Below are 141,864 nucleotides of genomic sequence, written 5' to 3' on the forward strand. Positions count from 1 at the left end.
AAAATTTCATTTTTTTCCTTGTTCTTTTTTGTGTATCTGTTATAGATTTTTGGTTTGTGGTTACCATGAGGTTTATACATAGCAATCTTTATGTATACGTGATTGTTTTTAGTTGCTGATCTCTTAATTTCAAATGAATTTTAACACCCCTGCATTTGTACTCTCCTCCTATCACAGTGACTGTCTTTGACATCATATTTTACATCTAATTTTTTTGTGTATCCCTTAACTACTTATTGTGGATATAGATGATTTTACCACTTTTTTCTTTTAACCTTCCTACTGGCTTTGTGTGTGGATGATTTCCTACCTTTATAGTATATTTGCCTTTACTGGTGAGCTTTTTCCTTTTGTAATTTTCATGTTTCTATTTGTGGCCTTCTCTTTTTCACTTAGAGTTGCTATAACATTTCTTGTAAAGCTGGTTTGGTGGTTCTGAACTTTTGCTTTTGATCTCTCCATAAAATCTGAATGAGAGCCTTGCTGGGTACAGTATTCTTGGTTGCAGGATTTTCCCCTTTCATCACTTTAAATGTATCATGTCGCTCCCTTCTGCCTTGCAGAGTTTCTGCTGAAAAGTCAGCTGATAGACTTATGGGAATTCCCATGTATGTTATTCCTTTCTTTTTGCTTTCCCCTTTCCGCTTTTAATAGTCTCTCTTTATCTTTAATTTTTGCCATTTTAATTACAGTGTGTCTTGGTATGTTCCTCTTTGGGTTAATCCTGTATGGGACTCTCTGTGCTTCCTGGACTTGGATGACTGTTTCCTTTCCCAGATTAGGGAAGTTTTCAGCTATTATCTCTTCAAATGTGTTCTCTGCCCCCTTTCTCTCTGTCTTCTCCTTCTGGGACTCCTATAATGTGAATGTTAGTATGCTTGATGTTGTCCCAGAGGTCTCTTAAAACTGTCCTCATTTCTTTTCATTCTGTTTTCTTTTTTCTGTTTAGCATCAGTGATTTCCACTACCCTGTCTTCCAGCTCATTGATCTGTTCCTCTGTATCATTTGGTCTACTTTTGATTCCCCTTGGTGTATGTTTCATTTCAGTTATTGTATTTTTCATGTCTGTTTGGATCTTTATATTTTCTAACTCTTTGTTAAAAACTTCTAACTTTTGCTCTGTGCATCCATTCTTCTCCCGAGTTCTTTGATCATATTTATGATGACTATCCTGAACTCTTTCTTGGGTAGATTGGCTCTCTCCACTTCACTTAGTTCTTCTTCTTAGCTTTTACCTTGGTCCTTCATCTGGAACATGTTCTTCTGTTGCCTTACTTTGCTTAAATTGCTGTTTGTATTTTTATGTATCGTGTAGGTTAGTTTTTTCCTGACCTTGGAGAAGTGGCCTTCTGTAGACGTCCTATGTGTCCCAGCACCCCACTCCCCTCTTGTCCCCAAGCTGTATGCTCTAGGGTTGCAACCCATGAGGGCTGCATGGGTCTTTCTGTTTGGCAGGCTATGTGGGCAGTCTGGTAGGCTTGGGTAGCCCCCAGTCCAGTTGGTTGCCAGGCCCTGCCTTATGCAGAGTCTGCTGGCTCTTGGTTGGCAGGGCTGTCACAAGGCAGCTGACTGCACAACCCCAGGCGGCCCTGGGGCTAGTACTGGCTCACTAGTGGGTGGAGCCATGATCCAGAAGACTCCAGGATTGTAGTCTGCCCACTGGTGGGCAAAGCCAGGTCCTGAGGTTAGTGTTAGACTACTGGCAGGCAGAGCTGGGTTCTGGAGTATGGTTGCAGGGCCCCAGGATCCCAGAGCTGGTGTCGTATCACTTCGGGGGTGGGGGAAGGGAGATTCCTGACATGGGTGGAGTGTGGGGTGTCCCAAAGCTTTGTTGGCCTGCTAGTGGGCAAGGTCAGGGCCCAGCTGGTCCCAGGGCAGCCTGCTGGGGGCCGACTGGGTCAGCAGGCTGTGGGATTGCGGATTTCTTGCCTCTGGTATCTGTCCCCTTGTGGGTGAGGCTGGTCCGAAGGTTAGAGCAGACTTCATGGAGGGCAGGGTTGGGGCCCAGGGGGTTCTGGGACTGGTGCCTACCCACTGGTGGGTGGAGCTGGGCCCTGGGCCCTCTGGTGGGCAGGGCAGTGTCCAGAGGTGGCTCTGGGCTCGTGAGGTCTTTAGCTTGTGTGCTGACAGGTGGGGCTGTGTCCCCACCCAGTTAGTTGCTTGGCTCGAGGCGTCCCAGCCCCGGTGCCTAGAGGCTGTTGTATGGGGCCAGGTCTTGGTGCTAATGAGCCAGAGGACGGGATCCACAGTGGTGCCCACCAGCGCCAGGGTCCATGTGGTAGAAGCAGCTCCCAAGAATGGCTACCACCAGTGTCTATGTCCCCAGGGGAGCCACAGTCGCCCCCCCACCCCACCCCACCCCACCCCGAAGACTCTCCAAGACCAGCAGGTAGGTCTGGCCCAGGCTCCTATCAAATTAGTGCTTTTGCCCTGGGTCCCAGAGCATGTGAGGTTTTGTGTGCCCTTTAAGTTTCTTCTTTCCCCAGTTTTGTGGGACTCCTGAAACCAAGCCCCTCTGGCCTTCAAGGCCAATTGCTCTGTGGGCTCTTCTTCCCAGTACAGGAACTCCTGTGGGAAGATCCTCTGCAATATAATTACCCTCATTTGTGGGTCATCCAGCTGGGGGTATGGGACTTGACTGTATCATAAGCCCACCTCTCCTACCCATCTCGTGTGGTCCCTTTTTTATATCTTTAGTTGTAGATCTTTTCCAGGAGGTTCCTATATTTTTCATTGATGGTTGTTCTACAAACAGTTGTGATCTTTGTGTGCTCGTGAGAGGAGGTGAGCTAAGGGTCTTTCTACTCCTGCCATTTTGACCAATTGATCGGTCATGAACATATATGATAGATTTAATTACCAGTTACCTTTGGGGGTGGTATATTTTTGGTTGCTGTTCCTATTGTAAATGGTATTTTCTCTTGAATTGTGTTTTACATGTTGCCAGTGTACTGAAATGCATTTGATTTCTGTATATTGATCTTAAATCCAGCACCTGATAATGCTTTTGGATTCGCTAAGTGGAAAATCAAAATCTGTGAAAAGTGAGTTATTTCTTCCTTTTTAGTCCTTGCACCTTACTTTCTTTTCAGTCTAAGTGCTGCAGCGGGGGCGGTGTAGGGACAATGATGAATAGAGTGATCCAGGATATCCTCCTCTCACCCCAATCGTGAATGCAATACTTCAAACATTTCATTTGCTCTGGGTTTCCTGTAGATATCCTTTGTGAGGTAAGGGTAGTTCCTTTCTGTTCCTAGTTTGCTAAGCGTTTCTATGGTTTGTTGCTGAATTTTACCAAATACTTTTTCTGCATCTATTGACATAATCTATTTTCCATCTGTTACTGATTATTTGTGTTCCTCTACTCCCTACAAGATGAGAAAATACAATATAAAGAAAACCTTGAGATCCTTTTAGTCCTTGCCTTTATAACACATACTGGCTAGTACGGAGACTAAAACCCAGAAAGCCTGTTTATCCAGCCTGACGCTCCCTTGTTTGCTTTCAGGCCAGGCAATGGACCGTTCTAGTCAGTGGGGGCTGGTGGAGCTGCTGGCCGAAGGAGGCCAAAGAAGCCCTGTTCTGTCAGGTGCAGAAAGCACAGGCCCAGGGGCCGGCAACATGGGGGACCTAGAGGACACGTGACAGCTGCCAGACTGGAGAGGGGACAGGGCAGGCATCTCTTCCCCGCCCTTGGACATGGCCAGCTTTACCTGCCTCTGAGGATCCCCTTCCTAGAGCTCCACAACCAGCCTTGGAGTGGGCAGACCCTTTCCCAGAGGGCCACGCAGAAAATGAAGGTAGTAATTCTTACTTCCAAAGAATTCCAGGCTCCAGCAGAACACTGGAGAGGAGTAAGGTCTCTCGTGACAGGTTTTCCGAATGGTGGAGTCACCGGTATGAAGATGTGAGCTCGCCCTCATGACTTAACTGTGCACTGAACAACTCTATCCACTGTAGGAGGATCTTTAGACCCAGGGAACCGGGCCAACGAGACACAGAGGCTGGGACTGTTGTCTTCACACCTCCACAGGGCTGTCCAGGGGCAGAAGAATACAGAAGTGTGACCACAAAGGAGACAAACCAGGACCATCAGGAGGAGCTAAAGGAAGCATAGAGGCTGACTCAACATAAGGAAGAACTTTCATAGGGATTCCCTTGGTGGGAGGGATTGCCCCATCACAGCAAGTGAGCAAAGACCTGATGACCATCTGGCAGGGATTGTAGAGAGAAGATTCATGCCAGGATGGAACTGCTGACCTCCAAAGTCCCTTCTGGCCCTGGAATATGCAGTGACACCAGTGAACAGAGTTGCCTGGGTTTGCCCAAGAGCCAAGGTGGTCAATGTGACATTTTGGCTCAGGACTACTGGGCTCGTGACATCATTCCGCAGGCTCCACTGCCCTCTGTACCAATGAGTTTGACACCTCTGGTCCCCTGGGGTGGCCTGTGCACTCCTCAAGAGCTTGAGTGCCCTTAGGAGCTCTGTGCTCCTATTTTGCAAATAGGATCAGGCTAAGAGTCTGTACTGTGGGAAGGTGCCAAGAAGCCATCAAAGCCCTCCAACATGAAGGGGAGTGGAGGGAGGAGAGCGGCTGTTCATCCACCAGTGTAGCACAAACAGGGGCTTTATTGGTGGGGCTCGGGAGGCTGTGACAGCCCAGCACGCAGGCTGTGAGGGCCTGAACAGCTGCCAGGAGACGAGACATGAGGGGACCAGCCTCTGCACTGTGCTGCTTGGGGCACATTGTCCCTTTTCAGTTCTTAGAGGTAAGTGTGCAGGAAGAGGGTTCAGGACTTCACAAACTGGTGGGTGACCTCGTAGATTCCCACAGACTCCTGAGCCTTTTCGTCATAGTCAGTCCAGTCCTGTGGGAAAAAACGGCAGTGTTAGCCTCACGAGGCAGCCTGGGACAGCATGGGGAGTGGAGGACTAGGCCTTAAGAGGGCCAGCTCAGGCTCCGGCTCAGATCTTCAGGAACATGTCAGACCCAGGACAGAGCCAGACTGCTCAGGCCTGAATTCCTACTCTTCTAGCTTCGTGATTTTGGGCAAGTCACTAACTTCTCTGAGCCTTGGTTCTGTCCTCTATTAAAAAAAAAAGAGGACAGCAATAGAGTTTACACTGAATGTTGAAAGAATCAAGAGTTAACACATGTAAGAGTATTTAGCCTAGGGCCACGCACATATGAGAGCTCAGTAAATCCAGTTACTGTTACTAGGTGCTATGCAAACTGAATGTTTTTGTCCTTCCTTCCTCTGAGGCCTGACTACAAGCCTTCCTTATCTGCAAGGCAGTAACATGTCCAGTTGATTCTTGGTATTCACAGTAGTTATGTTCTACAAAGTAAGTCCCCACAAACACTGTATTAGTGAATACTGAATCACTGCTCCCAGGGGAAATACAGGGTTAGGTTCCTGGGAGCATCTGAGTCTGTTTAAAAACACCTTATTTAACATATATATATATATATATATGGCTGATTCACTAATACTGAACTCACAGCCAACAGTGCTGTGTGATATATATATATATATATACATAGCTGATTCACTAATACTCAACTCACAGCCAACAGTGCTGTATCTCACACCTGAACAAGCTTGTCTAACACGCATCTTCTCTGTAAGGCACACCCAGCTTTCCTGTGTGTGAACACTAGGCAGCGCTTCAGCACTACACTTGGGGCTATCGTAAACGCCAAAATCACCAACAAAAAGCACGAAAGTGTGGAGTCGGCTTCCCACTGAAGAGCCTTGTTCACCAAAAGGGTTATTCCCACCAGGTGCCCTAGAGCTCCCTGCAAGGCCCCCAAGTCTCGTACCTTTTCCTGCAGATTAACGTCACTGAAGACTGTTCCGGATTCCACACCCTCAGCAGCAAACCCGGCCTGCAGGTGACAGGAAGGCAGCAGTTAATCTGGGGGAAAGGAGGCACTGGTCTGGCCTGTGGGGCCTGGTCAGGGAACTGGCCTTTCTCACAACACCTTTGGCATGGGAAGACAGAAATACAGTGTGGGCTACTCTTCTGCAATAACTACTGAGCTTCCATGCCCTGGCAGCTGCCCTGGGACTAGAGTGGTTTCTCCAAATTAGAGCCCTGGCCCAGAAGGCAGGAGGTGTGGGGTAAACCCTTCCATTACCCTTGATTTTCTGAAACACCCTGGGCGTGTCACTTCCCTCTCTGGACCTCAGTTTTCTTACTTATGAAACGGGGATGACAATACTCTCTCTTCTGCCTACCTCACAGGGTTGTGAGGTGAAAATGCTACACAAATAAAGTGGCCTGAGCACTGGCTCTGGAGTCGGATAGATGTGGGTTCAAATTACAGCTCCATTGCTTACTAACTGCGTCACCCTGGGCAAGTGGCAAAATCTCTGAAGTTCTTTTCTCATCTGAAAAATAGGATGTATAACTTCACAGGGTTACTGTGAGGATTAAGTGAGGTAACATTAAAAGTGACAAGCCTGGTGCCCAACATATATTAGATGCTTAATAAATAACAATTGTTATTCTTAGAAATGAGAATTCCTAGTCCACAGTCTCTGTAGGAAGCACAGTTCTGCTGTCACTTCCTATATGCCCTCCCCAAAGATACAGGTTCCCCAGGAAGACATGCACCTGGGGCTGGAAATCGACTGGTTCAAGTCCTCGGCACTCAAACTCCACTATCGTCTTGAACTTCTCGTTGTCTTCGGCCTAGAAAGGAAGTGTGTTGAGGAGGTAGGTCCAACTGTGCCCTCAGGATGACTCCACAGCCCCTGAGAGCCCAGAATGGGACTCAGGGGCAACTCATCCCGTTCTGGAAGAAGGCTGCCTTGACACCTGCTTGCCACAAGACCTTCTTGGATGTGGACTCTGGGGTCAGGGTGCCTAGATGTGAGCTCAGACACAGTTCTGCCTCTCTTCTCCTCTGGGCCTAAGATTGTCAGCTGGAGCTGAGGAAACCACTACAGGTTTATTGTGAGAACCTGAACTAGGTGTAAAGTGCCCAGTATAGGACCCGACACTATGCTCAATGAATGGTAGATAAAATTATCAAAATAAAAACTATGAAGAAGAATGTTAAGCTATAAGGTTTCCAGGTCATCTAAAAGGCCCCAGTACACTTCACTGTGGCCTTTTGCTAACCATCCGCCATGCTGTCAACGCAGGGGCTGACTTAAAGCCTTTGAAGTGGGATATGCATGTGGAGAAGGCACACTGAGGGGGGTGGTACAGCCACGAAAGTCATGCCTCCCTGACCCCTGGGCCCACAGACCCCAAGGACACACCCACACATTCATTCTCATTCTGTCATTTACTGTAGAAATGCTTCCTGCACACCAACCATGTGCCTGGCCCTGGATTGGTTTTTGTTTGCTGGTCTGTCTCTTCTAATAGATTATGATTTACTTGAGGGCAAGTCCTTATGTGATTTTTCCCTTTAACTTCAGGACAAAGCTGAGAATTTAGCATAAATCAGACATTTTTCAAAAATACCAAATAAGGAATGGATGAAGACAAGTAACTGCCCTTCTTTAAAGACACAGACCCAAAGCATACACTCCCTCCCTCACCTTTGGACTAATCTGTTAATGCAGTAATGTATAAATACCTAATAAAATTAAATATCAAGGGTGGATGCACTGTCTCACCCAAGGATTCAGAGAAGGCTCACTAGCCCTCCAAGATGTAGACAAGGCAAGTGTTCCCAGTGATGGAAACTGAGTGGCCAGGTTGGGTCAGAGGTCCCCTAAGCTCCCACAGCCCAACACTTATAAGAAGGCAGTACAATAGCCTAGTTATGAGTCTTTTTCCTACCGAGCACTCAGTCAGGGTAAGGTGAATAAATGACTGACAGTGAATGAATGAACAAGTAAGCACATGAAGTCAATCAGTTCCATGGTGGGTCACTCTGGTGCAGATGTAACTCTAGAACCCAGGCCTCCTAGTTCCCAGCTGGGATCTAATCCCACCATGCCTGCCACTGCAGCAGGAAACTTACATTGTAAGGTTTGATGGTGCTGCTCAAAATCTCTGAAATGTAAAAGAGAAGACAAAGTCGATTTGAGTCCATATCCCAGCCCCACCCAGGTACCCAGGTGTGGCTCTGGGCAAGAGTCTACGGCAGAAGCTTGGATACCTCAGGCCTGGGTCCACCCACTGGTAACATGAGCATGCTTTCGGTCTGGTACCACAAAGCCGTGGGCCAGCGTGGCAGAGGTCAGTATCCATGGCCTACCTACCAATGGAGTTTTCCCTTGAACACAGCTTGCACTTCTGGACCATGGAGGCACTGCCACGGCCTCCCTTCAGTGCCACGTTGTCCTGGCAAGCAGTAAACAGAACCTCTAGTCACATATCAGTCAGATGTAAGGGTCCCCAGGAGACCCAGTCCTACCACTTATTATCAATTAATATTATAACAATATTTAAATACACACCATCTATATCTACCAAGACCCAGACAGGGTGAGCAGCTTGCTAGGACAAGAATCCTGGGAAGGCTTCTTGAGACTGAGGAAAGGACTCCCCCTTGATTTTGAACTCTGCCTCACATCCCAAAGCCCATTGTTCCCAGTTGATCACACTCTGCCTGCCCTCCCAAACCACAAAAAGTGGGGTCCAAAGACCGGGGAGGTGAGGGCCACAAATCCCTGCACAGAGGCCTATGTGTGTCTGTATATGAGTATAGTGGTGGGGGGAGCAGTTACCATCAGCCGAATGTACTGCCACTTCTCTGGAATCTCACCACAGTTGCCACATTTCATCTTGGGGAGGGGGAAAAAGAGTATTAGTAAAGAAGTTGGCTCAGCTGGGCAGATGCTGAGGGAAGGGTTAAGAACAGTGTGAGATGGGCAGGGTCATCATCTTGTCAGCAATCTTACCTCATCCTTATGACCAGCCCCACTAAGGACGTAACCAGACTTATCTCTGGGCAAAGTGTTTCTCGTGTTGGCTTGCTCATCCTCCTCTAAGAAGTCCCCAGTCTGGCTAGGGATTCAAGGCTCAAGTAGTACAGAAATGGCTTCAAAGTCCCCCCACCCCCCCCATTGAGTTAGGAGCTTCCTGTGTGTCCTTACAGGCCCTGTAGGTTCCTGGTAACAGTATTTATCACTCTGTTGCTACTCCTTCTTTGTCTCCTTCTCTAGACTCTACTTTTTGAAGCCAGGAAACATCAACTCCTCAAATAAGCCCTGGCACTCAGGCTTCAAAATATTTGGAAATAAAGGTGGGCAGAAAGCTTCCTGAAAGATAGGGCCTTTGCCAGGTACTGAAGGATTCTGGGATTTAGACTAAAAGGAAAACAGATCAGAAGCTCCGGGATCTGGGAGAGTAAAGGGCCTCAAACTGCTCAGTTAAGAAGAGGACCTCTGTAGACCATTCCACTAGAGTACCAGATTTACCAATACAGGATGGGGAATTAAAAATGGACCCATGCACAAAATTAAACGATTTCACAGTAAATAAAACCTAATCAACAAAAGAGAAGGTGAAATTATTCTTACTAAATAATCACAAGATCCCTTCAAGTAGCCTTTCGTTTAGTGTTTGTTTACATACCATGAAATACGTTACAGAGGAAAAAAGTACAAAAGATATTTCAAGATACTGCCAATTAAGAATTAACCAGTAGGGCTTCCCTGGTGGCACAGTGGTTAAGAATCCTCCTGCCAATGCAGGGGACACTGGTTCGAGCCCTGGTCCAGGAAGATCCCACACGCCGCGGAGCAACTAAGTCCGTGCGCCACAACTACTGAGCCTGCGCTCTAGAGCCCGGGAGCCACAGCTACTGAGCCCACACGCCTAGAGCCCGTGCTCCACAAGAGAAGCCACCGCAATGAGAAGCCCGCGCACCGCAACGAAGACCCAACGCAGCCAATAAATAAATAAATAAAAATTTTAAAAAAGAATAAAAAGAATTGACCAATAAACTTAAAAAAGCAAACATAAAATTCTATGCAGAAGAAAAGAGAACATGTAATAAGCATTTCTCATCTAGCCGGAGAGAAAGCTCCCGTTCACCACTGAGATCAGGGTGGGAAACCTTTACGCGGCCTCGGCCCTGGCGCCCCCACCAGAGCCTTACCTTCAGGTACCACCGGAAGTCCTCGCCCACTGGCCGGAGGTTGGTGACATTCTCCAGCGTGGCTTTGAGCTGCAGCGCGATTTTCTGAGAGGAGGAGCAGAAGAAGGAGGGGCGCCAGGACGACGGCGTCAACAGCGCCCGGGCAGCCCCGCGCAGAGCCCCTGTCCGACCCCGCCCCTCTCCTCCCCTCCCGGCATGAGCTGCGCCTCCCCGCCCCTTCTTAGCGCGAGCCCACTCCCCTCCTTCCCTCCTGGCGCGAGCTCCTGCCTCCCAGGTTCTCGCCACCTCCCAGCCTCTGCCCCGGCGGCGGCTCGCCTCCGCTTACCCCCATAGCGACCCGGCTCAGCCAGCGCTGGCTATGGCCACTGCTTTCCGGCCCGTCGTAAACGGCGGGCGCCGCTTGCGCACCCTTGCTGCGGCTATGGGCGGGGCGCGGAGTCGCGGGGCGGGTCTCAGCGCGCCGGGGCTTCACCCGCACACCTGGCTTTTTCTCCTAGGCAAAGTGATCCTGTGGAGGTAGGCTGAGTCCGCAACTAGCCGGTGCTCGGACCCGCGGAAGGCTGCCTCCAGCAACCGGTAATTCCAGATATTTACTGAACGCCATGCTAGTCTGAGGGATACCGCAGCTAACAAGACAGTCCTGCACGAAACCTCTGCGGGGTCCGATTCCTGCCCTTCAGACTCTGCCTTCCCTCACGCAACCTCGTGCTTGGTCCCTGCCTGCCCTTGGAGGCTTCTTAGATCACGTCCGTTCACCCAGCCCAGGGCCGGCTTCGTAGATTTGAGAGACGGGACCTTTTTCATCTTTAAGCTGCTCCTTCCTCTTTCCCCCAGGGACCTTTCAGAGGGTTGGCTCGTGTACATGTCCTTCTCATTGTGGTCGCCAAGACTGGACACTCCCTTTCAACTGGCTCTTCTCTGGGTTCCTGGTTTATTTTCTATCATACATTTACTGAACCTGTGCTCTTGTGCAGGGCACAGCTGAGACCATACAGAAGCTGTGAGCAATATAAGGAACAGCCTGTTGGAGGCTTTTACAGCTTCCTGAGGTCTAGTTTCTTTAAAATTTGGACTCTTTTGGACGTCTACTTTGCCACGAACTTACCTGATTGCCAGGTACCCTTCTGTAGCAGAGGGTGCACTATAGCCAGGAAGCCTGACATCTCAGGTCCCAGATCTGCACCTAACTTGCTGCCCTGTAATCTTTGAAGGAGGCAAAGTAGAATGTGTGTGTGTTGTGGAGGAACACTTGCCTAGGAATCACCAGACTTGGGACCTGTCCCAAGCTGGCCTGTCTTGAGGGATGTTGAGCTCAGCCTGATCACCTCCCCTCAGTCAAATGAGATTTATCAAGACCTAGTTCCTTTCAGCACCCACTGTCTGTTCAGTCAGCAATTTGCCTCACTAAGGAAGCCATGCAATTTAGCAGCAAGAAAAAGTTCCTACAGATTTACCTGCTGAACAAATCCCCACACTATCTACAACAACCAGGTTGCTTCTTAATGGCTGCTGGTATTCTGATTTTAAAATGAATTATTGGAAAATTTTTCTGAGACCAGGCATTTTATCCCTTATAATGTATTAAACCAAATATTTCCCCCCATACTGAAGTAGCTTCAGATATATCTATAAAGGTGATTTAAAAAACCCCAACCTCAATTATTAAGCTGGATGAAAAAAACAAAACCCAAGATACCAACCACAATACTATTTCACATCTAAAAAATTAACAATACTTCATTAATACCAAATATCGTGTTCAAATTTCCTTAATGATGTCAATTTTACATTTCCTGAATCATGATTCAAATAGGGTTCAAATGCTGTATTGATTGTGTGTCTCTCAAATCTCCTTTAATATATAGGTTCTCACTCCATCTCCATTTATTTTATGTTTGCAGCTTATGTTTTGAAGAAATCAGATCCCTTGTCCTGGAGTTTCCCAGGACAAGGATATTGATTGGATTTCCACTGTATTTTTTAGCATGTTTCTCTTTTACTTCCTGTAAACTGGTAGTTATATGTATAGAGTTGATTAGATTTTTGGCAATACTTCACATAGGATGTTAGTCTTAAAAAGTAATTGAGAAGAGTGCACATGTTCGGGTCTTTATAAAATAATAAAAATTTCATTTTGTTACGTATTTATTAAAGACAATCATTTATAGTTTATAAAAAAAATACTGCCCTGATATACACAAAAATGTCTTGATAATGGTAATTAAAAGCAGCACTCCCACCCCCCTTGTGTCCACACCAATATTCAATCTAGATTGGCTTAATCTTGAAGTGTAATCCAATAAGACTGAAGACCAAACACTTCAGGTCCTGGACAAGATAATAAAATACTCGTAAGCCTTCTGGATCCCTAAAATGCAAGAAGAAAAAAATGTTTAAAAAGCTGAGAAAACTCAGCAAAAAAATACCATTTACTAACCCAGATTATTTATGTACCAGGATATTCCTCATAGAGGTATTTACAGAATTAAAACTTTGAAAACAACCCAGTGTCCAAAAAGAAGAAAAAGCCTATATGCTATATATTAAAATGTATTAATAAATGTATTAAAATGCTATATATTATGAGGTAATTTAAAATGTTAAGGTTTCTTCTTAATGAGGAAATGCTTATATTAAGTGGAAAAAAATCATGATTAAAGTAACAGACTGTTGATCTCAATTACATTTTTTGTGCTTTAAAAGCCTATATTTTTTAAAGCACAGGAAAAAGACAAGAAATACTTTAAGATTAATGGTTATCTAACTGATAAGTTTATGGGCTATTTTCACCTTTCTACTTTTCTGTATTTCCTATATTTTCAACAATGAGCATGTATTACTTTCAGAATTAGGAAAACTTATTTTTTAAGAAGTAGTACTAAGCAGGACCAAGAGGCTGACGATTACTACAGCATAACTGGGTAAGAACAAGACTGTTCACAGGAAGACAGTTATGCCGAACATGTACTAAAAGTGAGCCATATCTAACCCCAAATCCTCAAAGCACAAGAGCCAAAGAGGTTGCCAAATTCTAAGGATTCTTTGTGGTATGTAGATTCATGTCTCAACTTTATAATTTACCCTACTGACAAAATGAATTTTTAAATTTATATTTTGAATAATTTCAAGTTTCACTAAAGTCAGGCTTTAAGATGTGCTATCTGAATAGCCAACACTGAGGAAGGTGTTCAGACTCACTGATTCTACAGTTTATTGCCAGCACTTGTTTTTTCGTGTTTCATTTCTGTTCTGGCCAGATTCTTACCCACTTTGGCTGCTCTTATGGCATTACTCTGTGTGTGTGTCACTGAGAAGCTCTTATTAGCAATGATTGACTAAAACACCAAAAGCAAAAGGAGCAAGCCCTTGAAAATATATAATTTGGAGTCTCTCTATTGAGGGGGACAAAGGTGACCAATTCTGTCTTACATTTGTACCAGATCTTACCATAATGGTCCCAATTTGGTTGAGGGTTTCATATCAGCCTGCTCTAAAACAGACACATCTGGATATAAGGGTCATGGATACTTACTTGGATTGATTGACATCAATAAGGGAACCAATTTTTGATGTTGTGAAAGAAATATGTTCATCTCCAATGACAATTTCAAGCTCCTAGAAACATGAAATGTCAAGCTGAATTGGATTTTTCATCAGTCACACAGGAGAAGGGTTCATCATCTGCCAAATCACACAAACTCTAATACAGTTGGCCACATTACCAAGACCATTTCAATCTGAGCCCTAAACTGTACTGGGTACTGGAAACAAAGAGATAAATAATTGGTATGAGATAAATACTGGTTTAGCCCTTGAGTAGCTTATACTCTTAGAGGAAGTTGTTCGTGTGAGGCTCCACCATTTAGAAGAATTTACATCATGCTTTGTATAGGAGTTTTCATTGTTAACAATGTGGAGTAACATGTATAAATCTGTTTTACGAATACCAAGAATCTAACTTTTCTGGGCAACATGGGACAAGGAAAAGAATTCCAGACCTTGAGCAGATCTCAGCTTTGTCACTTACTAGCTGTATGCCCTTGGGTCTGAATTTCTAAAGAGTGAAACAAGTACTATAATCTTAAAAAAAAAAGAAAAAAAAAATCAACTGGGTGGGGAATTGTGGGGGTGCCTATGGGACAGATCAGCAAAACCAAACAAACATCTCTGCCCTTGTGGAACTTACAATCTATTTTTTTAATATTTATTTATTTTTATTTATTTATTTACTTTTCTTTTTTCCTTGGCTGCATTGGGTCTTAGTTGCGGCATGTAGGATCTTCACTGAGGCATGCAGGATCTGTTGCTGCAGCGCTCGAGCTCTTCCTTCGTTGCGGCACGCAGGCTTCTCTCTAATAGTGGCTTTAGCTGCCCTGCGGCATGTGGGATCTTAGTTCCCCCGACCAGGGATCGAACTCGCATCCCCTGCACTGGAAGGAGGATTCTTTACCACTGGACCCCCAGGGAAGTCCCAAACTTACAATCTATTGAGCTCTACTTCTTAACACACAGATTGGAAAGTGTTAATATTTTATCATATTTGTGTCAGATTTCTTTTTTAAGAAATATTAGAGTTTAGACCCACCTCCCACTCTATTCTCCTTCCTGCCTCCCCAGAAGTTGGGGTGTATTCTTTCCACTCATGATTTTATATTAGGTAGTATATTTTAAAAATTTTACATAAATGATTGTACTGTATGTATCTTTTTGCGTTTTTCATTCAACAAGGGTGTTTTTTTTTTTTTATTTGTTTTTTATTGAGTTAACATTGTTTTTTTGTTGCTGTTGTTGTTTTTGGCCACACCACGCAGCTTGTGGGATCTTAGTTCTCTGACCAGGGATTGAACCTGGGCCCACGGCAGTGAAAGCAACGAGTCCTAACCACTGGACCACCAGGGAATTCCCATGTTGGGTTAAAGTTGGTTTAAAAGTTTCATGTGTACAATATTATATTTCTACTTCTGTAAATACTACAGTGTACCCACCACCAAAAATTTAGTTTCCATCTGTCACCATACAGTTGATCCCCTTTACCCATTGTGCAACACCCCCTCCCCCCCTCCCCCAGCCCCTTCCCTCTGGTAACCACTACTCTGATTTCTCTATCTATGTGGTTTTGTTTGGCTTGTTCATTTATTTTGTTTTTTGTTTTCAACGAAGTTTTTGTAGGTAGATCAAGTCCATTAGTTTTAAATGCTTTAGAATATTCATTTCCCTATTGAAGCAGACTTAAGTTCCCAATTTTTGTTTCTATAAACAATGTGGCAAGGATATCCTTCTATGCATCTTGTGTATATATGTGAAAATCTCTCTAGGAAATTCCTAGAAGGTAAACATATTTTCAGCTCTGCTAGACACTAACAAATCGTTCCCTAAATGGTTGTACCAATGTTGTTTCCACCAGTATATATGAATCCCCCTTTTCTTTCTCATATCCTTTTTAAAACTTGGTGCTTTTTTTTGACCGTTCTAATAGGTCTGACATGGTATTTCACTGTTGTCCTCATTTTCACTTTTCAAATAAAACTGTAAATTTTTCATAAATTTATTGCTCACTTGTTTTTCCAGTTCTGTAATTGTCTATTCATAACCTTTACACATTCTGCCACTAGTTTACCTTTTTATTATTAATTTGTAGTTCTTTATATATTCTGGATTGAAATGCTTTGCCAGTTATGTTTTGCAAATACCTTCCTCTAACCTGTGGCTTATCTTTCAATTTTATCTTGATATCTTTAGATAAAAAAGTTTTAAATGTAAAGAAGTCAAATTTACTAATCTTTTCCCTTGAGGAGTTTAAAAAACTTCTCTACCTGGAAATAATAAGACAGTCTATATTTTCTTTTATGTTTTAAAATTTTGATTTCTATAAATCGTCTAATTAAAAAATACTCTATAAATATATTGCCAATCAATCAACTTGGTATACTTTGTTAAACAGTCCATCCTTTTTCTACTAATTTGAAAGCCCACCTCTGTCATATACTGTTCCAAGTTCCCATATATTCATGGGTTAATGTTTCTGGGTTCTCTATTCCGTCCCATTGGTTTAGTGGTCAGTTCCTGAGGCAATGTCACCATACAAATGACTATAGTTTTATAAAAAATCTTCAAAATTATCTTGGCTACTCTTGCCCCTTTGATCGTCCATGAATTTGAGGCTCCATCAGGTTTTAGGAAAAATCCTGTTGTGATTTTGATCTGAATTGGAATGAATTTATAAATTATTTTGGTGAAAATCAATATAATATTGAGTCTCCCCATCCATAAAAATGATACATGTTTCTATGTCCTTCTATAAAGCCCTTTCCCATAAGTTTTATATACCTTGTTAAATTCACTTCCAAGTTCTGTATAGCTTTTGTTGCTGTTATGAATGGGATTTTGTTTTTAATTACACTATCCAGAAGGTTGTTGCTGGTATACAGGAGTATGCCTTGCCCACTTCACAGGACTATTGTGATGGCTGAATGAGCTAATGGAGCTGAAAATTTTATCAATCCTAAAGCAAAATACATATATATAGTATTACTAAGACCTCATGAACATTAATTAAAAAGTTAACTTGAGTAAGTACTGAGGATGAGATTTTTTTCACTCTTCCTCAAGAGTTGGCCCATCATTCTGAGGTTAATTAGAATAAGCTTATACGAGTTTCCATATTAATTTAATAAATATAATTATTATTGAGCTTTTACTATACACTGGCACTATTTCAGTCACTAGAGATATAGCAGTGAAAAAAAATAGGTAAAATCCTTGTACTGAAGGAGTATGCATGTGTATGTGTATGTCTGTTGCGGTGGAGGAGGAAGAGGGATGCATAAGGAAAACCAAACAAGGCAATTTCAGACAATGATAAATGCTATGAAGACAAAAACCAGATTTTTTTTTTTAAGTGCTGGGGAAAGGCATTTTAGATTGGATGGACAGGCAAGACATCACTGAGGAAGTGACATGTGAAGACCTCAATAATAAAGACAGTCTTGGATAGAATGTTCCGGGCAGCGTGTAGGAAATGCAAAGATCCTAAACTAAGAACCACCTAGGTGTATCTGAGTAACAGAAATAAGACTGGTGAGGTCTGAACACAGTGAGAGATGGTGAGAATAGTAGAAGGTAAGGTGGGAGTTTGGACTTTATTTTAAATGCAGTGGGAAGCCACTGGAGAGTTTAAAACCAGTGGAATAAACAAATTTACATTTTAAAAGATTACTCTGGCTTCAGGAAGGAAAAAATGGGCTGTACAGGACAAAAGAAGAAACAATGAAATCAATTAGAAGTCTGGATTAGGAAAGCAGCATTAAAGTGGAAAGAAGAACCTTTCCTATTAATTCAGTCAGATATGACAGTGGCTTTTATTTTTTAATTGCCACAATGTTTTCAGAATAAATATCTAAGCCATGAATTTAAACAGATATACTTAGTTGCTTGCATGATCTTCCATTAGATTGTTGAAATAACTATGTTTTATTTATCTTTGTATCCTCACAAGGTTTTGTCCATAGTCGTTACTCAGTAAGTAATATGGGCAGCGAATACTCTGAGAAGCAAGGGAGGGATCACAAGAGGAAATTCAGGGCTGGGCTCTAGGTGGTGAGCAGCACCACTTGCTCTCCCCGATCCTCTGTGTGGGATTAGTGCTTCATTAGACCAAGGTGCTGGTAATCTGCTCTGTGTAGGGCTCCATATCGCACATACATACATGAGTATATTCAGTGTCATATGCAGAGCAGTAAACCTCATCTTATTGGTAAGATTTTTGCACTGTGGATAGTTGCTAAAACACCCACCTGCCGGCCCACTCGGTCAGGAGGAGGCCACAGAGCATCATCCTCTTTGGTAATTTCACTGTCATCAATTATTCTCTTCAGTTCCTCCATCACACTTTTATGTACATAAGCCTGAAAGAAAGTTAAAAAACAGAATTTAAACTGTATCGCTAAGCAGCATTCTGACTCAGATAGTGATGAAAGATAAAAAAAAAACTACTCATGAAAACTTATTTCTGGCACCTCTGTAAGTGGGAAGACATTCCGGCTTGACCTCAGCATGCCAAGAGGACAGCAAGGTCAGAAGTGCCCAATGACTACACCTCAGTCCCCCAACTAGTTGTTTCTATTTCTTGGTACATCCTGTTCACATGGACCTACTCCTTGCCTACCTACTAAACTCACACTTGAGCCCCAAACAAAAGATCTGTGAGTAACTCTGGTTAATTTTAACTAAATGACGTGCTTCTGAAGAGCAGAGATATGTCTTTTACATTTTACATATTAGTCCACATTAAAAAAAATTGTGAGGATGCTGACGTGTGGCTAAGCATAATACTGATTGCTAATTAAATACAATAGCATGAGAATATACTGACTGTTAAGACATTTTCAAATGTGACAAAGTGCTTAAAAGGAAAGAATAACTTTGATGAAACCTTAATGGTGTGGTAGAAATCATGCCAAAATGGAGCACACGGACTTGACAAAGGCAGGCATAGGTCTGAATTCCTGCTCAATCTCCTACTAGGAGGGCTAACTTTGTACAAGCCCCATAATTAATATCTGGGCCTTCACTGTCTTATCTGTAAAGGGTATATAATACCACCCATCACAGAGGCTTACAAAAAGGGTTAAAATAAGATCACAGATGTAATACCTAGTGTCATGCCTGGCATCTAACATGCATTCAGTGATGTCAACTGCTTTCCCATGCTCCCTTTCCCCCATTCAAATGCAAATTAAAAGAGCTCTATTGAGTGCTACTTACCAGGGAATACATCAAACACTAAGTTAGTGGGGGAGGTAGGTTTTCTGTTTTTGCAGATGAAGCAACTGAAACTTATCAAGTTCAACCAGGAAGTGTGCCCAAGGTCACATGGTTAGTAAGTAGCAGATTCAGGGTTCAAACCAAGATTTGCAAGACTTCAAATGATTACCAGTTACCGATTCAGCATTGTTAAAGAAAATATAAACTAAAAGAAGATTTGAGAAAAACTTTAGAAGCTGTCTACAGACATGTCTATACTTCCCTATTCTTTATCTTTCAATACTACTCACAGAAAGAACAAAAAAAGGACAAAAGGCTAAACGGTAGTGAGTGGAAGGCTCTCAGAAGATACATTACCTCTTTTCTGATCATGACATCATTTTTGTAATTGCTGTTGTTGGCGTATCTCAGTTTCCCTGTGAGAGGCAAAAAACAAATTCAATATATAATAAAAACATATAAATAAAGGCTGCCTTATGAGTAAACAAAGGATGTTGCCGCCATCAAGCCACCAGCCACACCACTCCCAGCTCCCTCCCCACGGGTGGACCCTGAGGGGATTCAGGGTGGGGGAAACAGGATACTGGCCCTAGATAGTTACGTGCATATCAAAGGAATGATCCCAAGGAGCCAAGAATCTTCCTCTACATAGAAAAGTGCTAACTTCTTTAACTTGAGCTGTCTGGTATTTCTTTAATTAATAGTTAATAGTAATATTTTGATCTTCTGACTACCTGTTCTTTTTTGTTTTTTTAGGTTTTTTTTTTTTGCACAAACTCCTATATATCCTGGCTCATCCCTTACCTCTTCGGAACAGTCCCTCAAAGCTATCTGAGAGCCTGTCTCCCAGGCTTAAGTCCTCAGTATTTCTGCCGAATAAAACATAATTCTCAATCTTTAGGTTGTGCATTTTTTTTTTCAGTCGACACTATTAAATAGCCTCCCAGCCAAAAATACAGCTGACAATGAATTACAATTCTTGCAAAAGACAGCTCAGGTGTAATAAAAGAACACTCTTTTGTGACTGGCAAATCATGTCTCTGCAGGTTAATGTCCTCAGCTGAAAATAGGAGTAATTGATAACTTACCTGCACACAGGGCCTTCTAAGGCTCAAAAGAGTGGTGAAAACTTCTGAAAACTGTAAAATGCTTTTTACAAATATTAACATGTGACTGTGAAACATTCTTATCTATCCCTATGATGGAAAAGCTGTGGATTTATTATTGAGCATATTTGGTATACAAGGCCCTTTGTGCATATGTGCATCTAACAGGCTAATTTGGGTATATATGGTGGATGTGAAGGAAAAGATAAAAGGAAATAGAGGAGATAATTATTTCCCTATAGAAGGCACACTAAAAAGAGCCAAGTTGATTGATGCCTCACTGCACTGTCTCTCTGCCTCAAGTCTCTCTCCTTTCAGGTAATTCTCCATACAGTGGACAAAGTGATATAGTAACAGATGGATCTGATTAGGTGACTCTAATACTCTGATACTGACAATGGCTTCCCACTGCCTTCTTGATAAAATCCAAATTCCTTAATGTGGCTTACTGTTAAGCTGAGCCCCTTTCCAGCCTCACTCCTATAATAGTCCTCTCTCACAGAGCTGGAGTTAATCAAACTACAGTTGACCCTTAAACAACGTGGGGGTTAGGGGCACCCACCCTCTACACAGTCGAAAATCCGAGTATAACTTAAGAGTCAGCCAGCCCTCTGCATCTGCGGTTCCTTGGTATCTATGGTTCCTTATCCTAGATTCAACCAACTGTGCATCATGTAGTACCATAGTATTTACTATCGAAAAAAATTTGCATATAAGGGGACCCATGCAGTTCAAACCTTTGTTGTTCCAGGGTCAACTGTCTTGGTTTCTGCCTGAAACATCCTATGCACTTTTTGGGTTTTCAGCCTCCTTGCTGTTAATGCTGTCCAAAATGCCTTCTTGACTCATCTGCCTAACCAACTCCTACACATTCCTAAAGACTCACACCCCCCTTCCCCGTGTCATCTTCATCTTATGCAGGAAGCCATCTTTGACCCTCAGGATAAGTTAGGTACCTTCTTTCTGCTCCTAGAATCTTCTGTTTCTTTCTACCGCAACACCCAATACACTGTCTTGTTATTGTTAACAAAACTTTCTCTACAATTGGGGCTTGTCAGTTCATCTTTGTGCCCCCATTTAGTGGAAGTTTTCTGTCATCTTTGACTCCTTTTCCTTCACCATACTGGCCACGCCCCAAATCCTATCAATTGGCAAAGTCCTTCTGGTTCTGCCTCCAACAGTATCCTAAATCCTTCCCTCGGGGCTTCCCTGGTGGCGCAGTGGTTGAGAATCTGCCTGCCAATGCAGAGGACACGGGTTCGAGCCCTGGTCTGGGAAGATCCCACATGCCGCGGAGCAACTAGACCCGTGAGCCACAACTACTGAGCCTGCGCGTTTGTAGCCTGTGCTCCGCAACAAGAGAGGCCGCGACAGTGAAAGGCCCGCGCACCGCGATCAAGAGCGGCCCCCGCTTGCCGCAACTAGAGAAAGCCCTCGCGTGAAACGAAGACCCAACACAGCCAAAAATAAATAAATTAAAAAAAAATCCTTCCCTCTACTTTTACTATCACTCTAGTCCCAAACAACATCCTTTTTGTCTTAACAACTGTAACCGTCTCCCATTAAGTAGTTGCCATTCTTGCCCATTCTGCACCTACCTAATGGTTACAATACTTTTTCAAGAACAGATTACACCTCTGCTTAAAACTTTCCAATTGCTTCCTGCTGCACTTAGAAAAAAATCTAAACTCTACCATGAACTATAAAGACTACATGGTGTGACCCCTGCATACTTATCCGACATCATCTCCTACTCTTCTCCCCAGAGTTCCGTACTCTTCAGCCACACTGGGCACCTGAAACATGCCTATCTCATCTCTGCCCTACGGCTTTGACACTTGTTTCTCCCTCTGCCTAGAATGCTCTTCTTCCTGAGCTTCACAAGGCTGGCTCCTTCTTGGCAATCAGATCTCAGTTCAAATATCTGCTCTTCAGAGTTCTCCAATGGCCACCCTTTCTAAAAGCGGCCCACCAGCAATTATTTCATCATTTTGTTTTATTTTCTGACCTCTCATCACTATCTGGAATCTTTTTTTTGTTTGTTTGTTTACGATCTCCCAGCACGAGGATACAAGTTCCATGAGAGAGGAAGCGTGTCCATCGTTCACTCCTGCATCCCAGAATGTGGAACAGAACCTGGCACAAGATAGGCGCTCAAGTAATGTCTGTTGAATGAAGCATTATGGTCAAAAACGTCACTAAACAGGAGTCCCTGCACACATAGAGAAAGAACCAGTGGGGCGGACATAGGATCGTTCCTTCCAAATCAGCGTCTCACAGCCATCTGTCCCTTCCTCCTCCAGTTCGTCGTACATTCCGGACCCCCAGCCTCCCCACTCGCCCGCCCCCAGGCCTAGTCCTCGCTCCCGGGGAGCGGGAGGCTTCTCTCACCGTCCGGCCGGAACTCAAACTCCAGGAATTCGTGGCCGAATTTGCCCTTGTGACCCACATAGTAACGCAGATAGAAATCACTCTCCATAGCTGGCAAAAGGCAACCAAGACCAAACTTTAATAGCACACCTCACCGCCGCCGTACGCGCCCGACACTGACGTTTACGGCGGCGCGCGGAAGTGACGTCAGGTAACGGCACAGCCTGTAGCGGAGAGACCCGGTCCCTACCCCGTCCACCCGGAGGTGGGACAAGGCGGCTGCGCCCCTCCCGGCCGAATGAAGCTCCATTCCCCCGGAGGCGGGGTCTGTGCAGCCTTGCCGGCTCAGCCCGAGGCGTGAAGGGCCTGAGGCTGGTCGACCTGCCTTCTCCTGGGCTTGAGGGCGGAAGCCGTCCGTGGACTTCTGGGCCCCGCGGCGGGGGGCGGGGGTCTGGAGGCCGCGTTGCCTGACCTCGGGCTTAACACCCGGAATCCTGCGTCCCCCCAGACTCCACCTCCATTTGGGACACCCGACTGTGTGAGTTGGAAAAGGCCCTTCACCGTCTCTGGACCTAGGTCGTCTCATCAGTAAAATAGGGTTAAAGGGAGACCTCAAGGGAGAACGCAGCGCACCACGGTGAATGCGTCTAACGCAAGCTCCGACTGAACTCTGCCTGTTTAAGGATTAGTTCTAGAAATCCTCAGCGACGCTTTCCCTGAATCCACAGTGGAGCTTTTCATTTCCCTACAGCTAACTCGGCCGCACTTATCCCCCATTTTCTCTCTTTCTACCTTTTATTTCTTCCTTTCCCTTTCTACCTCACGGGTCTCTAGATAAGGTGCTGTGAATAGGACTTAAGTTGAATATTTGATCTCCCACTCCCCAGCACAGCCTACTCAGCAGTGATTCTCAGCCCGGCCTGCGCAATCGGATCGCCTTGGAGCACCTAAAAAAATACTGGTGCTTGGGCCCTACCCCAAACCAATTCAACCAAAATCTACAGTGGACCTGTGTGTCGGTATCGTTTTGTTTTGTTTTGTTTTGTTTTGTTTTGCAGAGCTCCCCGGTTGAGTCAGGATTGAGAATTACTGCCCGAGAGGCTCTTGTCTTTTCAGGCCAAAGTGGTTGACCTCTGTGAAGGCTTTCTGGCTATGGAAAAATTTTCCTCCTTGCTTAGGCCAAGGGCAACAAAACTCCTAATTAGTAGAAGCCGGCTGTAGTTCATCTAAGTTCCAGCCAGAGGGGAAAATGGAGTTGGATCTAGAGACAATGCCAAAATGGCATCATTCTTGGCGCCTGTTAACTACACTGTTCTGTATTTGGGCTAGTGGTCTCTGATTCTCATTCCCAGTCTTGCCATTACTACTTTTTTCCCTGAAAAAGAATTGGTAGCAGAGTGTAGAGTGGGTGTGATGGGGGGGGGGAAAGTCACTGGAGATTTGTATTAAAATAGTCCCTTGTGTGACAGTGATTCACTGTGACCAAAGGTGAACTGATTGAATTTTTTGGACCTCAGGTTTCTTATCTTTAAAATGAGCATAATGTTATACATCTGGCAGAACTGTTGTATGGATAAGAAACAATGTCTTGGAAATTGGAAAATACTTTGTAAACTGTAAATTACTATAAGGCATCTTATTTAAAAAAAACCAGTGGATGTGGGTGGTAACAAGGGACTTGTATAAAAAAGAGAAGGGATCCACTGTGTATTAGGCACCTAATAAATGTCAACCCCTAGGCTGAGTCTGTTTACAAGTGCTTGTTCTTCGAATCCTCATGACACTCTTGAGGTGGTAGTTGGAGTTAAGTATTTAGAGACATTGGGTAATTACCATAAGGTTATTTTCCAAGAGTGAAATTATAAAAAATTATAACGTAATTGATGAATCTGGGCATCTGCAGATATGGCAAATATCAAAAGTGCTGAGAAAATTTAAAGGACACCCGACTCCAATCAGGCTGTAAGGTGATTTCAGGTTTTGGGGTATGAGGCCACATAGTATAGCTGAAAAAGCATGGTCTATGTGTCTGATGTGCCTGAAGTTAGCATAATTTACTGAGCATCTACTATGTGTCATGTGCTGGGAATACAGTGGTGAACAAGACATACCTTTATAGAGCTTACAGAGGAGGCAATCAAGGAACATACAAGCAATTATAATGTAGGGATAAAATTTACAAATAGGGGAAGCACAGAATACTATGGAAACACATGGAGTAGCTCCTAATCCAGTCTAGGGGGTCTAAGGGAAGTCTTCCTGAAGAAAATGTTCCAGACAGAAGGCCCAGAACTGTGTGGTTAGAATACAGAATAAGATTGTGAATATAATAATGAGGTTGGAGAAGGGGTAGAAGACAAATCATGAAGGGCCTTACAACCCATATTAAGGAGTTTGGGCTAAAACCCAAGGCGACTGGATTTAAATGGAAGGAAAATGGATGAAGGGCTTTAGGCAGGAAAGTGGAAAGAGGTGGTGGTGACATGACCTATTGCATTCTAGAAAGATCACTCTGGTTGGTTGTAGACTGGATTGGAAAATGGAAAGATTAGAAGTATGAAACTCATAGGCAAGGAGATTAAGATGTAGCCAGAGAGGTAGGGGAAAAACCAGGAGTATGGTGTCAATGTAAGCCAAAATAAGTATTTCAAGACAGGAGTGCCAACAGTGTTACATACTGCTTCCAGGTCAAGGAAGATAAGGACTGAAAATATTTACAAGGTTTATAATCAAGGAAGTCCTGGGTGACCTTGGTAAAAGCAACCTCATTGGCATGGGAGTTAGAGGCAGAGCGAAAATATTGGGATACAAATGGAAAAATTTGTTGTGGAAGCACAGAATTACGTAACCCTATGAGTTAGGTCTGAGTCTGAGAGAATAGAGAAGGCTTCCTAAGGAGAGTACTCAAGGACAAATAGGAGTTAGCCAGATGAAGAGGCAGAAAAGGAAAATCGAGGCAGAGAACACCACATGTGCTACACATACTTTGGGGGCACTAAACATAACTATTGACTCTGGGCAGTTTCTTCACTCATATTTCTCACCTCTAAAATGGGAATTATAATATTGATAGTCTTTCTCTCACAATATCATTCACTCCCCCCCTCATTAAAGCATCACAGTACTTTCAGATTTTAAAAAAATGAATTTAATCTCTCTCTAGAAACAGTGCACTGATTTTACAAATGTCCACATTTGGTTTTTAGTTCACCAAGATGATGTTGGTACAACTAGTGAGATGCAGCACACCACCCTTTGCCTCTGGAAGAGAAACCAGACTGCAAAGGGGACTGAGTACAGAAGCTAACGGAACTCAGAAGGACAAGACAAAAAAGCATAAATGGTTAGTGTGACCCAACATTCTAACATGCCTGTTACATCAAATATGGTCACTTGGGGGTGTTCGGAGGAAGACAAACAAGGAATGTTCATTTGTGCACAATGTGATGGAGTTTGCAAACCAGGAGCTCACCCCACATCAACAACAGCTTGTATAGAACAAAATGCTATTTTAAAACACATGGTTTGTACAGATATTTGTTTTCTGTTGTAATTTTTGTAAAAAAGTATCAAAACCTTCATGTCTTTAAATATATATATACATATACAGGTGGCTTTTTAAAATTACTTTTTATAGCACAAAGTGTTTGCAAATGCAGAGGATTTCTGCTGATTCTTGACTATGCACATGGTGCATAGCCTGAATGAACAAAGCTTCCTGATTTCTTACATTAACTGAAAATTTGAAGCTGTAATTTCTCCACTTCTAAGTTCTCCATATCGTGAAAATCCCCAATACCCTAAAAATAGTGTGAGAAGATTCTGATACTCTATCTTCATGCATTGCCGGGAAAAGAAATTATTTACTCTGAAGCATTTAACTGATAACTCATTTATATTTTGTGAAATGATGAGTGTATAGCAGGAGTGAGGGAGTGGGGTAGAGAGGCTCACATTCCTGTGCTCTCTCCCCATTCCCCCTAGCACCCGACTGGACAGTGCTTGGGGTCCCCTCTGCAGACCCCACATCTTCAAAATTTCCAGTTTTCTTTTTCACCGTTGAGAAAATCCCAGAGGCTCTTGACAACATGGAATCCTTCTGTGAAAATCCCACTGCCCTTCTATCAGTCTTCGTTGACCGTATCAAAAAACTTCAACTCAAATATGTGAAAAGCAGTCACTGTTTCCCTTTGGCCACAGGAAAGCTTGAGAGTGAAGACTGTCATGTCTGCAAAGTGCTGGCAACACATTCTGATCAATTTTCCATGATGCACTTGGTGCCTTATACACAGTAAATGACCAAGAAATGTTTCATTAATTGAATCAGAAATTAAATAGAAGTATTCTATAAAGTGCTTACATTGAACCTCTCTTTCCATCCAGCCTCATTTCTTGCTAAGTCTCCCTTGAGCCTTTTGCTCATTACAATGAATTACATGCAGTTTTAAGATCCCCATGCTGTTTCATGCTTCTGTGTCTTAGCTCAGTGTGTCCTCTGCCTGAAGCAGCCTGGACACCCCTACTTAATTTCTAAGACTTAGCTTAGGGCCACTTTTCCTACAATGCCTTTCTTGACCCCATTCTTACACCTTTGTAAACTAATAGTACCCAAAAAAATATCTATTCCTTTTTTTTTTGTTTCCACATGTCTTCCTCTAATTGCTACTGTGAGTTCTGTCAGGACAGAAAGCATTTGACTGACCTGTACATCTGCAGTACCTGGCACTTACTTGGTACCTAGCAAATGGTTTCAGTGGATGAATATACATATTGCAATCACACAGAACTGGAGGGATGAAAAGTACTTATTGCTATACATTTAAATACGATCTCATTCTGAGGTTACAGTTTACCTCAATCTGTTTTATATGTAATCATGCTATCAAGAGTAAATAAATAAAATTTTAGTTTTCCCCATTTCTGGAAGAATATTTCTGCCAGTGCTTTCAAAATTCCACCAGAAAGATAGGCCATAAGATAGGTAGCAGGTTTGATACAATGTTCGGGCAGCCCAAAGTAGTCTCCTGGAAAAGGAAAGCGAGGAAAAGGGCTGGGACTAGTTTCTTTTACACACATAAAAAAATGTCTGATAAATTTTCTGCCCTTCAGGCCTTATCTCTAAGCTTCCTTCCAGCTCTATAGTCCAATGACTCTGTGATGCATTATTGGCTGTAGGTATATGATGACGCAGGGGCAAAAGGCAACAGAAGTGCAACTGTACCTCAAAATGCATCCAAGAATAGAGAAGGATGAACCTGACTCCTCAGATTTCATCTTATTTACTGCCATCCAACACATGAGTATTCCACAGTTTTTTGTAGGTTGCTTCCGTAACTGCCTCTTCCAAACTGCAGTTGTAGCATATTCAGGAAACATGGATGTCTCTTAGAAAGTTGTGTTTCATCATCATTTTGAGATCTCAGGCTGAATCACTGACCCTATTCATTATTTTTTTCTGTGAAGGACAGGATCTGACTAAAAGTTTAGAAACTGCATTAGTCACTATTATCATTTCCCCAGGAAATTCTATTTCTTTGGAGGCAGGTTACAGAAAAAGTTGCTTGTTTTGTGTAAATTTCAGTGTTTTTCACTTTCATGATTTTTCTTCAGTCAAAAATAATTTTACTTTCCATTCTTGAAAGAATAGTAGTAAGTGATTAAGCTCTGTAGGAGTTGGCCACCTGTTCTTAAAATTCTGTTTGGTTTTGGTCATTCAAGGTCAATTGCATGTACCCTCTCAATGAATGTTTCAGGACTATCAACACAGGTATATCATGAAGAAACTGCTTGCTTATGCAAAGCTTAGTGCCCAGGCTCCAGAATACAGTTATTTTCTCAGAAGACAGGAGACCATGAGTGATGTAGAGGAAGGTCCTAGGAACAGGGTGACAGAACCCCAGAACGTCTGCCTGGAAATTCAGAGGGTATCAAGCTGGTGAGACATCCAAGCTTCACAGAGTTGGGGGCAGCTGGGGAGTAGAAGGGGAGGAATTTGCTTAAAAGTGTCAAGTTCCAGGTATGTTAAGGTTAGATACATGTCCTCTGCTCCTATTTAAACCAAACACTTCCATGTCACACATTATCCCTGGTTGTCCAGTGGGAGTTAAGTGGCAGAACAGCAGAGTTAAGACCACACCTTGGATAGGAGCCAACGGGGACTGAATTCCTTCTGGGACTGTAGGATTATCTTTTCAATGGTAGACCCCACAAAAAGAAAAGTGCACTTCTCCCTGCCTCCCCCAAGGCCCAGGAAAAGCAAAGTAAGTGTCCACAATGAAAAAAAAATCTATACATATACCCAGAGTTTCTCCTTTTATTTACAAAGCAGTAAACCAAATCCCTGTGTGAACATATATATCCAATATACTGTCGTATTGTGTACGCCGTTTCCCCCTCAAACAGGACTTTAGGTTTGGCCACTTTTTCTAATTTAAGCCAAATATTAGTTTCATCTATGTGAACACACGATGGCAACAAACCTATGTATCACTTTAACTTGTTTCCTCCACCTAAAGGAAATGGTAGAGAGTAAGGGGAAGGGAGAAGTAGAGATGTAACAAAACCTATTCCTCCATCCTTATCCTCAACCCATAGCATACTCAGAGGTCAGTGCCTGAGCCAGTCCCAACAGTAAACTTGGGCTGTTCAAGAAACTTCTCCATTTAGCTCTCTATAAGTAAGGATGGCACCCTCAGTGTGCTTCAGAGGAAACAGTGAATTCAACCCAAGTGTCCTAAAGGAAAATGAAGTTACTTGAAATGCTGAACTTTAAAACAAGGAGTAGCCGAGGTTCAGGCATGTTCTCACCTGCGCTCGCGGCAACTTTGGGTACTGTGTGAAGTCTGTACACTGGCTTTAGCCACAGAAGAGAAAGCCCAGGTAAGAACCACAGTAGCCACGGGTGAGCTGAGGGGCTTTTCCTGACTGATTGGAATCCCAGGAACAGCCAGAGGCAGAAAAGATCTACCTCTCCCCACTGCATGTTTGCACAAACCATGGTATCTCTTTTCTGGTCCAAATTTCCAAAGGCTTCTCTGAAAACTACAGATAACCCTTCTTGTGGACTGTTTTAAAATATATTTATCATTACGTATCTGAACAACAGCCATAGGTGTGCCTCTTCTCTACAGATTTTTCTTTCTCACTCACATACACACATAAACATAAATGCACACAGAGTCCGGGTGGTAGGCCAATCATACCAAAAATAAATACTCTCACCTCTCTAAATTACTTATAGAACTAATCTTACTTTTGAGATATGTTAATAAATAATCTAAATGGGAGAGGGATTTGAAGTGTTTTCTTTTTTTTACTTATGATGATGGATAGCCACAAAGCATAATCATTCTATTTACAAAAAAACAAAACTCTGAAACCTAAAAAAGCCCCCCAAAACCAAATACCCTCTGTAAATATAATTTTTAAATGGTGAGTAAGCTACTGTACCATCGGCCCCATTTGGTTATGTACATCATGTTAGTCACTCAGCAGTAGCTATTCCATGAATTCCTCATGGGTAGTGCAACCAGTTAAAAAGTGTATAAAACATTATACGTATAAAAACTCTCACATCCTTTGGATGTTTGCAGTTCATCATAACTTTGTGGTTACCTTTCCGCAATATAAATTAAAAAAAATTACACACGCACACACACACACAGACACACAGACTCATGTACAGAAACCCTTCCATCCAGGCATACACCATCCAGGGTGTAGTGCATGGGACTGAATTCCATGAGGCACGAAGGGAGTGGTCCCATCCTCAGGGCAGTCCATCATCTTCAAGGCTTAATGCCACTCGCTGGGGGAGACAGAGCAAAGAAATCATCATTAGACCCATTGGAGCTATTTATTGGATCACAAGATACCAGAAATTCTATTACTTTATAGGCAGTAGCTCACATATTCTTCAAGCTACCTCAGAAGACAGGTTTGTCATATTTATTTTACAGATGAGAAAACGGAGACTCAACGAGCTTAAACAGCATTTGTCCTGGATCATATAGCAAGCGGGTGAACTCAATTTGAACCCAGATCTGTATGAATCCAGAAATATTTTTCATTATTTTGTTCTGCCTCTGTAAAGAGGAGGGCTGCAGAGATCCAAACTTTCTCCATCCTCCCTTACAGGATTTTAGGTTTGCTCAACTTCAGTGGGTTAGCTTTGGCAAATGTTTGATCCCAGGCCATTAGCTACTTGTCTCTAGCATGCTAATCACAATCAGGAAGGTAACTGGCTGCACCCCTCCCAACTAATTATACAGAATTGGAAGGCAGCGGAGATCAATTAAGTTTAATCCCTCTTTCCCTCACCCCAGCTTTCTAGTCATTAGACACTAGACTTCCCTCTGCCACAAATGGCTGACCACTAGATGGTAAGCCCACTAACCCTTGAGCCAGTCTATTCCATTGCGGACAGTGGACTTAAATTCTTTCCTATATTGTCATGAAATCTGCTCCTTTATATCTTCCGATGTTCCCTGATTCTCTTAGACTCAGAGAGTTCTACACAGACAACCCTTGAAATTTTCAGTGTTTGTGGTCCCTTCCCTTCCTTCTGAGTGTTTTCTTCTCCAGGCTACACATCTAGCTTCCCCCACCTGGTCCTGATATAATGCTGTGTCCCATTCTTCCATTTCCTGGATACCCTCCTTGGATAGACCCCATTGTTTCAAGATCTTTCTCATAGCTATACGAATTTGAGCTAACCACTTCACCTCTCTGAGCCTCGGTTTCATCATGTTAAATGGGAGTAATAATAGGACCTACCTCATAGGGTTGTTGGGAAATCAAATGGGATTATGTATGTAGAGTGCTTAATGTAGTACCTAACACACATGGGGTCCAGAGTATTCTAAAGCAACCTCACCAGCATAAGATAGAACCAGACTAGCATTTTCCATCTCTGAACATTCTATAAACAATAAAAAGTAACTCCACTGCCTTTCAAATCATCTTTGGATTATTTGTGGTTTTGCATGAATGTCACGGCCTTGCTCCACTAGACTATCTTTTTCTAGTCTGTGACCCTCCCACTCTCCTCAAGATAGATCTCTAGGCCAAAGTCAGGTCCCAGCAGTGATGGTGGAGCTACCTGAGAAGGGCTTTTGTGTACATACAGATAGGAGTTTGAATCCTGGTTCTAGCACTTCCTAGTTGTGATCCTAGGTAAGTTATTCAATTTCTCTGAGTCTCAGTTTCCTCATCTGCAAAATGCGCTAATAATATCAAGTATATAGGTTCCTGTAAAGACTAAACAAGAAAATACATGTAAAACACTGAGTAGTGTCTGATACACAGTAGGTTCTTACTAAATGTCAATTTCCTCACTCTCCTACTCTATTTCTCTGCAGTTGGCAGGAGCTTATTCTTCAGGCCTTAGATTCATCCGGAAGAGCTCCTCCTGAGTGGTTGTTTCCTTCTCTGGAAACAATGACACTTTACATGTGCAGAGTGCTTTATAACTCACAAAGCACTCTCACATGTGCTATCTCACTTGAACTTTATAAACTTAGGCAGCAGAGAGAATGGGGGTTATTATTCCCATTTTACAAATAAAAGTAATCAGAAAGAAGGGACTGAGATCACAGAGCTGTGGAATAGTGAAACTGGGAGTCATCTCCACCCCAAGCTCAACATTTCTTCCACTGTGCCCCCTCTGATCTTTAAAAACTGGTTAAGCAACTGTCTGCTTGGATTGGCCAAGGTTAAGGATCCTCAAGGCCATCTGCTAATGCTCCTCACTTGCTCGACCTCATTTCCCACGTCTCCCCTTCATGAACAATTAGCTTCAGCGGCAATTCTGTCTGTCCTAACCCGTACTCAGTCATTTCTTCCACATGCCATTTCCTTGGTCTGCAACTAACCCATCTTTCCTTTGCCCCGACACCCAGCTCACAGTTTGCAGCCTTCTAGAACCAGAAAGCCTTCTAGGATTGACTGCACCTGCCTGGTTCATGCCCTCACTCATCAGCCCCTCAGACTCAGAGTGGCACTGCCCTACCTTGCACTTGACGACAGGCAGCTCGGAAAGAGGGTTCTTCGGGAGTTGGTGCAGCTGTGACCTTGGTTCCCCCGGCAAGACAAAAAGCTCCTTGAGGGCAGGGGCTGGGTCTTCCATTTCTCTGGTCTCCCCAAGACAGGGCTCTGCCCACAGTGGGTGATCAAAGCTGCTGATCGCCTGACAGGGGGATGGACTGGATGACCTATGAGGTCACACCCAGCCCCGACTCTGCTATACAACCATGACATCTGCTCCAGCCACTCTGTGGTCCTTGATCCCCCAACAAGCCACGCCCTGTTGTGCCTCTCAGCCTTTGCACATGCTTCTTTCTGGAATGCCACTTTCCTCCTTCTCTACGTGGAAGACTGCTATGAATCTTCCAAGGACACAGTTCTTCTGTCACCTTTGTTGATGTTTCCATAGCATTGGTTCAACAAATACTTACTGGGAGCCAAATATGCTGTGCTAGGCACCAGGGAAACATTAATCAGACAATCCTGCCCTCAAGGAGCTCACGGTCTAGCGGGGAGACCAATGAGTAAAAAGACAAGTAGACTATAGTGTGACAGGTGCTGTGCTGGAGAGAGGTGGTGAGAGAACAGAGAAACCAGGGAAAGCTTCCTAGAAGAGGGGACCCTTGAGCTTCCACCATGGCACTCAGCACACAGCTGTTCAATAGCCAGTGACTCTCTAACTCCCCCACCAGCTCCCTGGGAGCAAGTACATCCCTTCTTTACTTTTGAACACTTGGTATCTTATGTGGTACTTGGCACATAACTGGTATACATTGTTCACTGAAATGAATGCATTTGAACTGAATGGCCACAGTTGCCTTTCTAGGCCAAAGGTTCTGAAAATGTATTCAGCACAAAGACAGGCCTCTTTACTCCAGGAGAGCCTCTAGGTACAAGGTGGTCCTGATACCCTTCTATCCCAACCACCTACCCCAGCATTCCTGTGTCCCCAGGGCCTAGAACAGTGCCTGGCACATGGTAGGTTCTTGATAAATGTCTGAAGGAGGGAAGGAGGGAGGGAGGGAGGGAAAGAAGGGAGGAAGGGAGGGAAGGAAGAAGGGAGGAAAGGAAGGAAGGAATTCTTCCAGCAAGGAACACTTACTGCTGGATAGACATGGCCAATCTGAGCAGCCCTCCCTATGTGGAGCTCATCCTCATCCTCTTCTTCTGTCGTTTTCCTGTATACAGGGTTGTCGAAATTCATGCTTTTGGTGTTCTTCCGCTTCCAGTTTCTCCAGATCAGGTAGCCACTCATGCACAGCAGGGCTATAACCACTGGAGGAAGAGACACGTTACAGTGGATCTCCAGCAGGCTCCAGCCCATTGCCCAGACATCAGTGCATTTCTCGCCACCTCTCCAACTTGACTGCCCCTTGTTCCCAGGCTCTGTTTCTGCATATTCTTTTTCTGCTGCTGGGAAGCCCTTCTTCTAGCTCTTCGTTCATTAACTACTCATCCTTCAAGATCCAGCTCAAATGTGAAGTCTTTCTCAACCTCTCATGGTACAGTCAGTTGTTCCCTCATGTGTGTTCCCAGACTACAGTGTTGTACTTTATATATGTGTACCCCCAACTAGACTGAGCTCTTTGAAGGCAAGGACCGCGCCTTCTTTCTCTCACTGTGCCCAGTACCCAGTAGCGAGTAGGTGCTCAGTAACATGCTGAGTGAGTGAGTGAATTTCTTCACCACACTCTTGCCCTAATACTGCTACTTCCCTGGATTTCTCTAAGAAACCATTCTCTCCCAAAATTGGAGGGTGGAGGGTGGGGTGGGGTGCTTCTTTCCAAAGCTGGGGCTCTGCAAGAAGAGGAGCATCTCTAGAAGGGGACACAGCAGGGAAACACAGGCTCTGAGTTTAAATCAATGGATATATTAATGAGTAAAGGAGGAATTTCTCAGATAGAGCCGCGAGAAAATGGGGCAAGCAGCTTCACAAGATAGTAAGCAGTCACCCTGCGCATTCAAGTGGAGGCTGGGTGATAGCTATCCAGGATGCTATAGAGGGGGTTTCTACAATACTTTGGTAAGATTATAATAATCAATAATAATTGATATACATAAAGATAAGAACAGGGCAAGGATGCCTGTTATCGCTGCTAGAATTTGTTGTCCCAGAGATCTAGCTATGCAGTAAGACCGAATAAAGAATTGAAGGGCACACATGGGAAAGGGAGAAATCAAACTGTCATTAACAGATATTGTATGCTTGGAAAATCTTAGAAAAGCATATGAAAAACTATTAGAAACGATTTTAGTTCATCAAGAATCAACATAGGGGGCTTCCCTGGTGGCGCAGTGGTTGAGAATCTGCCTGCCAATGCAGGGGACACGGGTTCGAGCCCTGGTCTGGGAAGATCCCACATGCCGCGGAGCAACTGGGCCCGTGCGCCACAACTACTGAGCCTGAGCGTCTGGAGCCTGTGCTCCGCAACAAGAGAGGCCGCGATAGTGAGAGGCCCGCGCACCGCGATGAAGAGTGGCCCCCACTCGCCGCAACTGGAGAAAGCCCTCACACAGAAACGAAGACCCAACACAGCCAAAAATAAAAATAATAAATAAATAATAAATTTAAAAAATTAAAAAAAAAAAGAATCAACATAAAAAAATCAATAGCTTTCTTATTAATCAGCAATAACCAATTAGAAAATGGATGGAATAAGAACACATTCGTAATAGCCCAACAAAAAACTATAATACTTGGGATAACCCAGTAAGGAATGTACAAGTCCTATGTGACCTATACAATTCTACTGAAGGCCATAAAAGAAGGCTCAAATAGAGAGATATGTCATGTTCCTCGATGGGAAGGTTCAATGTTGTAAAATTGTAAATTCTCTCCACATCAATTTATATACCCAAGGCATAAGGTTCCATCATAAGTTTTATAGAATTAACAAGATGATTCTAAAGTTCACTTAGAAGAGAAATTGAATAAAAATAGCTAAGAAAATGTTCCAAGAATAATAATACCCTATTAGACATTAAAATATATCATAAAGTTGTGTTTCGAGTGTATAGGAATAGTATATAGGAATTGGTGGAGAATAAACAGCCTAAAAGCAGATCAAAGTATGTATAGGCATATAGTTTACAATAAAGATGACAATTCAAGTCAGAAGGAAAAGATGGACTATTCAGTAATGGTCTTGTGAAAACTAGACAAGCATGCAGAAAAAAATACTTAAATCTCTACCTCTTGCTGCATTCTAAATTCCAAAGGGATTAATAATTGAATACTAAAAAATGCTTAAAATAGTAGAAAAATATAAAGAGAGATATTTTAATAATTTAGAATGAGGCAGACCTTCCTAAGCAAGACACAAAGCCCAGAAGTGATAATGTAGGATATTAACAGATCTGATACTTAAAAATTTTTAATTTATGCATGGCAAAAGAGACCATAAACAGATTTTAAAAATCAAGTGGCAGGATGGGAGAAATGATTTGTAACATATATTACAAAGGTTTAACATTAATTATGTATAAATATTTCTACAAATAAGTAAGAATAAGACAAGGAACCAATAGAAAAATAAGAAAAGACTGTGAATAGGCAATTCATAAAGGATGAAATGTAAATGGCCAATACGCTTGTGAAAAGATACTCTGCCTCCCAGGGAAATATCAGGGAAAGAATATGCATCTTTCACCCCTCAGATTAGCAGAAATTTAAAATAATGATTCTATTAGGGCAGTTACATCAGGGAAACAGCCTACACATGCCCTTCTATGGAGCAGAGTATGGCAGGAGAGGAGCTGATTTCTCTTTCACTGAACAATGCTGAGTATTTTCCACTCTACTCAAAATGAGCCTGGAATAGTCTCACCATCATCTTTACTAATAAAGCCTTTCAAGGCCAATTCAAATGCCACCTTCTTTAGAAGTGCCACTCCCTCTCCTCCACAGAGCATCGGGTCTCTATTATAGCACCTTATAATATGTCTTAACACCTCTCTTGTATCACCTTTTTTATGATTAAGTCTGATTAAAAAGTGAAAGCTCTTAAAGTCTTTTATCGTTTTCTTCCCTGGATCCTTGGCACCTCGCACAGTCCCTTGGATGGTGTTGAAGTTTTTAAAACATTCACTCGCTAACTCACCACCATATTGGGGATTCTTAGGATAAAAGGGCCAAGTCCTTATCCTTGAGGTACTACACATGGGCAAGTAAGGGAGATAAACCGATGAATGGACAATCGCAATTCAAAGATCCGACCAAGAGAAGAGACTGGTATGAGAGATAGGATGTGCAGGATACTAAGTGAATATCAGGGTAAGAGAGAATGAATCAGCCCACATGGCTCTCTGTGAGGTTTAACCAAATGTTATATTCTGGCCATATTCCAAATCCACCCCACTCCCGCCCTCCCGTGCCATTTCCCATTCCTGGCTTTACCCATGCTGTCTTCACTTGCTTGGGTTGCTCTTGATCCTTCTTCACTTGGCTGATTTGGCTCAAATAACTTTTCCACTAGGAACCCTCTGCTGTCCGCTTCCCTTCTCTCCCAATTCCAAGATAAGTGCCTCCTCAGCACTTCTACTGAACTGCATATGGCTTCATTTTAGGACTTACCATGTCAGTATCAAATTACCTGTGTTATGTGTGTCTCTCCAACAAGTCTATAAACTTTTGGAGGACAAGAACCATGTCTTACTTATTTTTAATCACCTTCCCTCCCCTTATCACAGAATCTGGTACATCATAGCTGCTTGATAAATGTTTGTTGAAAATGAAACAGAAAGAAAGCAAGATAGCACGATCTATTAAAGGAATGGCAAGCAGCTCTACGAATTTTTTTAAATGTATGTTTTTTCTACTCATTAATTTGACAAATACTTTATTTCCTCCCATGTGCCAGACACTGCTAGGAGCTGGGGAGAGTGGCGAGCAAGAGACACACCAGACCTGTCCCCATGGAGCCTACAGTTTGGCTTCACATGGCTGGTGTGTAGAGTATCAGCTAGGGGTAGTGGGGGAAATATGTGGATAGTTGTCTGGGGCCAGGTCCTGAAGAGCCTTGTGTGCCAAGCTAAGAAACCAAACTAAATCAGGACTGGGAGGTGAGCAGGAAGGCGGCCAGGGCAGAAAAAGTCAATGAGAGAGGTCCGTGTGCTAAGTGCTCTATTCTTCTAGTGCTTTTACCCAGACCCTGGGCAGGGTCTCTCTTTTCTCACCAGTGACTTGGGGCCACACTCACCCATAGGCACAATGATCCCAATGACAGCAGCAGTGACTGTTGAGCCCATCTTGCCACTTTCATTCCCATCTGCAAAACACAAACATTTGCAGAACGATGCTCCATCACTGTGAGTCCCAGGTCCTTGCTGGCCTCAAGCAGTAAAAACAACCCAACTGCTTCTTGCCCCCGTTCCAAAATGATGATCCTGGCTACTGCTTAATAATTTAGTCTTTCCAGATCTTATCAGGACAGAGGTCATCTCCATTTCACAGATGAGGAAACTGAGTCTTCTTGGGGTTTTGGGGACTCACAGAGAAGTGGCAGAGCTGGGATTCAAACCCAGGATTTGTGACCTAAATCCTTTACCCTTTCCACAGTATTTGGGTGGTAGGAAGCTCGGGGCTGAGCCCTTAGGTCTTTATGCTGCTGACTACCTGGGGCAATTGCCTTTTTCAGCCAGTATCTGTTGTTTTGTCTCTCTTATTTCTGGTGGTCTGTCTGTCCATCTGCATCATCAGTTTATTTTTAATGAGTAATTAAAATGAGACACAGTATAGCATAGTGGAATCCAGAGCACAGGCTCCTGGGTCAGACTTCTAGGGTTCAAATCCTGGCTCTACTACTTACTACTTCTGTGACCTTGGGCAAGTTGTTATATATTATAAATATTATATTTCTTTATCTTTAAAATGGGGATAATTATACACCTACTTCCTAGGGATATTGTGAAGATTAAATGAGATAATTCATGTAAAATGCTTACTTAGCACAGTGCCTGGCACAGCCTTGCCTAGTTCAGAGAGGCCAGGGAGTGGGGTAGGGGTTGTTGTGAGGCCTGAATAGGGTAGATAAAAGCACTTTCTAAACTGAAAAGTGCTTGGAAATTGTACTATATATTTTTAAAAGTAGGTTGTGCCATCTTTTTCATTCTCTTACACTCATCTTCATTATAACATGTGTACAGAACTTTTTAGTTTAAAAAGCAGTTTTCCCTTGGATCCTCATGACAGCCCTCTGAGGTGTGAAGAGGAGCTATCATTTGCTCCAAGAGAGGAGATGATTGTCTCCCGGCAACAGCCCAAATGCTATCCTCTCAGTGTGTCTGTTTCTCCAAGTTACTCCAAGGGAACCTAATTATTAAGGGGAGAAAAGAGCTGCACTGCTTACAAAGTTTACTGTGGAGATGCCGTTCTCCTCTCCCTCCGGGTCCCAAGCAAACACAGGACAGTGATATTAAAGCCTAGAGTGTGATGAAGCCAGTGGGGAGACCCCCTGGTCGGAGGTTCGGCCCGAGTGAAAGGAACTGGACTTCACACGCGACCCACCTGCCTCTCCGAACTTCGGGGTAAGCGCTCAACTCTGAAAATCCAGCTCCTATTGGCAAGATGGGCCTGATTATTAAGGTGCTACCATGCTGCTTAGTTTCTGGGCCATGCACATATGGGAAAAAATTTAAAAGATAGTTTATTCTCTTAAATGAACTCCCCCTAGCAGGTAACTCAATTTAAAAGGTATTTGCTGGTTAATGAGATAGAACATTTCTAGCAGTGACAATTAATGCTCCCGATGATTTAATAAGTGGTGAACTTAATTATTTTCATCCCAGGGTTTGCAGAGAGGCACTAACAGACCATAGTTATGGATATTACTATATGGGGAACCTACCGAGAGTGCTGAGAACTGAGACCAGGGCACTTGAAGCTTCCAAATCTGAGGGATGCTCCCTCATCCACGTCAGTAACGTGTGACAAAGACACACTATCAGAGTCAGCAGAGGCTGTGTGCGTGAGCATTTCTGTTTACACGGATGCCTCTGTCTCTCATGGCAACCTTGCGAAGCAGGTAGGGGAAGGGTTATTATTATCCTACTTTGTAGGTGAGGAAACTGAGGCTCAGAGATAGGAAGTAGCTTCTCTCAAGACCCTCTGTAAGGTAGGAGCACCTGTGACTCCTAAATTGCGGGTTGGCACTCTTCCTCCCGCTGCTTCCTCCTTGTAGACAGCCAGTATTTAGCTCGGGTATGACCACTTCTTCCCACAGATCCCCCCTTCCTGGCTTCCCTATAGGACCCGCCCGTGTCATGAAAGAAGGCAGAACTCAGTTCCTTACAGTGCTGGGAGTGGTTGCTGGTTGCAGGGCGTGGGGTAGACGGGCTGATGCTGGGAGCCCTGGGAACACTAACTGAGCTTGGGACCGCTGCTGCCAGGCTTGGTGTCTCTGTGCTGTGGTTCTGGTAGGCAGGGCTGCGGACGGTGGTCCCAGGGGCTCTGGTGGTGTCGGCTACTGTCCTCGTTGTGGTGGAGGCTAACGTCGTAGTTGAGGTAGACTGAGGTGCTGCGGGGGAAATATCATGAAGGTCACTGGACAAAGAATTTTGCTGTTTTAGTGCCTAAATTATTGCCTCGATGAAGTATACTTATGAACTCATCCTCATGGCTCAGCTCAAACTCCTTCCCTAATCCTACTGAATGGGCTATGATTTTTACTTTAGCTGAATGCCAAGCATCTTGTCTGTGTTTATACTGCATTTCGATTTGATAAAGATGAGTCATTAAGACAATGCCGTAGAATTAGGTGTGGGCAAGACCACGATAAAAGACTGGGAGAAGTGGAAATTATATAAATCTAGAAGGAGTTTGTATGTATACTGGTACACTATTAGGTTCAAATTCTCACTCCACTTTAAACAATTGAAGCTGGAAATAACGAATGCTGCAGCAGACTTATGCTCAAACAAAAGGCCTCGTGCCTTCATCAAGACTGGAGGATGGATATAAATTTATATGGTTGAAGTATTAACTGTTAGTCTCAGTCATATCACAAAAGGGCTGCTAGATAGTGTGTTAAGTTCTGGGTGAGAAACGGGCAAGATCATAGTCACCTGCATATAAATAGTAATCAAAGCCATGGGGATCAAGGTTTCTTAATTTGAGGTCTTCAAGGGATCCCTGATCCCCCTGAAACTGAATTTAAAATGCTGTACGTATATGTGCATTTTTCTTGGGAGTGAGAAGAGAAAGCCTTGGAGGGACCCTACGGGACACCAGCATTCAAGGTAGGTACAGAAGAGGAGCCTACAAAGGCAACAAATAGCCAGAGAAGATGGAGGAAGACCAGGCGCTCATGGTTTTTCAGAAGTCAAGGAAAATTTCAGCAGGTGGGGTCTGGCATTGCCGGGGGCCATCCCTCCCAGTAGCTCTGCTCACCTCGGTAGCACCTCTTCATGTCAGGGCCCAGTCGCATTGTGTCAGGACAGGCACAGGTGTACTTGGGGGAGTGGCTGGAGATCTGAGGAGCAGGAAGGCACAGGTACTCACAGCCTCCATTGGGCTGGGCACTCAGCTCGCAGGCATCTGCAGCTAATGGCACAGAGAGAGATGGGGAGAGAGAGTACTGGGGCACAGACGGGACGTGCCAGGCTCTCCCTCCCCCACGTACGAGGCCCTTCCCACTCAGCTAAATCAAAACGCTTTCTCTACTACTTTTACTGGGCACCTTCCGTCACTGTACCTGCTGTTTTATCCCTACTCTTTCTTCCTTTTTTTTTTTTTTAACATCTTTATTGGAGTATAATTGCTTTACAATGGTGTGTTAGTTTCTGCTTTATAACAAAGTGAATCAGCTATACATATACATATGTCCCCATATCTCTTCCCTCTTGCGTCTCCCTCCCTCCCACCCTATCCCATCCCTCTAGGTGGTCACAAAGCACCAAGCTGATCTCCCTGTGCTATGAAGCTGCTTCCCACTAGCTATCTATTTTACATTTGGTAGTGTCTATATGTCCATGCCACTCTCTCCCTTCGTCCCAGCTTACCCTTCCCCCTCCCCGTGTCCTCAAGTCCATTCCCACACTTTCATTTAATGCTGATGACAACTCGGAGGGGGGGTGTTATGCCCAGGTTAACAGATAAAAGACTGTGGCTCAAAGAGAACAAACTTGTCAAAGCTATACCTCTAGTAATTTTGGAGACAATTAAAATTGAGGTCTGTTGGACTCCAAAGTCCATGTTTTTTCCTCCCTATGCCACATGCCCTATCTCTTTCTTATTTAAATTTCTAATCTAGAATCAGGCACCAACCTTATCTCCTTACCCCTTTTTGCTTTCCCACCTTCACCCTTCCCATTACAGTTAGAATGAGTACATTCTAGTGACAGAGGAAGGGACAACCTAATTGTAGGATTCCTGGCGTCTGTTGCCAACCAGCAAGCTGACTTACTGATGGCCCTAGGATACGTTACTTTATACCACTGCAAAGTACGAACAAACAGCAAATGAGAAGCAATGTGTTCCTTTATGGCAGAAGGAGCTCTGGAATCAGACAGGCCTAAGTTTAGGCTTTAGCTCTACCACCTGCTAATGTTATTTTACCTCTATGAGCTACAGTTTCCTCAGCTGTTGAATGAGAACAGTAAAATCCATACTTTGTAAGACTGGCAAAAGTGGGACATTTGTATATTTATTTATTTCTACCCAGCCTTAGTTCACCAAGAGCTTGAGGCAAAATGAAATAAAATATGTGACAGCAAGGCAGTCCACCAATGAGAGGGACTGTTGCCACTACTTCTGGGGATGCTGAGACGTGACATGAATGTGAATACAGCCTGCCTACTAGAAGGAGAGGATGTGGGCAGTGGACTTGGGACCGGGGAAGGCTCACCTCTTGGCTGCTTCAGCTCATGGAAGATGACAATGTCATGTGGGTTATTGAGGTTCTCAGCTAGGATGGAGATTTCCAGGCCATTGAGCCGATTTGCACTGAAAATGGCCTCATTCTCCAGGTCTGTCCAGAACACCTTGTCCTGTGGGGTACAAATACAGAGGATGGGAAGCCTAGAGCTTAAACCCATGACCTCAGCCTGAGGGCTCAGCCTCAAACCATAGTCACAAGAACTGCTCTGGCATCTCCCCTGAACTCTCTTGTCCACAGATTCATAGTGGGACTCTCAGCTCTGATCTGTGGCATATGCTCTGGTTCCCTTCTGTCTCAGAGGGTTATTCAGTGCTTTGGCCTGAAGGCTGCTCATTAACGCTGAGCTAGGCCTGCTTCCTGGAGTTCAGCAGAAACCAAGGTTGGGTCTCTGTAGCTGTTACCATTACTAGGGCCTGGGACCAAGATTGGAGAGGATGTATGATCTAGTGAGAACTATCCCTATGGGGCCTCCTACAGCCTCTGGGTATACACGCATACACATCCAATGGTTAGTCCATACGAGCCTAAATGTGCATCTGTAGGCAAATCCGCATTTATAGGTACAACCGTGCAGCCTCATGTACAGATCTAGACACATACCCACATGCACATCTACACACCCAAAGGCACACTTGTACCTAAAATGAACTTGTCTAAGTACTGGTATGCATATTTACACTCACAAGCACTAGCACATACAGGAATGCACATTTTTAAACAGACGCATTTATGTATACACAGGCACATACACATACATGCCACATATACGCACAAGCACAAACACATGTGTCTGAACACACCTGTCTTTTGAAGCAGAGGCTGGACTTGGGAGCTGGAGCTTTGCCCACAATTTCAGAGCTGTGCTGGGTGATGTCGCTCCAAGCAAATATTGCCAATGCCCACCACAGGCCACTGTCCCCTTGCTTTCCCTCCCCTTGGTGGCAGAGTTAGTTTTGGGGAAGAGGTATGGGTGTGCGAGAACTTGGTCGCTTCCGGCTTCCTCATTCCCCAAGGAGAAAGGTTGTTAGGGTCAGAACACAGGAGGGTCTTGACTCTTCACCCTCCTGTGAGCTTCTTGAGGACTGGGATGATGTCTGATTCACTTCTATGACCCCAGGGTCCAGCAAAGGTCAGTGAGAGTGTGCTGAATTGAATAGCATCTCTCAGGCCATTTGCAGTAGTAAATGAAACTAAGGAAATGTGTATTCCTTTTCCCTTTCTTTATTGGGGTACCTTCTGTATACGTGGGTACAGTGCTGGGTGCTGAGGGTACCTGGTCTAGCAACTTACCTGTGAGAAGTGCTCTGAGGGAGGGGCCTTGGGGAGGAAGCACAGGAAAGGCTGCCAGGTGGACAATGGGCTGCATAGCCTCTGTTTGCAGACAGCTCACATATTGTGTACAAACAAGCCAGTCAGCTTCCCTGTCCCTTTGTTTCCACTTGGACGAGTCTCAGGGAGTTGTCCTATTTGAACAGCCTTTCCTAGGCTTCAGCTTCCTGATGGGGCCATGCCTCCCCTCACGGAGCTCACCTCAAACACAGCTATCCCGAAAGGGTGGCTCAGGAAGTCAGGGGAGGAAATCAGCATCTTCCTGTTGCCTCCGCTGAAGTCAATGCTGGACAGCTGGTGCAGCTTGGAGTCTACCCAGTACAAGCGCTGGTTCAGCAAATCTTGAGGAGGAAAAAGGGACAAGGGGATTGGGTTGTGAGCCTGGGACCACAGCCCGTATTTCTGCTCCTCTGTGCCCCTTCCCTGCCTGCATCTCCAGGCCAGGCCTCAGAAGGAGGCCAGCCCAGGGCAACCATCGGGAAACACAGGCACTGGTACTGTAAGGGGACACAGAGGGCTTCCCTGGTGGTGCAGTGGTTGAGAATCTGCCTGCCAATGCAGGGGACATGGGTTCGAGCCCTGGTCTGGGAAGATCCCACATGCCGCGGAGCAACTAGGCCCGTGAGCCACAACTACTGAGCCTGTGCGTCTGGAGCCTGTGCTCCGCAACAAGAGAGGCCACGATAGTGAGAGGCCCACGCGCCGCGATGAAGAGTGGCCCCCGCTTGTCACAACTAGAGAAAGCCCTCGCACAGAAACAAAGACCCAACACAGCCAAAAATAAATAAATAAATAAATAAATTAATTAATTAAAAAAAAAAAAAAGGGGCCACAGAAACAAGACCCATGGAGCTCCAGGCAGTGGTCAGCACCAGGCGCTAGGACAGGCCCCCCCAACCAGGGAGGGCAGGGCTCACCCAGGGTGATTCCGTTGGGCCACTCAATACCGTCTGACACCAGTGTCTGCCGGTGCATACCGTTGAGCCCAGACTTCTCGATCTTAGCCTTGTACCCCCAGTCAGACCAATACACGAACCTGGAAGAGAGAAGAACCAAATGGGCTTCTTGTCAGGGGACATGATTGGGGTGGTGTGGGTCACAAGGGCTCGATGGCCCTCTGAATATTGAAGATTATGCTTAGCGGGGACTGGAAAGACCTCTGAAGTTCATGGGAACCATCAAACCTTAGCGCTGGCAGGCGTGTTGGTCTTCGCCTTATCTGAGTGCCTGGAGAAGCCTGTATTCCCCGAGTCTACCTGACCTCGGCTGAACAACCTGTCAGCCTATCTCTCCCACTTCAGCAGCTCCAGCTACAGCCCTAGCGTGCCAGAGCAGGAAGGGAAGTGCCCTGTCAACCCTCTTACTTTCCTGGTTGACAGAGGAGAAAGCCGATGACCTAGCCAGGGTCACACAGCTAGAACTCTGTCCAGGGCTTCTCTCTCTTTTTTCTTGAACATTTATTGAGTATTTACTAGGTGAGTGGCCTCATCTCATGTACTTACAAATGTAGTAATCACTGCCCCTCTAATCCAATCCCTACAGAGCAGGCAAAATGAGCTTCTAAAAATGGAAATAAGTTGTCATTATCCTGTTTTTTTAAATTGAGATATAATTGACATATAACACTAGTTTCAGGTGTACAACATAATGATTTGATGTTGCAAAATGAGCACCACAAGAAGCTAGTTAACCTCCAGCACCACCCATAGCTACAATTTTTTTTCCTTGTGATAACTTTTAAGATCTATTACTCTCCAGTTTTTAAACTTTATGATGGTTTCTCCTATTGACCTTAAAATCAGGTCCCAAATCCTTACCACATCCGACAGGGCTCTGCATGACTAGGTCCCTGCCTACCTCTCTGGCTGTCTCTCCTGCCACCACTGCCCAGTTCCCTTACAAACTCCACACCCGCCCCCAGGGCTTCTCTTAGATCCTTCAGGGCACCAAGGCCTTCTCAGAGCCTTTGCCCCCACTTGTTTGCCATTTAGAACGTCTTTTCAGTGGAGAACCTTCCTCCAACCCTCAATGTAAATAGGTCCTCCCTGTTATTGACTCTTAAAACACCCTGTTTTTTTCCTTCCAGCGCGCTCACACCATCGGTTATTTACGTATGCATGCGGGTGTGTGGCATATTTGTTTACTGTCTGTTTTCCCCACTAGTCTATACGCTCCACTGAGGGCAGGCTCCTCATCTGCCTTACTCCTCATTTTGTACCTGGCAGGTAGCTCGTGTGTGGCATATAGGCCTTATTTACTATTTGTTGAACGAAGTAGCCTCACAATTACCCCAGGAGGGTATAATTATTAGTCCCATTTTACAGATGAGTAAACTGTGGCTCAGAGAGGCTGACTTCCCTAAGACCACGTTGTGAATAAGTAGTAAGGCCAGGCTTCAAATTTAAGTTCAAATTAAGTTGGACTCTAAAGCCCGCGTGCTTAATCCTCCCCAAAATGCCTCTGCTGAAACCTGGTGTCAAGCCAAGGCTGGCTCCAGGCTAGGGGGCTGGTTGTTCTGGATCCCTTCCATTTGCCACTTTGAATCCCATCGCCATTCTGCTCCGTATACCAAAAGGCTGGCGCACGTGGGAACCAAATCAATGGGCTGGGCTCCCTAGCCGTCTGGCTTCCAGTTGTATTCAGCAAAATATCGGAGGGGGAAGGGGAGAGACTGAGGTCAGGATGTTTATTCCCCTAACTCCCCCCTACAAAGGTGCCTCCAGCTGGCTAATGCCCTAAAGGTGACCCTCTCTACCCCGCTCTTTCCTTCCCAACTTGGGTAACCCTCCCTGCTCCTGCTCCTCAGGCCTGTTACCTGTTACTAGTCCAGGACAGTGCATTAGACCTTACCCGCTCCTTTGTAAATAGTCCCTTTATTAACCGGCCTTAAATTATCTTAAAATGAGTGTGCAGTGGGTTTCCTGGCGGGACCCTGACTGAGCCACAATGGACCAGGAATGGGCTGAGTGTACCTATATGGTTTGGGGGACACGGCAGGTGCAGCCCCAGGTCTGTGTGATAGCAGACAGAGAACAGGGTTGAGGTGGGGGATAAATGAGGTGACTCAGTTGTCTGCAGAGTGCCTGGCACTGTGCTGGATGCACCTGTGCGTGCCTATTAAGCGGCAGCTGTCGGTCACTTCCCAAGGCCACGCACACCCTCTCAGGTGGCCAGCCTCACCCCCAGCTGCCCTCACTGGAAGAAGAGGGTTTTCTTATCCCTGCTTAACAATTAAGGAAACAGCAGTAGGAAGAAGCCGGTGATCCTGGTAAACATAATATGATGCAGCCGCTTAAAAACCATGCCATCTCAGGACATCCCCACTGAGGGAGGGAGCGAGGGAGGGAGTCCTGCTCTGTTCAGAATCCCTACCCCTGATATGGAGGCATGGCCAGAGCAGGGCAGCCTGGGTGGTGAGGGGCCCAGAGGCTGTGGGCCACAGGGATGGGGATGGAGGTGGGCAGGCTGGAGCAGAGCTGACCCAGTAATCTCAGTCCTCAAATCTTGCTGGCTGTCCTGCAGGGCAGGGAGTAGACATGCTACAGGTAACTCCGGAGGCCAATGGAGGAAGTCGAAGAGAGGCAGATATGGGAATATGAGAAAGAAACAAACAAAAGAATACTTTCTAAAGGGCAGAGCTGCCCCAAAATGAAACAGGCTGTATGAGAAGTAACAAGCTCCTGTCTCCGGAAGTGTGAGCAGTCGCCAGATGCCCACCTGCAGCACGCAGCAGCCTGAGGGAAGACTTCCTGCCCCAGGAGCATCTATCAGGCAATTTCTAGAGCCCTACTCGGCTCTGAGATGCTCTGGTTCTATGATATGGTGAGAGAGTGGCAGAGTCCTGGGAGCGCCCTGGCGACCAATGCGCAAGGGACCCTTGGTCAGGGGTTCACAAGCTGAGGGGCCCGCATGGACTTTCTTCCCTATGGCTTGTGTCTGGGTGGCCCAGGGCCTTCCAAAGCCCTCAAGGTAGCTCTTGTGACAGACACATGAGGACTGAGCGCCTAGGGCAATCTGGGGTGGAAACACTCACCCTCGCAGGGGGTCAACGGCAATGGCCCGGGGTTCACTGAGGTCACGGCTGAAGAGAGTGCAGCGGCGTCCGCCATCAACTGTGGCCACTGAGATGGTCTTGTTGCCCGAGTCGGTCCAGTAGATGTGCTTGTGGACCCAGTCCACTGCCAGGCCCTCTGGAGAGTGCAGCTGCTCATCAATGAGGACCTCCTGCTCTGTCGGGTCGCTGGCTTTGTCCATGTAGGCGCTAGGAGCAACCAGGGCTGGCATGGGCAGGTGTGCCACCCCCAGGCCCATCTGGAGCTGCCCTTCCCCTCTCTCTTCCCTCTGGGCCACAGCAGTGCACTGGAGAGGAACTTGGCTAATTTCCATTCAACACATTCCCTGGGCCACCAGGGTAAGGATACAGGCTCAAGTCAGCCACAGTCTCTGGCCTGGAGGAGCTCAGTTTAGTAGGGACAGACATTTACAGCCAGATAATTACACCAATACACTGTGATTACAGAAAGTATCAGAGGCTATAGCAGCAGAGAAATGGAGACTACATCACCCTGGAGGGCTGGAGAAGCCCTTGTAGTTGAGCCCTGAAGGACCAGTTTGTCAGGAACACAAAGAACAGAAGGCAGAGGGAACAGCATGTGCAGATGCCGAGGCGTGTGTTCTGGAACAGTGAAAGATCCAGTGGGGGTGGAGTGGGGTAGGTGGGGTGTAAGACAGGAAGTAAGTGTAGGCAGGGGCCACATCCTGATGGGCTCTGCATGCCACGCTAAAGGCTCAGGGTTTCACTGTGGAGGGGTAACTGAACAGGTCGGAGGACATGGCCAGATAGGCATGTTAGATCACTGTGGCACCTGCGGAATATGCAAGGGATTGGAGGAGGGAATGAAGGCAGGGAGACCAGTTAGGAGGCTGTGACCGCATCCCGGTGAGAGACGAAGAGGGTGTGCAGAAGGGCTGAGGCAGTAAGAATGGACAGAAGGGGCCACAATACAGCAGACACTCAGGAGGCAAAATTAGCAGGGCTTTCTCTCTCCCAAATGCTTTATTTCCCAAGGTTTTCCTCTTCACATACCCTCTCTTCAGGTGATTAGTTCCACAGTGCCCACGGCCATCCACAGCTCTGACCCTCTGATCCAGACAACTGTCTAAGTTCCAGACTATAAAGCCAACTGGCCCCCGTCAGACGTCCCATGGACACCTTGAACTCAACACATCCCAAACTGTTCATCCCCATTCCCCTCCTCTCAGCCACACAGACTGCCTACCCCCCACCCGAAACTCCTCCCCTGCTCCCATCTCAGAGAACGGTACCACCGTCCACGAAACCTCCCAAACCGGAAACTGAAAGTCCCAAAATGAACCTGGGAATTCATTTTGGCTCCTCCTCCCACAGCTCCATACCCAGGGCATCATCAAATCCTGCCTCTTTTCGTCACAACCACTGGACAGGCACCGCTCAAGCTGGTTCTGGGTGTGCGAGTGTGAGTGAGTGTGTCTGTGTGTGCTGGGGTGTGATAGGCATCAAGTTGTCAGCGAGCAGCATCCATCCATCCACCATTCGCTCAACAGCCCGCCCAGTGCCTGGTCATCGGCAGTCCTGCCAAGTGGATCTCAGGACAAAGAAAGGGGGCCTGGGCATGCAGAGGCTCCTAGGAGAGAACCTCCTTGTGTGTGCGAGGAGCCTTCCCAAGTGCCAGAGTCCACTGACTGTGGTGTGAAGGGCTGGACTGCAGGTAGTGCCACCCAGGAAGACTTCCTTGACCGCCAGATTGGGTCAGAGGCCTCCTCTATACTTTTCCCTCATGATCATCACAATGGATGTCGCTATGCTCTGAGTGGGATCCTCCAGGCAGGACCAGGTCTGAGTCATCTTTGAGTCCCCAGCATCCAACACACATATATGTGAGCTGCTCTGAAAATCCCTACCAAAGCCCAGAGGCTGCTTCCTTTCCGCCCTGGCTGAACATTTCCTGTGTCTCGCACTGACCCATCAGGCCACCAGAGGCCAGTCAAAGCCCCCACGTGTGGGGCTCAAAGCTGCTCGCCCATCCAAGCCCTCAGCCCTGGAAGGCCCAGCAGGTGGAGAAGTCCTGGCAGTTCCACAACCACTGTGAACCCACGTGCCTTCCTAAGCCCCATCTCTGTCCTGGGGAAATACAGAGGCAGAAGGGGTGCAGAAGCCACCCTTCCTCTCCTCCTTTGTTGGCCCCAGCACCCCCCTAGGCCTGGTTGCAGGACCCAGGCCTCGACTCACCTGTAGATCTTGCGGTAGGAGAGGTCACACCAGTAGATGCGATTGGTGGCAACTTCGACGTCCAGCGCCACGACGTTCTTGAGCATGGGGATGAGACGTGAGTAGTCCCGCTTCACCAGGTCTATCCTCCGCACTTCGTGCCGGTTGGTGAAGATTAGGGACGGGCTTCTGCCAGCTGCCATGCAGGGGGGTTGAGAGGGAAAGGGTCAGTGTTAAGAGGCGGGGGATCTGGAGACCAAGGCTCTACCACTGGTTTGCTGGGGGACTCCTCATTTCCTGTAAAAAGTGGTGACGACTCCTACCTCACAGGTTAAAGAAGCAGGTGAAATGATGGGTACAAAAAGCATAAGATGCAAAGCACCAAGTGTAACAGAGGGATTTTTATTCTTTTTATCGGACACAAACTCCCCTCAAATCTTTGATGACTCCCCATTTCCTCTGGCCTGCACGGAAGGCCTTCCGCAGCATGACCCCAACTCCCTGTCCAGCCTCATCACTCACCCCGCTAACACCTTGATTCCGGCCACCAGACTACCTGTCATCACCTCGCCACGGCAGAGCTTGCTGCCTCGGGGCCTTTGCTCAAGCTGTCCCTCTACCTAGAATGCATTTCTCCCCAGCAGCTGCCACCTCCTCTGCTTGGGCCCCACTGCAGTGTTCAAGAAGGGGCAACATGAGCGTTAAATGATTTAGAAAGATGACTGAGGCTGCAGAATGGAGCACGGACCTCAGGGCTAGGGGTGAGACTGGAGGGAGGAGATTCAAGGAGGTCGTTGTGAGTCTTTAGTTTATACAGAGTGTATTGGCATGAGGTGAATCTGCAGATGCTGGCAGGGACCAGATCACAAAGGATCCTGTGATCCAGGGGAAGAGTTTGCACTTTATTCTGAGCCAATAGCAGGGGTGGGATGTGTATAATATGACACAGATTATATACGTGCAAAGGGACAACACACAACTTCCCGTGTATACACAAACCCATTTTTAGACTTAGGATTAGATTTTAGGAAGATCTTCAGTGAGCTAGACATTCCTGGCTACTCCATGGGGAGGGTCACTGTCCCCCAGGCCTATGAGGGCCTAGCACTTCGCACAGGCTGCCACTCCTCCAGCCTGTTTTCAGATGGAACGGGCCACTCGCAGGCACCTGCAATACTGAATGGCAACGCCTGCCCCTGGAGCTGCCTGTACCTTCTCCCCCTCTTGTTTTCCAGCTGACACTTCTGCAGGCCACCTGGTTCCTCACTGTCCATCTGTGCTCCCTGGGGACAGGGTAGGACCAGCACAGAGCCAGGTGGGGTCTGGGGCTGGGTGTGCGACCTGTGTGTAGATTATTTCAAAGCAGGGTTGGGGTGACAGGGAAGGTGTGGGACAAACAGATACCATGGAAAAATAGAGGTCTAAGCGCAAGGAGAAAGGAGGAAAGCTGGATTCAAGGCCCAGTTCTGCCGCTGACAAACTGTGATTTTCCTCACCTCAAAATGAGAGCAAAGACACTTCACCTTCCTGAGGGCAGGAGCTGGGTTACAGGGTACCTTGAGGTGATTTTTACTGAGAGCTGTGACTGTGACAGGAACCCTGTGTGTTTATGATTTGAGTTTTTGTGTAACTGCACTTTAGATATTCACATGTAGGGGTTTGTGTATACATGGGCCATTGTATGTTGTCTCCACTGCACGTATGTAATCCCTGTTCTGTGTCACACCTGTCCCATGTGGGGGTAAGAACAGGTTGCATGTTACACGTGATGGGCTAATGTATGTGCTGTATATTGTGCAGTTTGGGTGGTATATGTTTTGGGTTTACGGGCTACATGTCAATTATTGTAGCTGCTGTGTTGTTATAACCTATAGAATGGGTATTATATTCGTGCGTCTGAATTCCAGGTTCATATATCCAACAGCCTACACAATACTTTGCTTAGATGTCTAAACAGTTTTGTTAAATTTAACATGTCCAAATCAATCTAATATTCTCCCAAACCTGCTTTTCTCACCGCCTTTCCCAACTCCATAAATAGCAATCCTATTCTTCCAGTTAGTTCGTCAAAAACCTTGGGGTCATCTTTGACTCCTTTTTTTTCTTTCACATCCTATATTTAATTCATAAGCAAATCTTGTTGCTTCAAAATAAATCCTGACCTTCAAAATATATTCATACTGTCATACTGTCCACTTCTCATTATTCCCACGCAAGGCCCTGATCCAAGCCACCGTCACCTCTCTCCTGGCTGACTGCAAGGACCTCTGCAGCAGTTCCCCCGCTCCCTCCCCTGCCCCCGACGGTCTATTCCCAACACAGCGGTCTATTCCCAACACAGCCGTCAGAGGAAGTCAGTTAAAATGTAAGGCACACCCTGTCCCTCTACTCTGAACCCACAAAGGCTTCCTTCCCCCTGACTGACAGTGAAACCAAGAGTCAGCCCTTAGAATGGTCTCGAAGGCCTTTGTGATCTGCCGCCAAGTCACCTCTTGGACTTCATCTCCTATGCTCCTTGCCCTGGCTGCCCTGGCTTCCTCGTTCTTATCTGAACACAGCAGGCATGCTGCTGCCTTCGGTTCCTGCAGGTAATGCATGGCTCACTCCTTCATCTCCTTCAGGTCTTTATTCAAATGTCACCTTCTCAGTGAGGGCTTTCCTGACCACTCTATCAAAAACTATAACTTCTCTACTTTATATTTCTTCTGAACCCTCATCACCATCTACCATGCACTGTATTTATTTTTCTGATTTCTTGTCTGTCTCACCAACTAGAGTGTAAGTCCCATGAGGATAGACAGGGATTCATGTCTGTTTTGCTTACTGCTGAATCCCTAGTGCCTACAACAATGTTAGGTGTTCAGTGTAAAAAACTGAATAAAACAAGTGAATTCCGTTGGCTGACCTGACGGTCAACGTGAGGTCTGCACATGGCCTGCTCTTTGTGTGGGCTGCCCGTGCCGCGTGTAGCCAGCACGGTCCAGCCCGCGTCTGGCACTGTGTGTCGTGCGAGTGCAGACTCTGTGGGCTGTACCGGGTGGCGCTGTGCGGCGTCTGCGTGGTGTTCATGCACAGTGCATCGTGTGTGTGCTGAATATTTACACTCTGAGCACCGTGTGTGCAACCTGCCATCTGTGTGTGTATACGCAGGTGTGCACACCTGCTCCTCGCGTATGTGAAGCACACTGCTTCCTGGACTCCCTCAGAGCTGCTCCCCTGCCCCCCACCTTGTGGTGTCCATACCGACGGCCTTGCAGTTCTTGGTCAGGGTGTCCATCTCGTAGCCAGGGTGGCACTCGCACTTAAAGTAGCCCTTGTAATTGACACAGATCTGGCTGCAGGCGTCTGGGTCCTCACACTCGTCAATGTCTGTGGGGAGGAGCAGAGGTCAGAACTGGCAGGAGGAGCTGCCTCCTTGAGGGGCTTGGGGAGGGTCTCACCACCACAGGTCTTCTGGTCCAGGAGCCGGTAGCCCGATGGGCACGTGCACTCAAAGCCGATCTTGAGGTCGGTGCAGATGTGGGAACAGCCGCCATTGTTGTGCAGACACTCGTTCAGCCCTGGGGAGGGACGTGGGCTCCTGAGGGTCCAGGAGCTCAGATTGGGGTGGGGGCAGGACAGGGATGGGCCTAGAGCTGAAGCAGAGACCCAGGGCAGCGAGCTTCCCCCAGAGCCTCACTGAGCCTCAGCCTCATTGGCCAGGTGACTGGGCAACAGGAGGCTCAGAGAGGGCCAGCTCACATAGACAGGACACAGTGGAACCAGAACTCGGGTCCTTTGCCTCCCAGGCCAGGGCTCTGTCCACCACCAGGCTGAAGGCAGCTAGGCTGCCTAAGGTCTTTCCTTTCACAAACACATTTCTTATGGCTCCTCCTTCCTCGTGACCTCAGAGTTGAAGGTGCCCGCAGGTAACACGTCCAACCCTCAGGTACCCCAAGAATCCCTTCCGAAATGCCCTTGCTTAAACACCTCCAGCTTCGGGAAGCCTGCTTCCCCCCTGAGGCAGCTGGCTCTGTGTGGGGTTGGCCAGAGTCCAATGGCTCCCTCAGAATCTCCTTAAAGCCCTGATTCCTGGTCCCCCGCCATTCAAGTGCCTTTCTCTGGATGCACTCCATCTGTCTGTGTCCTTCTCCGGCAGGGCCCAGAGCTAGTCCGCCACCCAGAGGAGTCTGAACAACAAGGGCTGCCCGCTACTGAGCTTGTGGTTATCTAAGACTGCCAGGCTTCTTTCTCCATGGAGCTGTTGCTAAGTCAGTTCTCTCCCACCATGAACTATGGTGGATTTTTCTCACCTCCTCTCATTTCAGCACCTGTCCCTATTCCTACACTTAGTCACAGGCCTGGTCCCAGTATTACCAACTGCTGCAAGGGATGAAGGGATGCCAGGAGGTCATCTGGTTCCCCCATCCTCCACTCCCTTACCACCTCCTGGCAGGGTCCTAGCGGAGGTCAGGGAGGCCAGGACCAAGGCTCACCAAGTTCTCACAGCATCTTCTGGGCTATAGAACCACAGAGGGTTAATTCTGCCAGCCAGGGAAGGTGCCGTGCCACCCTCTGCCCATCAGGCCCACGCCCCACCACTCCAGCCAAGCCAGGCAGAGCTGTGCCAGGCCAGCCAGGGCCATGCACACAGCTGGTCTGAGCTGCCCACCCCAGGCCATGCACAGCTGTGGTGCCCCACCTCCAGCCTGAGCCATGCTTAGGGAATGCTCCTCTTTACCCCTGGGCCGCCTCCTGTTTCTCTGGGATGTTGGCAGAACTGAAAGAAGAAGACCATAGCAACCCCATGACTCGGGGGCCTGGGGGTGACTCAGCCAGGCCCAGCCCTGGGAAGCCCCAGCCCCTCGGGGCGGGCTGAGCTGTGGTAGCTTTGCGGTGGTCTCTGTAGGGCACCACCCTTCAGGACTCTTTCTGTCACTCCAAGCCCTCCTTGACCTCTCCGACACCATACTATTCCCTCCCGTCCATTCATCTGTTCACCTGCTCACTCACGGCCTCAGTCACGCGTCACTCACTTCCTACCCCTCCTTCTGCAGGAGCAGCAGCTCAACCATTGTGTTTACCGAGCACGGGGTGGAGGGGCACGTGTAGGATGGCTCTGCAAGGGGAGAGGGGAGAGCTCCACGCGACTCAGGCTTCGATGAAAGACCAAGGAACTGAGTCCTCCAGGGCTGAGGTGAGTCGAGGTCAGAGAATGGGTAGCGGGTCCCGAGCTGTCTATCTCCGTCAACCCTTCCCTGGAAGGCCAGCGCTGAGGCAGAGGCTGAGGGGAGCCTCCGGGCCTTCCCAATTCTACCTACCCTGGAGGTGATTCTGCTGGGGGGCCTGCAGGGTGGGGAGAGGGGAAGGTGGCCCAGAGAGGCCTGAGGAGCATTGGAGGTCCCCTGTTGAAGGAAGGGGCAGTGCCCTTCTCCCAGCACGCACACCCACCTGCATGCACACACCTGCATGCACACACACACACACCAGCTTACGTGCACAGGCAGGCACATTCACACAGACGTGGGAGCCGCACAGAGATACGTGATGCAATTCCCTTGCCTTCCTCAGAGAAGGAGCCATGGGTACAGACACTGGCCTCTCACCAGCACAGAGACACAAACACATGCGTACATACGTCTCTTTGGTGTGTCATGCAAAAGACAAGAGAGAAGAGAGTTTAGCAGGTTAGTAGTCTGTGGGTAGAGGGCGGGGGGGCAGTGGCTAGGCTCAGCTGCTCCTGCTTCCTTATCCTCTTTTCCATAACTTCCTTCTTCTGGGACTTCCCATGGCAGGGCCTGGGGGGAGTCTGTCACCTGCAAGCTCAGGTGAAGGCCAAGTGACCTTCACCCAGCTACTCTTCCTTCCGAAATCAATTTCTTAATCTTCAATAGGGGCAGAAACGTGCTAGTCCAGGGAGCTCCAGGGGGTGAGGCTCCCCTGAGGGCCCAGGAGGGGAGGAACCGGGTGGAAAAGGGTCTGCCAGGAGGGTAGGGGAGGGAGGGTCTGACCTAGGCTCTGTCCCCCAAGGGATTCTCTGTCCCCTGACCTCAGAAATGAACCTTCCTGGAGCCCACGCTGGGTTTCCTGCGTGCTCTCTAGGATGCCCGCCCACCTACAGTCCAGACTCTCCTGTTCTTTTTAGCCTGGAACCCACCCCCTACAGCTCTGGCCATCTTTCCACTCCTAACTCATGTCCAGCCTGTGAGTCTGGTCTCCCAGAAAGCTCCTCAGGGCTCAGGATGGTGCCACCCTCTGCTGCTGGGTCTGCCCTGTGCTCATCCGGGCCTGGCCTGAGCCCAGTGGCCTTCAGATGTGCCTCGTCTGCTCACTGCCTGCTGTTCCCCACCTCTTCCTCTGCAGGGTCTCCTGCAGGGGGCTGGAAGGCCTCGGAGGCCAGCGCCCTGGCTAGGTCGGCAGGGCAAAAATAACGAGGAAGAGAGAAAGTTCCAGAGTGAGCACACACTCAGAGGTCTGAATCTGGAAGAAGTGAGGAGAGGCTGCATTTGTGAGAGGAAGCATAATTTCTGAGCATCTGGAAAGGAAAGGCCCTTCGATTTGCAGAGTAGCAGAACAAGAGGCCCCAAAGGCAAAGAGCCCCGTCTGAGACCACGGGACAGCACACGAGTCCAGAGAGAGGGTCAGATCAGAACGTGTGCAGAGGGGCAGGCGAGGGCTGAGGGCCGAGGGCCAGGAGGGGGCGTGGCAGGGAGGGTTAGTCCAGCAGTGGGGCGGAGACAGGTACTGTACCACACTCTTTCAGAGGCTCATCTGACCAGTCCCGGCAGTCCCTCTGAGCATCACACACTTTCCCGCCGTCCACGCACTCGCCACTCTTACACTGAAATCTGCGGGGACCCTCACATGTTGACTCTGTCGGACCGGACAAGAGAGTGGACAGCACCTGTGAGACCTTGGGCAGGGAGGGCTGGGGTGGGCTGGGCCCATGGGAGGTGAGAAGAGCTCCAGCCCCAGCCCCTGCTGGTCTCCAGAAAGTGACCCAGGACAGACAGCTGAATACAGGGCCAGTGGGAGCTCTGCTCACAGAAGGACAGGACCCCAGGGATAATCGGGATATCCAAGCATCATCTAGATGGGCAGGGCATAGGGGTCTGTGTCTGATCTGTCAGTATTAGGGAACTTGGAGGGAAAAGCAGCAGCTCTACAGAGACCCTGGCGGCTGCACTGACCATCTCCTGAGGGGGACCTATGCTCCAAGTGTCCTAGACAGAGGAGGCCACCTCACTGCCCAATCACTGATCCATTTCTCCAGATGACCAGTGGGTCAGGGTCCCTGCTGCTGCTGCAGGGTGATGACCGCAGAGCCATCTGAGAATTAAGGGGGCTCCCTGGGAAGCGGGACTCAGCCTCTGCTCAGTCTGGGAACCAGTGAGGGAGGCTGTTTGGAGGCCTAGATGTGGACAAATGGTGGGGGCTGAACTTCCTGCAGTGCCTTCATGTCCCCTCCCCCTAGGCCTCTTTCAGCTTTTGCAAAGTCCTTAAAAATCCAGGTCTAGTGCCACTAGGACCCCAGGAAGGGGATCTGGGTGGTTTAGGGGCAAGTAATGCTCTGAGGGAAGATGCATCTTAGGGACCAAGGGGTGATGTCTCCCTCGTTGCTCTCTACGGAGCCAGGGGGAGGAGCGCAGGCATTCGCCTCAGAGGATGCTGCCCTTTTGCCGCTGACCACACGCACCCTGCAGGCAGCCAGCTTCATCACTCCTGTCTGGACAGTCCTGTTCCTGGTTGCAGCGCTTGACGGCAGGGACACAAGTCCCATCCCCACACTGGAACTCGTCTCCACGGCAGGTGCCCAGCGCTGCCAGGAGAGGGCAAGGGGAGAGAGTCAGGGCCGTTGTGGTGCTGGGACGGCTCTCCTCCCCCAACCTCCACCCTCACCCCCACTCCATATCCACCCCTGGCAAAAACAGAACCGGTCGCTGAGCTTGGGAGTCTTTGGAGGACACCTGGCCAAGGCACAAAATGGGGAGACTGAAGCTCAGAGAGGGGGAAGGCCTCACCCAGGGTCACACAGCACTCTGGCTGGCAAAGGCAGGACTACAACTCAGGTCTCCTGTTTCCCACTCCACCGTCTCTCCCCAGGGCCACCCCTCCAAACAGACACGTGGTCTTCTTTGGAGTCTCCGTGCTCATTACTTAACGACCTCATCCCTTCAGCAAACCCCTCCTGAGCGCCCAGTGTGTGTGCGGTGCTGTGCAGGGGTGGGGAACACAGAGATTACTAAGAGCCTCCCCATCCTCTAGGAGCTCAAGGGTGCACAGTGGGGCTGAGGGGCGAGCAACGAGGGCATCACGGTGTGGATGTGCTGTAAGAGAGGGCGCCAGGGACCTGCAGCAGCTCTGGGGAGAGATGCAGCCCAGCTGGGTCCATCAGAGGAATCTGGGCGAGGCCTTGAAGGATGAGCAGGCCCAGCAGGTAGGCAGGGTGGGGGGCTTCCTAAGTGTACCAAGGTGTCTGGCATTGGAACCACTGGGTGACTGCTTGGGGCAGGGAAGGGCAGGGATGGGAGGTATGGGGTGGGGGGGAGCATTACTGAAGGTCACAGGTACCTGTGAAGACCCTGAGCTCCGCAGCTTAGCAGCCACGTGACCTCACACAAGTCACTTCACTTTTCCCAAGTCCTGTTGCCACCGTTAAAACATTACTAGGATCAGAGTAGAGCAAGGAGAGGTGGCGCAGTGGTTAAGAATCTGCCTGCCAATGCAGGGGACATGGGTTCGAGCCCTGGTCTGGGAAGATCCCACATGCCACGGAGCAACTAAGCCCCTGAGCCTACAACTACTGAGCTTGCGCGTCTGGAGCCTATGCTCCGCAACAAGAGAGGCCGCGATAGTGAGAGGCCCGCGCACCGCGATGAAGAGTGGCCCCCGCTCGCCGAAACTGGAGAAGGCCCTTGCACAGAAACGGAGACCCAACACAGCCAAAAATAAATAAATAAATAAATTAGGGCGAGGAGACGCGGCCCCTCCACGAACAGTCGCGCACCCGCGGCTCTGGGCGATACGGAGGGGAGGTGGCTTACGGCAGTCGGCCTCGTCCGACTTGTCCTTGCAGTCGCGGTCGCCGTCGCAGCGCCAGCCCAGGTGCACGCACTCGCCGCTGCGGCAGGCGAACTGGGCGGCAGCGGCGCAGGTGGCGGGCGCGGACGTGGCCCTGGGGCCCGCGCGGCCGCAGAGCTCGGCCGCCTCGTCCGAGCGGTCCTCGCAGTCGAACTGGCGGTCACAGACCCAGCGCTCGGGGATGCAGGCGCCGCCGTCGCCGCCGCCGCCGCCGCCGCAGCGGAACTCGCGGGGCCCGCAGGCCGGGTCGGCGCAGCCACGCTCGTCGCTGCCGTCGCCACAGTCGTCGTCGCCGTCGCACACGAACACGGCGGCCAGGCAAGAGCGGTTGCTGCACTGGAACTCGTGCGGGGCGCACACTGCGCGGGACAGAGAGCCGGTCGGCCCGCCGGACCCCATCCCCGGCGCCCCGGCCCGCTGGTCCCGCTACAGGGGCCCTGACCCTCACCCATGGGCCAGAATGAGCCCGGCTGGGGGCCCGAACAGGGGACAGCAAAGGGGGCCTCCAATCCGGGTCCTGCCAGGGTCATGCTGGGCGACCTGGGGCAGCACACTTGCCTCCCTGAACCTCCCCAGCCTCACTGGGAGTAGGAATTCTTGTGCTGCTCCCAGCAGGATGGTGGGACTAGGAGAGTCTCTAAGGCTGCAGAACACACCCTGTCTTGAAGGGCTTTGTGATGTTCTCAGGAAATGATATGTAACATGACACTGACCCTTCCAGGAAACAAGGTCTGGACCTGCTTCTTTACAACACAGCTCAGGTCCCTCCCCCTCCCCAGTTTGCCCAGAACTATCCTAAGTCCCTTGGCCTAGCATCCAAGGCCACTAGCATGGAGCTACTGCTCTGCCCCATCACCTCACTCCCGCACATGCTCCAGCTTCACGTCACACACTGGACCATTTGTACACTTTCCCACCTCCCGGCCTTTGCCCAAGCTGTTCCATCTGCTGGGCGCCCATCTCTTGCCCACCACTGTCTCTGTATATCGCAATGATGAGTTCGCATCCTTCAAGGGCCCAAATTCTACCTCTTTCATAACACACTTCGTGCTCCCCTGCTTGGCAAGTTTCCACCCACCTCCACTCTCCTTTCTGGTGCCCTTCACAGCCTGCTCAGGTGTCTGGGTCTTGTGTCCTTCTCTGTCTGCCCCATGACCACAGACTGCATGGGGGTGGGCTCTGAGACTGATCCACTTTTGTTCTGAAGGCCTGGCACAGAGGAGCTCCCTGCAGTGAGTGGGTGTGGTGTGGACGGAGGCTGGAACGCCCAGGTGTGAGGAGTAATTTAGGGATGTGCAGTAGTTAAGGGCACAGGTCACTGGCCCTGCCTGAGGCCCTGGGCTTCCCTTCTCTGGTGGGCTGCTCTGAGCTCAGAGGCTGGGAGAGCCTTAGTGACCACCAGCCCAACTACCAGTTTACAGATGGGGAAACTGAGCCCCAGAGAGAGGAGCAGTTTGCCCAGGGTCACACAGTCAGTCCATGGTGATGAGGGAACCAGAACTCAGGTTTGGGGCTCTTACTTCCTACTCTGACTCATCTCAGCTTTCTGGTTTTCCTCCCATCCTGCAGTGTAGGCTGTTTCTAGAGCAGCGACCTGGCCTCCTTCCCTCCTTCATTCCTTACACAGAGGTCAAGAACAGGCCTGGGGGCCCAGGCAGGGTGTGGATGCAGGAGCTGTGGCCACAGGTAACTCGGTGGTGGCAGCACCAGATCTCTCCACGTGGGGGCGCCAAGAGTCTGTGTTTTTATTTTCCGGTGGGAAAAAGTCCTTTCACATCATTAGGGAACATAAAAGAGAACGATGTCTTCAGTTTCACAATTTAGGCAGCTCGTGTCATGTGTTGCTGACAGCGCTACCAAGTTTCTGACAGATGCATTTTTTTTTCCCTTTCTGGACTTTTGGGATGTTGGGGCATTGGTGGGAAAAGCACACCCTACCCTGTGATGTCTGCCCCTCAAGATTAAGCTGATGTCTAGATTAGCTCCCCTCCTTCCTGTCCAGACAGGGAGGGAGGACTCATTACGATCAGAGTTCTGAGAAGTGCTATCTTTATCCTGAGTTCGCTCCAAGGTTTCGAAGCTGACAGCACCTTGAAGATCTATATCCTCAGGCCTGTGCCCAGGGACCCCCCACGCCCAGCATTCACGAATGGAAGAAGCTCTGAGGGATGAGAGAAGGGAGAATTCTTTTTGTTTCCCCCGGTGGTTGGGAGCTGAAGCAGAGCAGCCCCACAGGACCTTCGAACACCACTATCTCGTATAATTAACAGGAAACAGTCCTGCCACAACATGCCCTTGTTAGAGCTACTCCTACCCCCCGCAGTAGTGGCTGATGGCCTGATGACTGAGGAAATATCTGATTTTCAGGGGGTTGGGGAGGGAAGAGGATTCTCACTGGCCAGTGAGGCCCCACAAAATTATCACAGCTGAAGAAATGAGCCAATGCCGTCAATGGGGCTTTGAAACTGCTGGACCCAGCCAGGATCTGCCCCCATAACCAGATGCTTCCGGCTTCAGACATATCCAAACTCCAGACTCAGAATCCTAGAGTGCTGTGACTCAGAAGCCCCCAGAGGAGATGGCATTCCCCTGGGCCAGGAAGGATGGATAGGATGAAATACAGAAGCTGATGAAGGAAGGGGGTGGGAGACAGTGGTGGGCAAGTGTTTGGCAAAAGCCCCCAAGGGATCACCCAGATCTCAGCCCTGCCTCACAGCCTAGTAATGATAGCCAGTCTGTCTACCCCGTTAATCATGAGCTCCCAGAGGGAGGACTCTGTAGCAGTCACCTTATCGGCCCTTTCGGAGCCTGGCTCCGGGCCTGGCACACAGTAGGTGCCCATTAAATATGAAACATGCACGGTCGGGTTGTGCTCCCCACTGGCCCAGGCCCTGCTGGCCCGCTCCCTGGGAAGGAGATAATCCCTGTGTTTGAAGCTCAGTGATGTGGAACTGCCCCAGTGACCACTTCCATCTGTCCCTGCCGAGGCTGCTGGGAATGTCTTCCTGCCCTATGGCGCCGGGGCTCAAATCTGAGATTTTAGCAACAGTCCTCCTTCCCACCTCAGGAATCTGTCCCCCTCCCCACCCCCGACACTGCCAGTGCCCTGGCCCGGGCCAGCACCATCTCTCACTACAGTCCCCACCCTGGTCTCCCTGCCCTTGCTCAGATATCAGTACAGACGTATGGAATGGATGAGCAGATGTCAGGCAGGCGTGGTTTAAGAACGCATGGATTTTGCGGTCCAGACCTGAATTCGAATCTCAGTTCCATCACTCAGCTGTGGGCACTTTTCCTCGCTCGTCTGAGCCTCAGTTTCCTCACCCACAAATGGGGAATGATAATGGCTGTTCGTGAGGTGGTTGTGAGGATGAAAAAGAATGTCTCTCCAAAGTGCCCGGCCATTACTAGTGTCCTGACCGTTACCTTTTCCTCTCCACCTGCCAAGCCCCCTGGAGAACCTGGCCCCTCCCCACAAGTGGCCACTGCTCCCCGAGGCTGCCTGACTGTGCTTGGCAAACCCTGGGGACCTGACCCCAGACTCACAGGTGGCACAGCCGGCCTCGTCCACTCCACTCTCGCAGTCCTTCTCCCCATCACAGCGCCACGAAGCGGGCACACACTTGTGGCTGGTGGGTCCACAGCTCAGCTTCTCTGCGGGACACACCTGCTTGGCTGTGGAGACAAACACACGTGCATGGCTTAGCCGAGGGGGACACAGGGCATGGTGCCAACCGGTCCTACTGCCTGGCTTCAGCCACCGGGCCCGAGGCCCTGGGAATCCACCAGGGCCTTCCTGCCCCATGTCTCAGTTTCTTCGTCTGAGAAGAAGCCCCTGTCTTCCCCTAAGACTTCCTGAATCCTATAACTGACCCCACCACTGCCCTGCCTAACACCCTTTCATGGCCCCTTGGCCCCTGGCCCTCAAGGCCCTCCTTGATCCAGGCAACCCCTGCCTGCCTCACCGGCCCGACCTTCCACCCTTCCAAGCCTTCCCTTTAAGGCTCCAGCAATGTGGAGCCGCCTTGCCCTGCATGAGTCTCTGCCATTTCCAGCTGTGTGCCCTTGGGTGAGATATGCCCCATGTGGGCCTCAGTTTGCCTTCCAGATCAGTGACTCCATGATCTGAACCTGCAGATGTGAAGGGCTCACCAAGGCCCCAACAGCTCCCTCCAAGCCCCCTCCCCTGGCGACGGTGCTGAGGCCGCTGCTGAGAGCGGCCGTCGAGTGGCAGGGCCCAGCGGGACCACATAGCGATAATTACTGCAGCTGCAATCAGAGGCTGACTCAATCAGGGGCTCGAAGCCCCAGGGTTGATTCTCAATTTGGAAGAAAGAATGAGAACCCTGATCAGGCCTGGGGATGGCTCTCATCTTGAGCGTCCCAGAATGGCCCACGTGACAGACCCAGCTAAGGCAGATACATCTCAGACCTCCGTGGCTGGCTCCCTCAGCCTTTCAGGGTGTACACGAGGTCGAACTCAGTGGTCTCCAGGATGTGCCAGGCACAGTGCTAGATGCTTCCATTTAATCTTTACAACAACCCAGCAGGGTGAAGATTATGTCGGGGCCTCCAGCACGAAGGTCGAGGCCATGGGATCTGGAGCTTGGCTGCCTGGGTTCAGCTCGGTCACTCACTGGCTATCCACCTTGGCCAGCAATCCTTATCTCTGTGCCCATAAAGTGGGGACAATACTATTCCCTATCCCACAGGATTGTTACGAACACCTACGTTAATGTCTGTAAAGCACTTAGAACGCCCAGCCAGTGCTCACCAATGATACCTACTATTACTCTCCACGCGGAGCAGCTGAGGACTTGTTTATTGTAACCCTCAGTGAGTAGCTATTGAGCACTGCTGTGTACCAGACATGGCACCCATCACCAGGTCCTAGTCACACAGCTGTAAAGAGCCGAGTGAGGATGCAGTCAGCTGTGTCTGATGCCAGAGACCGGGCACAGTCCACTGCACCCTGCAGGTGGCAGGTTACTGGTGCCTTACCCTCAGTTTTTCTCTCTGATCTCAGACCAGTTTTTCTTCCTCCTCCTTCCATAGCTGGGGTGAGAGGCCACAAGAGATGGAGAAAAGGGCACAGACAAGGTGGGGTTGGGAGCGGGTATCTGAGTCAAGGCCCCCAGACACTACTATGCTGTGGGAGAGGAGTACCTCGGACCCCTAACTGTGGACCCCAAAGTTATCCCTAGGAATACATTTCACAAATATAAGGCGACCTGTTGGGAATACGGGATTCATAGGATTCATTTTACAGAAATTTCCCTTTACAAATACTGTCGTGTAGAGCCCTGGAAAGCACTGACACTCAAAGACCCTTTACAAAGGCCTCCTCAGGGTGGTAGTGCAGGGTGGTGAGGGGCCTGGGAGTCAGGAGAGGGGCCCAGAGCACCTCCATCACCCACGCACTGCAGGACCCGAGAAAGCACTTCCCGCTCTGGGCCCAGCAGAACACGAGGGGTCTGCAGCGACCAGCATGTCCTAGAGTCCTGACTAAGGGGTGGGTGTGTGAGGGCTGTTAGAAGTGCAGGTTCTTTGGCTCCAGCTCACTCTAGACTGAATCCAAACTTCGAGGGCAGAGCCCAGGCATTTTAGCCAACTCCCCCCACTCCACCTCCCCTGGTGATTCTCACGCACCCTATTTGAGAACCCCTGAGTTATCATTCTACAAGTCTAAAAGATATAGGATATTTCATCTCTTAAATTCACTCCCAGAAAAGTGATAGAGGAGGTTCTGTATGTTTGCAAGCCCCTGAGGGAACCATGGGAGGAAACAGAGGAGTTGGCAGGGAGCCACATTTACTGAGCACCTACAGTGGGTCAGGCTGTTCCATTCTGAGGAGCTGATATTTTCCCATGTCATCCTGACCCTCATCCTGCCAGGTAAGCAGGCCCTGCAGGCTGTGAGTGCAAACTCCAGGGGCACCATTCACAAAGATCATCATGTCAGTGGCACCCCTGGAATGGAGCAGGGCAGTGGTCCTGCAGGTAAGCACTCCATTTTACAGATAAGGAAACTGAGGCTCAGAGAGACCAAGTAACTGGCCCAAAATGCACAGCAGTGAGGGGCAGAGTCCCAGTTCCTTTGACTAAAAACCGTGCCCTTTTCCATCAAACCCCTCCTGCTCCTGTGGGTAGAGAAGTGGCCCAGAACCAGCCCCAAACTCTCCGCCCAAAAGCCCAGGTGACTGAAATGGCCCTTGACCTGTCCACACCATTTCCGGGGGCCTGGTTCTGCATACCCCAGTGCAGCAGGCAGCTGCTTGAATTCTGAATGAATATTTATACAGTTAATTGCATAACCTTTCAGCAAGGACAATGATTAAACAATCCGTCTGCTTCCTTTCTTTATAATTAATAAGACATTTGCTGTGTCCCTAAATAGACGGCTCTAATTACAGGCTCTCGAGGATTCAGCAGTGCCTGACACCAGCCCTCCTACCCTCAAAGAGCCAAGGCACCTTCTTGGAACGCCGGGACACAAGAGGCCTTGGAGGTCACGCTGAGGAGCAGCCACTGGAGTGACAGGAGGCAGAGGCCCAGAGAGGGGAAGTCACCTGCCCGGCTACTAGAGGCTGGGTGTTCCAACTGCTGTCTCTCCTAGAACCTTGCCGTCTCTGTTGGGATGCAGCTGTTCCCCAAAGCAGGACACAGACCTTGCCCCGTGGGCTCCTGGGTGAGGCTTCTCACCGCCCAGCCCTGGGAAGTGAGTCTGGGGAGTGTTGATGTGCAGTTATCTCCTCACGAGGTGGGTGCTATTATTACCTCTATTTTACGGATGGGGAGAGCAAAGCCCAGAGAGCGAAAGTCATTTGCTTGAAGTCTTGTGGTGAAGGGCAGAGCTGGGCCTCTTCCCCAGGTCCCTCAACTCCAAATGCACTGCTTAACTTGTGGCACTGGACACTGCACGTGAGAAAAGTAGGCCCCACCGGTCTCCTGGCAACCCTGGGCTGCAGAGGGGTCACTGGAGGGAGGAGGCTCACTGGACCTTTGCTCAGGCAGAGTCTGCGAGATGGCAGATGGCCGTCTGATGTCCACTTTCAGGATAACTAAAGCTAAAGGTCCCAGGCAGCACGACGCAGGAGACAGAGCATGGGTTTGGAGTCGGACAGGCCTGGGTCCAAATCTCATTTACTAACATGAAGGTCCTTCAACAAGTCACTTAACCTCTCTGCACCCTGGCTCCCCTCACCTGAAAAAGGGGCTACATAATCTCCCAGAGTTGGTGGGTGGTTTAAATGAGGAAACATGGAAATCCCTACACTCAGGGCCTGGAGCAAACTTGGAACTCAGCAAACAGTTGCCCTAGTTTTATTTCATGAAGTGCAGATACAAAGGGCTGGGAGGGCCCTGGTCTCACCCCTGGGGATGCACATTACACATTATTAGAGTCCACACGGCCTGCCAGGACGCAGCGTCCACCCCTGAACTGAACACCTCTCCCTCTCTCCACCTCTTGTCCTCTCTTGCCCTCTCTCTCTCCCTCCCTCCTTCTCTCTCTCTCTCTCTCTCTCTCAGAAACAGATGCCGCAAGGGATGCCTCTGGCCTGCTGTCCAAGTAACCCCAGGTTCTCCGAGGCAGGAGTGACAAACCCCACTGTCTCTCAGACATCAGGAATCCTCCAAGTCACCAAGGGCCTGCAACTGCACCCTGGAGTGGCCGGAGGCATTTATAAATTCCCAGAGAAGCCTGCACCAGAAATCCAAATCCAATGGTACTTTCTCTAATTTATAAGTTCACAAATTAACAAAAAGGGAAATGTCTGTTGAATAAAAGAATGAAAGTGCTTGACAGCTACTTATTGAGCAAGCACATCTGCAGTGTCAGGTCACGAGAGGCATAGGGGCAGACAACCTCCACATGGGGACTGCCAGCTCCGAGGGGACCAGAGGCTCAGGCAGTGGGAAGTACAGGGTCTAGCTGCTGCCCCAGGAAGCACGACATGGGACGTCCCACTGTGCAGAAGGGGGCAGTTACACCAAGCTTCTTCTCACAGGGTCAGCTGGGTTGGCCTCTAACTTGCTGGGATCTCAGAAAATCTCTGGTCTCTGATAGGAAGGTGCGCTTGGTTAATCTGTGAGGTCCCCCTTTCAGATGGGAAGGCTCTAAGATGCATGAATAAAACCTCATTTTCAATAAGCAGCACCCAGAATTGTAACTCATTCACCTTGAACTAACCTCCCCACCCCCATCCCGTGCCCCTCCCAACAGATGCCTGAAGGTGGATCACAAAGGGCCCCAGTCAAGTGAGCTATAATTAGAGCTGAAATGCTACTTTCATTAGGCACATGTCCGGGCTTTCCCACTGTGACTCCAGGCTCAATTTGATAGACACAGAATCCAGAACCAGAAGGAAACAGAGCTGGGAGAAACCCCAGGCAGCTAGGGGCAGATGACATAATGGGGGAACACAAGAAGGGGGACCTGCTCCCAAATCCCTTTCCCTTCCATGCAAACCCCTCTCACTTAGACTATTCTAAGCCTTTAAATTGGGGAGCAGGCCTACAGTCAAAACGTAATCATAAAATAAGACTGCCATTTGCTCCAGCACCGACACTTTGTGTGCATTTTTTTCATTTGATCCTCATAACCCCCCGTAAGGTAGGTACCATTACCCCATTTTGCAGACAAATGAACTGAGGCTCAGGGAGACTGGACAACTTGCCTGAGGTCTCACAGGTTAAAGGACCTAAACCCAAATATATCAGACATCAAACCCACTACCCTTTACTACTGCCTATAATCTTTCTTTGCAGGTGGGCAGGGGGCTCTATCCTGGAAGCTGGCACAGTCCCCAGGAACCTGGTAGGCTGTGGAGGTTGCTATGACAACGCCAATTAAATGGGCTGTGAATTGGCTGCTGGGTTCTCACTTGGTCAGGAGTCTGTGAGCAAGCCTGTTACCAGGTCCTGAGGCTGTGAGCAAGCCTGTTACCAGGTCCTGCTCCCACAAATTCTGCCTGACCCTCAAGGACCCACTCTGGCTGCCCTCCCCCAGGCAGCCCTCCCCACCCACAGACCTTGCCCACCTGTGACCAATGTAACTGTGCATGGAAAGTGGGTTCCTGGGCCTTGTGCCCCAGCTGGGTACAGGCAAGGGAGAAAGAAGGCCTCAGAATCCTAAGAGTCCAGGAGTCTTAGAATCACAGTCTTTGGAATTCTGGACTGCTAGAAACTAGGGCCCAGGGAGGGGCGGGAAAGTATGCAGGACCTCACAGTGAATCACTGGGAGAGCCCAGAGGAGAGCTGGACCGCCGACTCCCAGGGTGTGGCCTTGGTGGCAGCTCCCACGGAGCCCCCTGTCAAGCCTCAGAGACACTGCGGAGCCTGCCTTTTGTCCTGGAAGGCAGACCAGCCATGAACCACCTGTGTGTCTAGGAAGCAGGGCCCTCAGCTTCCCTAAGCCTTCAATTACTCAACGGTCACGTGCTCTACAGCTGAACACAAAGCAGGCCTGGGAGGCAGGAGGTGTGAGGCCCGAGGGCACCCGCACAGCCCAGAGGATGGGAAGGCAGCAAGTGCTGGGACAGGCGAGAGGGAGGAAGACAGAGGGAAATGTGGGCAGGGCAGCAGAGAGAGAGCCGGCAAGAGGGAGGGGGAGGAGGGGCAAGCAGGGAAGGGAGGCAGCCCGACAGTGCAGGGCTGGGCAGGAGGGAGATGAAAAGGAGCATCAGTGCAAAGAGACAGAGACCTGGGGAGGAGGGGGAGCCCAGCTCTCAGGCAGCAGGACAGACCCCGGTAACGACCCTGATGGTGCTGCCCCTCCCCTCCCACCTCCAGTGTCCAGGGAAACCGCAGGCACGGGGTCTGGATGACCGAGCTGATTGCCATGGTGGCCACAGCCCCCTGCCCAAACACACACTCTGGGCTGCACACAGCTCTGCCCTATATTAGCCAGGCAGCCTTGGGCAAGTGGCTGAACCTGTCCCAGCCTCAGTTTCTTTCTCTCTAAACAGATCCAGCCCCCCCCACAAGGTTGCCAGGAGGATGAGTCACAAGTGGGCGTGGCTGGGCTTTGTTCCTCCCGAAGCGAAGCTCAGGACAAAGCACTGGGCTGCCCTTGGGCCCAGACACCTGGGACTGCACCAGCTTTGGCTACTTGGTGGGGTGAGGGAAGAACAGGGCCTGCAGCAAGTCCGGGGAAGGCAGGGCAGCTGTGCAAGGAAACGAGGGGGTGCCCTGTCTCGGGCGGGGATGGCTCCTGCTCTCCCTTTCTCTGTCCCTTTCTCTTTCTCTCCCACAGAGACTGGTAGCTCTGTTGCTAGGAGACAAGGAAACCCAGTTATCACCAGCCGCAGCCCTAGATGGGACGCTGGCCTCCATTGTCCCCACCTCTGCCTCTGGGGTGACTGTGACCCTTAAGGAAGATCTGGGACTGTGACTCGCAGGTCCCTGCCAGCCCCCCCCACCCCCAACCAGGTCCCCCCCGCCCCGCCCCCTGTCCTCCACGTGCGGCCCCTACCCCAGCCTTTTGTCTCAGGCTCATTCTGCTGAAGCTCTGCCTCCGGGACCACTGGGTCCTTCCCTGCCCCCGTCTCATCTCCTCTTTAATTTAACAAATGTCACGGAATGACCTGGCGGGTGTAAGTTTGCTTTGAGGATTAGGGCCTGGAAAAGAAATCGTGGAGAGACAAAGCCTGAGTATGGGAGGTGGGCCTGGGGCTCCGCTCTGGCCCTCGCCTCGCCCCTGGCTGTCTTCGCTGCCATCAGCCGGCCCAGAGCAGAGGACAGAGCTGGGGCCTCAAAGTCCCGGCTGCGTGGCCTTGGGCAAGTCACTCAACCTCTCTGAGCCTCAGTGTCCACCTCTGCAAAAGTCAGAAAGTGACAGTACCTGCCTCATGAGGCCGCTGTGGGAATAAGATGAATGAAAGCATACACCGTGCTTAGCACACTGCCCACTATACAGTGAATGCTTGATAAGCACCAGCTGCCATTAGCACTATTAGAATTATGATTAGAGTCCTCAAAAAAAAAATAGTGGGGGAGGCTGAGGGGAGGCCTGGGGGATGTGCTCTGGCTACTTCTGGGCAGCAGGGCACAAAGGGGCTGTTTCTAGCTCCTGGGACTACAGGAGCAGGGCCCAAACCGCCAGAGGGCTGGGAAGAAAGTCCAGAAACAGGTCACCAGAACCAGCAACTAGAGGCACCGGACTGTCAGCCCGGAGCTTGCAAGGGCTCAGCACAAAGTGAGTCTGAGGCTGTGCATGACAAATCACCTCACCCGAGCCTCCCAACCTCCCAACCGGGAAGACGTGATGAGGAAACTGAAGCCCAGAGCCAGGTCCCCTCCCCCAGCCTAAGGGCAACACTCACTGCAAGTGGCCTCGGACTCGTCGGAGCCGTCGGGACACTCCTCCTCGCCATCGCACTTCCACCGCTCTCGGATGCAGTGGCCGTCGTCACAGGTGAAGTCGCTGTCCGCACAGGTCTTCTTAGCTGCAGGGCAAGGAGAAGAGCGTGAGGGGCCTGGTGGGCACAGGAGGCTTTTCTAGGACATACACTCAGGTGGCTACGGGGTGACCAGAATGTGCTGGTCTGCAAGCTGGACCACGTGACCTCCCATGGCCCCAGGAGGCCACGAGTGCCTCCCTGACCAAGAGGAGAGGACAGGAGAGAAAGGCTTATTCATTCCACACCAGGAGGAGACGGGCAATCCCTGGCCTTGCTCTCCAAGTTCAACAAGGGTGACAGGATCCATCCATCAAGGGAATGCCCATTCCCATCACACCTCTCTCTTCCCCCCAAGTCCAGGTCCACTGTCACAGCCTCCAGGAAGCCTTCCCTGATCATATACAGTAGCTGCCTTAGCCCCTTCAGCCGGTTCTCAGTCCCTTTACCTGCCTTTCCTGCTCCCCACAACCAGACTGAAGTCGAGGCTCCTTCTGCAAGCACCAGGGAGCTGGTGATAATAAATCATACAACTAAATGATCACCTTGTGGCAAGATTGATGAGGTTGTGTTTGTTCAGAGCGAGGGAAAGAGAATCTGTGGGCAAGACATCCAAATCAGTCTCTGCTCCCAAGGCGTTTATGGCCACACAGGGGGTTGGAATCCCAGCTCTGCCTCTTTCTATCTGTGTGACCTTGGGGATGTTACTTAAGCTCTGAGCCTCTGTTTTCTTATCTATATAATGGAGAGAAAGAAACAAAGGGCTCCAAGGAGAAGTAACAAGAAGTTATAATGTATGAAGATCAGGCAGCAGAGACCCTGGCACACAGCAGATGCTCAGTAAGTAGCAGCTATTGCTGTTTTTATGGTTTGAGTCTTAATTAGAAGCAAAGGAAATGGGGTGTTCTGTGCCCTCATAGGGGATGTATGCAGCAGGTCGGACTCTCACAGTGGGAGCAGAACTGGGACAAGAACACAGGGACCAACAGGGTTTGCTTTTCTCCCTGTCCCTCCACTGGCCTGATACTCCCCCGGTGCAGGGATTGCATCACATTCAGCACAGGACCCAACTCAGGGTAGATTTCAGTGCAGGGCATTGAACCCAGCGGAAACGTAGCTGCCCAGCCTCTGCTCCCACACCTCCAGGGCCAGGCTCTCCCTCTCCCCGGGAAGCTCCTTCCCAGTGACCAGCCTTGGGTCATGTAAATCCTCCCACAGGCCCTCTGACCCCCTCTGGAGCCACATGACTGCTCCCCCTGAGCAGCCTAACACGGATTTGGGGACAAACGCTAGGCCTGAATCCGTTCCATTTCTGCCTTTCTTTTCAATGAAATCCTTGCAGTACATCTGCATTCTAAGCTGAGCTTTCTTCACACTTTCCTTAGAAGAACATCTCTGCCTGTGCAGGGCTGGAAGAAACCAGAGGAATCAGAGTCTACCTACAGATGGGGGCCTGAGACCCAGAGAGAGAAAAGGGCTGGTCAGGGAAACACAGGAAGGAAGGGACGAGAACGAGCTCATTGCCTCCCAGTCCAGGACCCCCAAAAAGCCCTCGCTGAGCCCTGCACTGAGGGGTCGACATGGGTGATAAGTACCAATGTGGTACTGCCTTTTGGTAAATCACGGCTTATAATGCATCAGAAAGGAAGTATAGTTATGAACCACAGCACCTGGGGCATTTCCTAATATGAACACCAGAGTGCTCCTTCCACAGGAAGCTCAGCATCCAAAAAAGAAACATATATTCAGTGCTTTCTTTTTCCTGTTCTAACATTCTCCAAGTGCATCCTGTGTGCCAGTCTCTGTGCTAGGCACTTTACCAGGAAACCCCAGGACAAAGGGCCTGTTCTGTCCTCACTTGACATGTGGGGAAATTCAGCCCCAGGGTGTTAAGTTACATGCCCAAGGTCACACCTCGGTGGGAGCAGAGCCACAGTTGGACCTCACAGTCAGACGTCCCTCTTCCCCACCATGGCTCTCCAAACAAAATGCCCAGGGGCATCAGATACGGAAGAAAAGCCCAAGAATAGGTGGGAAGTCCATGGAAGCTTCAGCTCAGCGCTCAGTGAGCTTGTGTCTGTGCCCTGAGCACACTGAGCAGCAGTCCGCCCAGCCTGTCAGCACGAGTGCATGACCAGCAAACCCCAGGAGAGCAAGGCAGGCTTGACAAAGAAGGGGATGGAGGGGCTCCATCACTGGGCCTCGGCCAGCCAGTTGCTCGCCACGGACCCTTTCCTCCCTGGTATCCTGGGAGCCTGGGAGTCAGCTTGGCTTCCCACAGTGTGCCAAGTCCTGACAGGCACTAGGTAAAGAGGCCAGAGCAGCCACAAGCAACATCACAGTCCTGAAGGGCAGCACTGAGGCCAGGAAATGGCAGGCTCAGGTGCATGTCCCATGGTGGTGTTTTGGGGAACAGACCTGTTTCACTGTCATGACCAGTTTGGACATCTTCCACCCTTGCTCTGCCCTGGCACCTTTCACTCAATATCCCAGTGATTCCTCGTAGCTATCCTGGCAGCTTTTGCTAATCCCATTTTACAGAAGAGGAAATTGAGGCTCAAAGAGGTGAGGGTGGTAGGTGGCAGAAGTGGGATTTCAAGTCCATGTGGCAGCTTCCAAAGCTTGGACTCTTTATACTAAGTCCCTCAGCCACCTCAGCATTATCAGGCGAAGAATAAGGACCCCAGAGGCAAATGCAGTTGGGACTAGATCCCAGGGGCTGCAGGACAAGGCAATGTGGCAGATCCACCACAGACCAGAGGCACCTGAATGAAGGCTCCCTGGAATGTGCCCAGAAATGTGCGGTAGAATAAACCTGGGCCTGTGACAACTTATGCTTTGCTAATGGCCCACCCTGGGGAAACTGAGGCAGCATGGTCAGTTTCAGGCTGGGGACTAGACTAAACCACCTTGGCGGACCCTGTGTGAAGTGTAACCACGTGGAAGGATTTGGAAGCAGAGCTGAGCCTGAACCCTGGCATGGCCACCTCCTCTCTGGGTGACCCTGGGCAAGTTCCTTCTCTCTCTGGGCAAGTGAGGATGGTGGCTTTCCCAGGCAGCACTGCCACACAAGGTCAAAAGGCAAAAAGGGATCTGAGCAAGCATCCCAGTGTCAGGTTGTGCAGTGTAAAGAGCCCAACAGCCCCTTGTCAAGAGGCTACATCAGCCCCGCCAAGAGATGAGGGCAGGGCAGTCTTTTGAAGCTGTCAGAGCAAACCATGCCAGCCCCCACTCTCCTGGCCTTGGCAGCCTTGGCTCCAGCTTCCAGGGTGATTCCCAAGCTGGGCTCGAGGCCGTGGCTCTCTATTTCCAGGGATTTATGTCCCTCCACGCCAGTCACCCCTTGGACAATTCCCACCTCTGTGAATCCCTGTACTCCACAGCCCAGGAGCAGTACACAGTCATCCAGGATCTGCGACATCATAATCTGGTGCCATGGCAACAGATGGGCTGCCACAAAGGACTTGGGATTCCTAAGGGCAGTGGGGAGGGGCCAGCCCCAGGGCAGAGGGGGAGAGAATGGGAAATCCAGGACAAAAGAAGGGGGAGCTGCTAATTATAACAAGAACGCAGGCCAAGGAAAGCATCAGACTGCTCACGGTTGATGGAACTCTGTTCTGCCACTTGTGGGCTGTGTGACATTTTGCAAGTTACACAATTTCTCTGAGCCTCACTTTCTTCACCTACATTCAGGGATAAAATCTCTGCTTCAACACACAGGGTTGTTGTAAGAAGCAAACGGGCTAAGGATGGTGCCAGGACCTTATGAACTGAAAAGCAGAAAGGTGCAAGTTTGCGGCGTCTGAAGTCAGCAGCCCCAGCTGCTGTGTGTGTGACACTGGGCTCATCAGCCACATGGGCCTGCCTCCTCATCTGGATATGCAAGTGTGGAGCTGACTGAATCTTCAGCCCTCTGTGCTCAGAGTCTACGATCTTGCGAAATTGTTATGATCACTCATCACCTCCCAGCTTCCCCGTCCCCAGAAGCGTCCTGCCCCGAGACAACGTGCATGCTTCATGCTGTTATTCCCCACCCATGCTCATCCTGCGGCCCCAGTGCAGACAGGAGGCTTCAAAACAAAGATTAGCCAGGACTGCCAGCTGGAGCTGCTCAGTGTGGCTTCGTCTTGGCAATCACAATGCTCCGTCCTGTCAGAGCCCAGGGCCTTGAAGTCCCCTCTGCGGCTCTCCTGTTCTAGAAGCTGAAGCCAGGTCCAGGGAGAAGGGGCTGCTCCATGGCACAGCACGTGTCTCTGGGAGGGCTGTACTTGAGCCCAGGTATTCTGACCCCCAGTCCCACTGTGTGGCCAGGAAGCCAGGCGAGGGCTACCCAACCATCCCAGGGGTCAGGGAAGGCTTCCTGGAAGAGGAGACTGTGTTCAAGGAAGAGAGGTCATCCAAGCTGTGAGAGTGAGGAGAGCAGAGAAGGGTGTTCCAGGGAGAGGGATAACAGGCCATGGGGTGTGGAGGAGCCAGCGGAATGGCCATTTGGGGCTGGGGAGGAGGCAAGTGGCAAGGGACCTGGGAGCTCCACTAGGCCAGGGGCCAACTCACCCCGCATGGCACCAGGCTGCCCCTCAGAGGCCCAGTGCAGGGACCTGGCTTTCCCTGAGCTCACCTAGGGACTCACCCCGCCCCTGCTACGCACAGGGCAGCCAACAAAACCCACGGCTCCAAGCTGCCTCGGCCTCCTTCAGGATTTGGCGTGTCCATGCACACGGACCATCAGGCCCTGGCAGAGGAAGAGAGAGGCAGAGGGCAGGGCAGAGAGCTGCAGGACCGACCATCCACCCAGATGTTTGGGTTAAGATTTATTACCTTCCCCTTGGAGATTCATGATGCCCACTGGCTTACTAAGGGCCCTGAGACGCCTACAGTAAAGATATCAGATTGATTTTGTTTCCTCCAGCACTTCCCAAACTTGTTTAGCCAAGGAATGTCTTTGTTGGATGCCACGTCTATTAATTTCCCAAGAAACAAGTGTCCAATGAACCACACTTGACAAAACACTGCTGTGGTGCCAGCCCCTCAGATCAGAAGATGAGGCCCAGAGAGGGGAAGGACTGGCCTATGGTCACACAGCAGAGGCTGGTACCCAATCTTCTGTCTCTGGGCCAGCTCCACCAAGCCATGAAAAACAGGAGAAGGCATTCCCGGAGTACTTGGGGCAAAGTGAAGCTGAGGGGACTCCACTGGGGAGACCCCAGTCCTAAGAGCAGGGACATGTCTAGAGGCAAGCCCAGGATGGGGTCAGGGGGGAACTGATACCAGGCCACACGGGACAGGGAGATGCGAGAGATGCAGGCTCTGCCTGCCCTCAGGTTTCTGCAGACAGGTCGTGGGCCCCAGGGAACATTCTTTGAGGGCACAGCAGAGACCCACAGACAGGTGATTCCAGCTCAACATTGTTGCGGAGCCACCTGGGGCAGGTCCCTTCCCTCCCAGGGCAGTTGAGAGTCTGGGAGAGCAAAGATGTAAACCCTCACCTTGGAGCCCTGTGCACAGAGGGGACTCGTCTGTTCCCACTTCCTCTCTCAGGCCCGGACCAGCACCGAGCGGCCTGGCTCTGGCCCCGCCGCCCAGCCCTAAGGCAGCTGGGCCACTTGTACCCGGGTCGGGGAGATGAAAGAGCTGCTCCCCCCACGGTTACCCTTCTGCAGAGCTCGCCAGGCCCTGGCGTTGCCAAGACGACCACTGCCAGCAGAACGAAGATCCGGGGTGGGGGCAGGGGGCGTGCCAGGAGGCCCCGGCCTACTAACCTGGCAGGCAGATTTAAATGACAGCCCAGGAAGCTACTATTAAACTGTCACCCCAGTCAACGGCACGACAGACCCGGAGTGTTCTCTGGCTGCAGCAACAACACAGCAGGAGCGAGAGGGGGAGGAGCCAGTGGCCCAGAGCAACCTGCACCCCCTCCCGGGAAGCCCGGTCTGCCTGCCTGTTCACCCGCTGGCCAGAGCCACCCTCTCAGGCTGAGGCGGGTCCTGGCCCAGAGCTGCAGCACAGCACAGGGCCTGGAAAACTTTATTTTTAAGCAGAGGGATGCTTTTCCTAAGTGAAACCCCAGCATATAAAATAGAGTAAAATGGAGCTGCACTACTGGAAGCAGGGCGAGAGGGGACCCCATCACTCCCTTAGCAGCCCTGCTGGGGCCATGTAACCCTGGGCTCACAGCCCGGCAGCAGCAGCTCTGGGGTCCAGCAGCACTGGGTTCAAAACCGCCCCCGATCCCGCCCCTGACACATGATGTTCCTAAAAACCCTCAGTTTAAAGATCCCGTGAGTCTAATACAACATTTAGAATAGCTTTTGTGGGTTTAAGGTTCTCACTTTCTAAGGACCCAAGTTTTTAAGACTGCACCACCCTGACCCACACACCCTCAGCCTCATGACGGGACTCCAGGACAGTTACTGCATGACACACACGTGTCGACAAGCTGTGGACACCCCCCGATCCCATCCTGCAAGGGACTGTGTCCCCGAGTCCACGCTGACAGTCAGACTCGAGGCTCTGGGTGGTGCCAGAAAGGCAACCCATTCCCACAGTGTCCCGACACCCACAGAGCGCGATGGGAGGGGCTCAGCTTGCGGCTTTGTGCTGCCCAGCGGGCTCCGGGGCTCAGGCCACCACCATCCATCAGCAGGTGACATCTGAGTCCGCTTTCTCCTCCACCCTCGCATCCCACTTGGGGAGTAAGAGGACACGAAGCAGCAGATGCTGGCGGGGAGGGGTGGGCATGCGAAGGGCTTGAGGCAGAAGATGAAACAATGAAGGGGGGTGGGGGGGAGGATCACTCTTTGGGGAGGGCGCCTTTGCTTTTAAACTGGACAATGTCCTCAGCCGGGTGTCCACCTGACTCCGCATACCAGCACCTGCCAACATTTCTTTCATCTCAGCGTCCCCCTCACACAGGGTCTGATGCCAAGCAGGTGCTCAAAGAATACCTATGGTCCCACACCTCTGACAGACCGTGTGACCTCTTCCCCCTTGGCCTCAGTTTCCTCAGGTGAACATATCGTTAAGGACCCCCTCCAGCTGACATTCTGGGTCTGTGACTCTACGACACAGGTGGGTCATGCTTCACGGTGCTGCTCCAGGGGATCACCTGGGGCTTCCCACAGCCAAGTCCCTCTTCCAGGCCCTGGCACATCCCAGCTGCTCTCGGACGCTGCCCGACCCCGGCCCCGCTGTCACCAAGGGAGGTCCAAGCCATCACTGGGATATGTGGGACTCCCTGTCACCACAGGGAAGATGCACGTCTCCGAGGGACAGACGACAAAGGGGTCTTCCTGTCGCAGTGATTTGTGGACAGAGGGGTATTAAGCCAGTGACAGCTGTGAGGGGGTCGGGGGGAACGGGTGTGGGGAGAGGTGGATGGGATCAGCAGGGGTCCCCAGCGGGCGCCTGCACAAGGACCAAGCACCACGCAAGGGGTGCTGTCAGAGGAGCAGGCAGCATGGAGAGGACGGCCACTCCCCGACCAACTTCCAGGCTCAGGACTGCCCACTCCGGATATGGGACACCCACTTGGCGCTGGGATTTGAGGTTTCAAGGAAACAGCTAGAGGGAAACTCACAGTATCCTCAGGGTAGGAGCCTCCAGAAGGCAGAAGGCGTGGCTAGGAAACCCTCCACGACCTCCAGCCAGAGCCCTGCCTGGTTCCCAGCCACACGCTGTCCCTCCGCTCAGGTGAGAGCACTTGGCTGGCCCCAGTGGGGACTCAGCCTCCTCTGAACTTGGGGACCTTCCTGTCTAACCCCAGTCAGTCACGGCTCCGCCTCCCACGAGCAGACCTCAGAGCCTGCCAAGGACCCCACCTTCCAGGCCTTGTTCTCCCATCACCAGCCCCAGCGGGAAGAGGGACAGCTCTTCTGCAGGCTGGGAACCAGGCTCCAGGTCTCATTCCAGCCGGGCTCTGCCACCAACAAGCTGCGTAACACCGCCAGGCCTCTCTGGGCTCTGTTGCTTCCACCCTGCTGACTTCGAGTGGGAAACCCAGGGATCCCTGGACAAAACTCTGCCGCGGTGGGCGAGGAGGTCGGGCCAGACGGGCCTGAGAAGCTATCTCAGTCAGCAGCCGGCATCGGGTTCGCTAAGGGGGTAGGAGCCCGGTGGCCAGTCGTTCCTACCCAAGCAGCCAGGTGGCACGAAGCAGTGAATGACGGGATGATGACCCCCACCTGTCTGGGGGAGGGGCAGTCCCTCCTCACCACCCTTTGGATGGCCGCACCCTCTGCCCACAAGGCAGCGGCTGGGAAGCAGCCCCACCTGAGTGGAAAATGCAAACGCTTTCACCAGTTAGGCTGGTAGGAGAAGCGTTTTGAGAGGAGCCCCACTGGGCTATCCTGGTGATAAATGGGCAGCGACACCCTGTTATTGGGAAATCCATCCCCTGGGGCTGGCTGGGCTGCGGCCTCTCTGGGGCACCCTCTCTGGGGTACCCCCTCTGTGCTGGCCCTGGGCTTCTTGCCCAGGAGGCTGGTATGGGCTCTCTGCCACCCTCAGCCCCTCGCCAGCCATCCAGGGAGCCTTGGCCCACTGGGTGCCCAACAGGAGGCCTGAGGGTTAGGGCACTGCTCTGCAAAGTAGTTGAGGCCTGTGTCTGGGAGGATGCTGGCTTTTATTTGGAAAGAGGTTAAGACCATTTCACTGCAAACAGGGTTGGCACTGGGCTCTCCCCACCACTGGCCTGGGGACCTGGCTCTACTGTGTGACCTTGTATAAGCCCTCTGCCTTCCCTGTGCCTGGCTCTCTTCCTCCATGACGGGACTGGATTGGACGAGATGACCTCTAAGTTCCTTTTCTTTTTAGTTATGGTGCTAAAAAGAGGTCCAGAGTGAGGCTGGCAAAGGAAGGGATCTGTGGCTCAGTCCCCAGGCCCTCCCAATCCACCCCTGTGGCTCCAGGTAGGGGGCTGGAAATCCACAGCCAGTAGCCACTGTCCCGCTGAAGGCCTCTCCATCATCAGAAAGCCACCTTTCCTGGTCCTGCTGGGTTCCCATCTCCCCTAGAATCTGACCAAGTGTCTTAGCAGGGTGCTCAGGGACACTTCAGGCTGCCCCACTAACTGCTCTCGCCCACCCCTAGCTACCAACGCCTCCACATCCACCCAACGGTCATGGACAAACCGTGGGCTTGCCTACCTGGTGTCCCTACTCGTGCAGCTCCACCTGCAGGAGGTGCTTCTTCATCTCTACCTGGCAAAACTCTCCCCACTCCTCAAGGCCAGTTCAAGCATCAGCTGTTGATGGCGTCTGACAACGCCCTCTACCTCCAACAAGGCCCAAAGGAGTGGAGTTCCTGCCTGGGGCCTGCCAGGGCCCAGACACTAGCAAACTCGAGTCACCACAGGGTGCTTATTTTGCTGCCATGTTTTTGGCAGGTCAGACCTACCTGGACAGTGCCCGCAGCAAGCCTTCCAGGCTGTGCCCACCCTGGCCGTCAGTGCCGAGGTGAAGCTCTGCAGCTTGGCTGGACATCACTCATCTCCCTGTTGACAGCCTGGGAGGCCCTGGGAGGCTCCACCAGACCAGAGTGGGCTCAGTGAGTCATCCCAAGGCTCAGCCAGCCTGTGGAGCTGGCCTCAGGGAGATGCAAACCTTCCCCTCCCACTGTGGCTGGGCCCTTGACTATGGGAAAGCCCTTCACAGGGCTATTCTGGGGGCATTCTGCAAACCCAGGCCTGGGTTGTGGCGGGGGGGGGAGCTGGGGAGGAGCCTCTGAGTGGTCTGGGCTTCAGAGCCCTGGGCACTACTCCAGGTTGCCCCGACCACTGGGGTGACCTTGGACAAGTCCCTTGCCCTCCCCGTGCTTTGGTCTCCTCATCTAGACATCGGAGGAGAAAGGAGTCAGGTTTTCCATGTGCACCATTCACAGGCCTGCCTTGGTACCCTTCCAGGTGGAGAGTGGAAGGGACAGACGGAGGGCACTCCCGGCCTGTGGGCAGGGCTACATGCCCTGAGCCGGCGCAGTCAGCACCCGCGTCTAGAAGGGGAGGCAGGTGTGCAGCTGGGTGGTGAGGACAGCAGAGCACGAGCGTGGCTCAAGGTGGGTGCTCCATGGAGAGGGGGCAAGGGCCCTACAGCAGGGGCCACAAAGCAGCAGCAGCTCAGACGTGGGGAACCGTGGGGCTGTTCTGGGGACAAGGAGAGTCTCTGGCTGGAAACTCAGCGAAGGCCAAAGGAAATCTGGCAGAACTGGGATCCTGAATGAATGCGGTGCTGAGCGGCAGATTCATGACCCCAGCCCCCCGCCCCTCAGTCTGGCTCCTTACAGCAACTCTGTGAGGCAGGGAGCATCACCCCCTTTGAGAGATGAGGAAGCAAAAGCCCTTGAAAGGCAACGGACTGTCCCAAGGTCACAGAGCTCAAGGCAGGACCAGAACCCAGGGCATCTTATCCTTAATGCTTGACAAGGAAAGCAAAGGATGAGAGGTGGACCTTCCCTCACAGATATTACAGCCAAGCTGAGGAGACAAGAACTCAGATATAACAGCTGCAACCCAGAACAAGATAAGGTAGTCCTGATCAGAATCGAGGGTGGCGAGGTTGCTGTGTGGCCTCAGACAGTCATCTCCCTCTCTGGGCCTCAGTGCCCCAGCTGAAAACAAGGATGCTGAAATCAGCCCTGGGGAGCTCTCACCAGTGCCTCTCCTCTAAGGGGTGAGGGGTGCTTGGGGGACAGGGGCAGTGAGCTAGAAGCCTTTTGAGTTGGACCTCAAAGAAGGGGTGATTTTGCACCAATGAGGAAGCAGTGGGGGCTGAGGAAGCCCGCCCTGAGAAATGCCGTTTGATCCAGAAGGAAAAGGTAGATTCTAAAAGCAGATGAAGAAGGCAGTTTCTTTTCTGGCTTCTTGGTGCATTGGGAAGGAAACAAGGTCCATTCTCTGAAGCCCTTGAACATCCCAGGGGTGGTTCCAGGGGAGAAGCACGAGTGTGTGGGTGGCAACCCCACCCTGCCCCAGATTCTGGGGAGAGATGCCCCCAGGCTCCCTCATCACACTGACCACCTCGGGCTGCTCATGACTTGTTCAATCCAGCCTGCATGTGGCCAGCAGCTGTGCAAGCAGCAAGCGACTCAGGGTCCTGGAACTCACCAGTACAGGTGAGTTAACCTCTCGGAGCCTCAGTTTCCCCACCTATAAAATGGGGCTAACAATCAGTAACTACACCCCTTGGGGGGCAAGATTTAAAGGAGATTGTAGATGTTAAAATTGTAGACTGAATTGTTCAGCCCACAAAGAAGATGGAACTCTTGTCAATGATCTGGTTTATTTCTTCTTATCACCCCCACCGGCTTTCCTGCTGGGACTTTGGAGGAGAGCTGGGTCGCCTTCCTGCTGGAATGCGAGAGGGCTGGGGGCAAGTGGCAAGGGGTGTGGCTCAGATGGGAAAAGCTTCTGGGTGCCCAGAGGTGCCGTGGGGTGGCCAGCGCTGACGGGGTACTGTGTGGACGAAGCTCAGAAGGAGCCAAAGGAGCTGCAGGCAGAACACACCTGCGAGGCAGGACCTGGAGGCCCTCTGGTCCAACCCTCGAATTTCATAAATGGGGCAACTGAGGCCAGAGAAGGCCTGGGCTTTTCACACTCCCAAAGCAGCCTCGGCAAAGCAATTACACTCCCTCCTGAGACCCAGTCATGGAGCAGAACTGCAGCTTAAGAGGCTCATGGAATCGTAAAATAGCCTAGAATCACAGAACAGAATCTCCAATTCCAGGAGAGTATCTTAGAATCTTAAAGCACACGATTTAAAAGTACTTAGACCCAAATGGCTCAATGGTAGGATCATGGATTCACAGCTTCTTTTCAACTTGGAAATCACAGAGAAAATTTTAAACTTACAAACAACAGAATCCTAGAAGCTTCAAATCGCAGAATCTAATCCAAGCGCCAGGAGTGTCAAAGGCCTGTCCCTTCCCCCCCAGCAGTGCAGGAATCCTCTGTTCCCACCGCTGACATATGGTCATTCCGCCCTCTTGAATGCTCTCAGCGACAGGGGACTCAGTCAGCTGTGCCGGCTGGAGGCTGGACACGTTCCTTCCTCTTGAACAGGGAGGGAAATAAGTTCTCAACAGGAGATCCCCACTTCGTACAAATGGATTTTTCACCCCTCCTTGTTCTTTGGCTCTGGTCAGAAAGATTCCCAGGGAAGTGGAAAGGAGCCAAGAGCTGCCACAAAATGACTTTAACCAGCAGACAGGCTGGTAATGTGTTTCGGTGGGAAAAAGGAAGGAGAGGGGCGATTAATTCCAACTTGCTATGTGATAAAGGAAATTAAGGCATAATGCAGAGGAGACAGCAGTTCTATTAACCTGTGTGGAATACCAATTACTCAGGCTTCTCAAAATTGCTGGAAATAGAGAGAAAACCCCTAAAGAGAATGTGATTGTGGCCCAGCGCTCATCTGGATTAGGCTGTTTGTTTGCCCTGGCACCCTAATAATGGGAATGAGGGAAAATTCCACGTTTCCTGGGAGATGGCTCTGCCAGAGTGGGGGAGAAAAGGCATGCCCACGTGTTGCCACTGGACCGCTTGGCGAGTGCTCACAGCAGAGGGGGTCCCGGCCCACTTAAGGAAGAGTTTGGTACAGTCGGGGTCAGCACACACCCTTAGTCCTGCACTCTGGGAGGGACCCTGGGAGGGCCAAGCTTCTGATGACCCCTGTTCCCACTGAAAAGTACCAAGTCTCTGCTTCTGGAAGCTGAAAGAATCAAGTAGGGGGCCTGCTGTGTGCCAAGTACCCTGCTAGGTGCTGGTAAGCCCTGCCATTAGGCAAGGTCTTCAGAGGTGGCCTTGTCTCAGGTGCTGGTCCTGCTGGGCTAGCGCCCAGGGCTCTGGCCTGCACCGCCCACCTCTCTGCAGCCAGTCAAGGGACAGGCAGCGTGGGCAGAGTTAATGGCCAAGGGCCGCATCTCGGTGCCTACGGCCAGGGCCCCAGCAGGACTTCTGGGAGGGCTCCCGGCCAGAGCTGGGCAGAGGAGACAGTTGCGGCCGTGGGAAGTGAGCTGAGAGAGGGAGTGGGGCAGGTGCCCAGCAGAGCCTCAAGCCCCACTGGCATCCTGGCCTAGACCCTTGCCACTTCTCAGAGTCCCTCTGACAGGGGGCCGTCACTCAGGCTCTGAGCCAGCATGGTTCCTCCAACAAGATAGGTCCCACCACAGCCTGGCTGAAAGGGAAGCTGCTTCTGAAACAGCCTGCTCCGTGAGCACGCCCACCACCCATGACAAGTCCATCCTCCTCAGCCTTTTCTTCAAGTGGACGTTTTCTCCCAGTACAGAGATTTGGAAGATGCTCGTCTGCAGCCCTCTGTGGTCCTCCTCCCACGAGGGGCAGGTTAAGGAAGCAGAGCTCACATCCTGGCTTGGCCCCTTACTAGCTGTGTGACCTCAGGCAGGTTACTTGACCTCTCGGAGCCTCTGTTTCCCTCATCTAAAATTGTGATGCTGCATCCTGACTTGCAGGGTAGTTGCTTGTAAGATAACACAGCAGTGCCCGACGTAGTGATGCAAGTTCCTCTCAACTTTTCTTTTTCGCTCTCCCACCCCCAGGCTCTGTACCTAGTAGGCCCTCAGGAAGTTTTTGTTACAATTATTAAAGGACATCAGGAGGCCTGGCCATTGTCATCCTGCGCCTCCTGGTTCTTCCTAACATGGTTTCTCTGTGTATAAAGTAGAAAGAAGGGCTATTCCTTGGAGAAAAAGGTCCAGGTGGAATCACGGCCAGGCAGCCAGCTGGGCTCAAAGAACAAGCTATTTCAGAAGTGGTGTCGCCACTACTCCCCCCGTGATCATAACCCTGAGTGGGGCAGAGTCAAGACTGGCCCACCTAGGCATACAGGTGGCGAGCTCCAGCCACCAGCACGCCCTGCCATCTCCACCCGTGGACCCACAGACAGCCAGGGTCCTCTAAGGGAGCCTCTCTTCCATTACTGGGTGTGGGCCCGAGCCCAGGGAGAGCTGCATGGGGGAGGGGAGGGGAGTGGAGCTGGAAGGTACCCAGTGGCCCATTTCTGGGTGAATGGTCAGCCTGTCCAAGGTCAAGCCCATGTGAGGCCAGGGTGTCTGGTGGGCACATCTTCCTCATTCTTTGGGGTTCCCCCATTCTACTGAAAAGTCTTCCATGACCCCACATGGAATCTGAGGCCTGTTCTGGCCACAGCCTCATCACCCCGTGTTCCTGTCACTCAACTACCCTTCCCACCAGACAAGCAGCTCATTGGAGGCAGGATAAGATCTACATGGTGAGCACCAAGGGGATGCTTAGGAAATGGATGCTGGATGAATGAACGATGAATGAATGAATAAATGAAAGAGCATGTGCAATCTTGAGGCCTGGGTCTTTTCTATCTATACAGAACTTACAGCCCAAGATACAAACCATCTTTACCGTCCAGCATTCTGCATACACAGTAAAAACAATAATCATTGAAACAATGCTTTAAAAATCCTTCATTCGTGCATAATGAACTGGAGCTTCAGGGGATCCCAAGTTCTCTCCAGCTGGCTGGTACCCCCACCTCCCTCCCCGCAGGTACAGGAACCACCTCTCTGTTCTCCTTCTCCCTTTCCAAAGACACAGTACCAAGGAGAACAGAGCCAGGGTCCAGGAGGCCTGCATTCTGGTCCCAGCTGTACTCCTGAGCTGCTATGTGGCCTCGAGCAAGCCACTCACCCTCTTTGGACCTTAGTATCACCACCTGTTGGAGGAGAGGTGGGTCCCACTGCTCTCTGAGCCCTGTTCCTGCTCTAGTTCATCATCACAAGCCACATGTGGGAGACTGGAGCTGGAAGACAGTAAGTGCCAGCACTCAGCACCGAGGCAGATAGTTCTGGGGAAAGGTTCACAGTCTGCAAGGCTGGGGAGGGCACCAGCCTCCGTCCGGGGCCCCACTTCCTACCTGCTCCTCAGGGAACCCTGGAGACACGTGGCCCTGATCATAGTGTGACAGCCGCCCCTGGGCCAGGCCCTCGTCTATCTACCACACCTTGAGGTTTACAAAGCCCTTTGCATGCATCTCCTTATTTAGTTCTTACAACACCCATGAGGCTCAGAAAGGGACAGGATGGGGCTTCCCTTGTGGCTCAGTGGTTAAGAATCTGCCTGCCAATGCAGGCGACATGGGTCCAAGCCCTGATCCAGGAAGATCCCACATGCCGCGGAGCGACTAAGCCTGTGCGCCACAACTACTGAGCCCACGTGCCACAACTACTGAAGCCCACGTGCCTAGAGCCCGTGCTCCACAACAAGAGAAGCCACTGCAATGAGAAGCCTGCACACCACAACGAAGAGTAGTCCCCGCTCGCCGCAACTAGAGAAAGCCCACGCGCAGCAACGAAGACCCAATGCAGCCAAAAATTAATAAACTAATTAATAAAAAAAAAAAAAAAAGAAAGGGACAGGATGGGCCCAGGCCACACAGCAAGTCAGTGACCATCCATCGGCCCAGTGTTCTGCCCTGACTCCACCCTCCTCCACACAGTAAGAAGGATGCAGGATCTGCAGTGCAAGTCCTGACCTTGCCCCCTGAGCAACCCTGAGAAATGTGAGTGGTACCCTCTCAAGAACCTCTCTGAGCCTCCATGAAAATCCAACAGCATAAAAGAAGCCAAAGGTGTGAAAAGAGCACTGCACAGGGGGCCCCAGAGCCAGGGGGCCCCAGAGCCAGGGCTCCAGTCTTGGCCTCTCCACACACTGGCTCAGTGCTTGGGCAGGCCTGGGTTTCCCCATCTATCAAACAGGGGATGAGAATCCCACCCTGCCCGCCCCCTGCAGGCCTGCTGTGCACTTGCCAAACCTACCCCTGTCCCACCTGTGCATGGCCCACCACCCCTTCTGTGAGCATCACCTCAGCCAGGAGGGGTGGCGAGGCTGCCCCCTCTCTGCACACAGCTCAGTTTGACTCACTGCCCCCAAAAGCCAGGCCTGGGCACAGAAGTGTGCTCAGGCAGACATGCAGACCCTCGGGCGCATGCACACAGCACATGCAGATGGGCACACATGCACACAAACACACTGCCCACTTGCACACTCAGATGTGCACCACATACCAAACACAGACACACACGCCATGCTGTGCACACACCGCAGCACACGGGCCACACACCCACACATACACAGGTGGCTTCATATGACGCTCACACGCTACAGACAGATATGCATAGATTTTCCTGCCTCTCCTGTGACAGCCAGATGGTGGGATTCTCCCAGAGGGCTACCATTTAATGCTCTAATTAATTTTTAAAAAGTTCTATGTACCCAGAGCCTGGGTTTGTTCCAAATGTCCCAGGCATGGCCCAGTTAGAAACCAAGGAAGGAAGCAGACCTTAGGGGGAAGGACGGTGGGGCGGGGGAGGGGGAGGGGCTCCCACTGCCCGGGAGAGCCTGCATCCTCACCTGGAGGTCTGATACCTAGCCTAGTAAGCAGGGTCCGGACTCAAGGGTCATCTGCCCAGATGTTGTCCTGATCCTGCTTCCAAGAGCACCCTATAACCCAGGACAGGGAGAGACCCCTCGCAGCACCCCTGGCCGGGTTGTCTGGTCCTGCCTGCACACTTCGGTTCCTCAGACTTCACTGCAGAGGAAGGTGTTTACAGACACCAGGGTGGGCTCTGGGGCTCACGTCCAGATCCCAACTCACCCTTTACGAGCCCTACTGTGTGACTCCAAGGCACTGTCAGAGGAAACAATGCACAGAGCCAGCGCAGTCTGCCGGGCGAGATGGAGGAGGCGGGAAGATGACGGGCCAGCCCAGAGGGACTCGCAATGCTCCCTGCCTGCCCACTTACATGCCTCCAGTGAGGGGAAGCTCACTCTGTCTCCAGGCAGCCTGCTCTGAATGGACCAGAGCCCATCGTCACCCAGGTCCCCTGGTGAACCCCGGCCGTTCTCTGGGTCACGGTCCCTGGTGGTCCAGGCTGGCAGGAACCATGCAGCACTTGCCCTCCAGGCCTTTCCTCTGCCTTTCCCGGGGGCATGTTCTTTGCTGCTGAGTGTTTGGGAAAACGCAGCAATAAATTTACCGCCTCACTTATGAGTAATTTGCTGTCAGGAGCTCTGCATAAGCAGAAGGCTGAATTAACGAGGCTTAATTATCATGAATGTTGTGACAGATTTCAACCCAGTGGGGAAATCCCCCATCCTCGAAGTCCAGGCCCTCGCCTGCCACTTCCCAGCTCACGCGGGAGATGACAGGCGCAGGGAGAGCACTCAGAGCCGCTGATGGATGTGACCCGGGGCTGCCTCTTTCCCAGGATTAGGAGGGATTTGGGATCTGGGGGATGGAGGTTTGCAGATCAGCACAGGAAGCCGGGAGCCTTTGCAACACCAATTCCAAAGGAGTTTTCAGGCTAAGCCCTGCGTCCCTGCCTGGCTCAGTGACAAATGCATGGGCCTCGGAGCCTGAGAGACCAGGGTTCAGATCTGCCATTCACATGCTGAGAGGCCTTGGGTGAGTCACCCTACCTCTCTGTGACTCACCATCCCCGTCAGCAAAGGAACAAGACAAATCCCCCCTCACAGAGTTGTCAGAGGATTCCTGAGGTCATGCGTGGAGAGGAAAGGTGCTCCGAGATCTTCATTTCGTCCCCCCACCCCATCATGAGCATAAGAACAAACATTACTGAGTGATTACCGTGCGCTGTGCTCATCATCCATCTCATTTAATCCTCCTCATAGTCCTTCGAGGAAGAAACTACCATAGCCCCATTGTACAGATGAGGAAACCAAGACACTCAGAGGGGAGCTAATTTGCCCAAGGTCACACAGTCAGGGGGGTGAGGGGACCACAGTCACCCATGACGCTCACTGAGAGCCCCTGGAAGGATCTCAAGAGCCAAGGCAAGGGGTGAGGTCAGGCAGTGGGGGCCATGCTGGGGTGGGCACGGGGCCTGGCAGTAATGTTAGTGGAATCAATCTGTGAATGATGGAGGAAGGGGAGAAGCAGGCCCTTGGGCAGTAGGTGTCCCATCAGAGAGGTATCTGTTTTTCAACCACTAAGACTTTATTAAGTTGCCCCCCGAGGGCCCAGCCTGTGTCAGGCTCTGGGGAAGAGAAAAATGCAGTGGAAGGTACACCCACTGCTCTCAGGATTGGTCCCCCCTTCTACTCCCCTCGGCTTTCCCCCAGGGCACCCAGCGCAGCCCTGGCATGGGGCGGGAACACCATAATTTATCATTAATGATTGCCATTATTAATATTAATGTGGAGGACACCTCTGACCAGAACCAACTTTAAGGAGCAGCAGGAAGGAGGCCCAGCTCCCACCTACCCATCCCAACACCTCGGGCCGCCAGCCATCACCCTGCACACCTTAGATCACCGAACAGGACAGGCCATGTTAAGGTCCTGGGGCTCCCCCTGGAGCACAACCAGGGGAACAGGAGGGGCTCTGGGCCCCAGGTCCCCAGGGCTCACCTGAGGGACACCCAGTTGGAGTCTTGGTGTCAAGGATGTGTCTGGGAACAGTGTAGGGAGGAGGGAGTGGACAGTCTGTCCACTTATCGGGCTGACCTGAGGGTTGAGTGAGGTACCACCTGGCACTGAGTGGCAGCTCAGTAAACGATGGCTATGATTACTGACCCCCCCAACCCGGAGTTTAGTGGAGACCAGCCCTGTCAGGTGCCCCTGAGGAGCCGGGTGGGCTCGGGGGTTCTCTGGTCTCTACAGGGCGGCTCCAAGGCAGCAGGATTAGCCAGGGGGCTCTGTACAGCCCCTGTGACAGGCCTGGGACCCACAGGGCCTCTCAGGACAGAATCAGAAAGAACTCTGTTTTTGGAAATAAAAAGAACTGCCTTATAAAGAAGTGAGGTCTCCGTCCCAGGAGGTGTGCAAGCAAGAGATCCATCCATTCATTCAACAAGCATTCACTGGGCCCCTCCACTGTGCTGGGTACTGTGTTGGCCAACGGGAGTTGGGAAAGAAAGCATGAGACACAACCCTGCCTGGAGAAACCCACGATCTAAAAAAGCAAGAGCTACTGAAGTTGCCAAACTGACCCCGGGCCAGGGCTGCCCACCCCTGTACACGTGTCAGAGGCTGGAGAAAAAGCAAGAGGCCCTTTGGCATGAAGGGGGCTTGGGGAACACCCGGGGCAGCTCAGTGAATGCGCTCTGGCCCTGCAGACATGAGGTCAGGCCCCACCTGCTCTGAGCCCCTCGTGGCCCTGTGATCCCGACGGCCTCCTGGTGCCTATGCTCTCCTTGCCCTGGTCCACCTTGACCACAGCTCAGCATCAGCCTCCAGAGCCCCCACCCACCCCGAAACCCAGTCGGGGGGTTAGGAGGTGTCCTTGGAGGGAGGGCCCTGCTGGCAGCAGGGAGCAGAGGAGAGACAGGTGGCTGTCTGCCTGGACAGGGGCGAGGGCACAGCCAGTCCCAGGCAGGTGGCAGGCTCACCCCTTGCCCACTTTCCTGCCCCCCCAGCATCTACAACCCTGCCAACCATAGTTCCCGGGGAGCAGGTTCCAAGGAGGCCCAGCAGCCAGACCACCAGCTGCTGCCCCCTCCCCGTACAAACACTAGCCACAAAGCACCCTCCCCCAGCTCTGCCCGCCTGCGGTGACAGCCTCTTGGCACCAGCTCTCCCCTTCCCTCCATCTGTCAGGAATCGGTGCAGACAGACTGTGAGAACCACAAGAGGAAGTAGCGATGCTGCTTGGACCCCACCCCTCCCCCCTACCTCCCCAGCGCTCTCCCCTGCACCCCACGTCCTCTCTCTCCCCACTCCTCTCTGTGTCTTCCTTTCCCTTGCATCTGTCTCCTACTGATGAAGCCATTGACAAAGTTGGGAGTGGGGAGGGGAAGAGGACCAGCCAGCCAGTGACCCCCACTTACCGGTAATCACCACACACCACGGCCACAGCACGGCCACCCACCCAACAGTCTTCCTCCTTTACGTTCTCCCAAACCATTAAGGAGTCAAAATCCTGTGCGACTGTGGGCTCAGTGTCCCCATCTGTACAACTGGTACAGCAAATCCTGCTGAGCCCGCCTCCCAAGGGATACCAGGAGCCCAGAGGCAATACACGGAAAGGGCTCTGTAAACCACAGAACCTTGTACAAGGCAAACGGCCTGTGTCCCCAGCTTCTTCCTGTCTGATGTGGGAATAAAGATCCTAGTGCTGCCCTCCTCCTGGGAGTAGCGAGGCCAGAATGGGACATGAACAGACAGAAAAATGCCTTGAAGAATATAAAGGGCAGCAGGAACGCAAAGGCAGGGCTGTCGAGGTAATGATCCTCACTGTATTGATGTGAGGTGAGCAGGGCAGAGCTGGGGAAACTGAGGCCCAGAGGGAGCCGTCACACAGCTAGCTGTGTCAGAGGCAGGGTCAGAACAAAGGCCACGCCTCCTGGCCACGTCCACACCAGCGCCCCAACCGGGACGCTCAGCCCTGGCTCCTCCAGACCTTCCAAGGGGGTCTATGTCTCCTTGAATTCTCCCAAAACGTGGGGAAGAAATCAGCTTTTTCCTTTCTTTAGAGTGAGCCCTGCCCGACTGGCAGCAGAACCCACAGGTAACGGGGGAAGACCTGTTGCAGAGCCGGAGGAGCAGCGACGGGGGTGGGCAGGGTGCAGGCCGGCGGGCCAAGTGTCCCATTGGACATGAGACTTTTCATTTTAAAACAGGGGTGGTTCCAAGCCGGGCACCCTGCATGGGAGCAGGCGCTTGGTAATGCCAAAGTGCGGGCAAACATGGGGGTGGGTCTTTGCACCGAACAGAGAGTATAACCCCTTTCCCCCTTCATCCCGGCAAAGCTTGGCCCAAGGCCCCACAGGCCCCAGCGGGGAGGAAGTTCTGGTCTAGCTGCCGTCTCAGGGTCCTGTGAAGCCACGTCTGCCCCCAACTGCAGCACAGATGTGCCCAAGGAAAAGGGGAAGGAGACATGGGTCCTCCACCCCTTTCACTGCCAAGGAAGCTTGAGGTTCAGAGAAGCCAACTGCCCAAGGTCACATATTGAGTTGGGTGGCCAAGGCCTGCTTTTCCATCTGCAGGTCCTTCCCAGGTCCCAGCAGGGCACTGGCACAGAGTAGGCCTGCAGTGGATGCTGGAGCTCAGACTCGAAGGCTCCAGTCCATACCAGGCACTTCTCGGAGGCTCACAGAAACACCACGTGCGAGCGGGCACGTGGCGCAGGAGGGTGCAGCACGAGGGGCAGGAACACAGCCTGGGGTGGGAGGGGCGCTGGGCGTGTGAAAAGCCAAAGACCCCCACCCGCTCTCCTCCCTTCCCTGCTTCTTCGCAGGCCCTAGCCAGGGCCCCCTGCCCCATCCTCCTGAGGCCCGTGGTCTGGTGTGAACCACAGACTCTTAATCGGACCATCGTGATGCAGAGTGGCGAGGATGGAGATGGAAGGAAACACAGGGACGGGGGAGCCCAGAGGAGGCCCTGACTCAGCTGGGGTGTGAAGGCTCCCTGGAAATGGAGACTCTTGAAGCAAAGTGGGGCTGGACAAGCAGAGGAAGGGCCTTCCAGGCAGAGGGACCCACATGTGAGAGTGTGATGATGCCCCTGTGATATCAAACACATGTGGGGTGTGGCTGGAGCACAGAGCCATGGGGTTTGGGGGGACAAGTGGATGGTGAGGTCTGCAGCAGGAGAGATGCCAGGTATGTGTTTGGGTGTTGAAGGGCCCTGAATGTTAGCAAGCAGACTATCCTGTGAGTGGGGGACGTCCCTGTAGGACGCTGAGCAAGGGCAGGACAAAGCTCCGCGTGTCTGAGCCCTCGGGGCAGAGAGGAGAATGGACGGGAGGGAGGGAACAGAGACGAGGTTGGTGCTGCTGCCGTGGTCCGGGGAGGCTGAAGTGGGATGGGGAAAGGGCCTGGACCAGCAAGTAGGAGGGGAGGATCAGGCCTTGGTGGCCGTTAAAGGTAAGGGAGACGGGGGCTGTGATGACTCCCAGGTTCCTAACCAAGGCCAGGGCAGTGTCCATGCTGTGGACTGGCCTCAGGGCAGAAGAGGTCCATGCACAGCCCCCAGTGCCCGTGTGCCCGGCCACAGGTCATCGCAGGGTCTGGGCACTGCCACCTTGCTGACCCGGAGACAAGCTGTCTGCAGAGGTGTCACCTTTACTGCTGGCCATGGCACATCTGTCTTCAGCCCCCCACTTCCTTGGGAGGTAGGTCACGGTTACAGAAAGCAGCCAGTATTTATAGAGCCCAGAGTGTGCAGCCCACCAGGCCCCAAGAAGCAGTGGCCAGAGAGGGGATAGGCCTTACCCGAGGCCACACAGCATGTCAGCTATCACAGGCCAGGAAGGGACACTGAGCAGGCTTGGAGTGAAGGTAGGGGGCCGTGTTTGTGAGCAGAGGTCCCAGAAACAGAGCTGGGACCTGGGTAGGGCAGGAGCGTCACAGGAGACAGATTTGAGATGGAAAGGAAGACAGATTTTGTAACAGGAAGGGCTATCCAGGGACAGAAAAAGCTATCAGGTTGCTTAGTGAGCTCCCTGTCCCTGAAGGTATTCAAGCAGACAATCCCCCCCTCCCCAACTCCAGCCCCTGGGGCTGCTGAGGGGATTCCTGCATTGGGGTGGGGGTGGGGAGCCTGCTTTGGCCAAATGAAGATGCTGCTCCAGGGCTTCCCTGGTGGCGCAGTGGTTGAGAGTCTGCCTGCCAATGCAGGGGACACGGGTTCGAGCCCTGGTCTGGGAGGATCCCACATGCCGCGGAGCAACTAGGCCCGTGAGCCACAACTACTGAGCCTGCGCGTCTGGAGCCTGTGCTCCGCAACAAGAGAGGCCGCGACAGTGAGAGGCCCGCGCACCGTGATGGAAAGTGGCCCCCGCTTGCCACAACTAGAGAAAGCCCTCGCACAGAAACGAAGACCCAACACAGACAAAAATAAAAATAAATAAATAAATAAATTAATTAAAAAAAAAAAAAAAGATGCTGCTCCAGCCCCAAGAGCCACAGCTCACTCATTCACTCACTCAACACACATTCACCAAGGCTTGCTCTGTGCCAGGCCAGAGGCAGCGGGCACCAGGGGCAGGTGGAGCAGAACAAGAGAAACCTCATCTCTCAATCTTCCCCACCCCCATCCAGGGGCGTGAGGCCAAAGCTGGGCAGGGGGCAGAGGACGGAGGCCCGGGCTGCCCACGCTCCATGTCACAGGTCTGAGGGGCTGGGCTCCCTTATCTTCCTGGGCACATTTGGGGCACGGGGCCAAGGGCTGGGCAGGATCAGACACAATGCAACCTCCTCCTGCACCCCACCCCTCCTGGAGGTCCCCAAGGCTCTGGGCTCATTTCCTAATGAGGTCCCTGGAAGGACTCTTCCTAATTAAATTAGGACAGTAAGTTATGGCCTGTGGCCGCGGGGTAAGAAGCAGGGACAAAGGTGACTTCTGGGGGCACTCCCTGGCCCCTCCCAGCCCACCCAGCAGTGCAGCAGCCTGGCATGGGAGGGGATTCCTAAAGGACAAATGGGAGATGGAGGTTCAGAAAAAGAGGTCAAAATAAGTGGAGCAAATCTTGAATGGAGCACTGATCACGTCCAGACACTATTCTTGGTGCTTTTCCTAAACAAACTCATATAATCGTCCAACCACCTAGAGGGTTAGGTGTTGATGGCTCCATTTTAGAGAGGAGACAAGTGCTCAGAGAGGTGAAGTAACTCGCCTAGGGTCCCACAGCTAGGAAGCGGTGAAGGATGGACTCGATCCCAGGCAGCCTAGTTAGAGGCCCTGCTGTTATCTGAGTCACAGCGGAGTTGCTCATGGATGAGGCAATGCAGAAGCAGTCAGACGTAGGGGAGCTGTGGGGCTTCCCACCCCCATGTCTATGGCTCGCACCTGGCCGCACAACAAGCAGAGGTTTGGAGTCAGACCTAGACAGGGGTCAGGGAATCTGAATTTCAAAAGCTGTCCAAAGTGACTCAGACTTCTGATCCAATCCTCACAGGTGGGAAAACTGAGGCCCAGGGAGGAGCAGAGACTTGCCCAAGTCCCTCAGCAAGTCAGCGACAAGGTGAGGCTACCTGGCTCCTGGTGTGGTGAGGGTGAGAGCCTGGGGGGGACTCGCTTGTAACGGATCAACAGTGACAAGGGCTCAGGCCTCTGCTTCCAGGGGGAGAACTCAGTGCAGAATTTGCAAGTGTGGGAGAGGCCAAAGGCCAGGGAGGGGGGGGGGCGAGGGGTCTGGGAGAAGGGGTGGCAGAGAGAACAGGGGCTCCAACCACACGGCTGGCAGACCTCTGTGTCCTGGTATGGCCCAGTTCCCGGTGTAGGAAGAACCGACTGGCTCTGTGAGACCCAATGAGGCTTCAGATACTGTACCCAGACCAGGAATTGCTCATTACCCGCGTGCACAGAGCAGGAGTCTGGGGTTCAGATTCGAGCGACTTGTCCCAGGCCTCCAACTAGGACGTGGAAGGACTGCAGTGGAAACCCCAGTCTAGCTGACACTGGGAGGCCATGTGTTTGCCTTGTCCATGCACCTCCAAGAAGCAGGCAGTTGTGCAGATGGGGGACGAAAAGAGGGGGAGACATGAGAGCATTACATATGCAGCATATTTAAAGCCTGGGGCTACAGGTATTAAAGAATTGGCCTGGTCAGACTCAGCAAAAAAGTAAACAGGAGGAAACCCCCGAGTGGATATAGGTGCTGCTAATAAACAGTTGGTTCCGGCTTTGCGCATACGGTTTAGCCACATCCCCTGTGTGATGGGTTGGATTTCACAGCCCTTGCTCTCTGCTCTGGGCCTTCTGGGCCTCAGGGAACGGGGGCAGCTCCTTGGACCGCCACGTCTGGGTCCTGGCCATGGCGGAGCTCCTGCGAACTCCGTGGTTCTCAGGGGGAAACAAAAGAATCCCAGAGAATTGGGGTTGAGAGGGGCCTGGAGATGCCCCGCTCCCAATGAGCAGAGACCCAAGAGGGGCAGAGACCTGCTGATGGCCATTAGGTAAGGTAGGAGCAAGGGTGGAGCTGAGGTGGGCCTGGTCTCTGGGCCATGGCGTTTATATCAACCTCAGCCCTCTGGGTGGGGCGTGGGTGGGTGCAGACAGCGGGCTATAGGCTGAGGCTTGGAGGGGAGAGGCTGCCATGGCAGGGGGCAGGCTGGGAACAGAGACTGCTGGCACCTCTCCAGCTACAAATAATTCCCCGCCACAAACAGCCCAGTGGGGGGCTTTGGCTTTCCCTTGGCTGGGCGGCCTTGGCCAGCATGGGAGGAAGAGCGTCACCTTGTCCCTGCAGCCTCTGTGCATCCAGAACAGTCACCTCCCTCCTGGTGCACACCCGCTCTCTGCGCACGCACACCCCATGCACACGCACGTGTGCCGGTGCACATGGCCGAGTGCGGCTCTGAGGGTGATGGGGGCAGCAGATGGCAGCTCGGGGTCCAGGAAGTGGAGAGGGAGGGCGGGCGGGAGGAGCACTGGTGTGAATATCCCTGGATTCACGCCACCAGGAAAGCCCACCCCTGGCCTCCAGCTATTCATACCAGCAGCTTAACCTGGGCCGACGGGCCCTTCCTGCCTCTCATCAGCTGCCAACTCTCTGATGTTAAACTGGACCCACTGGTGAACCAAGGCCCCCTCCTAGATAACTAACTATGCCAGGCCCGGATGGTTAACCAGCTCTCCTTGGTTCTCTCTGCTTAACCAGCTCCCCTAGGCCACCCAGGAAGCAGCCACCCTGGGGCCCCCGGTGCAGATGGCAGCAGATGAGATGATTCCTAAGGTCCCTCCCGGCCCGAGAAGCTGCTGTTCTCCCAGGCAGCCGAGTCCTCCCAACTGGCCAGCTGACCTACATCTCTCCTGCTGCTATTTCAGCAACTGCCCTCTTGTTATGTCCTTGGAGGAGGAGAAGGAAAGCTGTTGACGGTCGCTTCTACTTGGCGGGGATCACGGGCTGGGGAAGGGGAAAGGGGATGCTCACTTCAGGGCCAGGTCTGGGCAGAACACTTTACATCAGCCTGCACACCTTTGAGAGGTGGGCTCATCACCCCCATTTCAGAGACCAAGGATCTAAAGCTCAGAACATAAGACGCATACCAGGGACCCTGGCTAGTGGGTCACAGGGCTGGTGGCCTGACTCCATTTTTCTCCATCACTCCACTGCATCCAATGCAGTCACGGGCACAGGAAGAAGACAAAAGGGAAAGTGGCCCAAGGAACCTGGGTCTTAAGGCTGAGTTCTGGAAGTGGACCCTAAAAAGCCCAGCTACCCTCCATCTGCCTGCCTGGAATCCACCCACAAAGCCAGGTACACTCCTACCAACCCTCACCAGGCATTAAGGAGCTCGAGGGCCACAGGTCCCCCTCCCCCAGGCCAGGACTGGTCCTGAGCCCAGCTCCAGGGAGAAGAAATCTGCTCAGAGTGCTGGTTCCAGTGCAGGTGGAGCAAGGACCAATGGGTAAAGGGGAGATGAAGTTCAGAGAGGGAGAGCCCCTCACGCAGGGTCACACAGCAAGTTAGGGGCAGGGGCAGAACAACTTTTATAAAGCTGTGGAGGAGACAGATTCTACAAATATCTTGAGAAAAATGAAGACCAGTTATACTCCCTTCTGTTTTCTTTGGTGGGGGTGGGGAGTCCTTGGGGCCAGAACACAGTTGTCCCTTCTCTTTGCTTTGTTTTGTGAGGCCTGGATCTGGCTACTTTGTCTGCCCCACGGGGCCAGGGTGAGGTGGCCCTGTGCTCAAGGAAGAGGGAGGTCCTGCGGGCCGCCAGCCTGGCTGGGAAGGGCCATGGGGAGCCAGGGGGTGTTGTGAGATAGGAAAACATCTCCTTGAGGGAGAGCGACAAGGTGAGGATGAAAACGCACATGCTCAGCCATGCTTTTCCTAGGACTTTCTCTTAAGGGAAGAACCAGACAGCTGCACAAAGGTGTAGTACTGATATTCACCCCAGCACTGTGTAGAACAGGAAAAAAAAAAAAAAAAAAAAAAAATATATATATATATATATATAACCAACTAAACACATGTCTCTCAATAGGAGACTGTGTCATTAAATTAGGGAAGATTCATGCAGTGGACTACTATCTAGCCCTTTAAAACGATAATACGTATCTACTGTTACTGACACTGAAAGATGTACATGATGTGGGGAGAAAACAACTGGCATAACACACGTTCGTTTTGCAAAAACACTCAAAAAACAAACAAAAAAACCCCCAGAAACACACATGTTCATGCACACCAGCTCGCATGCAGAGAATGCAAGAACACCTCTGGGAGGACAGGCAGCTCCCATGGTGGTATAACCAAGGGGGACTCCTACCTTCCTCTTTTCCCTTTTCTGAATTGTCTGTGTGTTTTCTTTTCTTTAAATTACAAGCATGAAATTACCTTTAATCGGAAAAACTTACTTCCGTTGGAAAAATAAAGGAAATCAATTGAAGTGAGTTTCAGCTTCAGCACTACCAGTAACAGGCTGTGTGGCCCCAGGCGAGCCCCACGCCCTTGCTGAGCCTCACTTTCCTCATCAGGAAAATGGGGGCGATAATGAACTCCTGCACCACCTTCCTCCCAGAGCAGCTGTGAGGCACAAAGTGGAAAAGGCCATACTGTGGTTCGAATAGGCTGAGAGGGCCGGAAACTGAAATAGTCTCCAGAGTGGCTGGGGTAAAGTCCCCTGTGGCATCTCAAAGCCAGTGACCAAGGGAGGGCGGTGGTCACGTTGACCATTCCCGTGTACTCCCAGACTGGCAGACCTCAGAGAGGCTTTGGGCTGCCATATCCAAGGGGCAGGTGCGTGGAGGCCGTGAGGGGTCATGGGAACTGTGTGGATCTAGGAGCCCCATGGCCCTGCCTCTCTGGGTGACTCTCCTAGTCACTAGAGGGTGTTCCAAGGGGCCTGATAATAAGCTGGGTTCCTCGCCCCCAAAGCAGCCGGCCTGTGGGCACCTGGTCTGGGCCCTACCAGGGTCAGGGAGGTCAAACCAGGTGCAGGGGGATGGGGGAGCTCACAGGCAGGGCCCGCTCCTGAGCCACTCCAGCCAAGGGGCTATTCCTAGGGCCTGTGACATACACCGGCTTGTAACAGGAGCCATGGCGAGCACGACTGATGATCAAAACTGCCACCTGGGGCCGCGCTCATGCTTGGGGGCACCCAGGGGCCAGAGCTGCTCAGGAGGGAGTCGGTACACCCACTGGCAGGGGCTGGCAAGGATGGATGCCTGGGGTACCTAGACAGGAAGGGCGGTCGCAGCACACCCCAGGCCACTCCCACTGCAGCTGTGACTGGGATGTGTGAACGTGTATCTCTTCCTTTCACCTGTGTCACAGTGCAGCCGGACAGGCATGGCCCAGTCCTGCCGCTGACCTGCTGGCCTGCCTGGGGCAAGTGACTTCACCTCTCAGAGCCTCGGCTCTTTCCCTGTGAAGTGCAGTGATGATGCTTCCAGGCACCGGCTGAGGGAGGTCTTGCATGAGAAAGCCCCCAGCAGTGAGCATGCTCATGAACTCTTACTATAGTTAACAATTTTATTTTAGACGAGTTCCCAGCAATCTGGGGGTGGGCAGCAGACCGCAGCCAGGGGCAGTGTGCACCTGCGGTCCCTTTCTGTGTGCAGGAGCCAGTGCCCGCCTGCAGCCTGAGAACACCTTGCTCCCTGGTCCAGCAGGGAAAGGAAAGGGCAGGCGGGGTGGCAGCAGGTGGGAGCGTACTGTTCTGACTCAGTCCCACCCAGGAATGGAGGACACCCTAGTTCTGAGAATGGGTCCCCGCTGACACCTGGAGCTGACGTCCAGCCACCAGGGCCTCGGTTTCACCTTCTGAAGCCTGGGGCTGGGAAGCTCCCAAGTTTGCAGGGTGAGCACTGAGAGGCCTGCGTGCCCAGGCCCTGTGTGACTGTGGATGTCACTGGTGCCCTCGGGGCTTCAGGTGACCCAGCTCACAAGAGGGGCCTGACTATGGTCCCTAAAGGAAGCCCAGCTCCCTTCTCCAGCTTCAAGGACCCCTCAGGGCCTTCTCAGAGGCCCCTGGGTCCCCTACATCTGACCGATATCAGCTTCTCACCCTCAAAAGTGGGTGACATTTCCTCAGTCCATTCATTCATGCACACACCATCCCTCAAATGCCTCGGCTCTGGGCCAGGCCCTGTGGTCCCCCACCACAGACACTCCCAGCAACCACGAGCTCCTACGATGAGCTATTACAAGGGTGCACAAAGCCATGGGCATCCAGACATAGGAGAGGTTAGATCACACCAGGAAGACAGGGAAGGCTTCATGCACGTGGTAATGAGCTGGGTTTTGAAGGATGGGTAGAAGCCAGGGAAGGACAATCCAAGCAGAAGAAAATTATGTATGTATGAGACCTAGAGTCAGCAAATTACATGGGGGTCAGAGAACCAAAGTCCACATTTTGGATGACTTGGGCTCTTGGCCTTTTCTGAGGAAGGATGGTAATATTGGAAACGACACTCCTTGAAGTCATCTGCATCAGAGACATATCACTGGGTCCTCAGTTTTCCTATCTGTACAATGGAAACAGTACTCACCACCCCACAGGCAATGGCCAAGGAAGGCCCTTGGAAACTGTGGAGGGTCACACTCATGGGGGGTGCTGGACAAGGGGGGCCTTATGTTGGGGCTCCATGTGGTCTCCGAAAAAGACGGTCCCTCCTAGACAGAAACCTGTAGCACAAGGAGGCATCACTGGACACTGCAGCCCCTCACCCTCTTCTTCCATGACCTCTGGGCCCCAGGCCCTCTGACCCCAACCAGGTAGACAAAGCTCAGAGAGGAAGACGCTAAGGAAGAGTCCAGGCTCCAGACTGGACAGGCCTGGGCCAAATCCTGGCTCTAGCACTCAAACATCATGACATTGGCCAAGTTGCTTCTCTTTGAGCCTCAGTTTCAATCATCTTTAAAATGGGAATAATAAGAAAACAGCCCTCACAGGGTTGTGAGTAGTAACGTTAATGAATTTAGATTGTCCAACATGGTGCCAGGCATGGGGGTAAGTAGCCAGTATCTGTTATTAGTAATTCCCTCAAGGGAGCTATTTATTTTGGAATCCCTCGTGCTCAGCACAAGGCTAGCAGAGCAGACAATGTGGAGAAGACAGATCTGAGACCGAGGGGAGAACAGGGACATGTTGTGGGAGCTCAGGGGCTAGGGAGCAAGAGGACAAGAGGTCAGGGAAGGCCACCTGGGGGAGGTGGCATCTCCACCAGGCCTTCAAAGACTGGGTGATCTGGGCATGCGGGCATTTGCAGAGCAGGTGTTACCAGTGCTGCTGAGATCCAGGGCCCCGAGGCCTGTCTGCCCAGCCCCCAGAGCAGGGCCCCATACCCTCCCCTAGGCCCAGGACTGGCTTCATGGGGATGGCACTGGCCTGGGGGTCTGACCACTAACCCTTGGCCAGGAGACTTCCACTTGGTAACAGCCCTGAAGGGTGGCACAAATAAGCCTATACCCTCCTGCTCCATCAGCCCTCTGGGTCCTCTCGCTCCACACCCTCTCCCTGGGGGCATCTCTCTGGTTTCACCTGCTGTTGCTATTTCCCCAAGGAGGGAAAACTGTCAAGTCAGCTGCCTGCAGACAACCGAGAGGACTAAGCCAACCAGCCCTGAGGCCTACTGCACTCAGAACCCCCAGCAGGCCTGAGAAAGCCCAGGGGGTTCCCAGAGGGGAACTCCGTCCCAGGAGAGCCCCTGGGAAGCCACATGGGAGAGTCTTCAGCAAACACTCCCAAGGCCTGCTGGGGCCAGCCGCGGAGACACTGACCTGGCCCTAGTGAAGGGAGAAGCTTAGGCGCTGCGGGGCAGAGCCATGGGGGCTGTAGGGCTTCCTCCCCGTCCCAGGCACAGACAGGTCTGGAAACCAGCCTTGGGACAAGCATACGGCCTGAGGGAAGCCTTCCTCTGCCCCACCCAGGGCCCCGGCCACTCATTCACTGAGACCAACCAGGCCTGTTTGATTCATTTCTTCCCCCAGGCCCTCCCTAGGTACCTTTCTCCACTCCCAGGTCCATCTCAGGGCCGAATGGCCTTGGGACCACCTCCACCATGGCTGGGGAACCCTCTGGCTGAGGCACGCCTCAGCTGCGGGAGACTTTGGATCTCGGGCTAAGCAAATGCGGGCAGGAGAACCAGGGGGTCCTGGCAGACAGGTATCTAGAGACCTCAGTGAAACTCCTCCTCCAGGAACGGACAGACCCACTGCCATTCATTGAACACCTACTGCTTACCAGGCACATTATCTCACTTAATCCTCATCACTGGGAGGGAGAGACTATTATCACCTCCAAGGCCATTCAGCCAGAAGTCACAGTTGGGATAGAAAACCAGGAGTATCTGATTCAAGGCCACATTGAGTTATTCCAACACACATCTCTAAGTCCCCTCTTTCGACTCCTGTATCTCAGCCCTGGGGAAAGAGGGTAGCAGGGAGGGCTTTCTGGAGGAGGTGATACCTGCACTGATGACTCTAAGATGACAAAAAGAAGGTAGCCAGGTGAGGGAGCAGAAAGTGTTCCATACGGATGGAATGGCACGTGCAAAGGCCTAGCAGTAAGAAGCAGTAGGAGGGCCAGAATGTGACAGAAGTTTGGTGTCACAGGTTCATAGGAAGAGCAGGAAGGGGCTGGAGGGCAGTGGGCAGTGGAAGCTGGTCACAGAGGGCCAGATGCAGAGGAGTCTAAGCTGACCCTATCCTATGGGTACATGGGAGCTTCAGGAGGACTCCGAATGGTGGAGCTGGTGGGTCAGATGAGGAAACCGAGGTTCAGAGAGCGCAGCATGATCCGTCAGATGACTCCATCCAAAAAAGGACACGAAGCTGGGCCTCGTGTCAGGGGTGTGAGAATGGCCTAGGCCAGGCGGCACACTGAAGACCAGATGCGGGCTTGCAGCCCCAGCTGGGAGCTGTGGCCGAGCTTTAATTATTTACAAGGCTGCTTCCCAGCAGGCCTCAGCACTCCTGCAGCCTGGCCTTGCCAGCTAATGAACTCTCGGCCATGGGAGACCTTGCTGCGGCCACTCTTTATTAAAACTGGAACGGAGGGGTGATGGGGGCTGGGAGAACAGGGCAGCCTAAAGAAGCCTGAACAGGTAGAGGAAACTGAGCATACGACCGGTCCACCTGTCTAAGCAGTCCATCCACACGGAGAAGCGCAGAGTTCTTCCCAGAGCTGGAAGTGGAGTTGGGGGGTTGATGTCCCCTCAAGATGGGGAAACAGAGGCCTGGGAGGACTTGCCTGAGGTCGTCAGCTAGTGCTTGATGCAGCACAAGTTCCATTAGTTGGGTGCCTGCATTCACACCCCAGCAGTTTCAGTTTCACTTAAAAATCATACACCTTAACCCCTCTGTGCCTTTGTAAAATGAGGAGAATGTGGGTACTTCCAAGAGTCACCCCATTTTATAGACTCGAGGTGCATGAGGTGATACGTGTAGAATCTCAGCACAACTCCTGGTCCGCAGCAAGTGCTCGGTAAGTGTTCATTGTTGTTGCTGTTACTACTCCGGGGGCAAAGGGCTGGCTGGAGACCAGAACCCCTGTCTCTGCTCCCAGACACTAAGCAGCAACAGGAAACTGAGGCCAAGGCGCCAGCTGGCCTACGTGACCCAGGTGCAGCCAGGAACTCCACCCCTTCCCCCGGCCGGGCCGCCCCTGGGCTTCCAGCCCCTTCCTCCACTTTGAAGGCCCTTTGAGCTGGGAACTGAAACCCCATGAGCCTTTCCCTTCCCCATCCCCGTCAGCTCTATCTGTGTCTCCAAAAGGCCAAGTCCCATCCGCTGCGGGTAAGTTTCAGCACTTAGAAGGTCTTAGTTTGAGTTCCAGCTCCAACCCTGAGGAGCTGTGTGAATTTGGGGGAGTCATTTCACCTGTCTGAACCCCAGTTCTTCCTCTATAATGTGGAGACTGCATCACCTATTTTTAAATGGTAAGCTCTGAGGGAATGGCATTAGTTACCATCTTTCAAGGCCTGCCTAGCTGTCTCTTCCTCCAGAAAGCCTTCCTTGGCTTCTTCCACATACAAGCTCCCTCCCTCCAACCTCCATCAGCTCTCAGAATTTATGGTCTGCATTCTGGCCCCTTTGGGAGCTTGAACTCATTTTGCCCCACAGAGACTTCACTTACAAATGGCAATCCCCATTTTGCATGCCGAAAGGTATAGAGATGGGGTGATTCAGGCCCTCTCACAGGGTGGAATGGTTGGAGTGGTCCATAAGGCAGGGAGGATGGTTCCAAGAAATGCAGCTCGGGCAGGTGGCCCGGAATGGAGGGAACTCCCCAGATGGGGAAGGAAGGGGTGACAAAACACCATTTTCCAACACCACGCCGCCTCATACAGCCACCCAAAGCTCCCACCCCTTTCTTCAAGATTTCTCTTTCTGGCCCCTAGGGGTCCCTTTCTAAAGACCTTGGTGGTGTGAACATTCATCCATTCCCTTCTCTTCAGCAGCCCCATGTGAAGACTTTCTATGGGTATAACTGATGGTGGAGCAACAGCTACCCCCCATTTGGCAGATGAGGAAACAAGCCCAGAAAAATCCAGTGTTGGGGACGGATACTTGACACCAACGGCAAAGCCCTCAACGTCGGTTGCTTTTGTTCACTAACTCTCTGCCTGTGACTCCACCCCATCCATCTCAGAATGAAAGCAGGAGCCCAGAGTGGCCATCAGATTGGCCCTGGTCCCATCTGGGGTCACCCAGCCACCTGCTACTTCACTCCTCCATCTTGCCCAGAGCCTCGATGGAGATGAAAAGCACCCGGATCACCCTCCTGGGTCCTTCTGCCCCACCCTCCCACCGGAGCAGACAGTGCCCCTGAGCTAGGAGGCAGGTGGACACCCTGACCAAGTTCTGTCACTCTCAGCTGTGTGACTTTAGGCAAATCACTCAACTTCTCTGAGCCAGAGTTCTTATCTACAAAGGGGGATGACAAGAAACACTTCTGCTCTTCACAGCCGCCCCCCACAAAACTGTTGTTATACAGAGCCAGGGATAAGGTAAAACCAGCCCAGAAATGCACAGTTTCCACTTCCCCGCCTCATCCTCAGCACTCCCACTGTAAGGGAACCACAGAAGAACAACTCCGGGCGAGGAGACTCACTATCACATTTTACCCTGGCTCAGGCATTTTCAGAATTTCAATAGCATTGGAAAATGGTTAGGGTCATAATTAGGCTAAGAACTCTGGAGTCAGGTGCTTAAATGTAAGCTCCTACTTAGCAGCTCAACAGCTGTGGAATAACTAACTTGATCTCTCAGTGCCTTGGGGTTTTTTTGTTTTGTGTTTTTTGGTTTGTTTTGGTGTATAAAATAGGACTGCTCTGAAGGTTACAGGAGTTTATATAAGATAAGCACTTACCACAGTGGTTGGCATACAGCTAACAGTCGGCACATGTTAGTCGCATCACTTTCAATTACATTTCTAGAACTGGTCTTCAAAACCAGGGCAGGAATCATTAGCCCAAGTGGTCAGGAGAGGAAACTGAGACAGGAGGGAAAGATGCGCCCATGTCACACAGCCAAATCTGGGTTGGTCTGAGAATGAACCTGGAGGCTGACTGGCAAACCCCGAAAAAAAACACTATAACTCAACAGACAATGCCTGTCCAGGTGGTCCCTCTACCCTTCTTGCCATTGCGTGGTGCTGTGGGCCTGTCCACCTGTTGCCCTCCTCCCACAGAACCTGCACTCCCTGGCCTGCGGGGTGGGCCTGTTCTCCAAAGTGTCCCAGTGCCTGGCATACAGCAGGTGCTCAGTAACGATGAATGAATGACTGCCCGCGTCTGTGTTTTTATAGAGTCTTGTTTATCTGTTTCTGGAACTATACTCCTTCCACTGTGGCAACTGCTTGCTAACTCGCTTCAGGTCCCACAGACATCAGAAACCGTATGCACCTCACGAAACAGCTTCCAAAGCAGTCGCGCCCGGGTGTACAAACACCACACTCAGCAAAGGCGGTCGGCCACCTGCACGTGACCATGGGTTCACGCGCGGCCTTGGGATCCTCACGCCCCTTCCAGGAAACAAACTCATCCTTCTGGCCCCCTCCTTCCTGCTCTGCCCCATGACTCATGCCTCACTCTGGCTGGCAGGAGAGAGCAGTCAGCCAACCAGGGTGGCACAAGAAAGGTCTTCACCATGACTAGGCAGAAAAGCAGCGGGCGCCAATGCCCCGCCTGCACCTACTACCCAGGGGAGGCGCGGGGGTGTGGCCAAGGCGGGGCCAGGGCAGGGCCCCAACGCCAAGGGCGCCAGAAAACTGCACACCCGGCCGTTCCACGATTGGCCTGCTCCGACCACAGGGACCTATGGGGTGGTCCTCGCACAGCCAATCAGGGGCCCCGGGGAGCCCATTCATTCAAAAACCCAGCAGGAAAAGGAGTGAGGCTAGGCCCAGAGTTGCCTGGAACTTTGAGACACGCGCGCGTTCCGTGGGGCCTAGGCAAGAGTCCCGGAGGGCCTGATCGCAGAAAGCTAGACGCTTGCAGGGACCGTCGCGTCGCCGCCCCACAGTTCCAGCCCAGCAACCCGGGCGTGGCGTGCCCTCCTCCCGGGCCTTGCTGCGCCGGGCTTCGCCCCCGGCTCCATCAGGACCTGCCGGCTGCCCAGAACCCGCTGGGTCTCTAAGTGCCTGGAGGGAAGGGGCTCCCGGGAGGGTTCCCGGCTGCAGGCTCCGGCAGTAAAGGTCCAGGCAGGTGGGCCGGTGGCGGCTGCAGCCACGTGGACGCTGAGCAAGGCGTCCCCCACCTTTCCCTCCCTTCCCGGCCGGCCACTCACGGCAGTCATCCTCGTCGCTGTTGTCCGAGCAGTCGTCGTCCTCGTCGCATCTCCACACAGAGGGAATGCAGCGCTCGTTCCGGCACCGGAACTGGTCCTCTTCGCACTCCTTGACTGACCCTGTGCGGGGGAGAGGGGACGTGAGCCGGATCCCCGGAACAAGCGATCCCGGCCGCGGGGAGGGGTCTACTGAGTGAAGGAGAGGGCCCGATGCTGAAGCCAACGACCTGCAGGCCTCTGGCACCCTCGATCAGGAAGGAGGGCAGGATGGTAAGGGTTCCTGGGATGACGGGCTGCTCTGTGGCAGGCACACACAGTCGGTGTCCCACCACTTGGGTATGCCCCCCATTCAGAACACTCACCCGCACACACGGCCCTCAGTGAGAGATCCACGCAGACACAGCCCACAGGGAGCCCCTGAACACGCCGCGACACGCGCACTGGGCGCTGCGGGCACATCCGCCTCGCACGCAGCCCCTCTTTCTCTGCCACACGCAGGGGTCGCCGGAAACGCATTGTCAGGCGGGGTAGTCTCCGGGCTCCGCTCATCGCCGCCGCGGAGCGCGTGTGTCAAATTAACGCCAACGGCGAGAATCACACAGCCCTCCCGAAAGCATCAGTGATCACCCCCAGCAAAGTTCCCGGCCTGCCCGGCCCCCACGGCGCCCATCCCCCAAGAGCAGGTGCCGGAGGGCAGAGCCCACCACACAGGGAGCCCCGGGGGCGGGGGTCTTGGGCAAATTAAGGGAGAGCTGGGTCCCGAGGAGCATATCCCACCCGGGCGCCTCCCTGCCAGGCCCGGGCTCGGGGGCCCCGGCGCAACCCGCCCCCCGGCCTCCGGGCCGTGCTTTGTTGGCCGCTCCCGCGGCGCAAAGCCGGGCCGGGGACCGGCCGCACGCACCTTGGCCGCCGCGCAGTGGATCCGCCGCCGCCTCGAGATGCTGAAGCTGCAGCAGCAGCAGCAGCAGCGCCAGCGGCCGGAGCGCGCCCCGTTCGGGGCGGCCCATGGCGGGCCCCGGGCTCCGGCCGCCGCGCCCCGCGCACCCCGTGCCGCCGCCGCGCGTCAGCCCTCCGAGTCCTTGCCGCGGCGCCGGGGCTGCCGCTGCCCCCGCCGCCGCCGCCGCCGCCGCTGCAGCCCGCCCCGGCTCCTCGGCTGCATTTCAAGCAGGTTCCGTGACGCTCGGCGGCGGGGCGGGCTCAGGCTGGGCGCGCGGCCCCAGGCCTGGGCTGCCTCAGCCTGCGCGCGCGCCCCCTCCCGCTGCCGCCTCCGCCCCACGCTCCTCCCGCTGACGCCTCCTTTCCCTCCTCCCTCATGCCCTTGGTCCACTTCTCCCTAGGCCCTCGCTCGGTGACCCCGCTCAAGGCCCGCCGCGTGCTGGGCGCTGCAGACGCTAGGATGAGCCAGGCGAGGCCCCTACCCCCAGAGGTGGCAGACGGCCCAAGGGAAGTAGCACAGGCTGCCTGGAGGAGGTGACATGCTGATAGGCGGCTGAGAGAGGCCTAGGAGTGAACCTGGGCGGGAGGGGAGGTGATGTTCCCGGGTGCACAGGCCTGGGCATGTGCACACAGAGCAGGGATGGTAGTGGACAGGGATTGGGGTGCCAGGATTCGTGTGATCAGGGAGAAGCTGGGGGAGCAGGAATGGACTTCTGCACCGCTCCAAGACTCCAACCCGGATATTACACGTCTGTGTAGCTGGTTAACGTGCCTATGTTGCATTCTCATGTGAGAATTCCCACGGCCAAGGATGTGAGGCAGGTGGCTTGGGTCTGGCGCACAAACTTGATTCATTCATTCTCATTCAGTGTTCTGCTGGGCCAGGCAGAGGGGCAGACCATCAGGGGGAACTGCAGGGACGACAGGGTAGTCCTTGCTGTGATGGAGAAAGGCAGAGACTGTGGGACCCCACAGAAGGGACGCCTCATCCCTGCTAATAGGGGACGCACACCCAGGGCTGCTGTCTGCTTCTGGCATGAATAAGACCTCTCCCCTGGAAGGTCTCAGCCCCATCTTATCCATGCCAGGGTACAGGTGACTAGATTTTAGCTACCTGCTGGTAAGCAAGGCCCAACCAGCCCAGCCTTTTTGGACAATGAGTTTTGAGGGCACTGGCCACTAAAAGAGACAGACTGGAAGGTGGCTAGGCCCAGTGTAGGTCCACCCTCCCCTCCTCTCTTGCTGCCTCACCTCCATGGCAGAGGGGCAGAAGAAGGGGCTTCAGGAGCTGTTAGTCTCAGGCCTGGAAGCCACTCTGTCTCATCAGCAGTCCTGTTACTGAGCCTTGTTTCTTCCCACAGAGGGCAGCCCCTTAGCAATTTGGTCATCCAACAAGCACATCCCAGCTCTGCTCTGTGCCAACCCTGGGCCTAGGAGTGCCAAGGTGAATCAGACATGGTACCAGCTTGATTGGTGGGGAGACAGACCATCCACGGACAGACAATGAAATGCAAGCATGCTTTCAACAAAAACTTATGGAGCACCTCCTATGTGCCAGGCATTACCCAGGGATACAGTGTAGAAATAGATGACGTCCCTCTTTGCTCTCCTGCACCTTACATCTTGGTTGGGAGAGACGGACACAAAAGCAAGAAAACAAACAAGAAATGATAATAATTTCAGATCATCATAACTGCTATGGAAAAAATAAAGTAGGGTGATGTGAGAGTGATGGGAGGTAACTTTAAAGAGGTGACCAGGGAAGGCCTCTCTGAGGAGGTGACATTTCACTGAATGGCAAGAAGGAGCCTGCTGTAGACTGAATGTTTGTGTCCTCCCAGAATTCATATGTTAAAACCTAATCCCAAATGTGAGGGTATTTGAAAGTGGGGTCTTTGGGAGTCAATTAGGACATAAATGGGATTAGTGCCCTTATAAAGGAGGCCCCAGAAAGATCTCTGGCCCCTTCTACGATGTGAGGACACATCGAGAAGAGAGTCATCTTTGAAACAGGAAGTGGGCTCTCACCAGACACCAAATCTGCTGGCATCTTGATCTTTCAGTGCCTTGATCTTGGACTTCTCAGGCTCCCAACAAATTTCTGTTGTTTTTAAGCCACCTAATCTATGATATTTTGTTATGGCAGCCCATGTGGACTAAGACAGAGCCCAGCCATAGGAAGATTGGCTGGAAGGGCATTCCTGGCAAAGGGACCAGCAGGACAGAGGCCTTGAGGTGGGCTGGAGCCTGGTGATGAGAAGTTGGGTGACCAGGTGAGGTCAGAGTCAGCAAGGTTCTGATCACATGAGGGCTTTGTAGGCCCCAGCAGGAGGTTTGGATTTTGTTCCAAGCACAATGATGACCACTGTGACAGCAGGATGCCTGGGACTCTGGAGCCCCTCCTGCAGCCAAGACTGACTGCTTCATCTCAGCCCCTCCTTCACTCTGTGGTCTCAAGGAAAGTCAGTTCCCACCTCTGAGCTTCAGTTTCTCATCTGTAAAATAGAGATGGGGAATTTCAAAGGTCTATTCTAGTTTTAAGATTGTGTGGATTAAAGTTCAGAGGCAGCAGGGTAGAGAGATTAAGAGCATGGGCTCTGGGTTAGACTGCCTGAGTTTAAGTCTGTTCCTTCCCTTCCTAGCTACATGATCTTGGACAACTCACTTAACCTCTGTCTCTCAGTTTCTTTATCTGTAAAATGGGAATGGTGACAGTACCTCACAAGGTTGTGAGGATTACATTAGAGGAGATGCATAGCATGCACTGTACTGTAGGTGCATAATAGCTATTAGTTATGTTACTGTTATTCAAACATAATTCCCTGTCAAAAACCCCTGATAACTTCCTAACACTCAAAGAATAAAGACTAAGCCTTCCTTGACCTCCCCTCCAAGGGGGTCTTTGCTCATACTGTCCAACACACATCCAGCTGCCAAAGTGGGCAGCTCCTTGTCTCTCGAAAACCCCCTCATTGGAGGTTCTCCAGGCTCCTCTCAGCCCCCACCCAATTTGGGCCACTTCTCTCTCTCCCTAGTCAGCCTGTGACCTTCCTGAGGACAGGAACCAGCTCTCCTGCATTTCTGGGTTCCTGGCACAGGGCATGTTTGATCAACGTTTGTTTGTTGTTGCCTTTACCATGGTTTCTGTATGCCTAGGAGGACTATGTCTTATTCATCCCTATTTTCAGAGGATAGATACAAGGCTTGGCATATAACAGGCATTAGATAAATGATGTTTAAATCATTGAAAAGGTTAAAAGGAAAACCATACCAAGTAATAATAATAGCTAATACTTATTGTACACTTGCTGGAGGCGGGGAGGGGGTCAAGCACCATCTAGGTGTTTTAAACGCTTTAACTCATTTAGTCCTTACAGCATCTTCATGAGGCAGGTTTTATGTTGATCCCATTTTACAGATGAGCAAACTAAGGGGTGGGGAGGTCATACAGCTAGTAAATGGCAGGCCTAGCATTTGAACCCAGAGGGCAGAAATAGGAATTTTTCAGGGCACCTAAGTTGGTTAATTCTAGTGAGGGGCAAATGAAGAAAGGTTTGACACACACCATACACCAAATGGACACTGAGGTCCTTGTACAACTTGTTCCCAAGTGATTTCTTGTCCTCACCTGTCCTCTCTCTCCATCCTGGGCTGACTCAAGCATACAGGCCTCGCCCAGTCCTGGGTTTCCAAAGAAAACCCTCAAGCCCAACCCCAAGTGCAATGAATTCCCCACGAGACAGAAACAGGTGACATTCCACCTGCTGTCAGCATGTCACCCTGCCCATCCCAAGTCTCTGTGTCCTGCCTTCAGAGCCACCAGAGGCCAGTGGCCCACCCCTTGCACATTCTACTCCCTCACCCTGTCCCCAAGAGAGCCTCAGGCCTCAGGCCTCTGCCAGGCTGTACCCTCTGCTGAGAACACTCTTGCTCTGGCTGACTTCTATGCATCCTTTGGGCCTCAGCTCACATTCCTCCTCCTCTGGGAAGTCCTCTGGCCTCCTCTAGAGAGGTCCTCCCTACCCCTCTGGCCTCCCACAACACGCCGTGTCCCAATCTCTCTGATCACACTGGGCTATCATTGTTGTATCCTCCATCCAATAAGGAGCTGCTCAAGTCAGAAACTGGGTCATCCTGGTCCCTTCTGTGTCCCCAGTGATAATTTGTTAAAGGGTACTGTGACCATATGAATTCTCTCCAGGGCCAGGGCCAGAGGGCCTTCTGCATATACACCTCCCCCAGTCTGCTCTGGCTGGCCTTGTACCAGGCAAGGGGCACAGATGAGCAAGACTCCATCCCTGCCCTTGAGGATCTCTCGTCTGGGGGCAGACAGTGTCGGTGCAGGATGATAAGAGCCCCAGAGAGGGGGTGCCCACAGGCATCACATCCCCACCCCACGTCAACCACGCAGCCGGGGACAGAGACCAATGGCCCCAAGCTAATCACAGCTGAGCTGCAAGGACAGCAGAGCTCTCCCACTGTCCACTATCATCACTTTACAGAAGTCTAGCCTAAGTCTGTTATGCTGTACTGGGAACCAATTGCCAATTTCTCTTTGCCACTGTCCTTGTGTTTCTCTCTCTCTCTCTCTCTCTCTTTCCCAGCAGTGTCTTTATTCCTGTAAAAGGGATTCTAATTTATTACATGAACTTTATACAGATCCAAACCGCCATGGTTTAAATCACTTGTTAACTGTGTGATCTGGGACAAGTTATTTGAACTCTCTGTGCCTCAATTTCCTCATCTATAAAATGGGGATGACAATGTTACCTAAGAGTATTAATTACCTATTGCTGCATAACAAAATACCCCAAAACTCAAAACAACAACAAATATTTATCATCCCCCACATTGTCTGTGGGTTAGGAATTTGGGAGCAACTTAGTTGGGTCACGATGCTGGCCAGGCTGTAGTCTTCTGAAGGTTTAACTGCAGCTGGAGGGTTTGAGTTGGCTCACTCACATGGCTGGCACGTTCATATTGGCTGTTGGCAGGATGACTCAGTTTTTCAACACACAGATTTCTCCACAGGACTGCTTGAGTGTCCTTATGACATGGCAGCCAGCTTCCCCCATCCAAGAGGGAGAGAGAAAAAGCAAGGAGGAAGTCACAATGTCTTGTGACCTAACTAGGGAGGTCACACTCCATCATTTTGGCAATATCCTATTGGTTTCACAGGTCAGCCCTATTCCACGTGGGAAGGACTATATAGGAGAGCGACAGCCAGGAGACAAAAATCACTGTGGGCCATCTCGGAGACTGGCTGCCACACTATCTCACAGGGTTAGTGAGGATGAAATATGTGAATATAAGTAAAGTGTTTAGAAGAGTTTTCTGTACATAGTATACCTTATATATGTGTTTGCTATTATAATTGTTGCTGTTTTTTCTGGTACACAGTAAACACTTCCTAAGGACTATCTACAATTATCGTGAACATTACTGCTATTAGCTGCAGAACCTCATACAGAGGAATACACCCAGGAACTGAGAGGATGAAGGCGTTTCAGGGTTTCAGAGCTGACCAGAGCAGAGCAAGACAGACCCAGTGTTGGTTTCCTGCCTCCTGGCCGTGTGCTCTCAGGAGAGTCACATCTGTCTCCTTCGCTGCCTTGCTAGAGGACACTGGGCAAGTCCTTTTTCCTCTCTGGGCTGGGCTCCCCATCCCTAACATGAGGGTTGGACTAGGTCAGTATTTCCCATGACCAGTCAGTCATTCTTATCGCCGGGGAATGACTTTCTCCATTTCCCCTTACCTGCTCTACTGTCATCCTAGTATTTCCCTTTAAATCCTTTCACTTAATAAACTTCGCTTCATCCTAAGCAATAATCTCCATGAAATCACAGGTTTGATATGCTAATCATATTTTCCAGTACACATTAAAATAAATGTGTGCTTATTTCAATAAACAATGCTCCTCCGTCCATCCAGATGTGTCTCGCTTCTCTCAGGGCCGCCAGCTCTGCATCCCCCATTTAATCTGGGAAAAAGGATGGAGGGCAGAAGCCCTGGCCACTCTGCCCATGACAGCAGGCTCCTCAAGATGACTCAGAGGTCGTCAGGCCCTGGGTCCCCATCGCCTGAGTCACAGGGCCTTCTAGGGGAGGCTCAGCAATTTTCTGTTTGCTTTTGTTTTGGTTTAGTTTTTATTTTATTTTTTCTTATCAGAGTTTTACTTCACATAGTTTAAAGAATCAAATAGTTCTGCACACTTTGTTATGAGAAACTTAAGTCGTTCACGCCCCGCCTCCATCTCCTTCTCCCCAGAGGCAAACACTTTCAAATCTTTTAGCTGATTCTTCTGGTATTTACCTCCCTATAGTTAAATAACACACATTTCTATTTCTTTTTTTTTTTTTAATAAATTTATTTATTTTACTTATTTTATTTTTGGCTGCGTTGGGTCTTCGTTGCTGCACACGGGCTTTCTCTAGTTGTGGTGAGCGTGGGCTACACTTTCGCTGCAGTGCTCGGGCTTCTCATTGCAGTAGCTTCTCTCGTTGCAGAGTACTGGCTCTAGGCATGCGGGCTTCAGTAGTTGTGGCACGTGGGCTCAGTAGTTGTGGCTCAGTAGTTGTGGCGCATGGGCTTAGTTGCTCCGCGGCATGTGGGATCTTCCGGACCAGGGCTCGAACCCGTGTCCCCTGCATCGACAGGCAGATTCTTAACCGCTGAGCCACCAGGGAAGGCCCACATTTCTATTTCTTGATCTTTCGGTTTCAGGCACTATCTTTTGACTTCCCACCATGAAGACAAGGATTTAGCTCTCTCACCACCACCCCCCTGCACCCCCAGACACATACACACACAGACTCTCACACATTCACTCTCTGAGTCAACCCTCACCCATCCTTCCAATATGGTTGTGATTCTTTGATTTTAAAAAGTTTTTAAATTTTTAAAATTATTTTTAGTTGTGGTAAGATATGCATAACATAAAATTTACCTAACCATTTTTAAGTGTACAATTCAGTGGCATTAAGTACATTCACACCGTTGCATAACCATCACCACCACCCATCTCCAGAACTCTTTTCATCTTGCAAACGGCAACTCTGTACTCATTAAATAACTCCCCATTCTCCTTTGTCCCCAACCCCTGGCAACCACATTCTAACTTCTGTCTCTATGAATTTGACTACTCTAGGTACCTCATGTAAGTGGAATTGTACAGTATTTGCCCTTTTATGATTGGTTTATTTCACTGGCACAATGTCCTCAATGCTCATCCATGTTGTAGCATATTGCAGAATTTCCTTCCTTTTAAGAATGAATAATATTCCATTATATGTATGTTCCACATTGTGTTTATCTATTCATCTGTCAATGGACACATATGTTGCTTCCACCTCTTGGCTATTGTGAATAATGCTGCTATGAACATGGGTGTGCAAATATCTCTTCAAGTCTCTGCTTTCAGTTCTTTGGGGTAATATACCCAGAAGTGGATATATAGTATATAGTATATAGAAGTGGATCATATAGTAATTCCATTTTTATTTTTTGAGGAATTGCCATACTATTTTCCATAGTAGTTGCACCATTTTACATTTTACCAACGGTGCACAAGGGATCACATCTTTGTCAACACTTGTTATTTTCTGTTTTGTTTTGTTTTTTATAGTAGCTATCCTGACAGGTATGAGGTGGTATCTCATTGTGTTGTGGTTTTTTTTTTGGCCGCACTGCCAGCATGCGGGATCTTCCCCAACCAGGGATTGAACCCATGCCCCCTGCAGTAGAAGAGCCGAGTATTAACCGCTGGACCGCCAGGGAAGTCCCCTTGTTGTGGTTTTGATTTGCATTTCCTTCTTAGTGATATTGCACATCATTTCATGTGCTTCTTGGCCATTTGTATATCTTCTTAGGAGAAATGTCTATTCTAGTCCTTTGCCCATTTTTAAATTAAGTTGTCTGTTTTTTGCTGTTGTTGGGTTGTAGGAGTTCTTTATATATTCTGGATGTTAATCCCTTACTGGATACATGACTTGCAAATATTTTCTTCCATTCTGTGGGTAGCCTATTCACTCTGTCGATTGTGTCTTTTGATACACAGTTTTTATTTTTTATTTATGTTGTCCAATTTATCTACTGTTTCTTTTGTTGCCTGAGCTTTAGTGCCATATATTGAAAGGATTTTTATGTGATCATAACAAAATAAATGCTATTCACAGTGTGCCATGGTTAGTATCTTTTCCTGCATAACTGTGTTTTTCCTGGAGTTAGTAATGGATATTTATTTATCATTTTATTTTTTGCTTCATTTCTAAGTATTCATCCCTTATCCCCAAACTCTCCCTCATTTGTGTAAACTCCTATTAATACAATCACCCATATTAGTGCTCTACCAATTTACTTGACTGGGAAGTCACTGCAGATTTCTGACTCTCCACTCTCCATCCTGGACTGGTTGATAGCAAGACCAGCTGCTCAGCTCTCCTTGTGGGCTTTCCCTTCCCCATCATCTGGAGGCTTCTCTGCACTGTTCTCCTGTGTTGAATCTCCTGCTTCCGACATCCCGTGTCTTCCTCACTACCTTATTTGGGGCAACATCTGCTCATAGCTTTTTTTTTTTTTTTTTTTTTTTGTAATGCAGTCCACTGGTTAAGACTCCATGCTCCCACTGCAGGGGGCTTGGGTTCGATCCCTGGTCAGGGAACTAAGATCCCACAAGCCGCACCATATAGTCAAAAAAAAAAAAGGATAAAATGAAGTATAGTTGATTTACAATATTGTGTTAGTTTCAGGTGTACAGCAAAGTGACTCAGTTATATATATATGTATATTTTTCAGATTATTTTCCATTACAGGTTACAATAAAATATTGAACATAGTTCCCTATGCTATACAGTCAATCCTTGTTGCTTATCTGTTTTATGTATAATAGTTTGTCAATCTCATATACCTAATTTATCCCTCCCCCTTTCCCTTTTCCCTTTGGTAATCTCAGGACATGGAAACAACCCAAGTACCCATCAATAGACAATTGGTTTAAGAAGACTATATATAATGGAATATTACTCAGCCATAAAAAAGAATGAAATAATGCCATTTGCAGCAACATGGATGGACCTAGAGATTATCATATTAAGTGAAGTAAGTCAGACAGAGGAAGACAAATATCATATGATATCACTTATATGTGGAATCTAAAATATGACACAAATGAACTTATTTACAAAGCAAACAGACTCACAGACATAGAAAACAAACTTATGTTCATAGCTTTCTGAGAGGAGGTATCTGAGGTAAACTTTTTGAGACCTTGCATTTCTAAAAGTGCTTCTCATTTAATTGGTGGTTTGATGAGATATAGAGTTCTAAGCTGGAAATAATTTTCCTTCTGAATCTTGAAGGCTTGCTCCATTGTCTTCTAGTTCCTGTTGAAAAGTCCAATGCCATTTTGTTTCCTGTTTACAGAACCCTGTTTTTTCTCTCTGGAAGTGTTTAGACACCTGTGTCCTCAGTGTGTCTTTGAGTAAATCTGTTTCCATTCACTGTGCTGGGCGCCCAGTGGGTCCTCTCATTCTGGAAACTCATCTTCAGTTTGGAGAAAATTTTCTAGAGCTACCTCTATAACAGAACGATTTCCTCGCCTCCATTTTCTCTGTTTTTTTACTTTCTGGATCTCCTTAGTTATTCCAATATTGGCCCTCCTGAACTGGTCTTCTACATTTCTTATATATATTTTTTCACCTCTTTTTGTTTTCTATCTAGAAAATTTTTTCAACCTTCTACAGAGGTTTTTATTTTTATTTTTCCTCTGATCATATTTTCAAGAGCTCTTTGTTTTTTCAATGTCTATTCCTTTTTTATAGTACCTTGTTCTTTTTTCATGATGCAATATTTTCTCTTATTTCTTTCAGGATGTTAATAATGTTTTGTTGTTGTTTCCTGTGAGTATTTATCACCATGTATAGTCTCTGCTTCCTCCAAGTTAATTTTTTTCTCATTGTCTAAAAGACTAGCCACAGATTGGGAGAATACATTACAGCACAAATAATGAACAAAGCATTCTACACAGAATACATAAAGAACTCTTACAAACAAATGCTAAGAAGACAAACAACTCAAAAAAATAGCAAAAGATATGAACAAGCATTCACAGCAGAGGCAATATGAATGGAAAATAAACCTGAAGAAAAGATGCTCAACCTTATAGTAATCAGGAAAAAGCAAATTTATACCACACTGAGATTTTCCACACAAAAGGAATCTGACAGTGACAAGTATTGGTGAGGATGTGAAGCAACAGAATTTTCCTATGCTCCTAATGCAGTGAAAATTGCTGCAACCACTTTGAACTTGTGATTTCATTACTAAGTGTAAACCCTAGAGAAACTCATGCATACAAGCATCAGGAGACCCATACAAAAATGTTCATAGTAGTGCCATTTATAATGGCAAAAACCTGGAAACTAAGCTAATGTCCTTAGAAGGAAAATGAATTAATAAATTATGCCATCTCCATATAATGAAATCCCATACAGCGGTGGAAATGGATCAAATATAGCTGCAGACAACTATGTGAGGAAATCTTAGAAAAAACGCTGAGGGAGAACAGCTTGTTGCAGAAGACTTCATAGGACAAAATCCAACATTTAGAGGGCTCAAAAACAAGCAAAAATAAACTATATTGTTTAGGTTTTCATACATATGTGATACAAGCTTAACTGAGGAAATGATTCAACAAAATTCGAGATAATTGTTACTTCTGTAGGGAAGGCAGGGAAATGGGATAAGGAAGAAACCCATAGCATTAGTCATGCTCTCACGTTTAAGTTGGGTTCAAAGGTGTTCATTATTATGCTTTATACCCAGGGTGGCCATACATCCGGGGTTTCCAGGACAGTCCTGATTTATACCTGTTGTCCCACATAATTATTCACTGCAATCCCTTTCTTTCTCAGAAAGTTCTGGTTTGGATAATAAAGCATATGACTAGTCTGTTTATTTCTTATAAAAATGCAACACACGTCTATTTTATATATATCTATTATTAGATAATACGTGTAATTTTTAATGCCAGGGCCACAGCCTGGCCACGGTCTAAAGGGATGTTTGTGGTTTGGCCCTGGCATCCTTCTGAATCAGTCTGGGTATCTGTCCTCAAGGCCTCAAATGACCCCCTCCAGCCACTCTGATCTCCCTATGCCCTAGGCATCACACCACCCCCCCACCCTGGGTCTTACCCCTGACTCCTCTCCACCTGTCACTCTGTGTGGGGCCATCCTCCAGAGTTCCTGAGACCTCGCCTGCAACCCAAGGTCACTGATGTCCCCTCTGTGCCAGGCCCTGTGCTGGGCAATGTTGGGGTCCCAGCCCAGGTCCTGCCCTAGAGGAGCTGTTAAGGTTCAGATGGAGATGGAGACTGTGGCAACCCAGAGGATCAGAGGAGAGACACAACCCTGGGCTACAGCATTGCAGAAGACATGGCCAAACCTGGAGACCCTGGGACGGCTGCCTGGAGCTGAGTGAGCTGGTGGGAAAGGTGGGGAGAGAGCTCCAGGCAGAGACAACATGGAGCGAGACGTGGGGTGGGAAAGAGAAGGCTGGGCTCAGGGAAGGCAGTTCACACAGTTCAATCTAAGTAGAGCACAGGGCACAGGACAACAGGACAGTGCAGCAGCAGGAAGCAAGACTGGAAAGAGCACCTCCTGGGGCCTTGAATGCCAAGCCTCAGATCTTGGGCTGTATCCTGAGGGCAGCGAGGAGGCTCTGAAAGAATTAAAGTGAGGCAAGGAAAACTATGAAGTCGGGAAGAGTGGTATCAAATGAGGTTAAGAAGGAAACTGGGGAGAGAGAGTCAGAGAGACAGAAGGGGACAAAGCAACAGAGAAATTTTACTATTTGGCTTAATCTTGGAAGCCCACTCCCAGGACAGCCTCCCCTCCTCCGTCCTGCATCCACCACCCAGACACCGATGCTACACATGCTAAGATATCTGAATAGCCCAGAGGTCTTGTGTCCAGGCACTGCTGTAGGACTTCCTGGGTTCAAATCCCAGCATTGCCCACGTCCTACCTGTGTAACCTTGGACAAGAGGCTCAGTCTCTCTGTGCCTCCAGTTTCCTACTCTGTAAAAGGAGGATGAGGAATGTACCTGCCTCAGTGAGACCTAATTGAATCATTAAGGGCGAGGAACATTGTAACCTCTTAATGAGCCATCACTGTGATTAGGTCAGATACCACCCCGTCCTCCAAGACAGAGAAAATACAGCTGAGAAGAGAGACGGTCTCTCTGCAGAGCCTCGCCTTGTGGCCCAGGGCCCCACACAAGGCTGGAAGTGTCCCCCAACTGAATGAATGAAATTTCACGCCTTCTTGAAGTCTCTGTCCCCTGACCTTGCCTGTGGTGGGTGTGGTGGGTGGGATGAGCATAATTACAAACCGTCAGTGCATTCCCTGAAGCAAATCTCCCCCCTTTACAGTTTACAGTTCCTCACTGATCTTAACAGCAGCCCTGTAGGTGAAGCATCTTCGCCTCTACTTTATAGGTGAGGACACTGAGGCTCAGAAAAGTGTGAAGCTTGCCCAAGGCCACATAGTCAGGGTATATGACCAAGTTCAAGCCACCTGACTTCCACTGTCCACAGCTGTCTAAATACAGAATGTCAGGACATCAGAGCTGGGAGACCCTGAAAGAGGACACTTTGGACGTGGGATTTTAGTCACGGAGTTCTTTCTTCAATAAAAATCTTTGTGCAACCTCAAGATATAAAATCCATCCAAGAGGAATATATTAGCCATGCTAGTCTGGGCTCTGCTGAGATGACAAAATAAACCCTGAAAGCTCAGTGGGGTAACAATAAAAGTTTATTTCTCACTCACACAAGTACAATGTGGGTTAGTGGCTCTCCTGAGCATCTCTCCTCCACATGATGACTCAGGGATCCAAGCTGCTTCCATCTTAGTGTCCCTATCTATGATGTAAGTTCAATACATTGTCACTATGGGAAGCAAAGAAAAGAGCAAAGAGTGTCACATTAGGAGATTTAAAGCTGGGCCTGGAAACAACATACATTACTTCTGCTCACACTCTTTCCAAAGAACCCAGTGACTGGCCTTTGTCACCTTGGCAAGTTAGGTGAGAAATGCAGTCTTCCTGTGGGCCCAGGAAGAAGAAATAAGACTGGCAAGCCTGTGGTCACACTGAGTGCTGCTGCTGAAGGGTGGAGAGGAATCCTAGAGCCCCAAAGCTGGCAGTACTCCACCCAGGCCCCCTCCCCAAGTAGGGTACGTAGTTTGAAAATCTCTGCTGGAGTCCAGCGCTCGGGGAGGCCCAGGTCTAGAGCAGTTTCATGCTTCCTCTAGATCTGAGCTCTGTCTGCTCCTGGCTGTCTTACCTAATTTTTAAAGGCAATCAGCCTGGCATGGAGGTTTCTTAGCTATAAGCTTTTCCTGTGGTAATTTCTGAAACCCTTGGTGCCAGATCCAGCCGTTCCCTTGCAGTGCCCACAATAACCTGAGACACTCAACCCCTTCGGGTGAGGGGCTTCAGGAGCCTGGGGTCCCACAGGAATCTTCCAGGGATGCTGTCTCTACCTGGTAACTGGGTCACAGCCTGTTAGGACCCAGAAATGGGGCTGGGAGCACAGGTAACAGCAGCCACTGCTGTTCCACCAATGTCTATGGCTTTCAGGCCTGGAGTCCCTCTCCTGATTTTTCAAGGAGTTGACCTCTCAGAGGCAGAAAGTCCAGGCTGCACCACAGCAAAGTCTACCTCATTGCCTCCCCAGACCCCAGAAAAGACTCCACCTCACCCTGGGGTTTCCCTGCTCCTGCTGCTTCCCTCAGGAGTAAGTGAGGGTGACCCAGTGCTGTTCTGGGAGCCCAGGGACCAGGAGCTCCCTTGGGAAGGCTGGTCCATTTCTGCCCCACCACCCCCTGGCTGTGTTACTTTGGGGAAGTCCCTTTACCTCTCTGAGCCTCCATTTCCACTCCTTTAAAATGGGCAGAATAATCCTACATCTCAGGTGTCAAGAGGATCCCTCTGGATGGTGTCAGTGCTGTCAGAGTAGACACCAGCATGAGCCCTGTGAGGCCACTGGGGTGGTGTTCTCCCAGTCCGGCCCTGTGCTCAGAGAATGCTGGTAAAAGCTGGTTCCTATTATTTAAGGACAAGGCTGCCAAGGGCGCCTAGAGGAACAGCTTAGGCCTGGCCTGAGGGCAGGGGCTTGCTGGTCTGAAAGCACAAGTGGCAAGTAGGAAACAGGAGCCAGGAATCAGCCCAAGAGCCCCCCTCACGCACAGGACCCTCCACCCAGGAGCCCAATAGACACATCATTTATCTTCCCCTCCAGGCGCAAGCTCCAGCGGGAGGTGGTAGCCTGGTTTCCCAGGCCCTGCTACCCAGGCTCCAGACTGTCTCCGAGGAGACATCCTCACAGCCTCAGGCCAGCCTACCCAGGGAATGACTCCAGAATGTACGCAGTTCGGCATCCCCACGTGTGATCCCACTGGTGGGTGTTGTTGCATGTTTCTGCATGATTGAACATCTATGTGTGTTCAAGAGTGTAGAAGGCTGACTATTACCGCAGTATGTGATTCTCTGTGGGTAGCTTGGCTCTGTGTGCTTGGATTGTGTGCTGTGAGTGTGTATGTGCATGTGTGTGTGTGTGTGTACATATGTAAAGTCACAGATGTTACCTTGATACTTGCTTGAGTGTAAGCACGTACATGGGTGTCTTGGTTAGACGGTCATAGTGCATGCATGGGCCTTTGGGTGTGGGAATGTACCCTATGAGAAGAGAGTGGTATATTTCTATGTGCTTGCATGTTTCTGAGTTTGTTGCTATGTGTGTAGAGGGCACTGTGTGCTTGAAACGACACATACACAATCACAATGGTGTGTGATGGGACATGAAAGGGACCATGGGGGCCATAGGGTATCAGAGGAATGCGGGACAAACTCTGCTTACAGGGAAAAGGAGGTCTTTCTGAAGGGGTGTGAGAGAGCCTTCAGGCAGGAGGAGTAGTCCGAGCAAAGGCCCAGAAATTGGAAAGGGCATAATGAAACAGCGTCATAAGTGTCCTCACTTAGGAGGACCTGGAGGGATGGGATACAGGACAGGAGAAAGCAGAGAGTATGCTCATGGCTCCCAGATTGTGGTGCCTGCTGTAGAGTTCCCTGTCTAGGCTCAGCGAACTGAGAGGGGGAGGCCCGGGTGAGGATAGAGAACAGGAGGCAAATACCTCATCCCTCCCTGCATCAGCTGGGCCAGCACTGTCTTGGGTTTCTAGGGAGATGGGTGGTGCGGCTCCTGCATTGTTCCCAGGCTGTTGATTCTTTATCCTGGTGGTTATGGCCTGTGTACCCGACTAGACCCTGGGGTGGGGCTGGAGTGATGGGGGTGGGGAGCAGTCTGGGGCAGGAATCCCTGGGGCCTGAATCCTCATTGCTGGCTCTGCAGCTGACATACTGATGACGGAGCTGATGGGGAGAGCCCCTGTGGGTTTGGGGTTCAGCACATGCCTCATGCATGGTGCTCTATGTTCACAGCATAGTGGGTGAAAGCAAGGACTCTGGAGCTGGAAGGCTTGAATTCAAATTCTGATTCTACCACTCACTAGTTTGTGACCTTGGGCATGTTAACCTCTCTGTGCCTCAGTTTCTGGATCTATAACAGGGAGATGATAATAGGAGCACTGATGCCTGCTGATACTGTTGATGTGTGGGTGAAACCACTTAACATGTGTAAAATACTTAGAACAATCATACCAATGTTTTCTTAGGTCAGTCTCCCAAGGCGATAGAAATAAAAACAAAATTAAACAAATGGGACCTAATCAAACTTACAAACTTTTGCACAGTAAAGGAAACCATAAAAAAAAAACCCAAAAAACAAAAAGACAACATATGGAATGGGAGAAAATATTTGCAAATTATGCAACAGACAATTGCTTAATCTCCAAAATATACAAACAGCTCATACAACTCAACAACAAGAAAACAAACAACCCAGTCGAAGAACGGGCAGATCTTAATAGGCATTTCTCCAAAGAAGACATACAGATGGCTAGTAGGCACATGAAAAGATGCTCAACATCACTAATTATTAGAGAAATGCAAATCAAAACTACAATGAGGTACCACCTCACACTGGTCAGAATGGCCATCATTAAAAAGTCTACAAATAACAAATGCTGGAGAGGGTGTGGAGAAAAGGGAACCCTCTTGCACTGTTGGTGGGAATGTAACTTTGGTGCAGCCACTATGGAGAACAGTATGGAGGATCCTCAGAACATTAAAAATAGAATTACCATATCATCCAACAGTCCCACTCCTGGGAATATATCCAGACAAAACTATAATTCAGAAAGATACATGCACCCTTATGTTCATAGCAGCACCGTTCACAATAGCCAAAACATGGAAACGACCTAAATGTCCATCAACAGATGAATGGATAAAGAAGATGTGTACATATATACAGTGGAATACTACTCAGCCATAAAAAAGAACAAAATAATGCCATTTGCAGCAACATGGATGCAACTAGAGATTATCATACTAACTGAAGTAAGTCAGAAAGAGAAAGACAAATACCATATGATATCACTTATACGTGGAATCTAAAATATGGCACAAATAAACCTATCTACAAAACAGAAACAGACTCATAGACACAGAGAAGAGACTTGTGGTTGCCAAGGGGGAGTGGGACAGGGAGAGGGACGAACTGGGAGTTTGGGGTTGGCTGATGCAAACTGTTACATTTAGAATGGGTAAACAACAAGGTCCTAATGTATAGCATAGGGAACTATATTTAATATCCTGTGATAAACCATAATGGAAAAGAATATAAAAAAAAGAATGTAAAATATTTAGAACAGCTACTGGCACGGTAATTAAAGGCTATGGAAGCTTTAACTACTATTTTATTTTTTATTCTATGTTCTCACGATGACCAGATGAGGTACACATCACTTTCTTCATTTAAAGAACTCAGGCTTCGGACTCACCCAGACCTGACTCTGAATCTACTCCCAGCTTTGCAACTAGGGGAAAGACTGAGCTTCCATCCTCCCAGCCATGAAACTGGGCTGTCATCGGGAATACGTGGAAGGATGCATGCAAGGCTCTGAGCCCAGCGCCTGGCTCAAGGCAAACACTTTTGACGAGTCATAAAAGATGAGGAAAGGAGAATCAGAGAGGTTAAGAGAGTTGGCCAGGGTCACAGAGCCGGTAAGTGGCAGGGCTGGGATGAGTGAAACCCAGGCACCTCCACCCTGCCAGGCTGCCTGTCCCCAGGCCTTGGTTCCCCCGTTCGGAGGGCGAGGAGCTGGGCTGAGAGGGTGGGTGGGTGGGTCAGCCGGAGGGAGGGCACTGGGTTCAGGCTGCAAGGCGGCAGCCTCCGGACACCAGCTGCAAACCTGGGAGGGGAGGGAGGAAGCCCAGAGTGCCAAAGCCAAGCCAGGGCCGGAATTATGTTGCTGAAGTCACGTGTCTCCCCATCTGAGAATCCTCTCCAAGCCACTTGCCCTGTGACCTTGGGCAAGTCTCAACCCCTCCCAGCTTGGGGGGGCTCATCTGTCCACCACACGAGATCACTGCTGTGAAAGGGCCTGGCTTGTGTGTCAATGGCCAGTGCTTACTGAGCGCCTGCTGTGTGCCAGGCTCTTTTCCAGGCACTTTACCTTCATTAATTCAGTTAATCCTCCCACCGACCCTGTAAGCGGCATACTATTCCCTGTTACCCTCTCCTCCCCAGGATGGAGAAGGTCCCACCTCACAGGGGCACGGTGAGGGACAAATGAGATAATGGAAGAAAATTGCTTTGGACAGAGCTAGGCACCTGGTAAGTGCTACCTACATATTTGTTATTGTTGTTCCTGGGACTTCAAGGTTTATGAAATGCCAGGACCTCCTTGTGCTCCTCTGGGAAAGTGGGGGGCAGGGAGCAGGCATTATTATTATCATTTTTGCTGTGCTCATTTATTTATTCATTCATTTATTCATTCATTCATCAACCCAGCACATATCCAATGACCAGGCGTGGGCCAGGAGCTCTGGGGTCGCTGAGGCAAGAGTCTGGGGGCTCCCAGCTTGACTCAGGGGTAGAAAACCCACCAGCTTCCAGGGGCTGCCTGGCCTGTGAGGACTGGAGAAGGTGACTTACTCTAGTGGGTTATTACCTGACAGGGGTGGGAACCCAGTGAGCCCAGATCTTCTGATTTATCAATGAAACCTGAAAATCTAGATTTTTGTGTGTGAAATTTCCTGATCTTTTATGTTTTAAATGTTGGCAACCAATTTGATTAAAACAAACAAACAAACTACAGTACAGGCTGTGTCCTGCCCTTGGAATGTTTGAACCCTCTGGGAAATTGAGGCCCAGAGATGTGAGGGAACCTGCCCAAGGTCACACATCTGGGGGGAGAGCTGGGATTCAGACCCAGGACTCTTGAGACTGCATCCCCTTCATCAGGTCTGGAACATGTAGAATTGGTGGAGTGGACTCAGGTCATTAGCCCTCCAGTGGGGACTGGCCACCTGAGAGATGCCCCTGGGACTAAAAGAGAAGCTGCTTTAATGGGTGGAACCCCAGGCAGCCCAACCCTCAAGCCATGTTAAGAAATAAAATGCTCTGGCCCCACCCACACTTTCAGCTTGCACACCTGTGCTGGTGCATGCAGAGTCCCCAAAGGCCGTACTGGGGACAGGGCTGGGAATCACAGCAATTCCAGCTTCCTGGTTCTTCTGGGAAGCTCCGACCAGCAGGCATGTGTCCAGCAGCTGGGACAATCATGGTGGCCAGGGCAGGGCTGGGCCCAGTCGACTAGACAGTGGCCAGAGCCCTTGGACACCACTGAACAACATGTTTGGTCCAATCCTCCAGGGGCATAAATGTGACTTGGGCCAGCCCCATTTCCTCTCTGGGCCTATGTTGCAGGGTTGATGGTTCCAGGGCTATGTGATAGAGAGCAAGCAAAAGTGGCAGGTCTGTGGCTCTGCAGAGTATCAGGTCTAGCCTGAGGAAGGGGGCATTTTCTCCTGGGACGGGGGTCTGTGGGGGTCTGGGGCAGGGGCAAAGCTGTCCTTCAGCTCAGGCCTTCCTACCCCATGAGGTGCCCAGCTAGAGGGGAACCCAGAAGACAGCTCGCCCTCCCCTCCCCTCCGCGCAGACACTGCCAAGCATTCACTCGATCTCTAACTGCACATCTTAGGACGGGTCACCTACCCCTCCCTAAGCAACCCCTCCATTGCTGGGCTGCTGTGTTGATCATAAATTCCTTTTCTGTGTGCCTTCTGCCTGGCTTCCTTTCAGAAGGCAGCATGGTGGAGTAGAAAGAGCTCTGCCACTGTGTGATCCCAAAAATTACTCAGCTTCTCTGGGTCTCAGTTTCCCTATCTGTAAAATGGGGGTAATAGTACCCGCCTTGCTGTTTGTAAGGATCAAATGCATATACAGCATCCATCCCATGCCTGGCACAGAGTAGGTGCTCAGTCAGTGACGGTTCCCTTCTCCCACAGGGTTGCACACCCGAAGCCTCAGGAGCCAGGTACGTGGTGTCAGCTGAGCTCCCCACACTGGTTTAATTTCCCTGTTCCACACTCCACATAGCAGACACCAGGTGGGCAATGCTGGCTGCAGTTTCCTGCCATTAACAGAAGGCACCGTGCATCCCTGGAGTCCCAAGAGGCAGGGCCAGACTGGGTCCCCTGGCTCGCTGCCCCTCGTGGGGCAGCCCTGTGGGGCGAGACTAGCCAGGCAGAGCCGGTCCCAGAGGATGCTCCCCACTGCCGGTCAGTCCCTGCCCAGCCCAGGCCTCCTGCTCGCCCTCCAGGTCCCACCATGACCCTCCCCCTGGTGCCCGACCTGGGCCAGGTTGCCCACCCTCTCTCGCCTGGCTACTTCCATGGCCTCCTCACTGTTCTCTCCACTCCCACTCTTCTCTGCCCCACAGTCCTTCCTCCCACCCAGCCAGAAGGGTCTTTCTAAACCCCGATGTGACGCTGTTGCTCCCCCATCTAACGTCCTGCCGTACCTCCCACCCGCCTCTAACCTTTGGCCTGGCATTCAAGACCCTTCTCAGTTTGGGCCTTACTACCTTTTCCCACCTCACCTTGAGACCACCCTCTAGGAATCCTGCATTTGGTGGCGCCTTCTTACTTCCCACGCCCTTTCACACCCCTGAGTCTCTGCATGTGCTGTGCATCCTTCCTTTTATTCATTCTTTGTTTAACTAATACTTGAGGCTACTGCACACGGGCACTGCTTAGGCACAGAAATATAAAAGCAAACAAAAACAACAAAGGCCCTCCCCTCAGAGACCTTACATGCTAGTGGGAGAGCCAGAGAATTAACAAATCAGCAAATTTAAAGTGCATCAGATAAGGACCATGCTCAAAGGTTAAAGCAGAGAAAGGGGACTGGAAATGCTAAGGCAAGGAGGAGCTGGCATTTTACACAGCGTGGCCAGGGATGATCTTGCTGGGCCCAGCCCAGGACCTTCCCACCTTGGGAGAAGCTTATGTGCCTGGGAGTTAGGGGGTTGAATCTGAGCCATTCCAGCAGGGCTTCCTGGAGGAGGCGTCCTGATGCTGACCTTGAAGCATGGGAGGTTAGTACAGAGGGTGTGAGAATTCCAATAGGAGGGATTCCTGATGGAACCTGGGAGTTGATTCACTCCTAACCCATTGGATGCCAGGCAGGGGGCAGCCCTCACCCTAAAACTGGGCCTTGAACCTCAACTACTGGCTCAGGTACTTCACCCCCAGGAGCACCTCAACTCCTACCAGACCCTGTTCTCTGGATCAGGAACTGTGGGGCTGAGACAGTCAGGGAGAGCACATCAGGCAGGAACACGGCCTGAGCAAAGGCCTGGTGCCCAGACTCAGGGTGGCCTGTGGGGAGGGCAGGTGGACATGGTAGACAGTGGGCTGGGCCTTCCAAGGGGCAACCATGCCAGGTCCCCAGCCAAGGTGGCCAAGGAGCACAGTTTGTGGCCAAGTTGCCACAGCCCACTCTGACTTTATTTATGAACTTAATTTGTCCCATACATCACACCAACAGCTCAGAATCAGGCCGCCATGGGAGCCACTTGCCTGGTTCTTCTGCTACAGTTCTGCCTGTGCTTAGGTAAAATGGGCCCTGTGGTGCTTCTCTGCTGCTGATTTGTGCCCGGAGCCTCTGGGGATGGGGTGGTTCGGTTGCTGTTTGCAGAAGGCCCCTGGGGCTTGGAAATCTGACCTAGTATAGTTTCCTATCCCTGGGCTCAGAGCAAACTCACTGTCCCCATCTTACAGGTATGGAAGGTAAGGCTCACGGCTACACAGTGAGTCTGTGGCAGAGGACCCAGGCCTGCTGCGTCCCAGCTGGAGCACTTTCCATTGCCTCGTCCAGTTCAGGATTTTGTCAACAAGTCTTCTCAGGTGAGAGGATGATGTTCCCATCTTTCCACCAGTAGGGAAGTGTGGGGGCAGTGCGGACCCCATGGACCCAGAGCCTGACGGGAAACTGGGCTCTTACTCAGAAATATGCGTAAATGGGGGTCAGGAGAAAGCAGAGGGTCCTTGCCCTCCCTGAGTCCCTGGCAGGCACGAACTCCCTCTCATTTCCTCGGGGCGTTACATTACTGTTTGAAATAAACATAAGTCTCAGTTTTGGGGGCAACATAAAAAATCATATCTGTGGGAAAAACCTAGAAAGTAACTCTTCGAATGTGGTCATCTTTCAGGAATGTAGGGACTGAGATCCCCATCACTGAGGGCATGCAAGCAGAGGCTGGATTTCCCCTAGTGACAGCACCAGGCCTAGAGTCTGAATCTGAACCCCAGGCCACCGATTCATTCATTCATCTGCTCATTCAACCCTCATTTATTTAGCACGTGCTAGTGTCAGTCTCTGTGCCAGGCATGGGAGTGTAGTGCTGAGTAAAGAGAGCCCTTATGGAGTTGACAGACTAGTGTAGAAAACAGTGTCGTGGTCTGAAGTGTTTGTCTGAAGAAAAATTAAGCAGGTTGAGCGGGGTGGGGGAACTGTAGCTAGGTGGTTAGCAAGGCCTCTCTGAGAGGGACATCTGAGCAGACACCCACTTAAAGGGAGGGAGGGTGCCTCCAAATACACAGGAAGAGTGCAGGGGACAGCCAGTGCAAAGCCGTGACTGCCCTGTCCTACTTCCCTTCCCACCCTAGGTGGAAGACCCCCAGGATGCCTCTGCCTTCCCCACCTAGACCCCACAGAATCTCCCTACACAGCTCCCAGCCCTGCCGCCAGAGGGAACTGGTGAGTTTAGGTGGCATCCCTGCTGAAAGCAACCATGGAGGTCCATGGGGATCCCTCCCACATTAGGTACTGATTTCCCCAGTGTGTGGCGGTCATATCAGGAGGGATGCACAGGGTGATTTTAGGAGGTACCTGGCCAAATATCTTCTTTTCACAGTAATGTATTTATTTTCAAGTGTATTTAGAAAAAAATAACAAGCACATCAAACCTGTTATTATTGCCAAGGACACATGAAGAAAGGCTTTGTTTCAATTCAAAATAGAAGAATACACACAGGTAGAGAGAGAATGCTACCGATTGTTGAATTTTGAATAAGGATATAGGGTGTTCATTTTCTAGTCTTTCACCTCTTCCATGTAATAGAGGAATTTCAGAGTACAAAGTTGGTTGGGGGAGAATAAAACTGAGGAGTGGTGGACGTCACTGTGCAATGTTGAGCAAGGGCAGGACAGAGCTCCACATGTTTGAGAGCGCTTGGCTGCAGAGCGGAGAATGGACAGGCGGGAGAGAACAGAGGTGAGTTCGGTGCTGCTGCCGTGGTCCGGGGAGGCCGCAGTGGGATGGGGAAAGGGCCTGTTTTCTCTGCTTTCAGTAACAGAGCACAGCCATATGCAGACTTGGGAGCCTGACTACCCCCGCGTGGCTCTGGCCTGTGGCCTTGAACAAGTTCCTTAACCTGCCTCAGTGTCTCCATCTAAAAAGTGCGGTAATAATAGTACCTAGTACCTCATCAGGTTATTCTGAGGCTCTGACAAGTTAATAGATGTAAGGCATCGGAACAGTGCCCCACCAGAGGTGGGACTCCATAAACGCTGGCTGTGCTATAGCTGGTCCATTCCTCAGAGGACTCTTGGCAGGGCACTGACGTGGGTCATGGTGGAAAACAGCCTGGTGCCCGGTGATGGCCCTGCACTGGGGAGCGCTTCATGACACACACGCACTGATCCCAGCCAATTCTGCATGCAAAATGCATTATATAAATCAATCAGATTTATTAATGCTTCTATTGGGCTGTTAATTTTTTATTTTAATTTTTAAAATTTAATAACATTGTTTTGTTTTCATTGTTCATTTTTAAGATTAAAGTCTATTTGAGGCACATCATGCTGGTTTCATTTGCAAGAATAATGAAAAGTTTCCTTTTCAAATAAAGTTTAAGAGAGTTGGTCGATCTCTGAACGAACTTCACAATATTCCTGTAAACCTAAAACTGTTCTAAAATTAAAAATTTATTTTAAAAACTCAGATTCAATTTTTTAAAAGTTTTTACAGAAAAGAGAGTTGATTAAAGTGAAATATTAAAGACTGGCTTTGGAGATTTGCAGGGACCGATGGGTGGGAAACACTTCTTTGCTGGGAACCAGCTTGATCAGTGTGTTTTCCTCCCAGCCCTGTGTCCACAGGGAAAGGCCTTGAGGGGCAGGGAGAGGGGAAAGGAGGAATTATGGGTGATAGAGCACAGGGCACTTTGGGGGCAGGAGCAGCCTTGTGGGGGTGTCTGCCAGGGTCCTTCTCAGAGTCAGGATGGAAATGAGTTCAATGACAGGTTTAGGGGTGGTGAAACACCCTGAGCCTAGCAATAGTGGGGAGCAGTCAGCGCCTGCAGGGCTGTGAAGGCAGCCCTGCCCAGGTCCCTGAGGGCTGAGGCTCTGGGGAGTGCCACCTGACGGAGGATGCAGCCTGGCCCAGCAGGGAGGGGCCCCGGGAACAAATCCCCAGTCTCTCTCACCTCCACCCTCCACCCTCCGAGCTCCTGCTGCTGCTTCCCCGGGGCTGAAGGAACCGGAAGTCGGAGGCGAGGGGGCTCATGTGATGCAGTTGGTGGAACAGAGGGCAAGGCAGAGGGTGTGTCTGCAGGGCCAGTGGAGCACATCCGGTTTAATCCCGGGCAGGTGGAGGTGGGAGGGTGGCTGCAGACATTCAGCAGATTTGCGGAGAAAGCCAGGAATCCGAGTCAGACTGCCCGTGCTTCACACCTACTGTGTGATACAGGGCAGTTGCTTCCCCCGTCTGTCCATCACGGTAGCAAACACCCACTCCAGGAGTGCGGACAAGCTGAAGTGAGTCCGTGCAGACTACGTGCAATTGGGCACACAGTAGGCTTGCTGGTCAAAGAAGAATATCATCCACCCTTTCCAAGAGAGGACAGAGCCTCTCCCATCTCCTCCCCGCTCCACGGGCCACCCCGCTCCTCACAGCCACTCTGGGGCCCATAATGTCCTCTGCACAGCTCATGGTTGTCCCTGCCATCTCCAGGTCTCCTTGCTTTCTCAAATCCCCCCACACTGTGTCTCCCCTCGTCCCCTCCTTCACAGTACAGACCAGGAGCCCGAGGCCCAGAGAGCAGAGCAGCTCGTCCAAAGACACACAGTAAGTTAGTGGCAGGTCAGTGGATTTGCAGGGGCCTGGTTGGCCAGTTCATCAGCAGGAAGACCCTTTCACCGGAACTGGGCTGATTTCCTGGCCTAGGGGGGCCTCCTCAGGAGGTGGGAGAATCATGGTCAAGGCTTCCGGCTGTCTTTAATTTTCCAGCCTAATTAAACACCTGTAAATCCATTTGCTACTACTGATATAGAGGGAGCCCCAGAGAATATCGAGGGGAAAAATCCAGTCATTCAAATTGAAGGAATAAATAAGCACAGTCTTGCAGAAGTGTAGGTGCCAGGGGGTTTTGGTGATTTCAACACCCACCCATCTCCATCAAGCCACCCCTCCCCATTCTTTTACGAATACCTGATGGCCTCTTGGTCTTAAGTAAGAGATTGCAAAAGCACCATCAAGCCCCCCTTCCTCCCATGGTCTCCTTTGGCCCAGCAGGGAAAGCCCTGGTTCCAGTCCCTACCCATGCTGTGTGGCCTTGGGTATGTGCCTGCCCTATCTGGGCCCCAGTCTTTCTCATCTGTATAAAGGAATCCTGGTCCCTCTCCTGTTGTCCTCATTTGCCAGTCCAGGAGATGAGAAAACACACAGACCCAGCCATTCTTCTCTCTCTTCCATCTTCTGACAGCCCACTATGCTCTAGCCACATTGAACCTCCTGCCCTTCCCCAAATATACCCCATGAGTTGGGGGTATATCAGTTAGATTTTGCCGTGTAACAAACCACCTCCTAAATTCAGTAGCTGGTTTCAAACAATAACCATTTACAGGTCAGCCGGGCTTATTGCTACACCTGAGTCAGGACTTCCCTTATGTGACAGATTGATTATGAAATTGGCCTGTTTCCCACACTTGTTCCCATATCCATGCCCCTAGCAATGTGCCGCTCTCATAAAGAGGGGGAGGCTATTTTCCTACCCCTGGTCTTAAGACTTGCTTTGATCAATAGAATGTGGCAGAAGTGACCATGCGCCAGTTCTGAGCCTTGGCCTTAACAGGACTTGCGTGTGTCCACTTGCTCTCTTGGACCCCTGTCATTGCTGCCATGAGAACCTGGGCTAGCCCACTGGAGGATGAAAGACACCACAGAGAGAGGCGCCAGCCATCCTCACCCAGGCCCACCTAGACCCGACAGCCCCAGTCAACTAGGGTGACCAACTGTTTCAGTTTGTCCAGGATTGAGGGGTCACCGGGGAGGCGGGTCCTTTAGTGCTATAACTGGGACAGTCCCAGGCAAACCGGGATGGTCGATCACCCTACAGCTGACTCAGTAGCTGACTCAGGTGCAGGAATAAGCCTGCTTGAGATCAGAACTTGCCAGCTGACCTGTAAATGCTTATTGTTTTAAACCAACTGCTGAATTTGGGAGGTGATTTGTTAGACAGCCAAATCTAACTGGTGCACCTTCTCCATTTCTGTGTGAAGAACTCAGAGTTGCCCTACACAACTACAGGGGGAGCCAGAGACTACCTTGTGAATGGCAGCACTTGAAATTGTGTGGGATAGAACCCTGGATAAACTTCAAGGCCCCAGTTCAAATGTCACCTCCTCTGTGAAGCCTTCCCAGACTTCCCCAGATCTAGTTTACTAGGGAAAAGAAGTCTTTTGAGCTGAAAGTGATAGGGATAGAGTAGGATAATTAAATAATTAGTTTAGAAATCCCACTAGGGGATTAAAGACAGAAAGGGAATTTTAAGGTAGTTTGAGAGACTGCTGTAAGCTAATGACCACTCAAGAAAAGAATCCAGTAACCTAGCAACAATCTACACTACCTTGTAGGAAGACCAGGTGCATCCAAGCACCAGGCACACTCAAGCCACAAACCCTGATAGTTAAAACACAAGACAATAGATATGGGGTCTGAATCTTGTTACATGAAGTCAGAGAGGTAATAGTCCTTGAAAAGTAGCATTTCTGCATGTAGCCAAAACAGGAATATAGGTGAAAGGTAAAAAAAACAAAGTAGGGGAAAGGGAACATTATACTGAAACCTGAGATAAATGACCATATTTTAGTACATGTTGCAACACTTTTGCTAAAATACATATTATTTAAATAGTGCCATGACAGTCCCGTTTAGACCATGCAGGGTCAAAGGAGGAGCTAATGATGTGAGTCTTGACATCTGCCCAAGAACGAGGAAGAAGGTGGTCTTCTCCCCTCTCCATTTTTTCTTTGATTATAAAAATGTACCCCTCCTTGTTCTCAGGGCTGCACTCCTTTGCCAGCTCGCTTGTATCTCTCACTAGCATCCTTTGCTAATAAACCCACTCTTTGCCCATCGCTTTGCCTCACACTGAATTCTTTCTGCCATGAGACAAAAGAACCTGAGCTTCAGTAAGTCCTGACACCAGGTGAGTGGTTTCAATTAAAAGACAGTGGGTTCATGTCCCCTCCTATGTCAGGGATTGTGGGTTCAAGTCCCAATCTGAGGTGCAGCTGGGTTCGAGTCCCACCTGAGAAGGAGTGCAGTTTCAAAAAGAACCGGTTTTGGAGTCAGACCTGGTTCAAAGGCTCTGCCACTTATACCTTGGGCAAATCACTTTTACCTCATCTGGAAAATTGGGATGACAAAAAAATAACCATCATCCTCTGGGATTGTTATGAGGAGAAAGCACACCGTGCCCAGCAAACAGTGTGTGCTAAGTCGGGGTGTATTCCATAAAAGAATGGAGCACAAGCCTTTTTCCTCTACACTTCTGAATTCTTTCCTCTCTGTCCCCACCGCTGATGCTCCTTCCGCAGGTTCTAAGAATTTCTTTTCCCCTAAAATGCAATCAGCTCCTCACTGGCCTCCTGGAGGACCAGGCTTGCTCTGTATTATGCATTAGAGCCAAAGGGACATTTTTTTTTCAATTTTTATTTTTTAATTACCACACAGAAAAGTTTACTTTTATCTTTTTATGTACAGTTCTATGAATTTTAACACATGTATAGATTTGTGTAACCACCACCGTAATCAGGACACAGAGAGTTACATCACTTCAAGGGACTTTCTTTTCAAAATATACATTTTTTTATTTTAAAATTTTGGAATAGATAATACACATACTTTGTAAAAAATACATTTAAAAGTATACAAGTTAAAAAAAAAAAAGTATACAAGTTATTCGTTGAGAACTCTCTCCCACCCCAATCACTCCCCAGATGCAATCTCTAGTTTCTAGTGCCTCCTTCTAGAGATATTTTATGCACATGCAAGCATAAATATGTAGAACTATCCTGCACACCCTGGTTTTATAAAACTGGAACTGCACTTTGTTTTTTTGTACTTAATATATTCTGGAGATGGTTTCAGATCAGTAATAATTCTAGTCTATCCGTACATGGTACTTACCATGTGCCTTACTCATTTACTCTTCAGCACATTTTGAGGTAGGTGACGTTATTATTACTGCTACTTATCCCATTTTAGAGATTAGAAAACTGAGGCACGGAGAGGTTAGGTTAGGTAACTGGCCCAAGGTCAGTCCCACAGCCAGTAAGTGGGAAAGCTGGGGTTAGGACTCAGGCATTCTGGCTCTAGAGTCCATGTTCTGAGGGACCACATTAATCTACTTCAAGCAGTGTCATGGAATCCCATTACATCCAGACACGGTCATTTATTTAACCAGCCTCCTCTTGATGACCATTATTTGCCACTGTGAACAAGGCTGCACTGGATATCTAGATCATTCATCTTTCTGGACATGTGGAAGTGTATCTGTTGAATTCATTCCTAGAAGTTGAATGTCTGGGTCACAGGGTATATGCAGTTTTATATTTGATAGATATCTCTAGATTGTCTTCTCAAGAATTGTAACAATTTTTACTCCCATCAACAATGCATGAGAGAGCTTGCTGCCCTACACTGTCACCAACACAGCACATTATCAAAAATTTTGGTCTATGCCATCTATTAGGGGGAAGTGGTAACTTGATGTAGTTTTTGTTGGCATTTCTCTTACTGTAACTGAGCATGGGCATCTTTTCTTATGTTTAGAAGCCATTTGTATACACTGTCTGTGAACCACCTGTCCATGTCCTGTGACCATTTTTCTTTTAGATTTTTGATCTTTAAAAAAAATTGACATGTGGTATCTCATGTTTATATGATAGTTTATTCATTTTCTTTAAATTTTATTTGTGGGTTTTTTTCAAATCAGACATGTTCAATTTTAGTGTTCATATTTTCTTCTGTGGCTTCTGGTTTGAATCATTTTGAGAAAGTCTTTCCCTTTCTCAAACTCAGAACCACAAAAGAATCATCAATGTTTGCTTCAGTACTTTCATGGTTTCATTTATTTACCTTTAAATCTTTGATCCATCCAAAATTAATGTTGGTGTGAACAGTAATATGTGGTTCCAAACTACTTTTTTCCAGTTATCTCAATATCATTTGTTAAATAATCCATTTTTACCCACTCACTTGAAACGACACCTGTATCAAATTAAAATCTAATATGTGTTTGTGTCTAATTTTGGATTCTTTTTTTTATCATCTTCCCAGCTATTCATTTTGTTATTTTTTGTGATATCACTTACATATAATAAAATACACAGATCTTATGTGTTCAGTTCACTAAATTTTGGCAGTTGCATACAATGTATAACTACCACTCAAGAGAAGACAGAACATTTCCATCATCCCAGAGATTCCTTCATGCACCTTCCCAGTCAGCTTCCCCCCTACCATCCCAGAGGCAGCAGAATACACGTTTTTTTCAAGTGCACGTGGAACATTCTCCAGGATAGATCACATGCTGGGCCACAAAGCAAACCTTGGTAAATTTTTTTTTTAATTTAATTGACGTTATCTAGTATTTTTTTCTTAATTCTTATTATTTATTTGGCTGCACCGGGTCTTAGTTGCGGCATGTGGGATCTTCCTTGTTACATGCAGGATTTTTAGTTGCAACATGCAAACTCTTAGCTGTGGCATGCATGCAGGATCTAGTTCCTTGACCAGGGGTTGAACCCAGCACCCTGCATTGGGAGCGTGGAGTCTTAACCACTGGACCACCAGTCTTGACCACTGGACCACCCAAGCCTTGGTAAATTTAAGAAAACTGAAATTAAATCAAGTTGGGAAGTGCTCATATTATTTTTCTCCATAGATAATAAAATTCAACATTCACTGCTGATTTTTTAAAATATTTATTTATTTATTTATTTATTTGGTTGTGCCAGGTCTTAGTTGTGGCATGCGAACTCCCAGCTGCAGCATGCATGTGGGATCTAGCTCCCTGACCAGGGATCCAACCTGGGCCCCCTGCATTGGGAGCATGGAGTCTTAACCATGGTGCCACCAGAGAAGTCCCTCATTGCTGATTTTTAAAAGCACTATTTCCTGAAAGAACCTGTGTAGAATCACTATTATTTCTTCCTTAAATGTTTGAGAAAACTTACCAGTGAAGCCCATCTGGGCCTGGAGTTTTCTTTGTGGGAGGGATTTTTATTACAAATACCATTTTTAAAATAGATATGGGGCTATTTAGGTTCTCTATAACTTCTTTTGTCAGTTTTGCTACAGTTGCATTTTTAGGGATGTTGTCCACTGCATCTAAGTTGTCAAATTTTGCATAAAGTTGTTTATAATGTTCCCCATGCACATTTTTCATGTGAACTTAAGAATCTGTCCATTTTCCCATGACAAAGAGTGCTTTAAACTCAGTTCCTCTATTTCCTGAGCACTCGGACAACATAGCATAGCCTCTTGTAATTAAATGTAATTACGTGATAGAGTTCTAGCCAACGGAATGCGAGTAGAAGTGATGTGTATTCCTTCTCAGACTGGCTCATGAAAACTTGCCATGCTTAATCATTCATAGTCCTCTGCCAGCTTCAGGCAGATGAGCATAGTCACCTTGGAAACCATGTGTTGAAAATAGCAGAGCCAAAGATTAAAGAATTCTGATTGAGAAAGACACTCACATGGATGCCCAAAATCAGGAACATCCATTTTGGGATTTATGTAAGTTAGAAATAAACATCCATCATGTTCTGGCCATTGTATACTCAGAGTTTATTTGTTAAAGCAATTAGCCTACTCTAATAAATATACACTCCTAAGAACCCTATTTTTATTTTTATTGGAAACATTCTAAATATATGTATAATAATATAGGGAAAACTGATTTATTTTTACTATCTTCCTACACAGAACAAATTATCCCTTCCATTTATTCCTGTTTTGTTTTAGGTATCCAGTAGCATTTAAATTTTTTTCATGTATATCTTGCATTTTTCTTATTAAATGTGTTGCTAGACATTTTATCTTCTGTACTTTGTCTTCTTTTCTATTTTCAAAGATGGGATTTTTCCTTTAACTATCTTCTATAACTCACTGTACATGTATAGGAAATTAGTAATTTTTATGTTTTAATTATGTTTTAATTTTGTATTACCAAGTTATCTTATTTGTAATAATTATTCTATTTTATTGGGCTTTTCAAGTGTATGATCATATCATATACCAATAACAATACTCTTGTCTCTTTCTTTCCAATATTTATGCTCCTCATTTCTTGTGAAATTATAGTGGCTAATATCTCCAGAGTAATGTTAAACAAGACTGGTGAGAGGGGACATCTTTGTCTCGCTCATGAATTTATTGGAAATGCTTCAAGTTGTTCACCATTACACATGCTGATGGATTTTGCCTTGATATACATGATCCCATTAAGGAAGTATCCATCTATTTCAATTTTATCAAGAAGTTTTTAAAACTCAGGAATTAATGTTGAATTTTATCAAATGCCCTTTCAGCATCTATACAGAAGATAACAATTTTCTTCCTCTTTTGATCTGTTAATGATGACATTTTATAATATTACATTATTGATATTAATATACATTACTAGGTTTTCTAAAATTGAACCATGCAAAGATTAGTTACAGATGTGTGCTATTTTCTTAATGTGCTTCTGGATACTGAATGATATTTCTGATTAGTCAGGGTTCTCCAGTGAAACAGAACAAATGGGATATGTGTGCATGTCTGTGTGTGTGTGTGTGTGTGTGTGTGTATATATGTATGTATATATATATATGTGTATGTGTGGATATATATATATATAAAAATATATATATATATGTAGAGAGGGAGAGATTTATTATAAGGAATTGGCCCATGCAGTTATGGAAGCAGAGAAGTCCAGAACCAGGAGAGCAGATGGTGTAGTTCTAGTCTGAGTCTGAAGGTCTGAGAATAGGAGAGCTGATAGTTTAAGTTCCAGTTCTAGTCCAAATCTGAAGGCAGGAGAAGGTCAGTGTCCTAAATGGAAGACAGTCAGGCAGAGAAAAAGAATTCCCCCTTCCTCAGCCTTTTGTTCTACTCAGGCTCTCAACAGATTGGATGAGACCTACCCACATTAAGGAGGACAATCTGCTTTACTCAGTCCACCAATTCAAATGTTAGTCACATCCAGAAACACCCAGAATAATATTTGGCCAAATATCTGGACACCCCGTGGCCTAATCAAGTTGACATATAAAATTAACCATCACAATTCCTATAATTATTATTTTACTTAGGATAGTCACTCCCCCAATATTTATGTGAGATTGATTTATTGCTTCTATGTTGCGCTTTGTTGTGTTTTGTTATCCGTGTTAAACAGTCTTCATGGTAATAATGGGAAGCTTTCCTTCCTCTCTGCTCTGGAACAGTGTACTTCGATAGAACTTATCTGTCCCTTAAAGGCTTAGAAGAAGCCTCTGTAAAACATTTAGAGTATGGTGGTTTTAGAGAATAACTCTTTAACAATGTCCTTTGTTTATTCTCTGCTATTTGGCCTTTTAAAATTTTCTTTCAGAAAAGGCAAATTTGACCCTATCACACACCTGCTTAGTCACCTGCAGTGACTGTTCCTAAAGGTAACCTAATATTTAATAAAGAGAAGTTTCTCGTTGGAGAAATAGTCTAGCTGAAAGATGATAATGGGATAATAGAATCAGAATATCTTCATTTTGCAAACCCTAATGAACTATGGCTCTAGTCAATGTTGATCGATGACCACTAATAGCACAAAATGAGTGCACGGATTGCAGGAAGCCCGCCCCGACCCAGCCCTGCTCAGTGCTCCCTGGTGCTGTTACTCCTCTCCCTCTACCTGGTGAATCGCCCCCTCCCATCATTCATCATTGGTAAGTCCCAGCCTTCCTCAGTTCCAGGTGGGTCAGGGGCTCCTTTGAGACCGCAGCCACTGGGTATCCCTCATTGGTATGGGGTGGGGTGCATCATCTCTAGTCTGTGAGCTTCCTGAAGGGTCTACCCCATACCCCAGGCCTGTGGGTATTTGTAAGTGACTGAGCACATTTCTTCTGGCTAGGACACTTGGGTCTGCAGAAATCTCACTTCCAGGAGGCAGCCCCACTGTTTCAGGTGGGGGCGGACCCAGAAGCCCTTGGATCTGTCATCTCTTGCTTGGGTGCCTCACACTGCCCCGGCCCCAGGACAATGAGGGAGACAGTGACCAGCAAGCCCCAAGGCATGCCCATTTGGCAGATGGGAACACTGAGACTGGCAGTGGGAAGGGACTTACCCCATGCTATGTAACTAATAAAGGGATTGGCAGGTTGGGAACATTGATCTACGATGGGTCTTTCAATTCTCTCCGGGGAGAGGAACAGTCATCGTGAGCAGGCACATGTCACACATCTTGACTATTTAGGGTGACATCCAAGCTCAGAGAGGCCCCAAGGGCACACAGCTAGAAAGTGGGCAGGTGACTTCTTTGCCAAGCCTCAGTTTCCTCATCTGTGCAAGGGGGTATCAAGCTGGGAGAGGGTCCCAAGGAGCAAAGGAGGGGCTTAGGAACCCCTCAACACTTGTCCATGAGAAGCAGCTCCGGAAAGTCAGGGTTCCAGTGATACCAGGTCCCAACACCAGGCCAGAATCTCCCTGGGGAAGAGGCAGGGAGCAACCTCTTCCCCCCTGTATACACCAGCTCTCCTTAAAAGTCACCCTTGCCCTCAGTGGCTGCCCATGGGCTGCAGTGAAACCTTCTTGTGTTATCACAAGAGTGACAACCGCCACATGAAGGCCTGCGTCTCCAGTCATCCCCGCTCCCCTTGGCCACATGCTCACCTCACTGGGACCCAGAAACCTGATCAGATGAGTCGCAGTCCTCAAGGAGTTCACAGGCTTGCATGTGTGTGCGTGCGTGTGTGTGCACGCACACGTGTGCGTGCGTGCGTGCGTGTGTGTGCGTGTGTGTGTTGTGGGGGAGGAGCACGTGCATGCATGTGGATGGGGGTGGGGAGTGTATGGGGGTCAGGGAGTAGAGAAGGAGAAGAGGGAGGAAAGAAACCAATGGTGACTGCATAGGTGGATCTGCACCAGGGAACATGGGGGTGAGGAATCACAAAGGAGGTAACCTTCCCAGCCTGGAGATCAGGGAAGACTTCTTGGAGGTGGGAACCTGGAGGAGGAGAAGAAAAGCAGGGGAAGGGCATGATAAGCAAAGGGAAGAACAGGAGCTAAGATGGAGAGATGAGGACCAGCCTGCTATGTCTGGGGAACTGCAGGGAGTTTGGTGGAAGCTGTAGGCTGAAAAGCGGTTAGGAAGCAGACAGGTGGAATGAAGGAGTCCCAGGCTAGGAACTTGGAGGTTACTCCATAAATGATGGAAAGCCACTGAAGGTTAGCATTTTTTAAAAAAAACGCTTTATTGTAGACAATTTCAAATCTGTATACAAGTAAAGAGAATAGAATAATTCACCCCCACGTACCTGTCTTTCAACTTCAACAATTATCTGCTCAGGGCCAAGTTTGTTTCATTTTTACTTCCACTGCCACCCTCCCCCACAAACTGGACTATTTAAAAGCAAACCCCAGATAGCATATCATTTAATGCATTAACATTTCAGAATAAAATATTAAAAGATACGGATTCTTAAAAAAACTTAATCGCCACTGTTATGGGTTGAACTATGTCCCCTCAAAATTCATATATTGAAGTCCTAACTCCCAGTACCTCAGAATGTGGACTGAATTGGCAATAGGGTCTTTAAAGAGGTAATTACATTAACATGAGGTCATTAGAGTGACTCTAATCCAAAATGACTGGTGTCCTTATAAGAAGAGGAGATTAGGACACAGACACATAGAAAGGGAAGATACGAAGACACAGGGAAAAAAGGGCCAGCTACAAACCAAGGAGAGTCCTCATAAGAAACCAATCCTGTCGACACCTTGGTCTTGAACTTCCAGCCTCCGGGACTGTGAGAAAATAAAATTCTGTTTGTTTAAACCAACCAGTCTGTAGGACTTTGTTGTGGCAGCCTGAGCAAACTAGGGAAGACAGAGTTATATTTATTTACTTAGGTGTAATATTATTATAACACCTAAAATGTTAAACAGAAATACTTAATATTGTCAAATATCCAATTCTAATCGTCTCA

At 50.0% G+C, this 141,864-nt stretch overlaps 3 protein-coding genes across 29 annotated transcripts; all 3 read right to left on the reverse strand.

Moving 5' to 3' along the window:
- Positions 1-4,611: 4,611 nt before the first annotated feature.
- On the reverse strand, positions 4,612-10,558 carry CZIB (CXXC motif containing zinc binding protein). The gene is made up of 8 exons (XM_036861672.1): positions 10,400-10,558; positions 10,075-10,158; positions 8,699-8,755; positions 8,231-8,312; positions 7,990-8,021; positions 6,624-6,701; positions 5,827-5,892; positions 4,612-4,870 (listed from the first exon to the last, which is right to left on the reverse strand). The coding sequence occupies exons 1-8, from the start codon at positions 10,403-10,405 to the stop codon at positions 4,793-4,795; spliced, it is 483 nt and encodes a 160-aa protein (XP_036717567.1). The 5' UTR covers positions 10,406-10,558; the 3' UTR covers positions 4,612-4,792.
- Positions 10,559-12,178: 1,620 nt separating this feature from the next.
- On the reverse strand, positions 12,179-22,549 carry MAGOH (mago homolog, exon junction complex subunit). 2 transcript variants are annotated; one of them, XM_036845342.1, is made up of 5 exons: positions 22,335-22,518; positions 19,195-19,253; positions 17,868-17,978; positions 13,607-13,689; positions 12,179-12,442 (listed from the first exon to the last, which is right to left on the reverse strand). In XM_036845342.1, the coding sequence occupies exons 1-5, from the start codon at positions 22,420-22,422 to the stop codon at positions 12,343-12,345; spliced, it is 441 nt and encodes a 146-aa protein (XP_036701237.1). In that variant the 5' UTR covers positions 22,423-22,518; the 3' UTR covers positions 12,179-12,342. The 2 variants fall into 2 exon arrangements, with proteins under 2 accessions (XP_036701237.1, XP_036701230.1); XM_036845335.1 differs by lacking the exons at positions 12,179-12,442; positions 13,607-13,689 and adding an exon at positions 15,929-16,275 and having other exon boundaries at positions 22,335-22,549.
- A 5,934-nt stretch (positions 22,550-28,483) lies between these two features.
- Positions 28,484-107,491, reverse strand: LRP8 (LDL receptor related protein 8). 26 transcript variants are annotated; one of them, XM_036845279.1, is made up of 22 exons: positions 106,293-107,207; positions 105,931-106,050; positions 70,172-70,294; positions 62,394-62,522; positions 58,811-59,206; positions 57,463-57,585; positions 56,517-56,639; positions 54,469-54,546; positions 53,228-53,347; positions 53,031-53,156; positions 49,809-49,983; positions 47,574-47,801; positions 44,458-44,576; positions 43,742-43,881; positions 42,179-42,320; positions 40,723-40,875; positions 39,626-39,850; positions 39,182-39,346; positions 37,535-37,603; positions 33,439-33,611; positions 32,323-32,499; positions 28,484-30,120 (listed from the first exon to the last, which is right to left on the reverse strand). In XM_036845279.1, the coding sequence occupies exons 1-22, from the start codon at positions 106,477-106,479 to the stop codon at positions 30,082-30,084; spliced, it is 3,330 nt and encodes a 1,109-aa protein (XP_036701174.1). In that variant the 5' UTR covers positions 106,480-107,207; the 3' UTR covers positions 28,484-30,081. The 26 variants fall into 26 exon arrangements, with proteins under 26 accessions (XP_036701174.1, XP_036701175.1, XP_036701178.1 ...); XM_036845280.1 differs by having other exon boundaries at positions 54,508-54,546; positions 106,293-107,206; XM_036845283.1 differs by having other exon boundaries at positions 106,832-107,204.
- Between the last annotated feature and the right edge of the window lie 34,373 nt (positions 107,492-141,864).

Source organism: Balaenoptera musculus, chromosome 1 (genome assembly GCF_009873245.2).
Source record: "Balaenoptera musculus isolate JJ_BM4_2016_0621 chromosome 1, mBalMus1.pri.v3, whole genome shotgun sequence".
NCBI classification, from domain to species: Eukaryota; Metazoa; Chordata; class Mammalia; order Artiodactyla; family Balaenopteridae; genus Balaenoptera; species Balaenoptera musculus.

Excerpts from the sequence above, each read along its gene's own strand:
- LRP8 (XM_036845279.1), bottom strand. The coding sequence starts at position 106,479 with ATGAGCGGAGCCCGGAGACTACCCCGCCTGACAATGCGTTTCCGGCGA. Across the intron at positions 54,547-56,516 it reads TGAGCCTCTGAAAGAGTGTG|TTCTGCCAACATCCCAGAGA; the intron begins GTACAGTACCTG and ends TTCTTCTTTCAG. Across the intron at positions 37,604-39,181 it reads CTCAGTTCTCAGCACTCTCG|ATGGGAATGAAAGTGGCAAG; the intron begins GTAGGTTCCCCA and ends TGTGTTTTGCAG.
- MAGOH (XM_036845335.1), bottom strand. The coding sequence starts at position 22,422 with ATGGAGAGTGATTTCTATCTGCGTTACTATGTGGGTCACAAGGGCAAA. Across the intron at positions 19,254-22,334 it reads GTTTGAGTTCCGGCCGGACG|GGAAACTGAGATACGCCAAC; the intron begins GTGAGAGAAGCC and ends TGCCTCTCACAG. Across the intron at positions 17,979-19,194 it reads ATGTCATGATCAGAAAAGAG|GCTTATGTACATAAAAGTGT; the intron begins GTAATGTATCTT and ends ACTTTCTTTCAG.
- CZIB (XM_036861672.1), bottom strand. Across the intron at positions 8,756-10,074 it reads ACTTCCGGTGGTACCTGAAG|ATGAAATGTGGCAACTGTGG; the intron begins GTAAGGCTCTGG and ends CCCCTCCCCAAG. Across the intron at positions 5,893-6,623 it reads CAGTCGATTTCCAGCCCCAG|GCCGGGTTTGCTGCTGAGGG; the intron begins GTGCATGTCTTC and ends TGTCACCTGCAG.